Source organism: Barbus barbus, assembly GCF_936440315.1.
Source record: "Barbus barbus genome assembly, chromosome: 8".
Taxonomy (NCBI): domain Eukaryota; kingdom Metazoa; phylum Chordata; class Actinopteri; order Cypriniformes; family Cyprinidae; genus Barbus; species Barbus barbus.
In genome coordinates this window covers 3289151-3433329 of record NC_136736.1, presented here as the reverse complement: position 1 = coordinate 3433329, position 144179 = coordinate 3289151, and the positions used below count along the sequence as shown (strand labels likewise).

The window sequence follows — 144179 nt, the reverse complement described above, 5'->3', positions numbered from 1 at the left end:
AATGGCAGCAGCAACAATACAATAGAACTAAACTTCCTGGAAGAAATGCCAATGTTTGCAAAAGAACCATTCAAGTGCGTCACGAGCATGGCAGGATATGACGAGGCTGTATAATTGTTAGCTGTGTGAGATGTGTTGGTATTGTTGCTATGTCCTGAGGGTACCTGAGCTCTTTAAATTCTATATTTTTAGTTTTTTTATGGGTTATATAGTCCATTTTGATTTTTTCTTTTTCAGTGGTGTTACAGGGAGTCAATGCAGCGGCGTGAGCTAAAATTGATCACCTTCACTCTTAAAAATAAATTTTTGGCATCTGTGGTTCCATGAAGAAACGTGGGAACCTTTCCATTGCACAAAACGTTTTTTATAGTGTAACACAGTTGTTTAGACTAAAAACTCACTTTGGAACCTTTATTTTTATGATTGTTGTTTTCTCCTTGCAGTTCCTTTTTTGCCATAGTGCATTTGCTTTGCTTCCCCTCTATATCTGCACTCATTTAGTTGAGTCTCTGAATTTGGACTTTTATTGTAACATGATCACTTTTATTATCCCACAGTTGCTGATGGTGTTGTTGAATACATGGACTCTCTTTCGACTGTAAAGCCTTTCAAAATGAGCATCATGCAGATTCAACAGATTTGGCATGATGCTTATTAGCCACACCAAACATGATTATTCATTTGCATATGGATGAAGCTCTGAGGTGGAGAACAAGAGGTACATGATATCATACCCAATTTTCTTTTTTTGCATTTTGAAATTTAAAGTATGCTACTTCTACTACTTGCTATTGTACCCTAAAAGCATACCCCTTCAGCGTTCCTATGTAGAAAAGGATTCGTCGGCTATGTAAAGAAAATGCATCGATTTCTTAAGTGGAAAATCATGTGTCTGATTATCCTCATAAACGGTTATGAGCTCAATCTGTAAGTAAACAATCCCATTGGAAAGGCAGATTAAAAACGTGGTTTGGAGAAGAACCACTTACAGCTTCAAATGGAGAGGAAGCAAATAAGCATTTAACTGTGGTGTATTTTCTGTTGTTATTGCTAAATGAAATAATGAATATAATTATTGCTGACATCATTATGGATATACTGTATTTATATTTTCAGGAAATTACCCCATGAACAAAATTTGTCTTATGCAATTATTTATGTAAGTGAATTAGCCTGGAGGTGGGGCTGACTAGTACATACAAAGAAATGCGGTTTCATTTGTGTGTAAATCTATCACACCCATGTAGGATTTAAAACAATGTCATGTGACAAGAATGCAGCACAGGCATGATACATGGTGGATGAACCCTGGTCATTTTGTACCCACACTCATTCATTCATTCAGTGCAACCATCTCCTTTTACCATTCCCGTATCACATTTACATGCAGTTATTGACAATGCATATTAAGATAGCCCAACCATTCGATAAGATAACAATTAATACATATAAAATACATACATGCATGCATACAAATAAACTTCAAAAATCAGTCACATCATCAGAAAACCAGTCCAGTCATATCAATTAAATAATTTTCTTGGCTGTAGGCAATCCAGAGAATAACAATGAAAAATTGAAGGCTGAGTCGTTGTGTACATGCAGAAGTTTAGGGCAGCATGGTATTGTCAGCAGATAGACACAGGACACAGAGTAAGTGTAATACAATCAACAGGTTTATTGAGTAGTACCAGAGGGGAATGAGATGAGCAGAATGTCCAGGTAAGCAGGCGGGGAATGGGAATGTCTCTAGGGGCTTATCTGAGTGTGAATGTCCTTTTCCCTTTTCCAGGGGATCCGGAGGTAACGGTGGAGTGATGGAGAACAGGGATAGGAACACTGGAGCAACTGGGAAGTAGACAAAAGGTAAGTGGGTCAGGTTAGTCAACATGGACCGTTTGAGACCAGACAGTGGCCGTTTCTCAATATTCGTACTTGTCTGTACTTGTGTTCTTGTGGACTTGTGAAACGTCATCAGTCGCTGCCCAAGTACTGTTCCAATTCAAAGTTCACATCTAGCCAAGTCCAGTTCAAATCCCCGGATGTGTTCTTGATCCGCCCCTTTTACCGAGGATGCATCGAGAGGTCACTTGTGCGGACTTGATACGGGCCATAACCCAGAATTCAGTTCGTCCTCCCATCCTCGAGAGTTCGTTTTTCTGAGTCGAACTTGGCAAGTCCAAACTCGAAAGGACGGAAGTCCAGACTCTGCGAACTTGGTATTGAGAAACGGCCAGTGAGTGAACGGGAGGAGTGCAGGGATATAGTGCTGTTGATTAGTGCTGACAGGTGGCGGTGATCAGAAATCAGGGGATTGGGATCTGGTGAGTGTCGTTGGTGGAGACTGTGGTGACTCTGACAGGTATATCCATCTCAAAAATGTCCTTTAAAATTAAAGTGCCTAAGGAGCCTCTGGAAAATAAATTACAATGAAAAGTTTCATTAAACATTTCCCATGCAAACCATTTGTAATGAATTAATTGGTAGTTAAGGTTTCTGTGAGAAGTCTTAGATTAGCCGTTGCACCCACATTTGGAATAATATATGCATTAAATTTTTAATTAGCATAAGAGTAATGAGCTGCAAATCATTACTTTGAATTGTCAGACAAATTACTCTGAGGTTTCCTGCATATAATTATTATAGATTGATATCCTGTTGTCAGAAGGAACTGTAAAAGAATATGATATCCGATGCATCTGATGATGACAATATTGAAAAAAAAGACAATATTTGTAGACTTTAATAATGTTAAAATCAGTAAAGTTATGAATTATTCATTCTAAACCTATACTCTTTCTCAGAGGATTTTAGTAACAGCAGTCATCTGTGGAATTCATTTTTAATAAGTATAACAATTTCTTTGCATTGCAGATCCACAATGTGTAAGAATGGAAATGTAGCACTGACAAAGAGGTACAATAAAGATTATTGTATTATAATAATATTGAATATTTGTCCGTCAAAGCCTACTGGATCTTGTCAAAATGCAAACGTTTCCTTGCAAGCTCTGGTGTTTTGTAACATTTGCTTCAGATCCTCACCCTGGAACCTGCTCTGGAGCAAGAGAAGTTCACAGAAGAGGTTGCTATTATTACTAGCACACCCTGATAATTAGCTTGGTTAAGGTTAACATCTTTGTACAAATGTATGTACCATGTACACACACACACAAATTGGACAGCACATATATTAGTGCCGCTTCCTTTATATTATACTATTTAATTAATAACATCTCACCTAAGTCTGGTTTCCTATCATGTCCACAGCATCCCCTGGCAGTTTCAGAAAGTACACAATGGTGGGTGCTTCACAGTAAAACCAACCACACCCATCTATTCACTTTTAAGACTTGATTGTAATGCAAGAATGACAGCTACTTGACTTTAGATTATAAGCAGAGTGGCACTTAAAAACAAAATGACTTGAAGACTAAACTTTATACTTAACACTTTGTATGACATACTCTGAAGCTGCTTATTACTTGCTATTCAGCAGTTTAATTTCAACACCTATTTATACTCAATACCTATATTCAGCAAATGTCATTTCTGATTTAAAAAAAGCACTTCATATGAATTAATCTGAATGAAGCCAAGTATGCCACTGTAAACAGTTTCAATGACTTGCATTTTAGGTGACCTATGTGACGTCTGCAGGTTTGGTTCAATCTAGTCTGTCTGCTTCCTTTGCCAGGTCCCCAGTAAATAACACCATAGTGATTAATTGATAATCTTCAATTTTAAAAAAAATTTGATTTGTCCATATTAACATTTTCTTTCTTTCTACATCTTTAAATATCGGATTTCCACTTAAAATCATTCAATACATTTCTAAATATTGACATTTTAAATGATTTTAATTCAGTTTAAACTCAAAATTGTGAAAAATTATAAACTTATTATTTTATCATAACATGAACACATGGACAAACTGAATTAGAGCGTATACCTGTGCAGTATATACACTATTTAAGAAACACATCAGTTTTTACATTATACTAATCATTTTATTTAACTTCGAAACAATTTCAAAAGATGCATGTGGGAAATTTTCTCAGAAGCAGTGAATGTGAAGAATGCTTTTGGTTAACCAGGTTGTCATCTTGCATGCGAAACAAGTTATGTGTTATGTTTGACGCAGGAAAAATGAACATGCATATTTGTAAATGTGCTGCGTGATAATCTATATGAAAACATGCGTTTACATTCTCACCAGACATGAATCTAAGTCTTCTATTTGTATATTTGTTCCAATTGCAAATTATTGTTTTATTCAAGGAAAACTAAATATGCATGTGATTGGTAAAATATTAATAAAAAAGAATAAACCATTTATTACTTAAAGCATTATTTATTAACATAAAAAATCTAAGGCAATATGCCTATTTTTTATAAATACATATGAAATAACTATAATATTGTGTATCAATAATAATGACAATCAGCAAACAGAAAGATAAGCTTCGAACATCACAAAGAATATAACTATTTCAACAAAAAAAAAAACAACAAAAGCAAGTTTAGAATTACTCTATAAAAGTAATCTCAAGGTTCCATAACAAAATATTCTATAAAATTCTGTATCATATGATATTGTCACATTTATATATTTTTTGTCAACCTTTTGAAGGATTGTCAAGTCGTTTAACAGCCTCTGTTTCTAAACCTGGCAAACCTTCCTTTAGCATCATCGTCATCACAGCTGTAATAAATTGGTCTAGAGAGGGAGAGAGAAAAAAAACACATGCTGTTGACAGAGACAATAATACAAAAAATTACATCCCCAGCCAAGCAGCATTCCAGTGCTTATTTATGCATTTCAATAAAGAAGAAAAAAACCAACCACGTCATGCATTCTATTTAAGGCAGTATTGCTACAGGTGAGTCAAGAAAAGTGCTGAAACTTGAGCAAAGGATAACTAGTCCTTGAAGCCGTTGATCCAACAGTGGATTAAGCATTTTTATTTCCCAGTTCAGTGTTCAAGATATTTGCTTAAGGATAAGGTAAGGACATTATATAACTATATATTTATTAAAGATGATTGTGTTAATTATAATGTAAACAATAAATTTTAACAGACTAGAATAACAAAAAAAAATTAATTTTTAAAAATGGATTTGTAGTAAATTGATGGTAGCAGAAATCTGTAATATATATGTATTTTGTGAGATATTCAAGTTAATTTCTTCAGTTTACACATGGTCTTGATTTTTTTTTTTATTGCTTATAAAACTGTTTTTACTGATACTCTACCTTTATTTATGGCAATGGGAAACAGTTTGGGAAATTGACAAACGAAAATGCTATTTGTAGTTTTGGTTTATTCTAGCAGATAACAGTTGTCTGATTTGACACCTCTATAGGCTGCAGTTATAATTTATTTAATTATTGGTCCCACTTTAGATTGGGTGGCCTTACTATGTACTTACATTTAAATTAGTCATTTGATACAATGCACTTATTGTGTTTTTACATTGCAATTATACTTAAAAAAAATACCCGCATGTGATTTATATCTGTAATTAATTTCTGTAATTACATTTGCATATGAAGATTTTATCTTCAAAAATCATGTTTTTTATTACGTTATCATGTTTTTATTTTGTTTTATTTTGTTAGTTTTTTTTGTTTTTTTAACCTAATCAAAATAACCCAACTGTAGTTTGATTGAGATTAATTGGAATGCACAATGAATAAACAGGATTTCTGAGAATTGTTAAAAACTGAGTTATCTTTTTTTGCAAATGAACTCTTCTTATGCAAAATAAAATATATTTTTGAATAGACTGTTTTTGGTCTGATTGTATTTTTCCAGTGTGCGGCCGGACAACATTACACTGTTGACCCATCCCTTACAGCAAACCTGCCCCTAACCTTACCTGTATCCCCCTTTAATAGCAGCAAAAGTGTTTTGCAATACAATATGAACACAATAAGTACATTGTACTTATTTTTTTTGCTGTAAGTACATAGCAGTTAAGGCCAAAATGGGTGAGTCCAAAGCTCTAGAATGACCTGCTACATGAAATCTGAAGCCAAGACCATCACCAATTTTACACTTTAGAAAAAAACTAACAAAAAAATAATATTTTTATATTATATATATATATATATATATATATATATATATATATATATATATATATATATATATATATATACATTTTTTTTTTTGGAGGAGGAGTAGAGCTTGTGTGTGTTTCAACTAATATAGTAGATGGCTAATATAATGTTTTATTGTATTTTATGTGTTTTACTTTTCCTTTGATCAAGCAAAATGTATGTGTGTATAAACAAAAAAAATAAGTAAAGAACCTATTGCTTACTTTACAGATTCTTTTCTTCACCACTTGACACTTTCCACGATGGAGTGGAGAGCTTTCGTTATAATATGGATTTTTATCTGTAAGTCATTCACAACAATAAGTGTTTATTTTTTGTATTTATTAGAAAAAAGATACCTACAAGCAAAATTAATTGGAAGGGTGGGTCTTAGACACTTGTGGAGAACATGTCTATGAATAGACAAATCTGAAGTGAGAGATAATGAGGATAGCGTAGAGAGGCTGAACATTTCTGATGATATTCATAACTTGTAGCGCCCTCTATCATTAGACATGCATATAATTTTTATCCTGGTGTCCATGCTTACTGAAATTGTAAATACTATATTGCCACCTTGTGGCTGATTATCGTCAAATGATGTTTACAGCATGTGAAGGGACTACAAAAATATTGACTTTAATAGAACTGTTTCAAAGATATTCACAGTTAAAACATATTTTTTATTTTTTATTTTATTTTATCTATTGTAGTTGTTAAAACAATGTATTGGCATGAATTTGCATAATATTTTGACCCCCAAAAAATTCTATATATATATATAAATTTGTTTTTTTTTGGCATGCATGTGTCAACTTGAACAGTACACTAAATTTTTCTTTTCTCTAGCAATAGCTGAGTCACAAACAAGTTCTACACCTACCACGGTGACTCTTACTTCCACAATCCACAATGGAACATCCAACACTATTGCAAATGGCACATCTACAACAAAACAAACCTACACATTCACAACCACTGCACCTGAAACACCTACAACAACAGATACTTCCACAATCACGACAACTGCACCTGAAACATCTACAACAACAGAGACCTCTACAATCACAACAACTGCACCTGAAACATCTACAACTACAGAGACCTCCACAATCACAACAATTGCTCCTGAAATATCCACCACTACTGCAGCAGAAACATCTACAACAACACAGACTTCCACAATCACCACAACTGCTCCTGAAACATCTACAACAACAGAGACTTCAACAATCACAACAACTGCTCCTGAAACATCCACCACTAGTGCAGCAGAAACATCTACAACAAAAGAGACTTCCACAATCACAACAACTGCTCCTGAAACATCCACCACTAGTGCAGCAGAAACATCTACAACAGAGACTTCCACAATCACAACAACTGCTCCTAAAACATCCACCACTAGTGCAGCAGAAACATCTACAACAACAGAAACCTCAACATTCACAACAACTGCTCCTGAAACATCCACCACTAGTGCAGCAGAAACATCTACAACAACAGAGATTTCCACAATCACAACAACTGCTCCTGAAACATCTACAACAACAGAGACTTCCACAGTCACAACAACTGCTCCTAAAACATCCACCACTAGTGCAGCAGAAACATCTACAACAAAAGAGACTTCCACAATCACACCAACTGCTCCTGAAACATCCACCACTAGTGCAGCAGAAACATCTACAACAACAGAAACCTCCACATTCACAACAACTGCACCAGAAACATCTACAACAACAGAGACCTCCACAATCACAACAACTGCTCCTGAAACATCCACCACTAGTGCAGCAGAAACATCTACAACAACAGAAACCTCCACATTCACAACAACTGCACCAGAAACATCTACAACAACAGAGACCTCCACAATCACAACAACTGCTCCTAAAACATCCACCACTAGTGCAGCAGAAACATCTACAACAAAAGAGACTTCCACAATCACAACAACTGCTCCTAAAACATCCACCACTAGTGCAGCAGAAACATCTACAACAACAGAGACCTCCACAATCACAACAACTTCTCCTGAAACATCCACCACTAGTGCAGCAGAAACATCTACAACAACAGAAACCTCCACATTCACAACAACTGCACCAGAAACATCTACAACAACAGAGACCTCCACAATCACAACAACTGCTCCTGAAACATCCACCACTAGTGCAGCAGAAATATCTACAAAAACAGAGACCTCCTCAATCACCACAACTGCTCCTGAAACATCTACAACAATAGATTCTTCCACAATCACGACAACTGAAGCAGAAACATCCACCAATAGTGCAGCAGAAACATCTACAACAACAGAAACTTCCACATTCACAACAACTGCAGCAGAAACATCTACAAAATCAGAAACCTCCACATTCACAACAACTGCACCTGAAACATCTACAACAACAGAGACTTCCATAATCACAACAACTGCTCCTGAAACATCTACAACAACAGAGACCCCCACAATCACAACAACTGCTCCTGAAACATCCACCACTAGTGCAGCAGAAACATCTACAACAACAGAGACTTCCATAATCACAACAACTACTCCTGAAACATCCACCAATAGTGCAGCAGAAACATCTACAACAACAGAGACTTCCATAATCACAACAACTGCTCCTGAAACATCCACCACTAGTGCAGCAGAAACATCTACAACAACAGAGACTTCCATAATCACAACAACTGCTCCGGAAACATCCACCACTAGTGCAGCAGAAACATCTACAACAACAGAGACTTCCATAATCACAACAACTGCTCCTGAAACATCTACAACAACAGAGACTTCCATAATCACAACAACTGCTCCGGAAACATCCACCACTAGTGCAGCAGAAACATCTACAACAACAGATACTTCCACAATCACGACAACTGCACCTGAAACATCTACAACAACAGAGACCTCTACAATCACAACAACTGCACCTGAAACATCTACAACTACAGAGACCTCCACAATCACAACAATTGCTCCTGAAATATCAACCACTACTGCAGCAGAAACATCTACAACAACACAGACTTCCACAATCACCACAACTGTAGCAGAAACATCCACCACTAGTGCAGCAGAAACATCTACAACAACAGAAACCTCAACATTCACAACAACTGCTCCTGAAACATCCACCACTAGTGCAGCAGAAACATCTACAACAACAGAAACCTCAACATTCACAACAACTACCCCTGAAACATCCACCACTACTGCAGCAGAAACATCTACAACAACAGAGATTTCCACAATCACAACAACTGCTCCTGAAACATCTACAACAACAGAGACTTCCACAATCACAACAACTGCTCCTAAAACATCCACCACTAGTGCAGCAGAAACATCTACAACAAAAGAGACTTCCACAATCACAACAACTGCTCCTGAAACATCCACCACTAGTGCAGCAGAAACATCTACAACAGAGACTTCCACAATCACAACAACTGCTCCTAAAACATCCACCACTAGTGCAGCAGAAACATCTACAACAACAGAAACCTCCACATTCACAACAACTGCACCAGAAACATCTACAACAACAGAGACCTCCACAATCACAACAACTGCTCCTGAAACATCCACCACTAGTGCAGCAGAAACATCTACAACAACAGAAACCTCCACATTCACAACAACTGCACCAGAAACATCTACAACAACAGAGACCTCCACAATCACAACAACTGCTCCTGAAACATCCACCACTAGTGCAGCAGAAATATCTACAAAAACAGAGACCTCCTCAATCACCACAACTGCTCCTGAAACATCTACAACAATAGATTCTTCCACAATCACGACAACTGAAGCAGAAACATCCACCAATAGTGCAGCAGAAACATCTACAACAACAGAAACTTCCACATTCACAACAACTGCTCCTGAAACATCTACAACAACAGAGACCCCCAAAATCACAACAACTGCTCCTGAAACATCCACCACTACTGCAGCAGAAACATCTACAAAATCAGAAACCTCCACATTCACAACAACTGCACCTGAAACATCTACAACAACAGAGACCCCCACAATCACAACAACTGCTCCTGAAACATCCACCATTACTGGAGCAGAAACATCTACAACAACAGAGACTTCCACAATAATAACAACTGCTCCTGAAACATCCACCACTAGTGCAGCAGAAACATCTACAACAACAGAGACTTCCATAATCACAACAACTGCTCCTGAAACATCTACAACAACAGAGACCCCCACAATCACAACAACTGCTCCTGAAACATCCACCACTAGTGCAGCAGAAACATCTACAACAACAGAGACTTCCATAATCACAACAACTGCTCCTGAAACATCCACCACTAGTGCAGCAGAAACATCTACAACAACAGAGACTTCCATAATCACAACAACTGCTCCTGAAACATCCACCACTAGTGCAGCAGAAACATCTACAACAACAGAGACTTCCATAATCACAACAACTGCTCCGGAAACATCCACCACTAGTGCAGCAGAAACATCTACAACAACAGAGACTTCCATAATCACAACAACTGCTCCTGAAACATCCACCACTAGTGCAGCAGAAACATCTACAACAACAGAGACTTCCATAATCACAACAACTGCTCCTGAAACATCCACCACTAGTGCAGCAGAAACATCTACAACAACAGAGACTTCCATAATCACAACAACTGCTCCTGAAACATCCACCACTAGTGCAGCAGAAACATCTACAACAACAGAGACTTCCATAATCACAACAACTGCTCCGGAAACATCCACCACTAGTGCAGCAGAAACATCTACAACAACAGAGACTTCCATAATCACAACAACTGCTCCTGAAACATCCACCACTAGTGCAGCAGAAACATCTACAACAACAGAGACTTCCATAATCACAACAACTGCTCCTGAAACATCTACAACAACAGAGACCCCCACAATCACAACAACTGCTCCTGAAACATCCACCACTAGTGCAGCAGAAACATCTACAACAACCGAAACCTCCACCTTCACAACAACTGGACCTGAAACATCTACAACAACAGAGACCCCCAAAATCACAACAACTGCTCCTGAAACATCCACCACTAGTGCAGCAGAAACATCTACAACAACTACTGCAAATATAATACCTGTGGCGACAATAAAGCTGCAGTTCTCGTCTTCAGACACATTCGTAAACGAACTCAAAGATTCAAGATCTCAAATGTACAAAGACAGGGTGAAGCGTGTTAAGGAAATAGTAAGTTAAAAACCTCATGACCAATTTAATATAATGACATATTCCATGGTTAATAAAAAGAAGACATTACATCATTGACAATGTTGCAACTGTCTGTCATTTATTACAGCTTGAAATCCTCTTCAAAAGCTTTGTTTCCTTCTTAAGAGTTAATGTCCTAGGATTCAGGTAAATAGGGTACACTTTCATATTGTTTACACTGTGTGTGTGTGTGTGTGTGTGTGTGTGTGTGTGTTTGTGTGTGAGAGAGAGAGAGAGAGAGAGAGAGAGAAAGAAATGGAAACTCAGATATGTAGTAGTCATGTGGCCCTATTAAAAATCAATTGTATGTCATTATTTCTGAACATGTATTTCAGACCAGGGTCAGTCATCACAGACACAGAATTAGTCTTCAACTCCACACAATCTGCACCATCATCGGAAGTGATTGAAACCACATTAAGGGATAACTCAAGTGTCAGTGCGCTGAACATTATTGTTGAATCCATCATAGCCGGTAATGTCTCTACAATCACAACAACTCCTGCAGAAAAATACACCACAAGTGCAGCAGAAACATCTACAACAACAGAGACTTCCACAATCACAACAACTACTCCTGAAACATCAACAACAACAGAGACTTCCACAATCACAACAACTACTCCTGAAATATCTACAACAGCAGAGACTTCCACAATCACAACAACTACTCCTGAAACATCAACAACAACAGAGACTTCCACAATCACAACAACTACTCCTGAAACATCTACAACAAAAGAGACTTCCACAGTCACAACAACTGCTGATGAAACATCCACCACTAGTGCAGCAGAAACATCTACAACTACAGAGACCTCCACAATCACAACAACTGCTCCTGAAACATCCATCACTAGTGTAGCAGAAACTTCTACAATGAGAGAGACCTCCACAATCACAACAACTGCACCTGAAACATCAACCACTAGTGCAGCAGAAAAATCTACAACAAAAGAGACTTCCAAAATAACGACAACTGCTCCTGAAACATCCACAACAACAGAGATCTCCACAATTACATCAACTGCTCCTGAAACATCCACCACTAGTGCAGCAGAAACATCTACAACAACAGAGACCTCCACAACCAAAACAACTGCTCCTGAAACATCCACCACTACAGGAGCAGAAACATCTACAACAACAGAGACCTCCACAATCACAACAACTGCACCTGAAACATCAACCACTAGTGCTGCAGAAACATCTACAACAACAGAGACCTCCACAATCACAACAACTGCTCCTGAAACATCCACCACTACTGCAGCAGAAACATCTACAACAACAGAGACTTCAATAATCACAACAACTGCTCCTGAAACATCCACCACTAGAGCAGCAGAAACATCTACAACAACAGAGACTTCAATAATCACAACAACTGCTCCTGAAACATCCACCACTACTGCAGCAGAAACATCTACAACAACAGAGACTTCAATAATCACAGCAACTGCTCCTGAAACATCCACCACTAGAGCAGCAGAAACATCTACAATAACAGAGACCTCCACAATCACAACAACTGCTCCTGAAACATCCACCACTACTGCAGCAGAAACATCTACAACAACAGAGACCTCCACAATCACAACAACTGCCCCTGAAACATCCACCACTACTGCAGCAGAAACATCTACAACAACCGAAACCTCCACATTCACAACAACTGCACCTGAAACATCTACAACAACAGAGACCTCCTCAATCACAACAACTTCTCCTGAAACATCCACCACTACTGCAGCAGAAACATCTACAACAACAGAGACCTCCACAATCACAACAACTGCTCCTGAAATATCCACCACTACTGCAGCAGAAACATCTACAACAACCGAAACCTCCACATTCACAACAACTGGACCTGAAACACCTACAACAACAGAGACCTCCTCAATCACAACAATTGCACCTGAAACATCTACAACAACAGAGACCTCCACAATCACAACAACTGCTCCTGAAACATCCACCACTAGTGCAGCAGAAACATCTACAACAACTACTGCAAATATAATACCTGTGGCGACAATAAAGCTGCAGTTCACGTCTTCAGACACATTCGTAAACGAACTCAAAGATTCAAGATCTCAAATGTACAAAGACAGGGTGAAGCGTGTTACGGAAATAGTAAGTTAAAAACCTCATGACCAATTTAATATAATGACATATTCCATGGTTAATAAAAAGAAGACATTACATCAGTGACAATGTTGCAACTGTCTGTCATTTATTACAGCTTGAAATCCTCTTCAAAAGCTTTGTTTCCTTCTTAAGAGTTAATGTCCTAGGATTCAGGTAAATAGGGTACACTTTCATATTGTTTACACTGTGTGTGTGTGTGTGTGTGTGTGTGTGTGTGTTTGTGTGTGAGAGAGAGAGAGAGAGAGAGAGAGAAAGAAATGGAAACTCAGATATGTAGTAGTCATGTGGCCCTATTAAAAATCAATTGTATGTCATTATTTCTGAACATGTATTTCAGACCAGGGTCAGTCATCACAGACACAGAATTAGTCTTCAACTCCACACAATCTGCACCATCATCGGAAGTGATTGAAACCACATTAAGGGATAACTCAAGTGTCAGTGCGCTGAACATTATTGTTGAATCCATCATAGCCGGTAATGTCTCTACAATCACAACAACTCCTGCAGAAAAATACACCACAAGTGCAGCAGAAACATCTACAACAACAGAGACTTCCACAATCACAACAACTACTCCTGAAACATCTACAACAACAGAGACTTCCACAATCAAAACAACTACTCCTGAAATATCTACAACAGCAGAGACTTCCACAATCACAACAACTACTCCTGAAACATCTACAACAACAGAGACTTCAACAATCACAACAACTACTCCTGAAATATCTACAACAGCAGAGACTTCCACAATCACAACAACTACTCCTGAAACATCTACAACAACAGAGACTTCCACAATCACAACAACTACTCCTGAAATATCTACAACAGCAGAGACTTCCACAGTCACAACAACTGCTGATGAAACATCCACCACTAGTGCAGCAGAAACATCTACAACTACAGAGACCTCCACAATCACAACAACTGCTCCTGAAACATCCACCACTAGTGCAGCAGAAACATCTACAACAACAGGGACTTCAATAATCACAACAACTGCTCCTGAAACATCCACCACTAGAGCAGCAGAAACATCTACAACAACAGGGACTTCAATAATCACAACAACTGCTCCTGAAACATCCACCACTAGTGCAGCAGAAATATCTACAACAACAGAGACCTCCACAATCACAACAACTGCCCCTGAAACATCCACCACTAGTGCAGCAGAAACATCTACAACAACAGGGACTTCAATAATCACAACAACTGCTCCTGAAACATCCACCACTAGTGCAGCAGAAACATCTACAACAACAGAGACCTCCAAAATCACAACAACTGCACCTGAAACATCTACAACAACGGAGACTTCCACAATCACAACAACTGCACCTGAAACATCTACAACAACAGCGACTTCCACAATCACAACAACTGCACCTGACACTTCTACAAAAACAGAGACTTCCACAATCACAACAACTGCCCCTGAAACATCCACCACTAGTGCAGCAGAAACATCTACAACAACAGAGACCTCCACAATCACAACAACTGCACCTGGAACATCTACAACAACAGAGACTTCCACAATCACAACAACTGCCCCTGAAACATCCACCACTAGTGCAGCAGAAACATCTACAACAACAGAGACCTCCAAAATCACAACAACTGCACCTGAAACATCTACAACAACGGAGACTTCCACAATCACAACAACTGCACCTGAAACATCTACAACAACAGCGACTTCCACAATCACAACAACTGCACCTGACACTTCTACAAAAACAGAGACTTCCACAATCACAACAACTGCACCTGAAACATCTACAACAACAGAGACTTCCACAATCACAACAACTGCTCCTGAAACATCCACCACTACTGCAGCAGAATCATCTACAACAACAGAGACCTCCACAGTCATACCAACTGCTCCTGAAACATCCACCACTAGTGCAGCAGAAACATCTACAATAACAGAGACTTCCACAATCACAACAACTGCCCCTGAAACATCCACCACTAGTGCAGCAGAAACATCTACAACAACAGAGACCTCCACAATCACAACAACTGCACCTGAAACATCTACAACAACAGAGACTTCCACAATCACAACAACTGCCCCTGAAACATCCACCACTAGTGCAGCAGAAACATCTTCAACAACAGAGACCTCCACAATCACAACAACTGCACCTGAAACATCTACAACAACGGAGACTTCCACAATCACAACAACTGCACCTGAAACATCTACAAAAACAGCGACTTCCACAATCACAACAACTGCACCTGACACATCTACAGCAACAGAGACTTCCACAATCACAACAACTGCTCCTGAAACATCTACAATAACAGAGACCTCCACAATCCCAACAACTGCTCCTGAAACATCCACCACTACTGCAGCAGAATCATCTACAACACCAGAGACCTCCACAATCACAACAACTGCACCTGAAACATCTACAACAACGGAGACTTCCAGAATCACAACAACTGCCCCTGAAACATCCACCACTAGTGCAGTAGAAACATCTACAACAACAGCGACTTCCACAATCACAACAACTGCTCCTGAAAAATCTACAAGAACAGCGACTTCCACAATCACAACAACTGCACCTGACACATCTACAGCAACAGAGACTTTCACAATCACAACAACTGCTCCTGAAACATCCACCACTAGTGCAGCAAAAATATCTACAACAACAGCGACTTCCACAATCACAACAACTGCACCTGACACATCTACAGCAACAGAGACTTCCACAATCACAACAACTGCTCCTGAAACATCCACCACTACTGCAGCAGAATCATCTACAACAACAGAGACCTCCAAAATCACAACAACTGCACCTGACACATCTACAACAAAAGAGACTTCCACAATCACAACAACTGCACCTGACACATCTACAGCAACAGAGACTTCCACAATCACAACAACTACTTCTGAAACATCCACCACTAGTGCAGCAAAAATATCTACAACACCAGAGACCTCCACAATCACAACAACTGCACCTGAAACATCAACCACTAGTGCAGCAGAATCATCTACAACAACAGCGACTTCCACAATCACAACAACTGCACCTGAAACATCAACCACTAGTGCAGCAGAATCATCTACAACAACAGAGACCTCCAAAATCACAACAACTGCACCTGACACATCTACAGCAACAGAGACTTCCACAATCACAACAACTGCTTCTGAAACATCCACCACTAGTGCAACAAAAATATCTACAACACCAGAGACCTCCACAATCACAACAACTGCACCTGAAACATCAACCACTAGTGCAGCAGAATCATCTACAACAACAGCGACTTCCACAATCACAACAACTGCACCTGACACATCTACAACAACAGAGACTTCCACAATCACAACAACTGCCCCTGAAACATCCACCACTAGTGCAGCAGAAACATCTACAACAACAGAGACCTCCACAATCACAACAACTGCACCTGAAACATCTACAACAACGGAGACTTCCACAATCACAACAACTGCCCCTGAAACATCCACCACTAGTGCAGTAGAAACATCTACAACAACAGCGACTTCCACAATCACAACAACTGCACCTGACACATCTACAACAACGGAGACTTCCACAATCACAACAACTGCACCTGAAACATCTATAACAACAGAGACTTCCACAATCCCAACAACTGCTCCTGAAACATCCACCACTACTGCAGCAGAAACATCTACAACAACGGAGACTTCCACAATCACAACTGCCCCAGAAACATCCACCACTAGTGCAGCAGAATCATCTACAACAACAGAGATTTCCACAATCACAACAACTGCACCTGAAACATCAACCACTAGTGCTTCAGAATCATCTACAGCAACAGAGACTTCCACAATCACAACAACTGCTCCTGAAACATCCACCACTAGTGCTTCAGAATCATCTACAACAAAAGAGACTTCAACAATCACAACAACTGCTCCTGAAACATCCACCACTAGTGCTTCAGAATCATCTACAACAACAGAGACCGCCACAATCTCAACAACTACTCCTGAAACATCCACCACGAATGGAGCAGAAACATCTACAACAACAACATCCACAATCTCAACAACTACTCCTGAAACATACACCACTACTGGAGCAGAAACAACAACAACATCCACAATCACAACAACTACTCCTGAGACATCCACTGCTAGTGTAGCAGAAACATCTACAACAGAGACGTCCACAATCGCAACAAGTGCTCCTGAAACACCTACAACAACAAAGCCTGTATATGAAGTGAAAATAAAGCTGGTGTTCCGCTCTAAAGATACCTTTAACAATGAACTCAGTAATTCACAATCTCCTGCTTTCAAATACAGAGCTCAGCTTGTTCAGGATTTAGTGAGTTCAAACCCTCAAACCGTATTTATTGTCATTCAGTGCATAAACAGCAATTGCATTTAATCAAAAATACTTTACAATTCTTACGGTTTCATAAGAGTGTATTATAAATCTCTGCATTTTGTTTCAGCTTGAAGCCATTTTCCGGAGATTTCGTTATTTCCTGAGAGTCATTGTACTAAATTTCAGGTAAATACTCTATATTTCATTGCTGATGATTTTATATACAATGCCTATGTGTGTTTGAAAGTGATAGATAACACATTCATGTGATTATAACATTTATTGGTCAGGTAGGGATATAAAAAAATAATTCCAACATGACTGTATTTCTAAAATATTTACTCCAGCCAGGGGTCGGTCATTACCACAGTGGATCTTGTTTTCAACTCAACACAGGATATCCCATCAGATGAAGGCATTAAAGATGCATTACTGAATGACACAGAAAGGCTCAGTGTCCTGAACGTAACTTCTTTCACTATTAATGAAACAGGTATGTTTGACAAAACCTAAAAGTAAAAAAAAAAAAAAAATCTTGAATTTATAAGACAGTAACTGAAAAAATAATGTATTAAATTACACCTGGATTTAGATGGTTAAAGTCTCTTAAAGTTCTTCAAAGATTTTGTTAATTGATGGTTTCGCATAAAGTCTGTAAGAATCAATATGCTTAAAATTATTATTATTATTTTTAATCATTGCTGTCACGAGTTTCATATGAACTGACTCAGCATTTTCTTACATCTGCAGTTGCAACAGTAACAACTTCTACTGCTGAACCAACAACACAATACTCAATAGACACAACAACTCCTGCTGGAACATCCACCACTAGTGCAGCGGAAACATCTACAACAACAGAGACCTCCACAATCACAACAACTGCTCCTGAAACATCTACAACATCAGAGACTTCCACAATCACAACAACTGCTCCTGAAATATCCACCAGTACTGGAGCAGAAACATCTACAACAACAGAGACTTCAACAATCACAACAACTGCTCCTGAAACATCCACCACTACTGCCGCAGAAACATCTACAACAACAGAGATCTCCACAATCACAACAACTGCTCCTGAAACATCCACCACTAGTGCAGCAGAAACATCTGCAACAACAGAGACTTCCAGAATCACAACGACTGCTCCTGAAACATCTACAACAACAGCAACTTCCACAATCACAACGACTGCTCCTGAAACATCCACCACTAGTGCAGCAGAAACACCTACAACGACAGAGACTTCCAGAATCACAACAACTGCACCTGAAACATCTACAACAACAGAGACATCCACAATCACAACAGCTACTCCTGAAACATCTACAACAGCAGAGACTTCCACGATCACAACTGCTCCTGAAACATCCACCACTACTTCAGCAGAAACATCTAAAACAACAGAGACTTCCACAATCACAACAACTGCTCCTGAAACATCTACAACAGCAGAGACTTCCACGATCACAACTGCCAATGAAATATCCACCACTGCTTCAGTAGAAACATCTACAACAACAGAGATCTCCACAATCACAACTGCTCCTGAAACATCTACAAAAACAGAGACTCCCACAATCACAACAACTTCACCTGAAACATCTACAACAACAGAGACTTCCACAATCACAACAACTGCTCCTGAAACATCCACCAATAGTGCAGCAGAAACATCTACAAGAACAGAGACCTCCTCAATCATAACAACTGCACCTGGAACACCTACAACAGAGACTTCCACAATCACAACAACTTCACCTGAAACATCCACAACAACAGAGACTTCCACAATCACAACAACTGCTCCTGAAACATCTACAATAACAGAGACTTCCACAATCACAAGAACTGCTCCTGAAACATTTACATCTAGTGCAGCAGAATCATCTACAACAACAGAGATTTCCACAATCACAACGACTGCTCCTGAAACATCCACCACTAGTGCAGCAGAAACATCTACAACAACAGAGACTTCCACAATCACAACTGCTCCTGAAACATCTACAAGAGAGACTTCCACAATCACAACAACTGCTCCTGAAACATCTATAACAACAGAGACTTCCACAATCAAAACAACTGCTCCTGAAACATCTATAACAACAGAGACTTCCACAATCACAACGGCTGCTCCTGAAACATCAACAACAGCAGAGACTTCCACAATCACAACGATTGCTCCTCAAACATCCACCACTAGTGCAGCAGAAACATCTACAACAACAGAGACTTCCACAATCACAGCAACTGCTGATGAAACATCCACCACTAGTGCAGCAGAAACATCTACAACAACAGAGACCTCAACAATCACAACAACTGCTCCTGAAACATCCACCTCTAGTGCAGCAGAAACACCTACAACAGAGACTTCCACAATCACAACAACTGCTCCTGAAACATCCACCTCTAGTGCAGCAGAAACACCTACAACAGAGACTTCCACAATCACAACAACTGCTGATGAAACATCCACCACTAGTGCAGCAGAAACATCTACAACAACAGAGACCTCAACAATCACAACAACTGCTCCTGAAACATCCACCTCGAGTGCAGCAGAAACATCTACAACAACAGAGACCTCAACAATCACAACAACTGCTCCTGAAACATCCACCACTAGTGCAGCAGAAACATCTACAACAACAGAGACTTCCACAATCACAACTGCTCCTGAAACATCTACAACAGAGACTTCCACAATAACAACAACTGCTCCTGAAACATCCACCACTAGTGCAGCAGAAACATCTACAACAACAGAGACTTCCACAATCACAACGACTGTTCCTGAAACATCAACAACAACAGAGACTTCCACAATCACAACGACTGCTCCTGAAAAATCAACCACAAGTGTAGCAGAAATATCTACAACAGAGACCTCCACAATCACAACAATTGCTGATGAAACATCCACCACTAGTGCAGCAGAAACATCTACAACAACAGAGACTTCCACAATCACAACGACTGCTCCTGAAACATCAACAACAACAGAGACTTCCACAATCACAACAACTGCTCCAGAAATATCCACCAGTAGTGCAGCAGAAACACCTACAACAACAGAGACTTCCACAATCGCTACTACTGCTCCTGAAACATCCACCAGTAGTGCAGCAGAAACATCTACAACTACAGAGACCTCCACAATCACAACAATTGCTGATGAAACATCCACCACTAGTGCAGCAGAAACATCTACAACAACAGAGATTTCCACAATCACAACAACTGCACCTGAAACATCCACCACTAGTGCAGCAGAAACATCTACAAAAACAGAGACTTCCACACTCACAACAACTGCTCCTGAAACATCCACCACTAGTGCAGCAGAAACATCTACAAAAACAGAGACTTCCACAGTCACAACAACTGCTCCTGAAACATCCACCACTAGTGCAGCAGAAGCATCTACAACAACAGATATTTCCACAATCACAACAACTGCTCCTGAAACATCCACCACTAGTGCAGCAGAAACATCTACAACTACAGAGACTTCCACAGTCACAACAACTGCTCCTGAAACATCCACCACTAGTGCAGCAGAAGCATCTACAACAACAGATATTTCCACAATCACAACAACTGCTCCTGAAACATCCACCACTAGTGCAGCAGAAACATCTACAAAAACAGAGACTTCCACAGTCACAACAACTGCTCCTGAAACATCCACCACTAGTGCAGCAGAAGCATCTACAACAACAGATATTTCCACAATCACAACAACTGCTCCTGAAACATCCACCACTAGTGCAGCAGAAACATCTACAACTACAGAGACCTCCACAATCACAACAACTGCACCTGAAACATCTACAATAACAGAGACTTCCACAATCACAACAACTTCTCCTGAAACATCTACAACAGAGACTTCCACAATCACAACAAGTGCTCCTGAAACATCTACAACAACAGAGACTTCCACAATCACAACAACTTCTCCTGAAACATCTACAACAACAGAGACTTCCACAATCACAACAACTTCTCCTGAAACATCTACACCAACAGAGACTTCAACAATCACAACAACTGCTCCTGAAACATCCACCACTAGTGCAGCAGAAACATCTACAACAACAGAGATTTCCACAATCACAACAACTGCTCCTGAAACATCCACCACTAGTGCAGAAGAAACATCTACAACTACAGAGACCTCCACAATCACAACAACTGCACCTGAAACATCTACAACAACAGAGACTTCCACAATCACAACAACTTCTCCTGAAACATCTATAACAGAGACTTCCACAATCACAACAACTGCTCCTGAAACATCTACAACAACAGAGACTTCCACAATCACAACAACTTCTCCTGAAACATCTAAAACAACAGAGACTTCCACAATCACAACTGCTCCTGAAACATCTACAACAACAGAGACTTCCACAATCACAACGACTGCTCCTGAAACATCTACAACAAAAGAGACTTCCACAGTCACAACAACTGCTGATGAAACATCCACCACTAGTGCAGCAGAAACATCTACAACTACAGAGACCTCCACAATCACAACAACTGCTCCTGAAACATACACCACTAGTGCAGCAGAAACATCTACAACTACAGAGACCTCCACCATCACAACAACTGCACCTGAAACATCTACAACAACAGAGACTTCCACAATCACAACAACTTCTCCTGAAACATCCACCACTAGTGCAGCAGAAACATCTACAACTACAGAGACCTCCACAATCACAACAACTGCTCCTGAAACATACACCACTAGTGCAGCAGAAACATCTACAACTACAGAGACCTCCACCATCACAACAACTGCACCTGAAACATCTACAACAACAGAGATTTCCACAATCACAACAACTGCTCCTGAAACATCCACCACTAGTGCAGCAGAAACATCTACAACTACAGAGACCTCCACAATCACAACAACTGCACCTGAAACATCTACAACAACAGAGACTTCCACAATCACAACAACTTCTCCTGAAACATCTACAACAGAGACTTCCACAATCACAACAACTGCTCCTGAAACATCTACAACAACAGAGACTTCCACAATCACAACGACTTCTCCTGAAACATCTACAACAACAGAGACTTCCACAATCACAACGACTGCTCCTGAAACATCTACAACAAAAGAGACTTCCACAGTCACAACAACTGCTGATGAAACATCCACCACTAGTGCAGCAGAAACATCTACAACTACAGAGACCTCCACAATCACAACAACTGCTCCTGAAACATACACCACTAGTGCAGCAGAAACATCTACAACAACAGAGACTTCCAAAATCACAACAACTGCTGATGAAACATCCACCACTAGTGCAGCAGAAACATCTACAACAACAGAGACCTCAACAATCACAACAACTGCTCCTGAAACATCCACCTCTAGTGCAGCAGAAACATCTACAACAGAGACTTCAATCACAACAACTGCTGATGAAACATCCACCACTAGTGCAGCAGAAACATCTACAACAACAGAGACCTCAACAATCACAACAACTGCTCCTGAAACATCCACCTCTAGTGCAGCAGAAACATCTACAACAACAGAGACCTCAACAATCCCAACAACTGCTCCTGAAACATCCACCACTAGTGCAGCAGAAACATCTACAACAACAGAGACTTCCACAATCACAACTGCTCCTGAAACATCTACAACAGAGACTTCCACAATCACAACAACTGCTCCTGAAACATCCACCACTAGTGCAGCAGAAACATCTACAACAACAGAGACTTCCACAATCACAACAACTGCTCCTGAAACTTCTACAACAACAGAGACTTCCTCAATCACATCAACTTCTCCTGAAACATTTACAACAACAGAGACTTCCACAATCACAACAACTGCTCCTGAATCATCCACCACTAGTGCAGCAGAAACATCTACAACAACAGAGACTTCCACAATCACAACTGCTCCTGAAACATCTACAACAGAGACTTCCACAATCACAACAAATGCTCCTGAAACATCCACCACTAGTGCAGCAGAAACATCTACAACAACAGAGACCTCAACAATCACAACAACTGCTCCTGAAACATCCACCACTAGTGCAGCAGAAACATCTACAACAACAGAGACTTCCACAATCACAACTGCTCCTGAAACATCTACAACAGAGACTTCCACAATCACAACAACTGCTCCTGAAACATCCACCACTAGTGCAGCAGAAACATCTACAACAACAGAGACTTCCACAATCACAACAACTGCTCCTGAAACTTCTACAACAACAGAGACTTCCTCAATCACATCAACTTCTCCTGAAACATTTACAACAACAGAGACTTCCACAATCACAACAACTGCTCCTGAATCATCCACCACTAGTGCAGCAGAAACATCTACAACAACAGAGACTTCCACAATCACAACAACTGCTCCTGAAACTTCTACAACAACAGAGACTTCCTCAATCACATCAACTTCTACTGAAACATTTACAACAACAGAGACTTCCACAATCACAACAACTGCTCCTGAATCATCCACCACTAGTGCAGCAGAAACTTCTACAACAACGAAGCCTGAATATGAATTCAAAATACAGCTGGTCTTCCGGTCTAAAGATTCATTTATAGATGAACTCAATGATTCACAGTCTACTGCTTTCAAAGACAGGGCTCAGCTTGTTCATAATTTAGTGAGTTCAAACCCACATACATTATTCACCATGTAATCCTTCAAAGAATAAGCACCAATTATGCTTAATCGAACATTCTTTAGATTTCTTATAGCATTGTAAGAGTTTATTGAAATTTGCTGTTTTTTGTTTCAGCTTCAAAACCTTTTCAGGAAGTTTAGTTCCTTCCTAAGGGTCATTGTACTAAAATTCAGGTAAATACTCTATTTAAATGCTCATTATTTTGCCTATGTGAATGTTTGAAACTGTGAATGTTAACACAAGTGATTAATCCGTTTATTAGTCAGGTGCGGATATAAAGAAATATTTCTAATATGACGGTATTTCCAAAACATTTATTCCAGCCAGGGGTCAGTCATTACCACATCAGAACTCGTTTTCAACTCTACACAGGATGTCCCATCAGCGGATGAAGCTGCAAATGTCTTATTGAGTGACACAGAAACTCTTAATGACCTGAACATAACTTCTTTCACAATTAATGGTACAGGTAAGTCTGACAAAACTGCAAAGCAAAGTGTTTACACAAATCTTGGATATGTATGGTTTTAGATTAACTTAGGTCAGTAAAGATCATTTTTTAATAAGTACTCTGTAAAGACCAACAAAGAAAACCTATATATAATTATTTTCTTTTGGTGTTGCTTTTGTGAATGCCATCTAAACTGATAAGCATTTTCTTATGGATCAACAACAGTTTTCTCACCAGCCACAACAACTCCTGCTGCAACATCTACAACAACAGAGACTTCCACAGTCACTTTAACTCCCGCGGAAACATCCACCACTAGTGCAGCAGAAACATCTACAACAACAGACACTTCCACAATCACAACAACTGCACCTGAAACATCCACCGCTAGGGCAGCAGAAACATCTACAACAACAGAGATCTCCACAATAAAAACAACTGCCCCTGAAACATCCACCACTAGTGCAGCAGAAACATATACAACAACAGAGACGTCCACAAGCACAACTGTCCCTGAAACATCTACAACAGAGACTTCCACAATCACAACAACTGCTCCTGAAACATCTACAACAGAGACTTTTACAATAACAATGACTGCTCCTGCAACATCTACAACAACAGAGACTTCCACAATCACAACAACTGCTCCTGAAACATCTACAACAACAGAGACTTCTACAATCACAACGACTGCTCCTGAAACATCAACAACAACAGAGACTTCCACAATCACAACTGCTCCTCAAACATCCACCAATAGTGCAGCAGAAACATCTACAACAACAGAGATTTCCACAATCACAACAACTGCACCTGAAACATCTACAACAACAGAGACTTCCACAATCACAACAACTGCACCTGAAACATCTACAACAACAGAGACTTCCACAATCACAACAACTGCTCCTGAAACATCTACAACAACAGAGACTTCCACAATCACAACAACTGCTCCTGAAACATCTACAACAACAGAGACTTCCACAATCACAACAACTGCACCTGAAACATCTACAACAACAGAGATTTCCACAATCACAACAACTGCACCTGAAACATCTACAACAACAGAGACTTCCACAATCACAACAACTGCTCCTGAAACATCCACCACTAGTGCAGCAGAAACATCTACAACAACAGAGGCCTCCACAATCACAACAACTGCTCCTGAAACATCCACCTCTAGTGCAGCAGAATCATCTACGACAACGAAGACTTCCACAATCACAACGACTGCTCCTCAAACATCCACCACTATTGCAGCAAAAACATCTACAACAGAGACTTCCACAATCACAACAACTGCTCCTGAAACTTCTACAACAGAGACTTCCACAATCACAACAACTGCTCCTGAAACATCTATAACAACAGAGACTTCCACAATCAAAACAACTGCTCCTGAAACATCTACAACAACAGAGACTTCTACAATCACAACGACTGCTCCTGAAACATCAACAACAACAGAGACTTCCACAATCACAACGACTGTTCCTCAAACATCCACCACTAGTGCAGCAGAAACATCTACAACAACAGAGACTTCCACAATCACAACTGCTCCTGAAACATCTACAACAGAGACTTCCACAATCACAACAACTGGTCCTGAAACATCCACCACCAGTGCAGCAGAAACATCTACAACAACAGAGACTTCCACAATCACAACGACTGCTCCTGAAAAATCAACCACAAGTGCAGCAGAAACATCTACAACTACAGAGACCTCCACAATCACAACAACTGCACCTGAGACATCTACAACAACAGAGACTTCCACAATCACAACTGCCCCTGAAACATCCATCACTACTTCAGCAGAAACATCTACAACAACAGAGACTTCCACAATCACAACAATTGCTGATGAAACATCCACCACTAGTGCAGCAGAAACATCTACAACAACAGAGACCTCAACAATCACAACAACTGCTCCTGAGACATCCACCACTAGTGCAGCAGAAACATCTATAACAACAGAGACTTCCACAATCACAACGACTGCTCCTGAAACATCTACAACAAAAGAGACTTCCACAGTCACAACAACTGCTGATGAAACATCCACCACTAGTGCAGCAGAAACATCTACAACTACAGAGACCTCAACAATCACAACAAATGCTCCTGAAACATCCACCTCTAGTGCAGCAGAAACATCTACAACAACAGAGACCTCAACAATCACAACAACTGCTCCTGAAACATCCACCACTAGTGCAGCAGAAACATCTACAACAACAGAGACCTCAACAGTCACAACGACTGCTCCTGAAACATCCACCACTAGTGCAGCAGAAACATCTACAACAACAGAGACCTCAACAGTCACAACGACTGCTCCTGAAACATCCACCACTAGTGCAGCAGAAACATCTACAACAACAGAGACTTCCACAATCACAACAACTGATGTTGAAACATCCGCCACAAGTGTAGCAGAAATATCTACAACAACAGAGACCTCCACAATCACAACAACTGCACCTGCAACATCTACAACAATAGAGACTTCCACAATCACAACAACTGCTCCTGAAACATCTACAACAACAGAGACTTCCACAATCACAACAACTTCTCCTGAAACATCTACAACAACAGAGACTTCCACAATCACAACAATTGCTGATGAAACATCCACCACTAGTGCAGCAGAAACATCTACAACAACAGAGACCTCAACAATCACAACAACTGCTCCTGAGACATCCACCACTAGTGCAGCAGAAACATCTATAACAACAGAGACTTCCACAATCACAACGACTGCTCCTGAAACATCTACAACAAAAGAGACTTCCACAGTCACAACAACTGCTGATGAAACATCCACCACTAGTGCAGCAGAAACATCTACAACTACAGAGACCTCAACAATCACAACAAATGCTCCTGAAACATCCACCACTAGTGCAGCAGAAACATCTACAACTACAGAGACCTCAACAATCACAACAACTGCTCCTGAAACATCCACCTCTAGTGCAGCAGAAACATCTACAACAACAGAGACCTCAACAATCACAACAACTGCTCCTGAAACATCCACCACTAGTGCAGCAGAAACATCTACAACAACAGAGACCTCAACAATCACAACAACTGCTGATGAAACATCCATCACTAGTGCAGCAGAAACATCTACAACAACAGAGACTTCCACAATCACAACAACTGCTGATGAAACATCCACCACTAGTGCAGCAGAAACATCTACAACAACAGAGACCTCAACAGTCACAACGACTGCTCCTGAAACATCCACCACTAGTGCAGCAGAAACATCTACAACAACAGAGACTTCCACAATCACAACAACTGCTCCTGAAACATCCACAACAACAGAGACTTCCACAATCACAACAACTGCTGATGAAACATCCACCACTAGAGCAGCAGAAACATCTACAACAACAGAGACCTCAACAATCACAACGACTGCTCCTGAAACATCCACCACTAGTGCAGCAGAAACATCTACAACAACAGAGACTTCCACAATCACAACAACTGCTCCTGAAACATCTAAAACAACAGAGACTTCCACAATCACAACAACTGCTCCTGAAACATCTACAACAACAGAGACTTCCACAATCACAACAACTTCTCCTGAAACATCTTCAACAACAGAGACTTCCACAATCACAACGACTGCTCCTGAAACATCTACAACAAAAGAGACTTCCACAGTCACAACAACTGCTGATGAAACATCCACCACTAGTGCAGCAGAAACATCTACAACAACAGAGACCTCAACAATCACAACAACTGCTCCTGAGACATCCACCTCTAGTGCAGCAGAAACATCTACAACAACAGAGACCTCAACAATCACAACAACTGCTCCTGAAACATCCACCTCTAGTGCAGCAGAAACATCTACAACAACAGAGACTTCCACAATCACAACAATTGCTGATGAAACATCCACCACTAGTGCAGCTGAAACATCTACAACAAAAGAGACTTCCACAGTCACAACAACTGCTGATGAAACATCCACCACTAGTGCAGCAGAAACATCTACAACTACAGAGACCTCAACAATCACAACAACTGCTGATGAAACATCCATCACTAGTGCAGCAGAAACATCTACAACAACAGAGACTTCCACAATCACAACAACTGCTGATGAAACATCCACCACTAGTGCAGCAGAAACATCTACAACAACAGAGACCTCAACAGTCACAACGACTGCTCCTGAAACATCCACCACTAGTGCAGCAGAAACATCTACAACAACAGAGACTTCCACAATCACAACAACTGCTCCTGAAACATCCACAACAACAGAGACTTCCACAATCACAACAACTGCTGATGAAACATCCACCACTAGTGCATCAGAAACATCTACAACAACAGAGACCTCAACAATCACAACGACTGCTCCTGAAACATCCACCACTAGTGCAGCAGAAACATCTACAACAACAGAGACCTCAACAATCACAACGACTGCTCCTGAAACATCCACCACTAGTGCAGCAGAAACATCTACAACAACAGAGACTTCCACAATCACAACAACTGCTCCTGAAACATCTAAAACAACAGAGACTTCCACAATCACAACAACTGCTCCTGAAACATCTACAACAACAGAGACTTCCACAATCACAACAACTTCTCCTGAAACATCTTCAACAACAGAGACTTCCACAATCACAACGACTGCTCCTGAAACATCTACAACAAAAGAGACTTCCACAGTCACAACAACTGCTGATGAAACATCCACCACTAGTGCAGCAGAAACATCTACAACAACAGAGACCTCAACAATCACAACAACTGCTCCTGAAACATCCACCTCTAGTGCAGCAGAAACATCTACAACAACAGAGACTTCCACAATCACAACAATTGCTGATGAAACATCCACCACTAGTGCAGCAGAAACATCTACAACAACAGAGACCTCAACAATCACAACGACTGCTCCTGAAACATCCACCACTAGTGCAGCAGAAACATCTACAACAACAGAGACTTCCACAATCACAACAACTGCTGATGAAACATCCACCACTAGTGTAGCAGAAACATCTACAACAACAGAGACTTCCACAATCACAACAACTTCTCCTGAAACATCTTCAACAACAGAGACTTCCACAGTCACAACAACTGCTGATGAAACATCCACCACTAGTGCAGCAGAAACATCTACAACAACAGAGACCTCAACAATCACAACAACTGCTCCTGAGACATCCACCTCTAGTGCAGCAGAAACATCTACAACAACAGAGACCTCAACAATCACAACAACTGCTCCTGAAACATCTACAACAACAGAGACTTCCACAATCACAACAATTGCTGATGAAACATCCACCACTAGTGCAGCAGAAACATCTACAACAACAGAGACCTCAACAATCACAACGACTGCTCCTGAAACATCCACCACTAGTGCAGCAGAAACATCTTCAACAACAGAGACCTCCACAATCACAACAACTGCTGATGAAACATCCACCACTAGTGCAGCAGAAACATCTACAACTACAGAGACCTCCACAATCACAACAACTGCACCTGAAACATCTACAACAACAGAGACTTCCACAATCACAACAACTGCTCCTGAAACATCTACAACAAAAGAGACTTCCACAGTCACAACAACTGCTGATGAAACATCCACCACTAGTGCAGCAGAAACATCTACAGCTACAGAGACCTCCACAATCACAACAACTGCTCCTGAAACATCTACAACAACAACAGAGACTTCCACAATCACAACAACTTCTCCTGAAACATCTACAACAACAGAGACTTCCACAATCACAACAACTGCTCCTGAAACATCTACAACAACAGAGACTTCCACAATCACAACGACTGCTCCTGAAACATCCACCACTAGTGCAGCAGAAACGTCTACAACAACAGAGACGTCGACAATCACCACAACGGCTCCTGAAACACCTACAACAATGAAGCCTGTATATGAAGTGAAAATAAAGCTGGTTTTCCACTCTAAAGATACCTTTATCAATGATCTCAATAATTCACAATCTCCTGCTTTCACACATAGGGCTGAGCTTGTTCAGTTTCATGTGAGTTCAAAGCCTTATAATGTATTTACTATAATAATTCAATGTATAAACAGTAATTACATTTGATAATAAATACTTTACATGTTTTATGGTTTTATGAGAGTTTATTGAAATTTTCTGTATTTTGTTTCAGCTTCAAAACCTTTTCAGGAAGTTTCCTTCCTTCCTAAGGGTCATTGTACTAAAATTCAGGTAAATACTCTATTTAAATGCTCATTATTTTGTATACATTGCCTATGTGAATGTTTGAAACTGTGAAAGATAACACAAGTGATTAATCCATTTATTAGTCAGGAGTGGATATAAAGAAATAATTCTAATATGACGGTATTTCCAAAACATTTATTCCAGCCAGGGGTCAGTCATTACCACATCAGAACTCGTTTTCAACTCAACACAGGATGTCCCATCAGCGGATGAAGCTGCAGATGTCTTACTGAGAGACACAAAGACTCTTAATGACCTCAACATAACTTCTTTCACAATTAATGTCACAGGTATGTCTGACAAAACCGAAAAGCAAAATGTTTAAACAAATCTTGTATTATACATGCATGAGACACTGAACTGACTGGGATATTGTAATTTAGACATGATTTTACATCAACTTTGGTCAGTAACGATGGTTTTTCATAAGTATTCTGTAAAAACCTACAAACAAAATCTACACACAATTGTTTTCATTTTTCATTGCTTCATTGAGTGCTATCTAAACTGATCAGCATTTTCTTATGAACCAACAACAGATTACTCACTAGCCACAACAACGCCTGCTGCAACATCTACAACCACAGAGATTTCCACAGTCACTATAACTGATGCTGAAAATTCTACCACTACTGTAGCAGAAACACCTACAACAACAGAGACTTCCACAATCGCTACTACTGCTCCTGAAACATCTACAACTACAGAAACCTCCACAATCACAACAACTGCTCCTGAAACATTTACAACAACACAGACTTCCACAATCACAACAACCTCTCCTGAAACAGCTACAACAGAGACTTCCTCAATCACAACAACTATTCCTGAAACATTAACAACAACAGACACCTCCACAATCACAACAACTGCTCCAGAAACATCGACCACTAGTGCAGCAGAAACATCTACAACAGAGATTTCCACAATCACAACAACTGCTCCTGAAACATTAACAACAACAGACACCTCCACATTCACAACAACTTCTCCTGAAACATCCACCACTAGTGCAGCAGAAACATCTACAACAACAGAGACATCCACAATCACAACAACTGCTCCTGAAACATCTACAACAACAGAGACTTCCACAATCACAACGACTGCTCCTGAAACATCCACCACTAGTGCAGCAGAAACATCTACAACAACAGAGATTTCCACAATGACAACAACTGCTCTTGAAACATTAACAACAACAGACACCTCCACAATCACAACAACTTCTCCTGAAACATCTACAGCAACAGAGATTTCCACAATCACAACAAATGCTCCTGAAACATCGACCACTACTGCAGCAGAAACATCTACAACAACAGAGATTTCCACAATCACAACAACTGCTCCTGAAACATCTACAACAACAGAGACTTCCACAATCACAACGACTGCTCCTGAAACATCCACCACTAGTGCAGCAGAAACATCTACAACAACAGAGACTTCCACAATCACAACAACTGCTCCTGAAACATCCACCACTAGTGCAGCAGAAACATTTACAACAACAGAGATTTCCACAATCACAACAACTGCCCCTGAAACATCCACCACTAGTGCAGCAGAAACATCTATAACAACAGAGATTTCCACAATCACAACAACTGCTCCTGAAACATCTACAACAACAGAGACTTCCACAATCACAACGACTGCTCCTGAAACATCCACCACTAGTGCAGCAGAAACATCTACAACAACAGAGACTTCCACAATCACAACAACTGCTCCTGAAACATCCACCACTAGTGCAGCAGAAACATTTACAACAACAGAGATTTCCACAATCACAACAACTGCCCCTGAAACATCCACCACTAGTGCAGCAGAAACATCTATAACAACAGAGATTTCCACAATCACAACAACTGCCCCTGAAACATCCACCACTAGTGCAGCAGAAACATCTATAACAACAGAGATTTCCACAATCACAACAACTGCCCCTAAAACATCCACCACTAGTACAGCAGAAACATCTACAACAACAGAGACATCCACAATCACAACAACTGCTCCTGAAACATCTACAACAACAGAGACTTCCACAATCACAACGACTGCTCCTGAAACATCCACCACTAGTGCAGCAGAAACATCTACAACAACAGAGACTTCCACAATCACAACAACTGCTCCTGAAACATCTACAACAACAGAGACTTCCACAATCACAACAACTGCTCCTGAAACATCTACAACAACAGAGACTTCCACAATCACAACGACTGCTCCTGAAACATCCACTACTAGTGCAGCAGAAACATCAACAACAACAGAGATTTCCACAATCACAACAACTGCCCCTAAAACATCCACCACTAGTACAGCAGAAACATCTACAACAACAGAGACATCCACAATCACAGCAACTGCTCCTGAAACATCTACAACAACAGAGACTTCCACAATCACAACAACTGCTCCTGAAACATCTACAACAACAGAGACTTCCACAATCACAACGACTGCTCCTGAAACATCCACTACTAGTGCAGCAGAAACATCAACAACAACAGAGATTTCCACAATCACAACAACTGCTCCTGAAACATCTACAACAACAGAGACTTCCACAATCACAACGACTGCTCCTGAAACATCCACCACTAGTGCAGCAGAAACATTTACAACAACAGAGATTTCCACAATCACAACAACTGCCCCTGAAACATCCACCACTAGTGCAGCAGAAACATCTATAACAACAGAGATTTCCACAATCACAACAACTGCACCTGAAACATCCACCACTAGTACAGCAGAAACATCTACAACAACAGAGACCTCAACAATCCCAACAACTGCTCCTGAAACATCTACAACAACAGAGACTTCCACAATCACAACGACTGCTCCTGAAACATCCACCACTAGTGCAGCAGAAACATCTACAACAACAGAGACTTCCACAATCACAACAACTGCTCCTGAAACATCTACAACAACAGAGACTTCCACAATCACAACAACTGCTCCTGAAACATCCACCTCTAATGCAGCAGAAACATCTACAACAACAGAGACCTCAACAATCACAACAACTGCTCCTGAAAAATCCACCACTAGTGCAGCAGAAACATCTACAACAACAGAGACCTCAACAATCACAACAACTGCTGATGAAACATCCATCACTAGTGCAGCAGAAACATCTACAACAACAGAGACTTCCACAATCACAACAACTGCTCCTGAAACATCTACAACAACAGAGACTTCCACAATCACAACAACTGCTCCTGAAACATCCACCTCTAATGCAGCAGAAACATCTACAACAACAGAGACCTCAACAATCACAACAACTGCTCCTGAAAAATCCACCACTAGTGCAGCAGAAACATCTACAACAACAGAGACCTCAACAATCACAACAACTGCTGATGAAACATCCATCACTAGTGCAGCAGAAACATCTACAACAACAGAGACTTCCACAATCACAACAACTGCTCCTGAAACATCCACAACAACAGAGACTTCCACAATCACAACAACTGCTGATGAAACATCCACCACTAGTGCAGCAGAAACATCTACAACAACAGAGACCTCAACAATCACAACGACTGCTCCTGAAACATCCACCACTAGTGCAGCAGAAACATCTACAACAACAGAGACCTCAAGAATCACAACGACTGCTCCTGAAACATCTAAAACAACAGAGACTTCCACAATCACAACAACTGCTCCTGAAACATCTACAACAACAGAGACTTCCACAATCACAACAACTTCTCCTGAAACATCTTCAACAACAGAGACTTCCACAATCACAACAACTGCTCCTGAAACATCTACAACAACAGAGACTTCCACAATCACAACAACTTCTCCTGAAACATCTACAACAACAGAGACTTCCACAATCACAACAACTTCTCCTGAAACATCTACAACAACAGAGACCTCAACAATCACAACGACTGCTCCTGAAACATCTAAAACAACAGAGACTTCCACAATCACAACAACTTCTCCTGAAACATCTACAACAAAAGAGACTTCCACAGTCACAACAACTGCTGATGAAACATCCACCACTAGTGCAGCAGAAACATCTACAACAACAGAGACCTCAACAATCACAACAACTGCTCCTGAGACATCCACCTCTAGTGCAGCAGAAACATCTACAACAACAGAGACCTCAACAATCACAACAACTGCTCCTGAAACATCCACCTCTAGTGCAGCAGAAACATCTACAACAACAGAGACTTCCACAATCACAACAATTGCTGATGAAACATCCACCACTAGTGCAGCAGAAACATCTACAACAACAGAGACCTCAACAATCACAACGACTGCTCCTGAAACATCCACCACTAGTGCAGCAGAAACATCTACAACAACAGAGACTTCCACAATCACAACAACTGCTGATGAAACATCCACCACTAGTGTAGCAGAAACATCTACAACAACAGAGACTTCCAGAATCACAACGACTGCTCCTGAAACATCCACCACTGGTGCAGCAGAAACATCTACAACAACAGAGACCTCAACAATCACAACGACTGCTCCTGAAACATCCACCACTAGTGCAGCAGAAACATCTACAACTACAGAGACCTCCACAATCACAACAACTGCACCTGAAACATCTACAACAACAGAGACTTCCACAATCACAACAACTGCACCTGAAACATCTACAACAAAAGAGACTTCCACAGTCACAACAACTGCTGATGAAACATCCACCACTAGTGCAGCAGAAACATCTACAGCTACAGAGACCTCCACAATCACAACAACTGCTGATGAAACATCCACCACTAGTGCAGCAGAAACATCTACAACTACAGAGACCTCCACAATCACAACAACTGCTGATGAAACATCCACCACTAGTGCAGCAGAAACATCTACAACTACAGAGACCTCAACAATCACAACAACTGCTCCTGAAACATCCACCACTAGTGCAGCAGAAACATCTACAACAACAGAGACCTCAACAATCACAACAACTGCTCCTGAAACATCCACCTCTAGTTCAGCAGAAACATCTACAACAACAGAGACCTCAACAATCACAACAACTGCTCCTGAAACATCTACAACAACAACAGAGACTTCCACAATCACAACAACTTCTCCTGAAACATCTACAACAACAGAGACTTCCACAATCACAACAACTGCTCCTGAAACATCTACAACAACAGAGACTTCCACAATCACAACGACTGCTCCTGAAACATCCACCACTAGTGCAGCAGAAACGTCTACAACAACAGAGACGTCGACAATCACCACAACGGCTCCTGAAACACCTACAACAACGAAGCCTGTATATGAAGTGAAAATAAAGCTGGTTTTCCACTCTAAAGATACCTTTATCAATGATCTCAATAATTCACAATCTCCTGCTTTCACACATAGGGCTGAGCTTGTTCAGTTTTATGTGAGTTCAAAGCCTTATAATGTATTTACTATAATAATTCAATGTATAAACAGCAATTACATTTGATAATAAATACTTTACATGTTTTATGGTTTTATGAGAGTTTATTGAAATTTTCTGTATTTTGTTTCAGCTTCAAAACCTTTTCAGGAAGTTTCCTTCCTTCCTAAGAGTCATTGTACTAAAATTCAGGTAAATACTCTATTTAAATGCTCATTATTTTGTATACATTGCCTATGTGAATGTTTGAAACTGTGAAAGATAACACAAGTGATTAATCCGTTTATTAGTCAGCTGCGGATATAAAGAAATAATTCTAATATGACGGTATTTCCAAAACATTTATTCCAGCCAGGGGTCAGTCATTACCACATCAGAACTCGTTTTCAACTCAACACAGGATGTCCCATCAGCGGATGAAGCTGCAGATGTCTTACTGAGAGACACAAAGACTCTTAATGACCTCAACATAACTTCTTTCACAATTAATGTCACAGGTATGTCTGACAAAACCGAAAAGCAAAGTGTTTAAACAAATCTTGTATTATACATGCATGAGACACTGAACTGACTGGGATATTATAATTTAGACATGATTTTACATCAACTTTGGTCAGTAACGATGGTTTTTCATAAGTATTCTGTAAAAACCTACAAACAAAATCTACACACAATTGTTTTCATTTTTCATTGCTTCATTGAGTGCTATCTAAACTGATCAGCATTTTCTTATGAACCAACAACAGATTACTCACTAGCCACAACAACGCCTGCTGCAACATCTACAACCACAGAGATTTCCACAATCACAACAAATGCTCCTGAAACATCGACCACTAGTGCAGCAGAAACATCTACAACAACAGAGATTTCCACAATCACAACAACTGCTCCTGAAACATACACCACTAGTACAGCAGAAACATCTACAACAACAGAGACATCCACAATCACAACAACTGCTCCTGAAACATCTACAACAACAGAGACTTCCACAATCACAACAACTGCTCCTGAAACATCTACAACAACAGAGACTTCCACAATCACAACGACTGCTCCTGAAACATCCACCACTAGTGCAGCAGAAACATTTAGAACAACAGAGATTTCCACAATCACAACAACTGCCCCTGAAACATCCACCACTAGTGCAGCAGAAACATCTATAACAACAGAGATTTCCACAATCACAACGACTGCTCCTGAAACATCCACCACTAGTGCAGCAGAAACATCTACAACAACAGAGATTTCCACAATCACAACGACTGCTCCTGAAACATCCACCACTAGTGCAGCAGAAACATCAACAACAACAGAGATTTCCACAATCACAACAACTGCTCCTGAAACATCCACCACTAGTGCAGCAGAAACATCTACAACAACAGAGACCTCAACAATCACAACAACTGCTCCTGAAACATCCACCACTAGTGCAGCAGAAACATCTACAACAACAGAGACCTCAACAATCACAACAACTGCTCCTGAAACATCCACCTCTAGTTCAGCAGAAACATCTACAACAACAGAGACCTCAACAATCACAACAACTGCTCCTGAAATATCCACCACTAGTGCAGCAGAAACATCTACAACAACAGAGACCTCAACAATCACAACAACTGCTCCTGAAACATCCACCTCTAGTTCAGCAGAAACATCTACAACAACAGAGACCTCAACAATCAAAACAACTGCTCCTGAAACATCCACCACTAGTGCAGCAGAAACATCTACAAAAACAGACACCTCCACAATCACAACAACTGCTCCTGAAACATCTACAACAACAGAGATTTCCACAATCACAACAAATGCTCCTGAAACATTGACCACTAGTGCAGCAGAAACATCTACAACAACAGAGATTTCCACAATCACAACAACTGCTCATGAAACATCTACAACAACAGAGACTTCCACAAACACAACGACTGCTCCTGAAACATCCACCACTAGTGCAGCAGAAATATCTACAACAACAGAGACTTCCACAATCACAACAACTGCTCCTGAAACATCTACAACAACAGAGACTTCCACAATCCCAACAACTGCTCCTGAAACATCTACAACAACAGAGATTTCCACAATCACAACAAATACTCCTGAAACATACACCACTAGTGCAGCAGAAACATCTACAACAACAGAGACTTCCACAATCACAACAACTGCTCCTGAAACATCTACAACAACAGAGACTTCCACAATCCCAACAACTGCTCCTGAAACATCTACAACAACAGAGACTTCCACAATCACAACGACTGCTCCTGAAACATCCACCACTAGTGCAGCAGAAATATCTACAACAACGCACAACTCCACAATCAAAACAAGTCCTGCTGAAATATCCACCACTAGTGCAGCAGACACATCTACACCAAAACAGACCTCCACAATCACGACTCCCGCTGAAATATCAACAACAGTAGTCACAGCTTCAGCTGAAACTACTACTGCAGGAGTTTCCACAACAGCACCACAAACAACATCTACAACAGAACCTTTTGTGATTCCCACTTCAACCACTACTGAAAGCACCACTGTCAGTACAGCAACAACATCCACAACACCAACAGCTACAACAACAACACATCCTTCAACAGTGACATCAGCTTCAGCTGAAACTACTACAGCAGGAGTTTCCACAACAGCACCACAAACAACATCTACAACAGAACCTATTGTGATTCCCACTTCAACCACTATTGAAAGCACCACTGTCAGTACAGCAACAACATCCACAACACCAACAGCTACAACAACACATCCGTCAACAGTGACATCAGCTTCAGCTGAAACTACTACTGCAGGAGTTTCCACGACAGCACCACAGACAACATCTACAACAGAACCTTTTGTGATTCCCACTTCAACCACTACTGAAAGCACCACTGTCAGTACAGCAACAACATCCACAACACCAACAGCTACAACACATCCGTCAACAGTGACATCAGCTTCAGCTGAAACTACTACTGCAGGAGTTTCCACAACAGCACCACAAACAACATCTACAACAGAACCTATTGCTATTCCCACTTCAACCACTACTGAAAGCACCACTGTCAGTACAGCAACAACATCCACAACACCAACAGCTACAACAACACATCCTTCAACAGTGACATCATCTTCAGCTGAAACTACTACTGCAGGAGTTTCCACAACAGCACCACAAACAACATCTACAACAGAACCTATTGTGATTCCCACTTCAACCACTATTGAAAGCACCACTGTCAGTACAGCAACAACATCCACAACACCAACAGCTACAACAACACATCCGTCAACAGTGACATCAGCTTCAGCTGAAACTACTACTGCAGGAGTTTCCACAACAGCACCACAAACAACATCTACAACAGAACCTATTGCTATTCCCACTTCAACCACTACTGAAAGCACCACTGTCAGTACAGCAACAACATCCACAACACCAACAGCTACAACAACACATCCGTCAACAGTGACATCAGCTTCAGCTGAAACTACTACTGCAGGAGTTTCCACAACAGCACCACAAACAACATCTACAACAGAACCTATTGCTATTCCCACTTCAACCACTACTGAAAGCACCACTGTCAGTACAGCAACAACATCCACAACACCAACAGCTACAACAACAACACATCCTTCAACAGTGACATCAGCTTCAGCTGAAACTACTACTGCAGGAGTTTCCACAACAGCACCACAAACAACATCTACAACAGAACCTATTGTGATTCCCACTTCAACTACTACTGAAAGCACCACTGTCAGTACAGCAACAACATCCACAACACCAACAGCTACAACAACAACACATCCTTCAACAGTGACATCAGCTTCAGCTGAAACTACTACTGCAGGAGTTTCCACAACAGCACCACAAACAACATCTACAACAGAACCTATTGTGATTCCCACTTCAACCACTATTGAAAGCACCACTGTCAGTACAGCAACAACATCCACAACACCAACAGCTACAACAACAACACATCCTTCAACAGTGACATCAGCTTCAGCTGAAACTACTACTGCAGGAGTTTCCACAACAGCACCACAAACAACATCTACAACAGAACCTTTTGTGATTCCCACTTCAGCCACAACTGAAAGCACCACTGTCAGTACAGCAACAACATCCACAACACCAACAGCTACAACAACAACAACAACAACACATCCTTCAACCGTGACATCAGCTTCAGCTGAAACTACTACTGCAGGAGTTTTCACAACAGCACCACAAACAACATCTACAACAGAACCTATTGTGATTCCCACTTCAACCACTACTGAAAGCACCACTGTCAGTACAGCAACAACATCCACAACACCAACAGCTACAACAACACATCCGTCAACAGTGACATCAGCTTCAGCTGAAACTACTACTGCAGGAGTTTCCACAACAGCACCACAAACAACATCTACAACAGAACCTATTGCTATTCCCACTTCAACCACTACTGAAAGCACCACTGTCAGTACAGCAACAACATCCACAACACCAACAGCTACAACAACAACACATCCTTCAACAGTGACATCAGCTTCAGCTGAAACTACTACTGCAGGAGTTTCCACAACAGCACCACAAACAACATCTACAACAGAACCTATTGCTATTCCCACTTCAACCACTACTGAAAGCACCACTGTCAGTACAGCAACAACATCCACAACACCAACAGCTACAACAACAACACATCCGTCAACAGTGACATCAGCTTCAGCTGAAACTACTACTGCAGGAGTTTCCACAACAGCACCACAAACAACATCTACAACAGAACCTATTGTGATTCCCACTTCAACCACTACTGAAAGCACCACTGTCAGTACAGCAACAACATCCACAACACCAACAGCTACAACAACAACACATCCTTCAACAGTGACATCAGCTTCAGCTGAAACTACTACTGCAGGAGTTTCCACAACAGCACCACAAACAACATCTACAACAGAACCTTTTGTGATTCCCACTTCAACCACTACTGAAAGCACCACTGTCAGTACAGCAACAACATCCACAACACCAACAGCTACAACAACAACACATCCTTCAACAGTGACATCATCTTCAGCTGAAACTACTACTGCAGGAGTTTCCACAACAGCACCACAAACAACATCTACAACAGAACCTATTGTGATTCCCACTTCAACCACTACTGAAAGCACCACTGTCAGTACAGCAACAACATCCACAACACCAACAGCTACAACAATAACACATCCTTCAACAGTGACATCAGCTTCAGCTGAAACTACTACTGCAGGAGTTTCCACAACAGCACCACAAACAACATCTACAACAGAACCTATTGTGATTCCCACTTCAACCACTACTGAAAGCACCACTGTCAGTACAGCAACAACATCCACAACACCAACAGCTACAACAACAACACATCCTTCAACAGTGACATCAGCTTCAGCTGAAACTACTACTGCAGGAGTTTCCACAACAGCACCACAAACAACATCTACAACAGAACCTATTGTGATTCCCACTTCAACCACTACTGAAAGCACCACTGTCAGTACAGCAACAACATCCACAACACCAACAGCTACAACAACAACACATCCGTCAACAGTGACATCAGCTTCAGCTGAAACTACTACTGCAGGAGTTTCCACAACAGCACCACAAACAACATCTACAACAGAACCTTTTGTGATTCCCACTTCAACCACTACTGAAAGCACCACTGTCAGTACAGCAACAACATCCACAACACCAACAGCTACAACAACAACACATCCTTCAACAGTGACATCATCTCCTGCTGGAACTACTACTGCAGCAGTTTCCACAACAATAGGACCCTCAACTGCCACAATAACTATTGCTGGAACATCCACCAGTGAAGCGGTTATCACAACAGTGCCACAAACAACAGCATCTTTTTCTGCCTCAGCCACCTCAACAGTCTTTGAAATTACAACATCCATACCAGCTCCTGCTACTAGTGGAGCAGTTACCATGACAGCAGTACCGACATTTATGTCATTCTCTCCATCTTCAAATGTCTCTGAGAGCACAACTCTTTATACAATTCAAACATCCGCAACAACAACAACAACAGGATTCTCTTCACTAAAAACAGAAACTTCAGGTTTTACTTCAGCAACTCCCTTTTTAACTACCTTTAATACTAAGACTGGTAGCACAACTGGATCATCAACAAATCCATTTGCCTCAACCACTAATAAAACCACTGTCTTCACCAAAAATGCAACAACAAGAAGACCCTTGACAACTAAAGTGCTTACGACTACAACTACAAAATATGTACCCATGTATCTAACAGATCTGGTGTTCCGCTCTTATGACATCTTTACTGATCAACTCAGTGATCCAACCTCTGAGGCCTTCAAGTCAAGGGCTCAGCTAGTCGAATCGCATGTGAGTTCAAATAAACTTACCAGATTCACAGGTGACACACAGAAAATATCTAGTACTCATGCACACTTGTACCTGTACTCAAAGTAAAACAAGTCATCAACAGGAATCAGTGTAATTTAACAAATGAAAAAGTTTATTCTGACTGTGGTTGTGATTGCCTGTTATTGTATGTTACAGCTTGATCAAATCTACAGACCAAAATATGCTTCCTTTATCAATGTGACTGTCTTACGTTTCAGGTGAATATGGAATTTATATGCATTGTGGGTTTAATATGTGTGTGTGTGTGTGTGAGTGAGAGAGAGAGAGAGAGAGAGAGAGATGCAGTAAACTTATTGTGCAGTTAAGTTATTATATATTAGTAACATGCTCATATTAAGGAATCCAATTTTTTTTCCAGAAATGGGTCAATCATCACGGAAACACGACTACTTTTCAACTCCACACAGTCTTTTCCGACCGTACAGGAGATTTCAGAAACTCTCTTCACAGCAGTGATAGTAGGACATGTCAGCCCACTGAATATAACTCCTTATTCAATTTCAGTCAATGGTTCGAGTAAGTTTACTTTAATTTCAGAACACAATTTGCAAATTCTTGTAGAATTTACAACTTTCTATAGTAGTAGTCTTATGTAGCCTATATAAGAATGATACAAAAAACACAGTACATTTGGGGCCAGATTTACTAAACAGGGCAAATTTGCACGAGAAGCGTGGAAAAGTCTGCACACAGATGCAAGATTTAATTTACATATTGTAATATACCAAGTGCAGCGCAAATTAGCGTAGTCGCAAATAAGCAAAGCTTATGCTCATCAGTTGCAGGTGATGTACTTACAACACAGATGCAGCTTGTTATGTGAAAACTGACAAACACAAAGGCTACATATAACGTTCAGAAAATGTGTTCATCTGGAATTCCAAATAAATTAATACGTGTGGACAAAATCCTCTCCCTTCTTCCATGCACTCTCTGTTCTCTGCGGTGCCTCCTAGCAACAACAATTGCAGCCATTTCAAGTGCAAAATAGTTTAACACATGCTTTTTTGGGTGTTAAGTAATGTAGTTGTAGGTTACCTGTTATTTGCCCGTTATTTGACGTGCGCAAATGTTAGTAAATGGTGTTGCATGATCCATTTACATCCATTACATCACCTTTCTTTCAGTTATAAGCATGGCTACTTCAACTACAGCTTCAACAACAACAACAACAGCGATGACACTGACAACAACAACACCAACGACGACGACAACAACGACAACAAGAAGACCCTTGACATCTACAACTAAAGTCCCTACAACTACAACTACAAGATTTATACCGGTGTATCTAACAGCTCTGGTGTTCCGCTCTTTTGACATATTTATAGCTGAACTCAGCGACCCAGCTTCTCAGGCCTTCAAGTCAAGGGCTCAGCTAGTCGTATCTCAGGTGAGATTCACAGGTGACACACAGACAGTATCTTGCCTGTACTCAAGAGAACAGACACCAGATATTTTAGACTAAAGCCAAACATATTTATAGGGGTTTGTTATTATTTATATTGCTTAGTTTAATAAATATTTTTAGTTTCATAAATATTTGATACATTTTTTCCCCCTCATAAACTAAATAAGTCCTCAACGGGAATCAATGTAATTTAACAAATGAAAAAGTTAATTCTGACTGTGGTTGTGATTGCCTGTTATTGTATGTTACAGCTTGATCCAATCTACAGAGCAAAATATCCTTCCTTTATCAGAGTGATTGTCTTAAGATTCAGGTAAATATGGAATTTATATGCATTATGTGAGTTTATAAATGCATTATAACTTATTGTACTTTAAACTTATTATACAGTATAATAGTAATATGCTCATATTAACAAATCCTATATGACATTGTTCTTTTTTTTTTTTCCAGTGCCGGGTCAATTATCACGGAAACACAACTAGTTTTCAACTCCACACAACCTGTTCCAACCGTTCAAGAGATTTCAGACTCCCTCCTGACAGCAGTGGTAACAGGAGGTGTTGATCCACTGAAAATAAACCCTACATCAGTTTCAGTCAATGGTTCAGGTAAGTTTGATTGCATTTCATGCAACATGTTCTTTCAACAACTGCGCCTAGCTATTTTGCTCTATAGATCTTGTGGAATTTCTAACCTTCTATAGCACTAGTCACTGGTTGATTATAGCTATAAGAATAGCACACAAAACACACAGTACATTTTTTAATGACACAAAAAATATATTTTGTTGATCTAATTCATTCATCTTTTTTTCACAGTTATAGCTACGACTGTAGCTGCTACGACTGTAGCTGCAACTACAGCTTCAAGTGGATGGATGATTGAATGCAATCTACTCCAAGCAACATGGCTCATTATTGTAGCAAAAATATTACAGCTTTTCCTGTAATATAGATCCCTTAACAATGAATGCGAGTTGTAAGAAGCACAAATTATATTAGCAAATTATATTATTATTTTTGTATGTGTATTAGTATGTGTATTATGTGTTATTTAGTATTATAGCACACTCAAAATATGGCAATGGCAAAATATAAACATAAGCTTAAAATTGCATTGATTCTCAAGAGCACAATTTGTAATTAGAAGAATATATATATATATATATGTGTGTGTGTGTGTGTATCAGCAGGTTGTAGTAATCAATCAAAAAATGTAATGCTTTTGTTCACCTGTCTGCAGGTTAAATACTATTTATACTGTAATTCTCTTTTGTCTAGTATGTGCTAGCATTGCAAGATCTTATTTTATCATATTATAATCAATATCAGACAAACATATTTATTAAGTTCATATGGTCCAAAATTGTATGATTGTTTGTAGTATTTACATTTATTTAAAATTTAGAAGGTTTGTATATTAATGTAATTAAATAAAGTCTTAATGCAACTTTAACCGGCTTAATTCTTCCATTGCAAACTCTTTATAGCCCAATTATCAAAACTGGTAATTTAAAAAAATAATAATAAAAAAATATCATTATGATTAAGGAGGCCCATTAGATAGTATGCATTAATGAGGCCTATTTTGATCTTTTTTTTATAAGAACATGGCAAGTAATGAAGACATCAATGGGTTTCACTAAACAATGCTTTTTTTTTTTACTGAAATGGAAATACTGCACATCTGACTGTATTACTGTATTAATAGATCTTACTAAGTACTGTATATAAATGTACATTTTTAAAAAATATATATTATTATTATATCCTGAGTGGATTATGGCTAGGAAAAACAATGAAAGTGTCTTTAATCAAAAACAACTGTAATAACCACCTAACAAACTGCTCTGCAAACAATGTTTTTGCAGAGGTTTTTATTTTTCACTTCAGGTATGTACCGCTCGCAAACAATGCAAAGCATTAGAACATTTATTTTACTAGTCACAAAGCAAGTGTGCTGTACACTCACTAATTTAATCTAATAATATCATAATCATTTGTCAGATGTCCCTAAAAACTGTACAAAGCCTTATGTATACGTGCATATGGTGTTTTATAGTAATCGTTTGGCTTAAAAGTGTATGTCTTCGTGCATGGCTGTTACACTGAATAGATGGCTGTGTGAGGTTTATGTACAAAACTATCAAGCGTATACAGTGTTTTTGTGACAGTTTACAGAATCCAACAGTTCATTTCTTTTAGTAACCTCTTATAAGTTCTATCGTACTGTGACTTGTCTTTATCTTTGGCAGGGCTGATTTATTTGTGGTGAACCACTGACTTGACCAGTCTTGCCTGCTTGTTTGTATTACAGACTTAACTCAAAACTTATTTTGTGACATGCTTGTGTTCTGTGACATGCAATTCACTCCCAGCTGTGCAAAAATGGGTCATTAATAGATGGATCAAATTACCGAATGTTACCTTTCATAATATAAAGATAAGATAGGCTTATTTTTTATCAGAAGGGAGTATAGCTTTACATCAGTCCTATTTTATTTTATTTTTTACTCATCTTTGCTATTATAGGGAAGGTGATGTTAGCTATTACCATATTACCATATAATACTGTGTTCTGAGATGACTGGATCTTACTTTCTACGTCTGTTTGTCTTTTGTTTTCATTCATTCATTTGACAATAGACTTGTCTTGCATAACAATTTTGCTTTTTCTAACTATGTACGTCATGTTATTTTGTGTTTCAGGAATGTCTGAAAGAAAAATTAAATAAAGTCTATGCACAACATTATTTAGGGTTAAATATATCTTTACGGCATTAGGAGGTCTTATGTCAGACAAATTACAAAGCATTTCTTATTATTCTTATTAGTCTTATTATTGTTGAAACTGACGAGTCTTGGGTTGCCTGAGGGATTCTACCTGACATTCCTCCGCCTTCACACCTTCTGTATTTTTTTTAGGTGTAGACATGCAGAGTCTTTTATAAAATCATGTGCAGAGATTCAAGTTATAATTAATGGTAAATAAAACGCCCATATTTTCAGAATGTCACCATGAATGGAATGTCACACGGTCACATTCTTTGCTGTTGAATAACATTGCACAACCTACAATTTTCACCCCAGATAAATCTAGGTTGCCTTTATCTCTCTGTGAAGACTGTGAAGTTTCCTGATCAAGGGGACTTCAAGGTGAGAGTCATTGTGGTTATTTGTGCTGTACTGTGGTTTTTCACAGGTGTTTTTTTTTTTTAAAGTAAGACTGTTAAAATGACAATGAACTGACTATAAAAGAACTGACTGAAAACTATATTATAGTACTTAATTGTGATCAGCCCTAAGTAGTTAAATTACACTATTGCAAAGTTTATTAATTTATTTAAAAAAATAATAATAATAATTATTATTTATTTACCCTGTAAAAACCTGAGAACTTTCAACTAACTTTCAAAATATATTTTTCTGTGTTCCACAGAAAAAAGAAGGTCATACAGATTTGGAATGCCATGGGGTGAGTAAATGACAGATTTTGGTGTGAACTATATCTTTAAGTGTTTCAGTGTCAGTATTAGGCCTACTTGTGTTAATAACACATGGTTGAAGATGTAGATTTAGACAGGTGTCACTAGCAAATTCAAGCCTGCCCTCTTCTGGCCAAATACAAGCTTTTCTTTTAAAAAAGCCATAAAACAGTAGGTCATATGAGGAGAGATATGAATGCCAATCCTGCTATAATTAGAAATAAATAAATAAATAAACAAATGTACAAAGACATTTCAGGACAGATTTATCCTCACATGTTCTTCATCAGTGATTGAAATTAACTTTTTCACTCACCAGCCAATTTGGCAACTAAATTTTTTAGTTACCGGCCATTCATAAATTCTACTAGCCAAAAATAAAAAACAAACAAAAAAAACCCAACAGAAATAAACCAACAGCCCGAGGCTGTCTACACTGGAAGTGACAAAACGACCGTTGCAAATCATTTTGTGTCAGTAGCCTACTAGGGGTGTGCAATACTAACAAAAAAATAATCTCAACATTTTCTGGGATTTTACCAATAAAGATAATTAGATGATATTTTGCTGAGTGTGTTATTGTGCTGGTATCTTAAGGACTGCCGTGGACAGCTGGCTCCTAAAGTTTTTGATATTCTTCATTCTGTGTGGTCAGAAATTAATCTTTTCCCATATGTTTAAATTGATTTTTACCTTTTATGGGCATTTTTACCTTAATAAAACCTTTTTTTCTCTCTAAAAGTGTGCATCATCTTTTGAGTCAAATTCTTACATTTAATCAGTCAATTATAATAATACATTTAGGCTGTTACTAAACAAATGAAATCAGTATCAATACAATTCATCTTTACAGAATATGCATATGAAGTGGCATTTAGATGTATTTACACATGCAGTTAAGAGGGGCATGAAATGCTTTAACCTGCCGTTACAAATGCATAAATAATGTTTTGATATTTTAAACATGAAATGTTGAATACTGATATTTGAAATTATTAAAAAAATGAAAAGATACTGTAAATGTAAAATTAAAATCACCAGTAGGTGGCATCAAGTCACTGTTAATAAGCGAGTCATTGCGATTGAACCGAATCATTTAAACGATTGATGATTCATTCAGGAACAAAACACCATCATGTTGCTCAGAGACGCAAAACTATAATACTATAAATATATATATATATAAAAAAAAAGTGTCGAAATAGCACAAAACAGGAAATATGGTGGCTAAAACGTAAGTCTCTTGATATTAACGTATTGTTTATTGAACTGTTGAATAAAATCAATATCACATTTGTAACCATGCTGATTTTTAAAGAAAAAACGGCACTCTTCGTATTGATTAACTATATGAACTGATATAAATATATAAATGTTCTGCCACCTTATCTTGAATTATCATAATTCTTAATACATATTAATAGACTGAATCATGCAGTGAAAGAACGCACTCTAACTGCGCGCGCGCACTAAGTTAGTCTAACCAGACTTCATCACAGTTGCGTATGCGCGCACTCTGTAGGTGTTTTGTTTGGTATTTGCAATATACTCGATAATGTCATGATGTCTCACGAGTTCAGTATTTGCGCTAAACCTGCGCAGATTTTCATGAACCTTGCATGAACTTCCCCAAGACATTAATGAGTGAGCATAATTTAGGAAAAGTAACCCTAAGTTAAATATGAAAGCAAATAGACATGATTATGACGATATGTTTTCTGTATGTGTTTTGTATGCAGCTCATTTTATGTGTCTGCTTATTATGGAATTAAAATCAAAATGGAATTAAGACCATACAAGCGGGAAATAAAATAAATATAAAATGTAGCCTAATCCAAAATAATAACCTACATGAATGGATTTAAAAGACTTTGGGATGACATTAATATTTTAGCTTAAATATTCTTTAAATATTTTGTTTTGAATTTAAGAAAGTGCAGAAATTAGGCTATATATTAGGCTACCTATATTCTTCTTATTATTATTATTAGAATATAAACTAATCAAGGCTGTAAAAAAAAAAAAAAAAATGTATAGCCTTGGCCTAGCCTATGTTAAATTCCTGTACAGAGAACACGTACATTGTACACAAAAATGAAAGAAAGAAAGAAAGAAAGAAAGAAAGAAAGAAAGAAAGAAAGAAAGAAAGAAAGAACTCACAATTCCCACACTATCAACCACAAGGTGTCACTGTGGCCTCAAACCCTCGACTACTCTGGCTCTATTTCTATTCCTGAGGTAAAAAAAAACACCCTCCTCATTACCCTACGGACAAAGAAATGTAGAAATAAATAAATGTGGAAATAAACAAATATAGAAATAAATACGTAAATAAATACATAGCTAAATGTGAAAATAATAGTGGAAATAACTGTATAAAGAAAGTAGGAAAAAAATACATAAATGTGGGAAAAAATGAAGAAAAAATATATAAGGAAATAAAATTATAAATAATTATTTATTTTTGCTTTTTACTTTTCTTTGAATATTTATTTATGTAATTATTTTGCTTTTTTACATTTCTTTGTACATTTATTTATAATTATGGCAGGAATGGCATTCCATAGGCAGAGAGTAACTGGGACGCAGGCATATCTCTGCAATGTTCCTATCCCATGAATGTAACACTAATTCTTTCAGATTCCCAGTTTTTATCCTTCTTGCTTGATAGTGTCCCGAATAACCAGTAGGCCTACTGCATAAAATACCCAACCATGCTCAAGTTATTAAAAAAAAGAAATTAAATTAGTTTATGAGAAATAATATGTATGAACAGTAACTGATATTAAATGTACAGAAGTATCAAAAATGCATGTAAGTGCATGGCATAAATAATAACACAGTTGATTACAACCATGGTATTTACAAATTCCTATGCCTGTTAGAAAAAAAGGTACAAAAGCTGTCACTTGGGCAGTACCCTTTCAAAAGGAACAAATATGTACCAACTAGGTAATTTTTAGGTACTAATATGTACCTTTAAGGTACTTATATGCACCCTTTAGGAGTAAATTGTACCTTTTAAAAAGGTACCGTCCCAGTGACAGCTTTTGTTCCTTTTTGTGTAGACTATTTGCTCAGAATATTTGCAATGACACATTTTCTTATTTTCTTCTAATCTAAAATGATAGTTTCATTGCTTAGCAATAAATAATAGTTGTTTTCTTTCCTACATTTGTTCTTTCAGTCTTGTGCCAATTTCGCCAATAGATGGCGCTTTTGCTCCCTTTTAATCTCTTTTAATCGAGCTGTGTGCGTTGGTGGGGTAAAGCAAAACATGAAATTTGATCTATTTTTTTGATGCAGATTAAATAAACCGGTATCCTGATCATCAAGTTTGATATTCATCTTATCGTTTTTAATAGTGACAATACCTTTAATAGCAGTGCACTAATTTGAATTGGAGTTTCGCGAAGCAAACCAATAGTAGGCTATTTAATTAATTTGTTTGTTTTTTTTTAATCCAGGAAGAAGGAAGAAAGCCAGATGGAGAAATTTGGTTTGTAAATCTGTACTGAGGGATTTCAGAAAAGTTCTGCGTTATAAGTTAAGAAATATAAATATAGAAATATAAATTAAACACATAAATTCAGACTGAGAAAGAGAAAAACTCTAAATCTATTGGATGATGGCTGCCATAGATAAAAGCAAAAAACAAACAAACAAACACACCAAGTAAAGGTATTTAACGATGTGTAAACATCACTTGACTTCCAAGGAGTACACAAGCATCACTGTACAGTTTCTAGAAATAAAGTGATGGGTGTTCACCTGTACCACCCACCACACCCAAGGATTCATTTCCCAGACTTGATTGTAATGCGAGGAATGACAACTACTTCACGTGACTTGATTATCAAAGATGGCACTTAAAATACAATGAATGTGCTTATGCTTTTACTATAGCCCACTTAGCCACTTACTGACATCTTGCCTCTTCAGTAAACGTTATTTCTAATTATGAAATAATTGTTATATATCTATATAGGCTACCTTTTTTTTCTTTCCACCAAATAATTTATTGATTTTTCTATTATAGCCAAACACATTTCAAGAAGATTATTTTTTAAAGTGTCTCTTCGATAAAGCTGTAATTATATAGTCTATAGGCCTAACTATAATTTTTCTGAAATTTGTAAGCGAATGACTTTAATGAAATAAAACCATATAGCACACCAGCAAACTGATCAGTCATCAAAAATACACATTAAATGATTATTTTTGATTTAGATTTTTTTCTAACCAAACAAAACACGTGTTATTATCCTTTTATGTCAAATATTATTATGCAGATAATTAAAATATATTGTTGGTCTGGATAATTTGTATAGGCTATGTCTAAAATATTTACATTATGGCTACATCAATTGTTGCAAATAAAAAACTGCAATTTAGAACGGGTTCTCTCTCTCTATTTGTAATTTGTAATGAGTCCCGTGATACTTATCGGCTGGAAAACAACTAGCCTACAGTAGCCTATATGTAAGGAAAAATAGCCTACCAGGTTTATTCTAAATATGCGCGTCTCGACCAGTTCAGCTGTTTAGATATTGGGCAAGTGATGCTTCATAAGGGAGGGGAAACTTTATCAAAAACGTCAAGGAAGCCAGTGAAACTGAGTGTCAGTATGTGAAGAATGCATAGGTAAACCGTGTATTTTGTGTTGGTCCCTTTTGACATCTTACATGTGTATTAATTGTGATCAGTTGACGTTTGGATACATTAAAAGATCACGTGCTCCACGATTATCGGTATTCATACTATTCAGCTAATAAACTCATGGGAATCCCTGTGTTTTATGTTGTTGTTTTGTATAATCCCCTTCTCTATTGTTTCCACTAGCATATGCAGTAATATCGACAAATTAGGAAAATAAAACTTACTAATTTGAACAATGCCTGGTACTTTTTTATTACGAGCACTTCCTGTGTTTAGGCTGTTTGCCCTTATGATGAATCGCTTGTTGTATTCCTCAATTGTAAGTCGCTTTGGATAAAAGGGTCTGCTTAATGAAATAAATGTGAAAAAAAAGTGTAAACAATAAATAAATCGCTGTTTTCCGCGAATTTGGGATACATTTAAAATAATGTCTGATTGAAATGAAAACATAATCATGGTATGAGAATGACGTACGATTATAAATTAAAATGTGTAACTATATGGCTTTATCAAAGTGCTTAACAGTTTCTATAAATAAGCCTGCCTATAATAAATTGTTGTGTAGGCTACGCTCGAAACTTTAGACGGGCACAATACAAAAGATTAAAAAAAAAACAAATTCGTCACGGTGTCTGACAAAAAACATTCCATATACCTTATCTGTGCATATCAATGAAGTAACAAACCACAGGTCAGGACGTCACTAAGTGCTATTTAAGAGGCAGCGCCACAGGTGAATCAAGAGAAGTGGAAAAACTGGAGCACAGAATAACTATTGGACCAGACAACTGTGTATTCCTGATCAACGTGTTCAGTATAATATATATCCTATCTGCTCAAGAACTGGTAAGAGCATTTTATTTCACTAAATATATTTGTATTCATTATATTTCTAGGCCTATTATACATTTTAATCATTGGAAATATTGCACCTGGAGCATAATAACAATCAAAGCATTACTATTTTAATGACATAGGGGGGCCTAAATAATGTAGTAATGTGATAAAATGTAACAATTTTGTCATATTTGCAGTATGTGTTCTGTTCCTTTTGAATGTATTTTATATGAAATGTAGCCTATGTAGTCAGAATATTTATAATAATGTGATCATTTATCTTGATATCTAAAGGACATTCCTGTTATCAGGGGGAATCCATTTGTTTACTGAACCATTTGTGTTTAATATTAAGGGGTCATGATACAAGAATATTTTGGTTTGGATAATGATAAACAGTTTGAATCATATTTCAATTTTGTGAAATCTAGAGAAAATTAGAAGTAGGCTATTCATGATGGAGAAGATAACTAGACTGTGTGTGTGTGTGTGTGCACCTGGTATTCATCACGTCCTGGGGACCAAATGTCCCCACAAGGATAGTAATACCAGTAAATCTTAATCTTGTGGGGACATTTTTTGGTCCCCATGAGGAAACAAGCTTATAAATCATACAGCATAAAGTTTTTTGAAAATCTAAAAATGCAGCATGTTTCCTGTGAGGGCTAAGTTTAGGTGTAGGGTTGGTGTAGGGCAATAGCACATACAGATTGTACAGTATAAAAACCATTACGCCTATGGGATGTCCCCATAAAACATGGAAACCCAACGTGTGTGTGTGTGTGTGTGTGTGTGTGTGTGTGTGTGTTTAAACTTTCTGTATATTGCTTGCTTTGCAGACTCTTATTATCATCACTGGACTCTAGAAAGAATCTTATTACCATTGGACTCTCTTTCCAGAATGGAGCGAAAAGGTTTTATTATAATGTGCATTTTTATTGGTAGGTGAAATGTAAAACAAATCATAAAAAAACAACACCAATACATATACATGTTTAAAATATGTAACATTACACAAACTTTTTGTCTTTTCTAGCAACAGTTCAATCCCAAAGTGCAACAACTCAGTCCACAACAGATTCAACATCATCTGTTAGTACAACAAACACCTCTGCAACACCTACAGCTACAACATCTTCAACAGCAACTACAGCTCTTGCTGAAAAATCCACCGCTACTGCAGGAGTTACCACAACAGCACAACAAACGAGCATTACAACAGCTGAATCCTCCTCAACAACCACTACAGTTGTTACTGAATTATCCACCAATACTGCAGGAGTTACCACAACAGCACCACAAACTAGTGTTACAACAACTGAATCCTCCTCAACAGCCACAACAACAGCAGCACCCGCAAAAACCACAACAACTGTTACTGAATCATCCACCACTACTGCAGGAGTTACCACAACAGCACCACAAACTAGTGTTACAACAACTGAATCCTCCACAACAGCCACAACAACAGCAGCACCCTCAACAACCACAAGAACTGTTACTGAATCATCCACCACTACTGCAGGAGTTACCACAACAGCACCACAAACTAGCTTTACAACAACTGAATCCTCCACAACAGCCACAACAACAGCAGCACCGGCAACAACCACAAGAACTGTTACTGAATCATTCACCACTACTGCAGGAGTTACCACAACAGCACCACAAACTAGCGTTACAACAACTGAATCCTCCACAACAGCCACAACAACAGCAGCACCCGCAACAACCACAAGAACTGTTACTGAATCATCCACCACTACTGCAGGAGTTACCACAACAGCACCACAAACTAGCGTTACAACAACTGAATCCTCCACAACAGCCACAACAACAGCAGCACCCGCAAAAACCACAAGAACTGTTACTGAATCATTCACCACTACTGCAGGAGTTACCACAACAGCACCACCAACTAGCGTTACAACAACTGAATCCTCCACAACAGCCACAACAACAGCAGCACCGGCAACAACCACAAGAACTGTTACTGAATCATCCACCACTACTGCAGGAGTTACCACAACAGCACCACAAACTAGTGTTACAACAACTGAATCCTCCACAACAGCCACAACAACAGCAGCACCCGCAAAAACCACAACAACTGTTACTGAATCATCCACCACTACTGCAGGAGTTACCACAACAGCACCACAAACTAGTGTTACAACAACTGAATCCTCCACAACAGCCACAACAACAGCAGCACCCGCAACAACCACAAGAACTGTTACTGAATCATCCACCACTACTGCAGGAGTTACCACAACAGCACCACAAACTAGCGTTACAACAACTGAATCCTCCACAACAGCCACAACAACAGCAGCACCCGCAACAACCACAAGAACTGTTACTGAATCATCCACCACTACTGCAGGAGTTACCACAACAGCACCACAAACTAGCGTTACAACAGCTGAATCCTCCACAACAGCCACAACAAAAGCAGCACCCTCAACAACCACAAGAACTGTTACTGAATCATTCACTACTACTGCAGGAGTTACCACAACAGCACCACAAACTAGCGTTACAACAACTGAATCCTCCTCAACAGCCACAACAACAGCAGCACCCTCAACAACCACTACAGTTGTTATTGAATTATCCACCAATACTGCAGGAGTTACCACAACAGCACCACAAACTAGTGTTACAACAACTGAATCCTCCACAACAGCCACAACAACAGCAGCACCCGCAACAACCACAAGAATTGTTACTGAATCATCCACCACTACTGCAGGAGTTACCACAACAGCACAACAAACGAGCATTACAACAGCTGAATCCTCCACAACAGCCACAACAACAGCAGCACCCTCAACAACCACAAGAACTGTTACTGAATCATTCACTACTACTGCAGGAGTTACCACAACAGCACCACAAACTAGCGTTACAACAGCTGAATCCTCCTCAACAGCCACAACAACAGCAGCACCTGCAAAAACCACTACAGTTGTTACTGAATTATCCACCACTACTGCAGGAGTTACCACAACAGCACCACAAACTAGTGTTACAACAACTGAATCCTCCACAACAGCCACAACAACAGCAGCACCCGCAAAAACCATTACAGTTGTTACTGAATTATCCACCACTACTGCAGGAGTTACCACAACAGCACCACAAACTAGTGTTACAACAACTGAATCCTCCACAACAGCCACAACAACAGCAGCACCCGCAAAAACCATTACAGTTGTTACTGAATTATCCACCACTACTGCAGGAGTTACCACAACAGCACCACAAACTAGTGTTACAACAACTGAATCCTCCACAACAGCCACAACAACAGCAGCACCCTCAACAACCACAAGAACTGTTACTGAATCATCCACCACTACTGCAGGAGTTACCACAACAGCACCACAAACTAGTGTTACAACAACTGAATCCTCCACAACAGAGTCTATAGTGTCTACAGCTTCTACAGTGTACTCTGCATCAGCTGAAACTACAGCTTCTCCAGTATCTACAGAGTTTACAGCTTCTACAGCATTTGTTGAGTCTACAGTGTCTTCAGCATCTACTGCGTCCAATGCTTCTACTGCATCTACAGCCTCTACAGCATCTACAGTCACTACAGCGTCCAACGCTTCTACTGCATCTACAGCCTCTACAGCATCTACAGTCACTACAGCGTCCAACGCTTCTACTGCATCTACAGCCTCTACAGCATCTACAGTCACTACAGCGCCCAACGCTTCTACTGCATCTACAGCCTCTACAGCATCTACAGTCACTACAGCGTCCAACGCTTCTACTGCATCTATAGCCTCTACAGCATCTACAGTCACTACAGCGCCCAACGCTTCTACTGCATCTACAGCCTCTACAGCATCTACAGTCACTACAGCGCCCAACGCTTCTACTGCATCTATAGCCTCTACAGCATCTACAGTCACTACAGCGCCCAACGCTTCTACTGCATCTATAGCCTCTACAGCATCTACAGTCACTACAGCGCCCAACGCTTCTACTGCATCTATAGCCTCTACAGCATCTACAGTCACTACAGCGTCCAACGCTTCTACTGCATCTACAGCCTCTACAGCATCTACAGTCACTACAGCGTCCAACGCTTCTACTGCATCTACAGCCTCTACAGCATCTACAGTCACTACAGCGTCCAACGCTTCTACTGCATCTACAGCATTTACAGTCTCTACAACATCTACAACTTCCACAGCAACTACTGCAAAAATAGTACCTGAGGTGCTAACAAAGCTGGAGTTTCGCTCTTTTGAGACATTTATAGATGCACTCAGTGATAGCAACAGTGTTGAGTTCAAGAATAGGTCTAAGCTGGTCAGGGATGAGGTGAGTTAAAATCCATTTATTATATTTAGTGGAACATACTGACGATACTTTTCTTGACTTTTTAAAAGTTAATTAATAGAAGAGATAATTATGTAACAAACACAACCTAGATTACCCTGTTTTAAGTGATGTCTGTAATTTGTATATATATTTTTTTGTTCCAGCTTGAGCCCATCTACAGAATCAAGTATGCTAACTTCCTCAGAGTGATTGTCCTAGGATTCAGGTAAATGTAGCATATTGCAATTTTGCTCATTTTATGCATGCTGTTTGTCTTTGTGTGTGTGTGTGTGTGTGTGTGTGTGTGTGTGTGTGTGTGCATGTTTATGTGGTTTATGAGGACACAAATGTGTATAATGACATGGGTATGAGTGACAGAGGTATTACAATATGAAGGTGGTTTATGAGGACACTGCCTATGTCCCCGTAATTCAAAAGGCTTAAAAAACATACTAAATGTTGTTTTTTTTGGAAAATCTAAAAATGGACAAAGTCTCCTGTGAGGGCTAAGTTTAGGTGTACGGTTGGTGTAGGGCAATAGCACACACAGTTTGTTCAGTATAAAAACCATTACGCCTATGGAGAGTCCCCATAAACCACAAAAACCAACGTGTGTGTGTGTGTGTGTGTGTGTGAGAGAGAGAGAGAGAGAGAGAGAGAGAGAGAGAGAGAGAGAGAAAGAGAGAGAAACATTTTAAAGATAACATTAATTTCAACATTTATATATTCTAGACAAGGGTCAATCATCACATCAACAGAACTAGCTTTCAGCTTCAATCAAGGTATTCCATCTGCTGAGGAGATTTCGAACACTCTCTTGACAGCAGTGGGAACAGGAGATGTCAATCCATTGAACATAATTCCTCAATCAATTTCAGTCAATGGTTCAGGTAAACTATTACTCAGAAGATTTAATGTTTTCTATACCCGTAATCTCTCTAACTAGGTCTATAAGGATATCCAGCTAATTTACTTATGTGATATATATTTTTCTATTTTTATTACAGATTCAGCTACCACTGTCGCTCCTGCAGCAACCACAGCTTCAGGCGGATTAAAGATTGAATCCAGTCTGCTCCAAGCAACATGCCTCATTATTATGTCTAAAATATTAACACTTTTCCTATAGATGCCATAAACATATATCAACCATACATGAGAGTTCAATAAGACATGACATAAGCTGTAACAAATTAATTAAAAAACAAATGTATTTATTATTATTACATGGCATATAGGTATATATTTCCCATTGTAGCACACTCTCAAATAATGTTATAGAGCAATATAAAGATATGTTTGATGTTTTGTTCCTCAAGAATATAATTGCAGATATTAGTTTAACAGCAGGCTGTTCTGGTAGGGAAAGGTAGATCTTTTTCCTCATGCATTTCCTAATGTATGTTTTCAAATGTAAATAATGTCAATGTTGTTTAACTGTTTTACTGGTCATACTTTTTTTCTCCTAACAAGTTCTAACACTGCAAGATGTCATTTTATTTTTATTAAATAAAAATATTTATTATGTCTATATAGTCCAAAATATTTTGCTTTCACAAAAATACAATACATACTATACATGCTAAACATGGCTTTTTACAGTATACTGTAGTGTTCACTGCTAAAATGAAACTAGACTAAGTTTTACATTAACATTAACCTTCGGTCAATGATTCATTAACTATGTAAGCTCGCATAAAACCATTCATTTGGAGAGTTGTAAGCCAGAAACTGGCATTTTTGTAAAATGTTGCTAGGAGTTAGCATTAAAAAAATAGCAATTCCATGTCTGGGATGACACAAGTCACTATCATGGCCACCTTTGAGGATTTTTGACAGCTAATCAAGTAACAGAAGGAACGTCAAGTGGGGCATAGATAAACAGACACTCTGCTACACCCAAATGTTAAAATCGCCAGTGACACTCCTTTAAACATATGGCCAAAACCAGATTTAATGTGTCTGACAGCTAACTTCACAAAGGGTCCGTATCCATGTTAAAGGGACAATTCACCCAAAAATGGACATTCTGTCATCACATAATATGTATGCTCAGTTTTTGTTTAGCTTCCTGATTCTTTTGGTTCCTTGTTCCTGCTTCTGATTAGTTTCGACAGTAAGTCATTAGTTCATGGAGTTAGTCACATTTGTCCTATTACACTCTTGATTAGTTTGTGTATATCTAGCCCTCACTGTCTTTTAGTTGGTCTGTTCTCATAATTTCTATGTTGGCTGTTCTGTTTGTGCTTGTGTAACCGGTTCTACTTCGCCTCGCTCCGAGCGGGATTCGAACCGCGGTCTCCGGCGCGGGAGGCGGGCGCTCTAACGAGGAGGCTAAAGGCCACGGCCTCTAGCGTCAGTCGCCAGAGCGCCTCTTTTTTGAGATCAGGGGAGTGAGGTTTACACGCACCAGCACTTACTTGCCTACGTCTGTTACACTCACCCCCCTAAACCTCACTCCCGTCCGGGTCACGGCACCAATGTAACTGGTTCTACTTCGCCTCGCTCCGAACGGGATTCGAACCGCGGTCTCCGGCTCGGGAGGCGGGCGCTCTTTTTCATAAAGAGTTTCTGTTTCATAAAGACAAATGCGCCTAAATACAGCTTTTATTTTGTCCTGCTGCAACCTACACATAACAAAATAACTGACCACAAACAATGGATTTAGCAGCAGTTAGAATCCTCCTGCTATCGCAGGGAAACCTAATCCCTGGAGTCACACACATAGCTGTTTTTGGACTTACAACATCCGGTTCATTATGACATTCTGAGTAGGCTTGAATAAAAGGACCAGGGCGCACCTGCCCGGAGATGAGCCTCCAGAAAGCTTCAAGGATTATGTGGAATGTGTCCTTCCCCCAGGTAGCCAGCGCAATCGGCCCACTTGCTGCTGAGTGTCAGCTCACCGGGCTGCGTTCTGCAGCGGCTCAGCGAAGGTGAGCCAGCTCTGGCCCAGTAAAGGTTGCCAAATTTGGCTAGGCTTTGGATGTGCAGATCTGACCCGATTTGCACTGAGACACAACACATTTAGCCACATTCGGCCCGATTACGGACCATAAGGACTGGTCTGATTTTGGCTGAGATATGGGCATGCATATCCGGACCAGTTTAGGTTGAGTGCTGGGGGTGGGTCTCCGTTTTCAATGTGGTAAATAGTATGTAGCAGTGACATTTAAATTTAAACATAATATCTTTTACCTGCCCATGTTATACAGTATATATATATATATATATATATATTATTATTTTTTTCCTTTTATCCAACATTCTCTTTTTTCTTTAACTATATTTTTAAATTATTATTTAATTCATATAATGAAACAATCTTAAAGTGGTTAAGGGAACTTTAACATTATTTTTGCTATATGAGTTTCAAAACATGCACACTAGCTTTGACATCTAATGACAAAACCTGACAGGCTTTTTGTGCTGCTAATTGCCAGAAGACCAGAAGAACTTTTAAACTTAGTAAACTTTTGATAATCTAACTAATAATATAATTTTAATAAACCTTTCAACACATATCAAAGTAATGTTTATTTATAATGAAGCTATAATTGTGAGTTTGCTGACATGGTGATAGAGTTTAGCTCCAACCACAATCAAGCACATCTGATCCAGCTAACCAAGGTCTTCAGGATTACTAGAAACTTCCAAGCAGGTGTGAGTTGGGGTTGGTTGGATCTAAACTGTGAAGAGCAGAGGCCCTCCAGGAATTGAGTTTGACACCACTGGTCTTGCGACTGATATCTTTTTTTTTTTCAATTCGGTACTGGCAGTGCATCAGATGGAGAGATTGAAAAGTTCATCAAAATATGGCTGCTGCTCACTTTGGACAGAGATGGGGGGAGAAAAGAGCGGGCCCGAATGCAAACAAATTCTTCGAAAGGTATGTTCCAGATGTTAACATTTACCAGAGTTACCATTCATGTTACCAGTCTGAGATTGTCTGAATAACCTTGAGTTATTGTCTGCTCCCCTTTTTGTCTCTCTTTTCTGTCAATCTGTACCTCTTTTAATGGTACGCTTACTTGATGAAGCCCCTGGAGTATTTATTTATTTTTTTTCAAAAAAATTCTAATATCACTCATTTTCATTGTGTCATTTTTATACTTGGGGGAAAAGGAGCACATATGGATGTTATGGGGTAATTCATGGGGTAGTTGTTCCAAATTTGATAATTAAACCAATGAAAGTCAACTGAGGGTGAGTTAATGATTTTTAAGTTTTGGGTGAACTATTTTGCCGTTCCCTGAACTGTTACAGGAGTTTCATTTTTTCTAATTCTGAATTTCTCTCCTTGTTCAACATAGTGTTCCAGTTGACCAGTGTTGCATAAAGTAAGTTAAACTAAAGACACCTTTTATGAACAGTGTATGTAAAAAAGAATTATATGAATGCAATGAATTATCAAAACCACAAGTTAGAGCATGGATTAAATAATAGCACACCTGGACAAGCATAAAATTGTTTATACTTTGGGTTAGTGAACAGACAACTAAACCTGTTTATATATGGGTACACTGTGGTCATAAAGGGATGGACATGGTCAGCAACAATACTCATGTAGGCTGTAGCATTAATGCTCAATTGATACTAAGGGGTCCAAAGTGTGCCAAAAATATCCCCCCCACACCATTGTACCACCAGCAGCAGCCTGAACAGTTCTGGTAATCCTGTGTGAATAGTAGCCTCAGTTTCCTGTTCTTAGCTGACAGAAGTGGCACCTGATGTGGCCTTCTGCTGCTGTAGCCCATCTGCTTTAAGGTTCAACATGTTGTGCATTCAGAAATTCTCTTCTGCCTACTTCGGTTGTAGTGAGTTTTTATTTGAGTTACTGTCTTTCTATCATATCAAACGATCTGATCAACAAGACATTTGCAAACTGAACTCCCACTCACTGGATCTGTTGTCTTTTTTAGAACATTCACTGTAAACCCTAGAGAGATAGACAGTGTTGGGAAGGTTACTTTGGAAATGTAATAGGTTACAGATTACAAGTTACCCTACTTAAAATGTAATAAGTAGTGTAACTTTTCAATTACTTAATGTAACTGATTACATTTGATTACTTTTCTAAATTTCTAATGTTTTCAACTGTTAATCATTTTCAAACATGTAAACCAGGCAGAGTATACCTTATAGTAGTACTCAACACTGATTAATGTCAGACTTTTGAAATCCTTCATCACTTGAATTAAATTTATGTTTCAATTTTAAAGTAGATATTGGACGCAAAATTCAGTTTTACATGGTGTTTGCATATAAATGTATTTTAGCAGGGTGTGGACACAACCACCCTACAATGATAAAAATCCATAAACAGTCTCAATTATCAAGCCGTTTTGATTGTCTGCGCAGTATGATGTCATATTGCTCAGGCCCCGCCCTCAACCGCTGAAGTACTGTACGATATTAGCATATTTTCGCCCTCAGCCAGCTGTATGAAGTCCATAATTTTCTCCACGCTCCAGCAGCTGTAGCGACAATGTCTTGTACGCAATGCAGGTGTTTTGTGATGTAGAAGAACATAAGAATCTTAATTTTCTCCCGACATCAGAGCCACTGAGGACGCTATGCATTAGTTTTGTTTTTAATGGTAATGCACCACCGAATTCACCTAAATTCTTTTGTATCTGTGCAAATAATTTTACTCCAAACTGCTTTCTGAACGAGGGACAATTCAAGGCAGGTTTTGTTAAAAAGTTAAAACTCAATGATAGATCAGTACCCATTGTACGTGATCCAGCTGCACCTCCAGTAGGAGGAAGTCTGACACTTTCTATTTTTTATGATTATTTGCAAATCGCCTTTGCTTTGGCGGCCCTCTCTTCCGTGGAAGAGCAAAGGCGATTTGCAAATAATGAGCAGAGCTCACAAGCATTTAAAGGGACATGCCCCAAAATGAGTCGCAGAGCAAAGTAAAAAAGGTGTTGTTTTACATGACCACTGAGGAATTTTAACCAAAGTATGTTGCAGACTGTTCATGAAGACCCTAAAGAACCGTACCAACTTGTTGAAGATCAATGTCCCCTTTGAAGCACAGCCACCACAAAATCAGACTTAATTTGAGGTCATTCTGAGGTTAAATACATATTTAAAATCATAGCAAGGAATAATTTATTAGCTATGATACTGTTTTTTTTTTTATCAAATCTTTGCTATGACAGGAAACACTGGAATATAACAATGCCTTGGAAAAAAAACCAGTTAATCTTTAAAAAATGAAGCATAGCTTTACATAAACCCATATAGGAAATACAAGAGTTATCGAATAAGCATGTTCTAAACTCCTGAAATATCGGTGTTTCGTATTTTAGAGCAGTCACTGCAATTTATGAAAGAAATAAATTAAATCTGTATGTGGGAGTGTGTAAAAAAAAAAAAACTGATGTAATTTGCAATCCTGAAAATTTTGCGTGAAACATTTCTAAAATGTACAGACCAGACCATTTGGAACCAACAACCTTGCCATTTTCAAAAGCCCTATTTGGATGAGATTAGTTTTGCAAGGGTAGATGGAGTAATGCAATTTTGCCACAGGAAGTCTGTAATATTAATGACCAATTTGCACAGGAAAAGAAATCTCAGTAAAACTACCAGAAGTGGGAGAGGGGGTAATTTGATTTATGCACCACGGCCACTTCTCTGTTGTCATGCGTGTGAACGATTTATTAATTAAATTCCATTTGGATTCTGTAGGTGATAGGCACTTACCTAAAGCTAACATGAATTTCAAGCCTCTAACAAGTACTTTAGACCATCTTCTTGATCTGAATGATATGCGTTGATGTATGCAGAAAACACTTCAGGTTTACCACAGACTTGTCCCACCATTTAGAAAGCAGGAACGAGGAGGGCCAAATAGAGACACGAGAGGAGGGGAAAACAAGACACAGGACTGGCAACATGATTCCTCAATCAATTTTAGTCAATGGTTCAGGTAAACTCTATTACAAACTAGATTTAAAATCTTTTATACCTGTTAATTTTCTTTAACTATAACTATTTCTTTAGGGATATCCAGCTAAGTTGCTGATGCTTTTATTCAGGGGCGTAGATTACGCGGGGGACGTGTCTCTCTCTCCCCCCCCCCCTTTTATAAAAAGTAAATTCGTAACCCCGCACTTTTTCATTGGACAGTTGTGTTCTCGAAATGTTGAGGTTTTAATGGAGCAATGTATATAAATGTAGAATGATTTCAAATTCAAAGAGACACGATATACATGACTTTACGTTTCCATGGCAACCAGTCACTCAGTTTGTCAAGAATGAACAAGAAACAGTCAGCCTAGGTTTGTCAAACTTCACAGGTGAGAACAACTGATAGAGTGGCTTTTAACACCTGGCTGTTTTTACACTGTATGAAATCTATTAATACACAAGCGTTTGTAGGATTATATGTGGACCGATCATAGAAAACACATAATTAGTCAAATATAGAAAAATAAAAAATAACATTAGTATGATGAACAACTTCTCAGCTATCATTTTTAACTACAGTAGGTAATTATTAGCTTGCATATTGGTTGTTTATTAGTACTTAAGCACATATTAATTCTGTATTCTTCATGACCATATTCTGAGTTTATTGAGGCAAAAGCAATAGTTAATAGTGAATGTGTTCCCCATTCTAAAGTGTTAAAAATATTATTTAGTATACAAATTATTGGTTGTTGTCCAGCAGTGTATTTAATTTGTTGTTTTCTTCTGTATGTCACTATTCCCTGTATGTAGATGTTTCAAACACTGCTTTATTTGCTGTAGACGGAGGCAGAAGTGAATACACAGCTGAGAGTGAATGAGGCAGAACGTTTCAGTGAGGCTTCAGAGGTAAAGATTATTTACAGCATTGTCTATGATAAGATATTTCTTTTAACATAGACTAATCAGACTAATGTAGAACAGAACAGAATAAAGAAGTATGTGAATGTGCAAGTATCCATTACTGTGTGCCATGTACTGTACATACAACACTCACAAAATACAATCTGAAATATGTAAACAATAGTACCCTTATAAGGACATCTTTGTAACTTATACTCAAAAAGGTGCACATTAGCACCTTAGAGTACCAATATGTGCCGTAATGTACAACTATGAAACTTTTTGGGGTAAATAAGGTACAAAGATGTCCTTTTAAGGGTACTGTCCCAGTGACAAGCTGTTGTATTTCTTTCTTTCTTTCTTTCTCTTTTTCTTTTTTCTCTCTTTCTTTCCTTCTGTTTTATAATCATATATAATAATATAATCATAAAGCATATTAAGCAAAAAGGTATGATTAAAAATAAAATCTGTCAATTAGACATGGGTTAACTGAAAAAAAACTGAATAGTCTGCTCCAAGCAACATGCCTCATTATTATGTCTAAAATATTATGGCTTTTCCTATAGATGCCTTAAACATATATCAACCATACATGAGAGTTCAATAAGACATGCTGTAACAAATTAAACAAACAGCAAATGTATTTTTCTTATTACATGGTATATATTTATCATTGTTGTACACTCTCAAATAATGGTATGAGGTAGTGATTAGCTTGATATTGCATTGTTCTTTGTTTAATAGTAGACTGTTGAATAAAAATGGACGGATTTGTTGTTTTTTCATGCTTTTTATTGGACGGTGCAGTGAATCTTTTTCCTCATGTAAATAAAGGTATATTATCAAAACTATTATTATACAAAAATGCTTTCATGAAAAGACAATAATTGCTAAACATGGCTTCTTACGGTTCAATGTTCAAATGCAACTAGACTTAGTTTACTCAAACTTTGGTCAACGTATATTTACTGTAAGTTTGTATGGATAGCAGTAAGCTAGAAACTGGCATTTTTGTGTGTTGTTGCAAGGAGTTGGCATTAAAAATTTATTACAACATGTCGGCGCCGATAGATTTGGTTAGTGCGTCGACATACAGTGCAACTGCGCTCTATCACATAAACACGTGATCAAAACATTCTTCAAGGATTTTTGGCAGCTAATCAAGCCACAGAAGGAATTGCCAAACAAGTTGTAAGGGTGGTACTCTCTGCTACACCCAAATGTTAAAATAATTTGTGAATCTGCATGATATGACCCTAAACTCTGACACTCCTGTAAAATGAAGGCTAACTTGCAGAAATTGACTCATTTGAAAACTGTATCACAGACTGGATGTCACACATTTCATTACAGCTCAACCAGGATAAAACAGAAGCTCTGATTACTGGATCAAAGGCACAGAGAGAGAAACTGACTCTTGAACTAAATATATTTTAGGTCTAAACCCAAGCCATGAGACAAGACTTTTGGGGTATTAACTTCAAAGTTAATCTGCATGGCATTACAAAAATTAAATGTTATCACCTAAAGCACTTGAAACTGCATTCAATTTGAAAAAATAAAATGTGAGTTATTGAAAATGGTTTGGATGAATTTAAATTTAAATTTAGTTATTCGGCAGATGCTTATCCAAAGCAACTTACAAATGAGGACAATGGAAGCAATCAAATTATTAGTATGTTTTACACATTTACATAGTCACAAAATCTTCAAAATATTCTGGCACAAACTGCAGCTGAACAACAACATACTTTTCTGATTTGTGACAGTAAACCTTAAAAGTACAAGGAATAAGACTGATGTGAGTTTCAGTTAGGATGTCATAGCTCTTGGGGACAAGTGATATATTTACCCAGGGAATGTGGAGGTACGAGTATATCCAGACATCAACACACCACATAAAATGAAAATCAGTGGCCCCAACAAAATTGTAAGAAAATGCAGCTATGTAATAATATAGAACATTATAAAACTTGCCATAAATAATACAGGCTCTAAACAGAAGTGACAAAAAAGCCAAGAATTTACTTATTCTGTGGCGTATCAGCAAACAACATTGTCACTTCAGCAAACAACATGAATATCAATTTTACACAACTATACAAATTTAAGAACTCACAAAACACACTCACAACAATAATGTATCTTTACTAAATTTTATTTATAGCACGTAGCATATTTTTAGTGTTATGTTTTCTCAACCAGAGTTTGTTACATGTTTCACAGCCTGAATTAAAACAGCCATCTAGAGCACAATCAGCTTCTCCTATTTTTACAGTTACCAAATTACTCCAGTTACTCTTTAACTTCAACAGTAATCGTACGGCTAAAGTGTCAAGTTTTCAAATCTGCATTCTTCTAAAGTACACGTTTATCAGTTTTGAGTCTCACTACATTTAAGGCACCTGTAGCCCTAATATTCTACAAATAAATAACTGAATAAGGTCTTACCGACACTGACTGTGAAATCCAAACGTTTTAAGACATCTATCCACCATTTCTCCCATGATTCTAAACGACAACATACTGTACGTATAACAGACTCTTAACAAACCAGTATCACAACCATATTACATCAAAACCAACCCAATATCTCACAAAAGAGAAATATTCAAAAGCCATCCTCCCATATTGTTCATCCTTTTTAAAAACATTTTTTTTAAAAAATCCTTTGTGCTTAGTTTTGGGTGTTGCTCAGTAAAGCAAAACAACACCCCTCAAGAACTCTGGCTCACCTGTTCTGCTTTTAAAATCTATATTTAGCTGAAGCAATATTACAATTACAAATACGTAACAACCTTTCTTTGGACGTAACAGTGTTTAAAATGGTTGTTAAAAGGTACCAGTATCCACAGGGCACAACTCAAGAAAAATATTGCCATTGTCAGTAAACTTCTACTATTCTAGGTATAACAATTGACATAAAAAAAAAAATCATAATTAATTAATTTTGAAGGCTTATTGTATTTTCTTGCTGGCAATCTATTTTCTATCACAATAATAGGCCTGGTAGCAACAAAGAATTCAATATGTGAGCCAAATTCAAGTCTATTAAACCATCTTGTATCAATGCAAACAAATCCATATTGTTTTGTATAAATTCATACAAAATTAATTGTGCATCAAATATACATCTAAAGCCTGAAAGAAAAGGTAAGTTATTCAACATTATAGAGAATTACCTACATTAAACATCACTTTGCACATTTGTGTTTAGTAGATCCTCATTTTCAGTGCTTTTTGTTCTCTACAAAATGTTGCCTGCTAAATTATTTAATCGTATGGGTGTTCTTTTACCTAAATTTCTCTCATTTCTCTGTAGCTAACTGGACTGCTAATACCCGCCTAACTAGGTATTTGACCCGTGGTATATATATTTAGGAAAAAGCTAAGAAATTTCTCATTGTGCCCTAATTTTGTACCCAAAAGTTAAAGAACCTCCCTAAATTAGCATAAGTAACATAACTAAAAACAAACTTATTAAACAATTAAAATGTGAAAAGGAACTCGAATCTCACCTTCAGGCCTAATGCGCGTATGATTGTGGCATTTAGTCCAGAGCAGAATTAGCTATTGTAACATACTGTATTTGGTATGTGAATAATGGACACAATAGTACACCCATTTTGTTGTAATACCAGTACAGCATATCTCTGCAATGAGCTTTAGGGAGGTTCTTGAATTATTTTAAGTCTGACACAATGGGGGCAACACCCCGCAAACAAAAATGGCATGTATGGTCACCCTATATAACTCACCACACAAGCACATGACACAGGCTTTAACCACAAAAGCAAAACTATGGGAAGCATCTTCTTTTTTTTTATTGTTTATGTTGATGTTATGTTATGTCATGTTGAATCATATATAAATATATGATTTTATGGATAATTGCTTTTTTTTTTAGTTTAGCATTGTTTATTGAACATAGGAGGTATTGTAAAGGATATGGAACAACCAAGAATATTGTACAGGCCCTGGTTTGAAAAATTTCCTGTGACATATTAAATAAAAGTTCTGTACATACCATATTTCACAATTTATGCCATCCCTGTTGAAGTGATTGGGTTGAATTATTTTGAAATGATCAGTAGATGTAAGGATGGAGTGATTATGTTAAGAAAAGAGCCAAAAACCAGTTCCACTCAATATTTTAAAAAGGTTAACTAAGATAGATAAATTGTTAATTTCTTTAATATAACCTGTAAAGACACCCCCCCCCCCCCCAGCACTGTGAAGAATCAACAACTGGCTGACGATTTAAATGAGTTTATTGCAGGTTTGAAAAACCATCTCACACCCATGTTGACCTTCATGGATCCATTAAGACCTCTAGCAACCCCCTCTCCCCCCTCCTACACTTCAGGTCTGTGAAAAGGATGTGTCTTCTGGAAAAAGAAGAGAAAGAAAGCACCACACCAGCCTGTCTGAAAACCTGTGCTGACCAGCTGGCACCCATCTTCACACAGATCTTCAACAGATCACTGGAACTGTGCAACGTCCCTTCCTGCTACAAATGCTTCACCATTGTCCCCATCCCAAAAAAAAGACAGACAGGCAGCTGATAAGGCTTGAAAAATTCTCATCCTGCACCCGCACAGATGTGTTCTCTCCCCACTGCTCTTCTCCCTCTACACCAATGACTGCACATCTAATGACTGCACATCTAGTGATTGCAGACTCACCTTGAAGCCTAGAAAAGGTTATGTGCCTAAAGTGCTTTCGACTTTAAAGCGCAGGTCATAACACAGTTTGTTTTCCGCCCCGAAACACCGGCCTAGGCGTAGCCGCATAATACACTCCTGCTGTGCCCTGTACGTGCGGTGCGCACTTACTGTACATTGAGCGCTCTAGACAGTTCAAACTCTCGGAGCAACTATTTGTATGTTTTGGAGGACGCACAAAAGGCTTGCCTGTGTCCAAGCAAAGGCTGTCACACTGGATTGTCGACGCAATTGCTTTGGCTTATAGCTCTAAGGACGTGGAATGTCCTATAGGGGTTTGGGCCCACTCAACCCGCGGACTCGCGTCCTCGTGGGCCTGGGAAAATGGCATATCTATTCAGGACATTTGTATGGCGGCAGGCTGGTCGTCACCCAGCACTTTCATGAGGTTTTATAATCTAGATTATGTCGTAGCTGGCCTCCCATGTGCTGTCAGTGCGAGCAGCGCACTCGCCTACTCAGCCTCAGTTATGATCTGAGATGTGTGCCTCAGTGGTTTCGACACCCCTGTATTGACGCACCACCAATTCAATGCTGTCCCTGTTAGTTTATCACATTGTTATGATATAGTTCATTACATCAACAAACCAAATTGTTTTCAAATAAGTTTCCCCCGTCTGCCATTGGTCAGCCAAATAAATAGTTCCGCCCCAAACTCACACCATCATTGATTGGGGTATTAAAGCATGTTGCTGGAGTGAAGAAAATTTAGTTTTTTTTCTTTAAACCAAAACAATTAGTTCAAAATTTGATTGTACTGTCGGCAACATATTATGCTAATACATGGAAGCGCAATGCTAGAGTCTTATGAAAACAGGAATGGGGTTTCATAACCCTAGCTAAGATGTGTTGCTACGCCCAAATTATAACTGTTAAATTCCTCTTCCCAAGGTTAAAAACGGAGATTAGAATGACGATAATCCGGGGTTAAATCTGTGTGGAAAACCACTAGAGTGTTTACAATTTTCAAAATTAACAAAAGAGCAATGATATGCAAGTGCTACGCCAATAACAAGTCCCAGTTTAACGCAGTACATGTAGCAAGGTTTGTTTGCTTTTAAATTATATAATAAATAAAAAGAAAATAGATTAGAAAAGAATAGAGCAAGTTAGTGTTAGAGGCCTTTATTTGCTTTTGTTAATTGTATAATAAATAAAAATAAAACAAATAGATAGAATATAAAAAGATTAGAAAACTTTTTTTTTTAAAGAATAGAATTAGAGAGAGCTAGAGTTACAGGGTCAAATAAAGATGGAAGAGATGTTAAACTGGCCTATATTAAACTGGAATATAATTCTACCAAGATTAATCTTATTTAAACAAAGTGATTCATGAGTGATTTAAGTACAGGTGAAACTAATAAATTATAAAAAATAAATAGATATGCTATTATTATAAAAAAATAAATACGCTATATTTTTTTTATCCCTTATCATATTTGATTCCAATCAGGGTACGTGCAGCATGACGACAATGAAACGGGTGTTGTCACCTTCATCAGCATGAAAGTTGCAGAACTGGTAATGTCATGCGTAAAGCACGATATCCACGTCACTCAGCGCAAGCCTACATCGATTTTGCATTTGAAATCTGTTGCACAATAACTTCCGCGTCACATGATTGTACCTTACAATTTATAATTTATTAGCTTGGACAGTGTTGTGACACGGAATTGTGTAGGAATGGATTCAGGACATGCTCCTTATATAGCCTGTATAATAGGCCTATACATGTTATCTGTGCCATTGCTCCAACTGGAACTTAATTATTTGACAAAATTTGTTCACTTACAAATATATAAATAGTTAATTGACTTCCGGTGGCCTGGAAGTCAATTTGGCCCGCTGCCCAAATTTATTTATTTTTTAATTTATTGTTGCTGTAGTTTTTTTTTTTTTTTTTTGCCTGCCGAATGTACTAAAGTGATTTCCGAATTCGCCATTCAATAATAAAACTCTATTAAATCATGAATCGGTTAGTCTTGACTGGCAACGCGATGTGCCTCGCGCACTCTCCGCGCGTCAGCCAAAAAGATGCGAGACTGGAGATTGGAGTGGAAGCGCCCAGGTGGAGCAGAGACGCAAAACTGTTCAGTTCAGGACTTCAGGTGCAGGTCAGTTACAGCTGTAAATAGACTATTGTTGTTTTGCCTTTGTTCACTTAGTTAGGCATTAAACTGCTAGCACATGTTAGCAATAGCAGCCAATTACTGCAAAATTTCCAAAAGGACATAATTACTATTTTGAATTTATCAGACAAATATCCACATCGTTTTACAACAGGTTTAGAGGGAGCTAAGGCACAGGCAGACAACACAACCCCTTCCAAAAAATGAAATGTGGTTTTACTAAAAATAAACCAAAAACCATAGTAACCACAAATTAACAATGGCTTTGCTACACTATATAGTTTCACTATGGTATAGTAAAACTCTGGTTACTATACTTTTACACAGGCCTAATAAAACGATGGTTAGTTTTCATTAGGACAACCCATGACCCACGAGAATGCAAAAACATGTTCAGTATTAAGATTTTTTTTCTGTAAAGATATATTCAAGATGCAGCTATTATTGTACGAATTTTGACATTTAGGCAAGATAAACAAACACAAGGTCATGATGTAATACTTAAATTTTTCAAAAATAAATTTATACTATGTGCAAACAAATTACAATGAGGTGGTTGTTTTGCAAAAAGGTGGAGATGTGTTGATGAAAAAGTGACAGGTTCAAGAAAATTAGTAAACAATTCAGTTCACATATGAGAGACAGAGAGATGTCAGGGAAAGAGATTAAATATTAAAATGGAAGTTCAAGAGATAACCTTTAATTATTTTGCGCGGCCCCAGCTGTCACAATCTGTGATGGAAGGAGCAAGGAGACGAGGAATCAAGTTCAACAGTCTTTAATATAATCCAAACAAGGGGAATTCACACAAGAAACGGCTGGAGACACACGAACATGACGAAGTAGACCCGACAAACACTAACAGGAGGACTGGGGCTTTTATAATTGGGAAAGACGACAAGACACACCTGGAATCAAATTAACACAATCAACATGAGGGAAAAACTGGGTCATAGGGAACACATGGGGAGCAAAACACACACAAGACAGTCCACAATCCTGACACCAGCCTAGGGATTTCAACTTTTTTATGCGATGAGTGATGATGGCCATACAAAAACTATTGTTGTCCGTGGTTTCAGAATTTGTTGTGGGTGTATAGGATAGCCTGGATGAGTGTGAGATTTCCCGGCCTGAAATTTTGTCCCAGTCCGCCCCTGATTGTGATATATATACATACATACATACTCACCGGCCACTTTAGGTACACCTGTTCAATTGCTTGGTAACACAAATTGCTAATTAGCCAATCACATGGCAGCAACAAAGATGTGGTGAAGACGACTTGCTAAAGTTTAATCCGAGCATCAGAATGGAGAAGAAAGGGGATTTAAGTGACTTTGAATGTGGAATGGTTGTTGGTGCCAGACGGGTTGGTCTGAGTATTTCAAAAACTGCTGATCTACTGGGATTTTCACGCACAATCATCTCAAGAGTTTACAGAGAATGGTCCGAAAAAGAGAAAATATGCAGTGAGCGGCAGTTGTGTGGACGAAAATGCCTTGTTGATGTCAGAGGTCAGAGGAGAATGGGCAGACTGGTTAGAGAAATAACCACTCGTTATAACCAAGGTATGCAGAAAACCATCTCTGAACGCACAACAAGTCGAACCCTGAAGCAGATGGGCTACAGCAGCAGAAGACCACACCGGGTGCCGCTTCTGTCAGCTAAGAACAGGAAACGGAGGCTACAATTCGCACAGGCTCACCAAAATTGAACAATAGAAGATTGGAGAAACGTTGCCTGTTCTGATGAGTCTCGATTTCTGCTGCGACATTCAGATGGTAGGGTCAGAATTTGGTGTAAAGAAGAAGCATGGATCCATCCTGCCTTGTCTCAACGGTTCAGGCTGGTGGTGGTGGTGTAATGGTGTGGGGGATATTTTCTTGGCACACTTTGGGCCCCTTAGTACCAATTGAGCATAGTTTAAACACCACAGCCTACCTGAGTATTGTTGCTGGCCATGTCCATACCTTTATGACTACAGTCTACCCATCTTCTGATGGCTGCTTCCAGCAGGATAATGCACCATGTCACAAAGCTCAAATCATCTCAGACTGCACTCTTAAAAATAAAGGTGCTTCATGATGCCATAGAAGAACCTTTTTGTCTAAATGGCTCCATAAAGAACCTTTAACATCTGAAGAACCTTTCTGTTTCACAAAAGGTTCTTTTGTAGCGAAAGAAGGTTCTTCAGATTATAAAAAGGTAAGGAAGAGATAGTTCTTTAAAGAACATTTGACTGAATGGTTCTTTGTGGAACCAAAAATGGTTCTTCTATGGCATCGCTTGAAGAACCTTTTGAAGCACCTTTTTTTTAAGAGTGTGGTTTCTTGAACATGACAATGAGTTCACTTTACTCAAATGACCTCCACAGTCACCAGATCTCAATCCAATAGAGCACCTTTGGGATGTGGTGGAACGGGAGATTCTCATCATGGATGTGCAGCTGACAAATCTGCAGCAACTGCGTGATGCTATCATGTCAATATGGACCAAAATATCTGAGGAATGTTTCCAACACCTTGTTGAATCTATGCCACGAAGAATTAAGGCAGTTCTGAAGGCAAAAGGGGGTTCAACCCAGTACTAGCAAGGTGTAACTAATAAAGTGGCCAGTGTGTGTATGTGTGTATATATATATATATATATATATATATATATATATATATATATATATATATATATATATATATATATGCATGTGTGTGTTGTCCAATTGTTTTTCAATCATGTTTTTCTTATATGCATCGCATATATTTTTTAACAGGCCTATATGAAATGTGAATATGTTTCAGCTTTATGTGAAACCATGTGTCAACTCATGCAAGCTATAAAATCTGTGCAGTTTTTTTCTTCAGTGTTATATATTTTTATATGTAGGCTATCAATATATAGCCATACTTGGTCCGTACATTTATTCCAATATATTGAAAAATATAATCACTAATGTCCCATATGTAAATGTGCTGTTTAATATATAGTATATTTTCCATGTATTTTTGTTTCGTAAGTGCAGTGCAGCAGCCAGAACTGTGCAAAGCAAAGGCTGAGTGTTAAATACAGTCAGGTGTTCATTGAGATGGGTTGAGGTGGACTGTCAATTTGTAGGTTGTCAGATAAAGTGCTTGATTAGCATAATTCAGTGTAGAGGAAGAAAAGCAGGAATTTTGCACTTGTTTTTCATTGCTGCATCCTCATTGTTGTTGGCCACAGTCCCACTATTTTAAGTATGATTTCTGCATGTTGACATAATTACTGTCTTGTGCAGTAAACAGTGTTTTTAAAAGTATAATTTACTCAAAAATAAATGAAACCCATTTGATTTCTTCTGTGGAGAATAAATGTTTTTCTGAAGAATATTTTGGCCACTATTTTTATATAATTAAGATCATTTTATATAGTTTATTTTGCTTTTTTTAATTTTTTTTATTTTAGTGAATGAGGACTTCAAAATTGCAACTTGTTTTGACCAATTTTATTATAAAAGTAGTTTATATATATATATATATATATATATATAACACGTACTATTTTTATTTGCATTCACGTTTGAAGACATATGACGTATGATTTTGTGAGGTCATTAGATAGAAGTATGTGAACATGATGTCCAAAAAAAAACATTATTTTTCTTTTAAGCCTTTATTGTGAGTCGTTGAAGCTTTTCAGTGAATCAGTTGATTCAGCCTAATCAGCTGATGCAGATGCTATTGTAGAAATGCTGTAGTAATAAATAAATGTAAAGAAGTAAAAATTTAATTAAGCTTAATTTGAATAAAAAACTAAATTAAAAGCTAAAAATAAAAACTGTTATTTAGCTTTTATTTAGAGATTTCATAAGCCTTCATCTCAAATGAGAAGATTTCTCCTGTATATTATTTAAATTCAAAACACAGTATCCATTTCTTTGTGTAAAGCTTTATAATGTTTTTTGAAATGTACTTTTTAAGAAAGTTACTATTCCCGTTTTATTTTGATATTCAAGTAGTTCCCATGGTAAATTATAAAAAATTAACTTCCTTTAATTTACAATTGCAACAGATATAAAATAGATTCTAAATAATCCATATAGTCATTGGTCCAGGGTATTTTTTCTGCCTACATCCTAAGACACTGGGATAAGTTCCAAAAAAAATCCTGCGACCCTATATAGGACAAGAGTTTTGGAAAATTAATGGATGGAAAATGCAATCCAATGCTTCCTGCTTGACAACTGTTCAGCTGTATTAAACAATATGAGATTATGTGATGTCATGTATTACACACTCCTTTCCTTATTAGATCTCAGGATACCAAAGAAATGACCCAACATACCTTGGGCTTCCAGTTACGGCCTTAATGTCCTGGTAAGAGATTTCTGATAAGCCGCATGCTTTCAAAAGCAGAGAAATATAACAATACAACAATGAATGACACACCCAAAGTCTATTCTCATCGCGTCACATGCCTGTGCACAAACTATCTAAACTAGTGCGAAAGCCGCGTTCTCTGACCCTTAGAAACATAACAGTATTAAGAAGAGACTGGATTTTCCCCCTTTTGCATAACAAAGCACTGTCTTGTTTTCCGTGTCATGTTGCTTCTCTTTGATAGTTTCACAGCAGCTGTGACACTATGAGCCAACAGGTTTCAATGAAAGAAACAGGAAATTTACTGAAAGCTGTAATAAATATAGTTAATATATGTGACCTTTGCTCTGGCAGGAAATTCTCAATGACAATCATGTTTGACTTCATGAGAACGTTTCCAAATAAACTTACAACAGCAAAGCTAAATTACAGTGACATGCAAATCAGAATTCACATTTGCTGAATTGAAATGTATAAAATGAAATAACTACATTGAAATGTATGTTTGTTTCTGTGTTTAGATCATCACATTTTTAAACTTTAATTAATTTATATTAATATAATGACTTTTCAGTTTAAGATTGAACGTCTGCATTTGGAAGAACTGTAAAACATAAACATTTTTACAGACATTTGAAAAGTACTGAACACTAATGTAAGTGTAGTTAATAAAAAAAAGTGTCATGGTGGTTTTAATGACATTTATATACAAATATAAAACTGTTAGTTCAAATAAAAATATTAAAAATCCCATAAGAAGAAATACCCACATAGCTCGAAGAATAAAAGTGGTTTACTTGCACATTCAGCAGGCTACTGTATGCTTCAGGCATGACTGCAGAGGTTGAGGGATATTTAGTCAGCTGTTGTAGGGGTGTCAGTATAAGAGTGACACCTTGTGGTTTATTTCTGTTTAACAAGAACGTGTCATTGATGGAAAGAACCCCTAATGGTCTTCTTCTAAAGGGCTATTGCTGATTTGTCTAGGGCTGTAATCACAGTAATTTTGCACAACATTTTAACAGGGATGAAAAGCCTCAGGTTAACTTATACTGTATATACCAACACAGGTTACTTACTGTATCATGACCAGTTCGTATTTTATGAGGTGGCTAATTCGTGTGATTTTGTACGATTTCTGTGAGGGGTTTGTTAGGGGAGGGGTTAAGGTTGGTCCTTCGTACGAATTCGTCTATATTTATAATTCAGACTGCCATACTGAATAAATTTGGCTATATAATTAATATTTTAATTAATAATCAAAATATTTCACATTTATAGAATGATTGCATCTTCTCTATCAAACTGAATAAACTATCATTTTATCAGCAATCAAAATCACAGAGATTGAGGCCTGCACATCAAATCTAAATTTAGCCTATGTCTTAAATTACATAAAAAATGGAAGGGATGTGACAGTAGCAAAAATAACATAGGGCCTAGCGAATAATAATAATTTTTTTATATTTTTTTTTTTATATTCTGTATTCTTTGAATTACTGAATAATAATCGAGGGCTATTTTAAAGTCGAGGGCGTCTTTACTCACTTTAGTTCCAAAGTGCAAGTTTAAAACATTAACTGTAGAGGTCGCACTAACAGCATATTTAGCTTCATTCGCTGGAAAAGGAGAACCAAGAGTTGTCTATTAAAACAAGACTTACCAGACATATATCATCTTGTCATTTATCTTTAAAATTAAATAAGGCAATATGTTCAGAACATAATTAGCCTATAAGACATAACTGTATTAAAGGCTCCTGCAAGAGGGACTTTTAATTTGAAACTAGTAGTTGTATAACGGAAGAGAGCAGTGTAGCTGTCGTTGTTTGCCGTGTTCGTTCACCTCATACGGATCCAGATTTCCGATCAATGCCATCTTCTCCAAGTACCGTTTTCTTGCGTCCGGTATAAGTTTGTCTCTATATAGTACATTTCGTTCATTTAATCGTCTTTTCAACATTGTTTAACTGGTTGTTTTAGGTCTCGCCTAACTTAAATGTGGCGGCGCCCTCTTGTTTACGTCCCAGAATGCACTGCGCAGTAACGTCGGTTGCCAAGCTTTGTGGCTCAAAGGATGATTATGCGAGTTTATTCGTGGTGATTGCTGCAGATTTAATATCAAGGTGTTAGTCACTGACCGCACAGTAAGCCGATTTTATTTATACTTGTGTTAACAGTGTTATATGCGTCTGTAACCGACGAACCTACCCAGACGTGTCCTGTAACGATCGTTCTGCCTGGGAATGTTACTTAACTTGTGATTATTCATTCATTATCTGGTTGTAAACCAGTGTTATGTGTTACAGTGTTTCTTAAAGATGTTTGAATGACGCGATGTTGCTCTGATGAGCGTTATGTTTATGTAAATGCTGCTCAGATACATGGGAGCTGTATGATCATAGTGACAAATTATCACTCATGACAATAGTACTCGGTGAAAGACCTTCTTTCCCTTCATTTAACCGTAGGTTTCATAGAGAAATATCACTGATGTGAATTAGGAATACTTTGGCTTCATTATGTAACAGTAAATAGTTACTGTTGTTTATATAATTTAGTTTATTCATTTCTTTATTGTACATCTGTAGCCCTACCTTTCTCTGCCAACACACCATCTGAAGCTGATCACCTGTCTCCTCATTATTGGTGCTATGACAGGCACCCAGGGGGGTTTGCTCATCAAGAACCTAACCGTCCAAAAGTCTCTCCAACAATAACATTAAAATGTTTGTATACACATACCCCCGGTTTCACAGACAATGCTTAAGCCTAGTCCTAGACTAAAATGTATCTGAGCTGTTTCAACTGAAATAAACGTGCCTTTGTTTTGTCTCAAGATGCACACCAGTAATGTTTTTTTTTCTAAGAATGTTTATAAAAAGTACTTATAAGTGAACAATGGCCTAATCCTGGCTAAGTCTAAACCCTGTCTGTGAAACCGGACCTTAATATATTAGCTGTAGTAATAATGAACAATATTCTTTTTATCTGTTTGAATAATTATTTTAACTAAGACTAATGACACACTTGACTTTTTTTTTTTTAACAATTCTATAAGTAGGCTATTTTATAATTATTCTTTTAGGTATTTGAAGCCACGCAGTGTTGTTTTTTTTTTTTCAGCTGTTTTCAAAACTGTATTGTATGACATTATTAGTTTGCTTACGTTCTGTGAGTCCTGTTCATTCAAAACTCAGAAATGTCAGATAATGTAATGTCTGGCCTACACACATTCATACCATTGCAGTTCTCATGATATGTTTCCTGCCATGCTATCTACATCCCAGAAATTATACTGATAGGCCTTCTATCTAAAAATGTACCTGGAAATTATAAAGTGAAAGAGAAACTTTGTTTGGGAATTCACCTATCTACCCTTCTTCTGTTATGGCATTAATAAACACATCCAGCACTCCAGATTCTCACCAAACACGTGATTTACCAGAAGAGCTCAGCACTGCCACTGAACTAACCAAATGTGTTCACGTGCCTGGACCGTCCCATTATGAGAAACACACCTGTGACAGGTTCCTGGAAATCACTACTTTGTCTTACAGTTCGAAACAAACTAGTTTCCCTCACTGTGTTTTACAGTACGTCGATTTATTTCTAGTATATGTGACGCTGGACCACAAAACCAGTCAGAAGGCTCTTTTATTTATTGAGATTTATGCATAATCTGAAAGCTGAATAAACAATTTTTCCATTGATGTATGGTTTGTTATGATAGGACAATATTTGGCCGAGATACAGATTTGAAAATCTGGAATCTGAGGTTGCAAAAAAATCTAAATATTGAGAAAATTGCCTTTAAAGTTGTCCATTGAAGTTCTTAGCAATGCATATTACTAATCAAAAATAAAGTTTTGATATATTTACAGTAGGAAATTTACAAAATATCTTCATGGAACATGATCTTTACTTAATATCCTAATGATTTTTGGCATAAAAGAAAAATCAATCATTTTGACCCATACAATGTATTTTTGGCTATTGCTGCAAATATACCCCAAGCGACTTATGACTGGTTTTGTGGTCCAGGGTCACATATTTGATTCACAGTGATTAGGGATCTACATTAGTCACAAGTCAAAGGATCAAACTTATACAGGTTATACTGTAGGCTACTATGAAAGTTGACAAAAGTTAGTAGTTTAACAATCTTGTTGTGCCTTTTCGTGATTATTGGTATTTGTTTGGTGGTCGTTTTATCACTTTATGCAGAAATTGTGGACGATAAGTTACAGACTGAAAGTGAAACTGTTTTGTTGAAATATAGACTCCCATGTTTTCTGGCTTCACAACCCTTCCTGTTCAATTTTTATACAGAACACAAAACAATAAGTAGGTTGTATTTATTTATTTTTTTAAGTCAGTCAAGTTCAATGACAGCTTAAACAGAACGGTCTGCTCATGCATTATCACAACTCACACAATTGCTTTCGGTTTTATTTGATTGTTTTTTTTCCCACTTGCATGCGCTGGGTTTGTTTTTGTTGTTTTGTTTTAGAAAAAGCACAAAAAAAGCATTTTACACAGCTTTGTTACTAAATGTGGAAACTGTAAATATCTGGTACAGTAGCAATGTGATATTTAGCATGTACATACATTTCTCATTTTTTACTTTTGCTATTTTTCACGTCTATAGTAAAGTTGTAGTAAACAATGAAATTACAAATAAACAAATAAGCTATCTTATATAGCCTAATATTTGATGTCTTTTATATACTTTTAGCTGATTTTCCTTCAATATCTGTTCCATTTTTTTAATTAAAATATTTGTTTTTATATAGAAATGTATAAAGCAATCGAATCATTTAGGTATTAGATCAAAAATTCAGTACAATGCTTCCATAACTTTAATGATATATGATGCATCAGATGAGCTAAAGGTAGGCTAATGTAAGATAGCACATCATAACATATAGATAACATAAAGCACATTTACAGTCCCAGATTTCAAATCATAGTATAAGCTTAAATGTAAACAACAAGAAAAGTCTCTTAACCTCCAACACATTTCCGGTAGGTGACGAACATGGCTCCGGGCTTCACTTGGAGCGCAGACAGCTTCTTGTGCGGCTGAACCGGTTTACCATTATAGGCCAGATTCCCACATCCTAGTTCTGGTCTGAGCTTCAGGACCTTCTGCTGCAGTTTTGCGATGGTATCGATGCTCCTCACGGTCACAGAAATCTTCATGCCATCAGAGCCATTTAGGACAGTCACAGCAAAGCTTTTAGGACCTGGAGAAACTGGCTTTTGAGCTTGGAGAACGGCATGGGTGGTGTTTTCTAACGGTTCAGGGAGGGGAGCAGGGTCTCCTTTGGGATGTTTGGGATCTCCTTTGACACACTGCTTGGGTCCACATGCTTCAGGCTGAAGAAGGATTGGAGCCTGAAAGAGAATCAGGATATTCAGAGAATGTAAGCATATGACAACAAATCAAAACACAAGAGACAAAATTTTAATAAGACCATACACAACACTATCATGTTAAAAAGGTTCTGTTCTTAAAAAATGTATTTTAAATCATCTTACCGGTGCTGTTTGAATGTCTGTAGCCATGCTGCCTTGAGCTGATAACCATCCACAATCCAGAAATTATGGTCTCTTCCTGCAGCTCAATGGATTTATATATCAAAGAGACATCTTGGGGAATGTACCTGACTTTCCATGCACTGTAGTCTAGTACCAAAGAGCATGCCCAGCCCAACCCTAGTTGATTTTCATCAAACATGCGTTTACAGGAACAGCACACTGCTATGTAACTACCACAACAGTGCAACGGCAAGAATCTGATTTGACATAACACAAAAAACAAGGAATCCCCTTATAGTTGCAGTCCAAAACAATTAGTTTCATAGTATTTTCATTTTCATTTTAAGCAGTGGTAGTTGTTTTTATGTGTCATATGTGGTTATGGTAACATGATTAAGGATCTACACCAAGTTTTAAGTCAAAGAATCAAACCTATATACATGATAGAAGAATTTAGCTTTCTTGAGATTATTATTTTACTTTTGTGCAAGATGGTCTATGACCCTGCTAACCATAAGATAAGAGGTAATTGTAATTGCACAGACTACTATCTACCTGCCATCCTTAAATATAAGAAACTGTATGTGTCAAAAATAATTGTACTGTTAATAAACTCATAATGAGGAAACTTAGATCTTAACAGGCCTGTTGAATTTAACTGAGAGTTAAAACCACCTTCATATTGGATTTAAATCTGGAAATAAATCTCAAAATGTAAATGGTGAAAAATGAAGAAATATTTGAGATTCTGCTCTTTTTCTTTGGGACACTAAACATGTCTGTTCTCTTTGTACAGACGGTCAGATGTTCTTGTTTCCATCGTCTTTAGAATATACAAGATCAAGCAGGAGAACATTATCAGGATTTGTTCCATAGAGCAGATCAATTCTATTCATGTTTCATTGCAACTTTTCAAGTGTTGACTATCATGACTCATATCATAACTGTCATGTTATATAACATATTAAAATGGTGTTGAATTAGAAAGCAATGCAAAATAGAAGTTTCAGATTTTTGCATTTATTTTCATCGCAACAGAATCAAATTGACATGTAGTGCAAATCACAATTACAGTCAGTTTATAAATATATTGACATTTTAATCTGAAAGTTTAATGCTTCCATGTACACATTCATTCAGTAAATTTCTTTGGAAACATCTGTTCATACATGTTATGGGGCTGCATATCAAGGGGTGAGAACCAGAAAGGCGTTAAGTGACATTTCACCAACTTTACAGAAGAGCCAAAACAAAACTTTTACCATAGTTTGATCTGACTTTGTGTATTGATTACAATTATTTATAATAAATATTTGTACACTCATGGATGACAGTACTTTTGCCAGTAGAAAGAATTCATTAAGAGCTTTCATTTGATGTAAATATCTCCATTTCATCAAAAATGTCACTTACGCCCTTCTGGTTCTCACCCCTCGATATGATAAAATGTTGTCTGTTTTACAAAATAAAATATGCTTGACAGTTTCCTCTTCTATGTGGATAGATTCTGTCATTTCTACTACCTCTGTTTTATGTTGTTTGCAGATGATGTCTTGCAATGTACCGATTAAGACAAACTATTCCTCATCAATTCTTTAAGAATTCAAAGCACAAAAACAAACAAACCTAAATTCATCTTTGCTCCATCGGGTTAAATACAAGACTTAGTTAAGCAAAAATAACATTTCTAATAATGTTTTATTGCAGGTAAAATAACATTCAACGGATGTTAATGTTAACAAATTAACATTTTTGTTTCACTTTTATTTTCATTCAACAGGGCTTGTTGCATTACTGATAATTAAATCAAGTTAGGTGTATCCTGATATATGATTCATCTAGCTAGTTAACGGTTATAGAAGTTTGTATCTAAAGCACATTACGATACAGGATGATTTATCATTGATTGTAAATACAAAATACATCTAAGTCCTTGTTAACCCCCACAACATTTCTGGTAGGTGATGAACGTGGCTCCTGGCTTCACCTGTAGCTCGGACAGTGTCTGGTCCAGCTGAACCGGTTTGCCATTGTAGATGAGATTCAGGCTTGCTCCGAGGTCAGGGCTGAGTTTCAAAACCTTCTCCTGCAGTTTCTTGATGGTATCAGTGCTCCTCACGGTCACAGGAATCTTTGTGCCATTGGAGCCATTGAAGACATTCACAGGAAAGCGTTTAGGACCTGGTGAAACTGACCCTTGCACCTGGAGAACAGTGTGGGTGGTGTTTTTCAGCGGCTCATAGTTGGGAACAGTGTCTTTGGGGTCTCCTTTAACACATTGCCTGGGTTCACATGCTTCAAGCTGAAACAGACGGTATCGAGTCTGAAAGAAAACCAAGACATTTGTGACAATAAAACAAACATAAGGCTGCACACGAGTGACAATCACAACACTTTCTTGTTAAAAGTCTAATGTAAAATGTTGGCATATTATGTTCAATGACTCTCTGCTTTAAAATACCAATACTTACCAATACTGCAAACATTAAAGCCATGTTGTCTTACACAGGATATCTTTCTGGTCCTCTGTTTTTCTTGGTGTTTTTCACGCTTGATTTATAGGCAAAAAAAAAAATACGGAAAGTACCTTCTTATTATTAGACTCCACCCCCTCATACAACTTGGTTACTTCTGCCTAGTTCACCTCAGGCCACTGGAAACTTACAGAAAAACATTCAATATGGGTGGACATCAGACGAAAATGGTTACCAAAAAGAAACCCTGACATGTAATGATGTTTTATTTCCCTCATTTGTTTCTTTATTATTTATTTCATTTTAAATCACCACTTCTAAACAATACATTTTTGCCTTCTAGACTGTAGTGTTTATAGTATTGTTTTGGACTGAAAAGTACCGATCACTCCACCTCACCATTTAAAAAGTACCCAAGATACTGAAAGTGTAAGCATCTCAGCAAGAAAAATATTACCGCAACGAACCATATCTAACAATTAAAAAAAGAGTGGAAAGCCCCAAGATAATATTGAAAATGAAACCTCTTTATACAAAACAATAACAAAATGAAAATCATTTTACATTAATGAAGCAAGGGGAAATTGACTGATTTATCTATAAAGATATTTATTTAATTTTTTTTTTTTTTATATATATATATATATGTGACAATCATATAAAAAACATGATAGGTGACATTATCCATAAGTTCAAAACACATTTGATTTTAATTTGCTGTACAAATATTACATCAAACCCAGAGACTTAAAGCAGATTTACAACCCAAGCAGTCTACTCAGAGTTACAGATCCAACATTATAACACATCCCTACATGCCAGTCCATTCAACAGGCACCACATTACACATGTAGATCAACAACAGCATGGTAAGGTCTTATGAGATTCTCTCACATCACTGCACTGAAACTCTCTACAAGCTGCTGTTTGTTTTCCCAGCACCCTTCTTGATACTAGGTGGTGTTTTCTGGACCATCGAGAGCGTATCTCGTTTCTCAATCTTCCTCAGCTGCTTCTTCTTCATTCTCTTGATCTTTGCTGTATTCTTAATCTGAAAGGGGCAAAACAGTTAAGAGTTATTTAAAAAGACAAACAAAGAAAAACTCGACAGATAAAAGAGTGTTAGTAACAACTGAATTTTTGGTGCAAATTGACATTCTGCATTTACCACTTGCACAATCTCTGCTTTTCTTTCATTTTCGGCTCGTCTTCTCAGGTTTTCTGCTCTCCTTCTCTTCTTCTCCTGCAAATTTAGATGCAGAACAAGCACATATGACTAATGTTCACTTTAAGTTTTTAACTTCAAAACTCCATGATATTGTCCACAATGTCACCATCACCAGGATTCTCAGAAACGGACACTTTTATTGAACAAGGAAGCATTATATTGATCAAAAGTGAAATAAACACAGCCTTAGTGAACATAAGAGACTTGTAACTTATCAATGCAAGTTGTATAGGTGTTGGACACAATGCAATAAAAAGAAAAAGACAAAAACACACAGGTTTGGTGCATAAACTCGCCTCTTTCTCTCTGGCCTGCTCATCTTTCAGCTGTTGTTGGTACTGCTTCACCAGCTGCTTCTCTCTCTTGGCCTCCATCTTCTTTTCCCATGAAGAACGCAGAGGTTTGTCTCTCAACAGAGCAGAGAACCTACAAAACAAAGTCAGACAGATAACAGACAGAAGAAACACTAAGACAAATAGAGCTGGTTATACTACAAAAATAGTCACAGGACAAAACGGGTTCGAAAACTTAAGTTTATGTATCTAGGCATCGTTGTGGACTTATAGACATCCGAGAACATGAAAGCAAACACTCCAATTTAATTAAACAAGCCAAGTACTATCAGGACAGCAATACGACTCTTTATAGTGTTAATCACCTTTGCTTATTTCTGTCTTTCCATACTCTTCCAGACTTAGGTTTCCCAAGAGGTACCATTTTACTTTTCTTCTCACTGGATTCTGAGTGAGTCTTTTTTTTGGCCCTTTTCTTGGGGTCAATGGGACCATTTGACTCAGTCTTTATATTATTTACCACATTTTCCTTCTCACTGGTCTGATCTGAGCCTATCAAGCCTGCAGTGTCCGGAACTGACTCTTGACTGACATCTGCTGATGTAGATACATCTGTACACACTGGTTCTGTCTCTGAACTGCACTGATCGCCTTTAGTATCTGTTGTACATTCATCAGATGGTGATTCCTGCCGAGACTCGGTGACTCGCACAACAGACTTTCTGGTCCGGCGGACGGGGGTTTTGGCCGCGGGTGTCCGTAGTCTGCGCCCGCTCCGTGTGCGGCTCACAATAGGAGAGTCCTCTTCATTATCGAGAGCTTCTGTCTCTCCGACGTTTGTTTTCTTGTTTCCAGACGCAGGCATCATCAGCGTTGTGTCGATCAATACAATACAACAATATTTAAACAGTACTAAGATCTACACGTGCGGAAACACACGTGTATTGTTATTGTGTTTCGCCGAGAGCCGAAGAAAATCATTCAGAAGCGCTCGATATCGCTCCCTAGTGGTTGGGAGACGCGTAGCAGTGATGGAATACGACTCATTTCCGCGAGTCGGTTCTCGAAACGGTTCAAAGATCCGGATCAGTGACCCTTTTGCGCTATTGTTTTTTAATGCTTTAATGTCAACAAATAGCATGTATGTACAATGCCAAGGCAAGTATAACAATGAACATTTCACATGCATCAACAAGAAGGAGCAAGGAAAAAGAGGGGGGAAAATAAAATAAAAAAGGAGAGGGTACATAAGCATCAGTTTACAAACAAATATATTATGCATATTCTACACTTCCATATATGTTACAATGCAGTTTTAATACAAAAAATGTACTTTGCAGGTAAGCATCACTGGATATTTTTTATGTTAAAATGTTAAAGGAGGAGCATATCGTTTTAATTGCTTTACTATTTTTTGATTTTGACATCACATCTATTTTAATCTATTTTTCAAGCACTATAAAAAGAGGTTTGCCCTTTGTAAACTTGCATTTATGAATGTGAAATTTACATAAAAATAAAATTTCTATTAAAACGAATCCTTTAAAGAGCAATCCTTATATCACTGGCGTGATTCAATAAGGCTTCAGCAGTATTCTAGGAAAATGTATTTCCCATAGCAATGTAGAGTGACCGAATTGAAGGGGAACTTCCAGATTATTCCGAAAATGCTGGGTATACTGGCAGGAACAAAACAAATGAGAAATTTGAAGAAGCAAAAAATGCATGTATTAAGACAATAATGTATTTTCGCAAAAATTAGGTTTTAGGTTAAAACGTTTAATTCGTGAACATGTCTGATGGTTCTCGATATTTTTTTGTTTGTTTTTTGCGCACTTGTTTATATCTGTGTCTATTTCAGTTCAAATTAATTTCTTACGAATATATATTTTTTTTTAACTCACTGTGCATAAGTATTTGCGTTTTTAATTTTACTTCATTGAATTGCTTGTAGTGAAAATAAATAATAATACTAGTTCGGATTCAAATAAAGTTAAAACTCTTATTTGTTCGTCTGAAAGAGACGCTTCTCAGGAGATGTTGACTCGTTCGATTCGTTCAGAGCAGTCTTGTGAACCGGTTCATCTAGTTCATTTAAATGATTCGACTCCAGAGAATGATTCATTCACGAGTCGTACATCTCTAGTAGAACCAAAACAATGGCGTTTGTCTTCCGGTCTATTACTCGCCTGTTCAAACACCATGGCGCCCGGTGTCGGACTGATGTCGGTTCTCCTCCTGACCCTGCCATTGGTCACGGTAAGTATTAACTTTATCTGTTTCTTTAAATAGTATAATTTTAACCAAACCTTTGATTACTAATAGATGCATTGGCTAGTGTGCAGATGTTTTCTCCATTAGGCTACTTGTAATTATGAGATAGTGATTGTATATGTTTTATATATTACATTTGTGAAAAGTGTCATATTTTTTAGTGTTTTGCAATTCAGAGAATTTGCAATTTATAGATGAATATTCCTGCTCTGAGAGATTCGGTCAGAAGTTATGTAAAAAATCTTTAAAGCTGACAGGTGCGTCCAGTCTGTCATGACATCTGTCTTGTGAGGAAGTCAGTTATCAAACATAAACATGATAATGGCAGTTTTGTTGTGATATTTAAAGGGATAATCGCCAGGATATGACAATTGTTTGTCCTCATTTATTCATCATCATGTTGTCCCATATCAGTATGATTTTCTTTCGAAATAAACATTAATATTTTAAAGGATGGCGAAAAAGCTGCTCTTTTCCATACAATGAAAATGAATGGGGACTGGGACTGTTGTCCCAAAAAAGAAAAGAAAAAAAAACCACTGTGAGATGTTTTTGTTGCTCACATGCCACTCAAATCCTCTTCGTATAGAAATAAAATAGCTTAGATATTCTGCAAATATATTTGTTTGTGTTCAGTGGAAGAAAGCAAGCCAGTTTGGAACATAAGGCTGAGTAAATGAGAAATGAGTTCCCAATGAATACTGTACCTACTGGTGATTTTTTATTTTTTATTATTTTTTTTTTTGTCTCCTTTAGCTATCAAAAAACAGTTTTCATGTTTTTAAAGCACACTATATCTTCCTTTTTTTTTTAGTATGCCACAAAACCCAGTTTCTCCATCGATTACCATCAAAACTGCTTCCTTAAAGATGGAGAGCAATTTCGCTACATCTCTGGCAGCATCCACTACAGCAGGATTCCCAGTGTTTATTGGAAGGACAGGCTACTCAAGATGTACATGGCTGGTTTGAACGCCATCCAGACGTAAGAGGAACTAGACTATGATTCAGTGTCAGTCATATGAAATATTTTGAGTTCGCCATGGAACATCTGTAGAAATTGTGTTTTCCAAGTCTAGAAAAGTCATGGATATTTATAAAATCCAAATCATGGACATTTTAAGTTGCTTGTTGCAATTACAATTGATTATGTAATTATTTTGCAATATGTAGTAATCAATGGAGATTCTTTGGCCAGAACTCTGAATATTATTTTTCTTCTAAGTTTTTATAAACCCATAAGATGATTTCAACTTAGATTTTCCAAATGGCCAAATGAACCCACAGATATGTGCCGTGGAACTTCCACGAGCCGGTGCCTGGTCAGTACGACTTCAGCGGAGACCGGGATCTAGAGCACTTCCTACAGCTGTGCCAAGACATCGGCCTGCTGGTCATCATGAGACCGGGCCCCTACATCTGCGCGGAGTGGGATATGGTGAGAAAAGACTGAGAGACAACTAAATTGTAGGCAGAGACACATGTATTTTTTTTTCCATGCGTGCCCTATAAAGCCAATAATTCTGATTTAATTAAAATATTTAAAGTATTATTCCATAGAAGTGCTTGAAAACCTGAATAGATACTTTTGGAATCATTAGAAGACTGATGTAATGTTTCAAATGTTATTTTAAAGTTTAATCAGTGTCCAGTACTCCAATATTTCAACAAATGAGCAGTTGTGTATAGTGAAAAAGAAAATTGTATTGTAAAGGAAACAGAATATGTGATGGACCTTTTCTAACCACAGCTGGCTCAATATTTCTTGTTTTAGGGGGGCTTGCCTTCCTGGCTGTTGAAAAAGAAAGATATTTTGCTGCGATCATCTGATCCAGGTAATACAGTTATTGATTAACCTCAGATGGGAAAATATGCAGTTGAATGACATGTATGGCTTATAAACTACAGTAATTCATTCAGAGCTCTTTGTATTATTCTAGATTACCTTGCAGCAGTGGATAAGTGGATGGGGCAGTTGTTGCCCATCTTGAACCGTAAACTGTACCAGAATGGAGGACCCATCATTACGGTGCAAGTAAGACAGTTATATAACAATCACTCTAATGAAAGTAACATGTATTTATATGCGTGTGTGTCAGATGTTTATTTACGCATTTGAAGATCTTGTTTCACACCTTGCATATTGCTTAACCCATGGTACTGATCAGTGATATTTCCTGTTGAACTAGTATTTTACAATTGTCCATTTCTTTTCTGCCTTATTATTTAATATTCAAGTTGTCTGCTTAGGATTTCCATGGGTGTGATGAATATTTTTAGTCTATTAAGCCATTTCAGTATATATTTAGGATATATAGTATACATACTATATATGTACAGTATCTCACAGAAGTGAGTACACCCCTCACATTTTTGTAAATATGTTATTATATCGTTTCATGTGACAACACTGAAGAAATGACACTTAGCTACAATGTAAAGTAGTGAGTGTACAGCTTGTATAACAGTGTAAATTTGCTGTCCTCTCAAAATAACTCAACACACAGCCATTAATGTCTAAACCGCTGGCCACAAAAGTGAGTACACCCCTAAGTGAAAACGTCCAAATTGGGCCCAATTAACCATTTTCTCTCCCCGGTGTCATGTGACTCGTTAGTGTTACAAGGTCTCAGGTGTGAATGGGGAGCAGGTGTGTTAAATTTGGTGTTATCGCTCTCACTCTCTCATACTGGTCACTGGAAGTTCAACATGGCACCTCATGGCAAAGAACTCTCTCAGGATCTGAAAAAAATAATTGTTGCTCTACATAAAGATGGCGTAGGCTATAAGAAGATTGCCAAGACCCTGAAACTGAGCTGCAGCATGGTGGCTAAGACCATACAGCGGTTTAACAGGACAGGTTCTACTCAGAACAGGCGTCGCCATGGTCGACCAAAGAAGTTGAGTGCACGTGCTCGGTGTCATATCCAGAGGTTGTGTTTGGGAAATAGACGTATGAGTGCTGCCAGCAGTGCTAAAGAGGTTGAAGGGGTGGGAGGTCAGCCTGTCAGTGCTCAGATCATATGCCGCACAATGCATCAAATTGGTCTGCATGGCTTTTGTCCCAGAAGGAAGCCTCTTCTAAAGATGATGCACAAGAAAGCCCGCAAACTGTTTGCTGAAGACAAGCAGACTAAGGACATGGATTACTGGAACCATGTCCTGTGGTCTGATGAGACCAAGATAAACTTATTTGGTTCAGATGGTGTCAAGCGTGTGTGGCGGCAACCAGGTGAGGAGTACAAAGACAATTGTGTCTTGGCTACAGTCTAGCATGGTGGTGGGAGTGTCATGGTCTGGGGCTGCATGAGTGCTGCCGGTTCATTGGGGGAACCATGAATGCCAACATGTACTTTGACATACTGAAGCAGAGACTGGGCCGCAGGGCAGTTTTCCAACATTCAAACAGAAGGTGGAGGAGTGCAAGGTCTCTAACATACACCAGCTCCGTGATGTCGTCATTGTAGCAAAGTGTCATTTCTTCAGTGTTGTCACATGAAACGATATAATAAAATATTTACAAAAATGTGAGGGGTGTATTCACTTCTGTGAGATACTGTATAAGAGTAAAAATACATGCAACGTGTAGATAAATAATACATATTTATTTATGTATTTTCACACTTTTTCAGGACAAATAAATACATTTTTCCCCATATCCAGGTTGAAAATGAATACGGCAGTTACTTTTCCTGTGATTATAATTACATGCGGCATCTCAGCCAGCTGTTTCGCTCTCATCTGGGAGATGAGGTGGTCCTGTTCACCACAGATGGAGCAGGTGTGGGTTATCTCAAGTGTGGATCCCTCCAGGGCATCTATGCCACCGTTGACTTCGGCCCAGGTCTGCATATCCTATATATCACCAATATGACTTGTATATTATCTTCACTTTCCTTAAAGTGTTTCAAAAAATGCTTATTACTAAACTTCTGACATTACAGGCTTTCAACTCTGAATTCAGTAAAAACTGCATTTGTTGTTGTATGTTTGTGCAGGTTCAAATGTGACTGCTGCTTTTGAAGCACAGAGACATGCAGAGCCACATGGGCCTTTGGTAAGAAGCAAACATTTTCCTATCAGTGGTTGAATGTAAAGACAATACATTTGAATGTATTTAAGAAGCAAATGTTTTTATCTGAAGCAGTAAAATGTGATGTTAAACATTAACAGATAGAAATGTGCTCTGGAAAATGGAAATTACAGCGTTTTTTTGCAGGTGAACTCTGAGTTCTACTCAGGCTGGTTGGATCACTGGGGCAAGAAACACTCTGTGGTTACCACAGCTGCTGTGGTCAAGACCCTCAATGAAATTCTGGAAGTGGGAGCCAATGTTAACTTGTGAGTTGGTCGCCCATAATAACAACCGAACTGAAATATCCATTTTACATCGAAAACTGACTTCTGAAATTAATTGATTTTTGTATTTTACTTTATTTGTTTGTTCTTGCTTTCCAGATATATGTTCATCGGTGGAACTAGCTTTGGCTATTGGAATGGTAGGTTTTGGAGATTTGTAACTCAACAAGCCAAAAATACATTAGAATGAGTGTCAATTCATGTTTTTATCAAATTATAGGCGCCAACACTCCTTATAGTCCTCAACCAACCAGCTATGACTTTGACGCCCCGCTTACAGAAGCTGGAGACCTCACAGAAAAGTATTTTGCCATAAGAGAAGTCATCAAAATGGTAAAGATTGGAAAAGTAGCTATTTCTTAAAATAATTATGATTTTTGATAGACAAATTCAATGGCTGCTAATGATTCAAACTGATCTGATTGTTTTTTTTTGTTTTTTTTATACAGTACAAAGAAATACCAGGGGGACTGCTGCCTCCATCAACACCTAAATTTGCTTATGGGCCAGTGCAGATGAAGAAGGTTAGTCACTTTTTGCCTCTTTGCCTGTCTACTGTTGTAACATGATTTATATTTTCTGTTTTCTGTAAAACACCTCAGTTTTTCTTGCGACTAAAGTGTGAATGATCTCTTCGTCCTTGCAGCTCAAGACTGTGTCAGAGTTTTTAGATATATTATCTTTCTCTGGCCCTGTAAAAACTCTTTACCCGCTAACATTTACTGAAATGAATCAGGTATGCCCACATCTCATCAGTAAATGTGAAGTTCTGTTCAGTCATGTTAGTTATTTACATGTTCCCTCTGTGCTCATTGCTTTATCTTATTCGTGCATTGACTATGGATGTCTCATTATTTGGTCAGGCATTTGGCTTTATGCTGTATCAGACTGTGTTACCTGTCAATTGTTTGAAGCCCACCCCGCTGTCTTCCCCTCTAAATGGAGTCCATGATCGGGCCTACATATCCATTGATGGTGTAAGAAGCACTGTTTTACTCTGTTGATATGTCTTACTGAGCTATATACGCAGCTAATAGCTGCGATGGTGCTCTGTAAGATTTTAACATAAGATAAAGTTTGTGCACCGATTTATATCTAATTAGAAGCTTTTGCATAACACAACATTAATATACGCTACCATTCAAAAGTTTGGGGCAGCAAGATGAAGCAGCCCAAGTGTGTACAACATTGATAATAAACAGAAATGTTTCTTGAGCAGGAAATCAGTATATTCTCATGATTTCTGAAGGATGATGTGGCACTGAAGACTGGAGTAATGATGCTGAAAATTCAGCTTTGATCACAGGAATATATTACATTTTAAAATATATGCAAATAGAAAACAGTTGTTTTAAATTGTAATAATATTTAACATTTTTACTTTCTTTTTTTTTTTTTTGATTAAATAAATTTTGAGCATTAGAGAGTTCTTTCAAAAACATTACACAATCTTACTGACCCCAAACTTTTGAACAGGATTGTTAAATTTCATCCTTTGCTTATTAAATCCTTTTATTGTTTAGATTGCTGTTGGTATTTTGGAGAGAAACAAGGCACTCACCATTAATATAACAGGGAAAGCTGGCAGTCGTGTGGAAATCCTGGTGGAGAACATGGGGACAATCAACTACGGCAGAGAAATTAATGACTTTAAGGCAACCAGAACTTTCCTATCCACTTCCTGTTTTACTAATTCTCAGTCCCTCAGCCTGTTCTAACAATCATAAATCCCACTGAAAAATGTAGTCTGTTATTCCTCTCACAGCTTTCAAGCTGTGTCCACAGCAGGGTTATTATTATTATTATTATTATTATTATTAACTAAAACAGACTACTAATTACAAAATTCAAAAACATTTTTGTTAATTGAAATAAAGCTAACATGATATAAAATAAAATCTTAATATAAGATAGAAAAACTTAAACCAAATGAGCATTAAAAAAAAATAGAAATGAAAAATAAATTAAACCTAAATTTAAATAACGTAATTAACGTAAATATTTAGTAATATTAAATATTATTAAAATAAAAACAATCTTAAAAATGATAAATGCACAAATTCTTAAAACTTCTGTAATAATAATAATAATAACTATTATTTTTATTTATTTTATTATTGTTATTATATTTTCCATATCCTTTCTTCCCTTCTCCATGTCTCTTTTTTCACTTCCTCTCTCTGTTCCTCAGGGTCTGGTGTTTAATCTGACTCTGGGTGCTGATGTTCTGGGTAACTGGACGGTGTACTCTCTGAATATAGATGAAGCGGTGCACAAGGGCCTGTTATCGGCTTCGAGCGGATTCATCTCCACCTCTAGCAGCTTCAATACCTCCCCTCCTCCTGCTCTTTCACCTCCAACCTTTTACGCTGGCAGCTTCATCATCCCCGACGGCATCCCTGACCTCCCTCAGGACACATACATCCAGTTTCCCAACTGGAGGAAGGTAGGAGCCTTAACTGATTCTGTTGGTTATACTGAAATCCATTTATAAATGTGAAGAGATCAGATTCCCAATAGATCAGCGGTAGTGTAATAAAGAGATCACATCGTACGTTTTATTTCAGGGTCAAGTGTGGATTAACGGTTTTAACCTGGGCCGCTACTGGCCGTCCCGTGGGCCACAGATAACACTCTTTGTCCCAGCCCACCTGCTCAGCACCCAGGCCCAAAACAACATAACTGTTCTGGAGTTGGAGGCGTCACCTTGCTCCTCAGGTTCCTGCACTGTGGAGTTCACTGACACTCCCGTCATAAACGGCACTGTGAAGTCAACCGGCCACTACAAGAGAAGTTCAACAGACCTTCTGGAGCAGAACGATCTTAGAATAAAACATTCACGTCACACATTTTACTGATTTGAAGGAGTCTAAAGTAGGAAGTTGTAAAAGATATGACACACATGAGTACTGTATGGTATGGAATATATGATGATCATTGTGAATCTACAGTAATATATCACACATGTACAGTAATGTAATGTACAGTAATTCGCAGGTGTCAAAGCTGCTCAGAGAATGAGCTTTGGTCTTAATTTTAATGCACTAGATGCCTTCAAGATGATGTTACCATTGATTTGATACTGCTGATTTTAAGCCCTTCTATTATTTGCACCTGTAATTCTTTTAAATAATACTAGAAATCTTTGACAAACATGCTATGGTGTTTTGTCAGGTGCTCTTCTTTTTTTTTTTTTGCAAATGAGTGACTTTTTTCTTTTTGCACAGCATGTTGGTTAATCCTTTGTAATATGAAATAATGGTACATTTTTTTGCATTCAATCTTTGTCAGCGATATGGTGTTTTCACATTTGTTTTATTTCAGCGGTCTAAAGTGGGGTGTTTACAAGAATTTGGTTTTATGTGTGAAATCTCCAAATGAGCAGCGATTCACTTACGGTGTGAGTTGTCAAAAGCACGTTAACCTTTTCTAATGTATAAAATTCAAAGCATTATTTTGCATAAAGATGATGGACAGCTTCTGTACTGATTTCAGTGTACTTGAGTTATATTTAGCAGATTCTGACAAATATAGTAGGTCATCCGGGTATTTCATGCATACAGAAAATGTGCATACTATGCGCAGCATACATACTGCAGAAATAGTAAGAGTAGTATGATAGTATGGGATTTCGAACACAGCCAGAAAGTTACCCTGCGCCCCAATGTTCATACTATCCATCCTAAATGGTATGTGAGATTACAATAAGTGTCTCAAAGCATATTATGTTGAAAAGAGTGTGTCAAAAGTACCCGGATGGTCTAATATTTCAGTGTGGACCGGTGCACATTCTAATGGGTAAAAAAAAAAAAAAAAAACATTCTAATGGGTGAAATTGCCCACAATCCATTGCGCTTTGGCGAAGGATTCGGTCCAGAACTACAAACACGTATAAAACGCGCTACAAAAACTACAAACGTGGCGGATGCGCGCGATCGACGGTTAGGTAGAGAGGGTTGCAAAATGTTACTAATAAAAAAAAGCATTTAACCTAGTAAAAAATATTTATTTATTGTTATCCGTGTTATATTTCATCTACAACCGCAATGTGAACTTTTATAAACATCCATTTGGTCGTTAACTTTTAAATGCATCATTATGCAGAAAATATGAGCAGAGTTTTCCGCATGAAAGACCCGCGACTGGCAGATCAACGAGCTACTTCTTTTCTCTCCAATACGGTAGGAAGTTAAATGAAATATGGAGGATGTTAACTGTGACAAAATGAGTGACAGGGGTAGTATAAGTAAGCACATTGGGACGCAGCAAGAGAATTTGCAACGAACCCCTACACGGTCAAGAGTACTGCTCGTGCCCGAGTCCGTGCAGCTTAGGTTGAGTTGTGCACGCGCGTTTGTAATCGTAACCGGAAGTCGGAGTTGCCGTCAGGGCGAAGGTCTGTGCCCTACTTGGAGGAATATGGTAAGTGACAATCGCAAACAGCGTTTATTGCTTTAAACAAAAACCTACATAGGATGTTTCGTTGTTATATGAAGTTCAGAACACTTAAAGTTTAAATACTATGTTTTTTTTTTATTCGCGAAAGTCTCGAGTGTGGTGTTAAAACACCCTAGCCTGTTAGCTCTCATGCTAGCCAACGTCAAACAACGAAATATTGAACGTTGTGTCAGTTAAATATATCTAAATTACATTTAGAAAGAAATGCTTCTTTGTGCATTAAAAAAAATTATATTATAATTAGGGCTGCAACAACTAATCGATAAAATCGATTATTATCGATTATGAAAATCATCGACAACGATTCTCATTATCGATTAATCGGGTCTGCCCACAGTGCACGTCCAACTTCAGCTGGTTAGTCAAATTACGGCACTGAATAATGCATTTCTATGGACAAAATGCATCTAAAAATAGTGGAGGAAACAGAATGAGATTCTGCCGGAGAAGCACGTGATCCAAGCTGCCCAAAACATGATAATTCTTTATTTTAAGCTTTAAGTTAATGCATAAGAGTAATGGCTTGCCCTGTCAGGCGCTTTGACAGATGCGTGTGCGTCCTCAGCGCAAAAACGTTCAGTTTACGGTCATATCCTTATCTATAAATGCCACAAATTCACGCGAGCATTTCCATTTTTGCATAAAAGTCCGTCCTGACAGTCTGTGTTAAGTTTAAAATACAGAATGAGCGCCGGCGCGGCGGGCGCGCGCACGCGCGTCAGACGGACAGAACACAGTAGAGAGGGAGACAATTAATAGGCTTTTCAGCGCAAACATATCCATTGTGCTGAATTATCTGTTGTTGAAAGTTAATTTAAGGTTTAAAATAAATTAAAATATTTTATGAGAGTAGGAACTTTAAAGGGATAACAGCGTGTAATTGTCTGTCTGAATATAAACATGAGACGCTCCATAATGGCCTTTTACAGGATAAAGAAATGACGAGGTGACTGTGATCAAAGTAGTTCCTGCAGAACATTACTCTTACCTGTTGGTTAACACTGCGTTTGTGTTTTTATTCGTCTTTATTATTATCTTTATTATTTTAATTTTTAATAGAGGTTTAAACTATATTCAATTTTTTAACAATGTGTTTATGTAAGGTTTGTGCCACTGCTGCTCTAAAGTAACAGTATTGGTGATAACCAAAATCATTTTTCGGCTTTCTGTACTGGTTAGTACTCCAATATGTGTAAGCTCTTTAGTAACAGTAGTAGGCTATTTTTAATGCTATAATATCATTATTGCTGTTATCTATGAAAGAAAACCAGAGCACTTATTTTTTTTTTTTTTTTTTTATTTGAGTATTTTTTTTCGCGATACCCAATTGCAGTCAAAAAGTACATAAACAATACCAGCAAGAATGCAAGCTGTTATGAGGACATTTTTTATTATTATGTCCAATAAATGACAATAACATTTTTAAATTTAAACAAATTTTTGACAAATTTCTAAAATATGTTTTCTCTTTATTATGATAAGTGGTCTAATAAATTAAGCACTGTATGTTTTCATAGCATTCAGTTGTCACGTTTGTTTGAAGGACATTGGGCAGAATGTGGAATAGTGTTTTTTTTGGCCAATATTTTTTTAATCCGATTAATCGATTAATCGAAAGAATAATCGGCCAACTAATCGATTATCAAAATAATCGTTAGTTGCAGCCCTAATTATAATATAGATAACTCAACAATACACATCGACGTGGTAAAGAGCACTTACATGAAGAGTTAGCCTGTTTTCTTTTGTTTTCTTTTTTATCGTACTTTCTTGATTATGTAAAATACTTTTTTTTTCTTTAACTTTTTTTTAATAAAGTCGTGTTCTTATAGGCTTACCATTTAATATTAGAAGGGACTAGTCATCGTTTGTTTTGTTGTTATTTAGTGGCTTTTATGTGAAATAACTTATGCAATAGTAAGTACAAATCATTTCACAAGTCATACAATACACAGGTTTCATCACGAATGTCTAGCTACCTGGCTAAATACCTCGAAACTAGATGTGTCTTTTGCAAATCCAGCGGCTTATTCCTCCTTAAAAGAGAATCAACTTGTTACTTATGTAAACATGACTTTGACTACTTTGAGATTTAATCACACTCCTCTTTGTTTCAGATGACACACTTCTTTGGATCTCAAGAAGGATCACTTCCACGAGGATGAGATCTGACGATCTTCACCGGATATTGTAAGAGGATGAAAAGCAATCTCTGTCACCAAAATCTGTACAAATGATATGACCGTTCTCCTCACATCAGTCACCACACTCATTAACTAAAGAGTTAATTGTTGGCCATCTACAGAAAGTCTTTTTATATTACGTCATCGAAACCATGGTGGATAACCGATACGCCACTGCGCTGGTCATCGGCTCTGTGCTGAGCCTGCTTGCCACCGTCTATCTCTCTGTTGCCATGGGAACGCAGCACTGGTACCAGTACCACAGCCAGCCGGCCAGCAACGACGCCAACAACGGCTCGGACCTGCAGACGCTGCGGCAAGACTTTGAGGGGGAGGACATGGATGAGAGAAGCTACAGCGTCGCTCTGTTCCGGCTGAACGGCACGCTGGGTCTCTGGTGGCGCTGCATACTGGTGCCCAAAGACTCATACTGGTTTAAAGAGCCTGGTAAGGAGAGGAACGTATGGTTATGTATTATTATTAGTTGTGTATTCGGTTAAAAATGGATGCTTACTACATTTTGCTCTGTCTCTCTTCTCGCTCTCCGCTTCCTCCTTTCCAGATCCGATAATGGTGATTAAATGTCAGGCCTTTACTTTGCCACAGCAGTGGGAATCCAAATACAAATCTCCTGGAAATATTAACAGTGGAGAAGATCTGCTGCGTACATGTACGTCCTGACTCTAAATCAGTCATGTACACACACCTATACTTTCTAGGGCTTTCTTTAGAAGATATTCCATTTTATTTATACACTACCCTTTAAAAGGCTGTGGTCTTTCTAAATTATTACTTTTATTCAGTAAAGATGCGTTGAACTAATCAAAAGTGACAGTGAAGACATTTATAACGTTACAAAACATATCCGTTTCAAATAAATGCTGTTCGTTTGAACTCTCTATTCATCAAAGAATCCTGAAAAAAGGAATGTATCATAGTTTTCACAAAAATATGAAGCAGCACAACTTTTTTCAACATTGATAAGAATAATACATGTTTCTTGAGCAGTAAATCAGCATATTTTCATGATTTCTGAAGGATCATGTGAAACTGAAGACTGGAGTAATGATGCTGGAAGTTCAGCTTTGAAACGCATATTATATATTAAAATAGAAAAATTATTTTACATTGTAATACTATTTCACAATATTACTGTTTTTACTGTATTTTTGATAAAATAAATGCATTCTTGGTGAGCAGAAGAGTCTTCTTTCAGAAACATTAAAAAAAAATAATCATAGTCTGCAAACTTTTGAATGGTAGTGTATATATTGGGAAGATTTTTTATCAAACATTTCATTGTAAACTGACCAAATAAGAACATGTTAAAACTATACTTCCTAATTTTATATTGCCATTAAAATTATCTTGAAGATATTAAATATATATTGCCCAGCTCTTTGACTAGCTCTCAAAATCATGCTGAGACAATGAAATAGTTCCATACATAATTTTTAATGCTCATTGCATTCATTTATTATTGTTTATTGTCTAGACACAGTCCTAACAAGTCCTTTTTGAAGTAAGATTCATTCATATATATATATATATATATTAGTATTTTAACCAGCCACAGCGAGCAACAGGATGTTTTATTTGCTTTGTCATTATATTTTGAACGTTTGTGTTCACAGACCTGTGGAAGTGTCAGTTTCTGCTGCCGCTGGTCTCTGTGGGCCTGGTGTTTCTAGCGGTGTTGATCGGAGTGTGCGCCTGCCTTTGCCGCAGTATCACTCCCACACTATTCGTAGGGCTGCTGCATCTGCTGGCCGGTAAGACATTAATAACAGCTAATGGCTATATTTCCACAGTTCCCAGAAAAAGATATACAATTTGATGGAAATTGTTTTCTCAGGCTTGTGTTCCATGGCCACTGTATGCTGTTTCCTCGCGGGCGTGTATTTGTTACATGAAATATCCGAGCTGCCCGAGGGGATGGACTATTCACCGGGCTGGTCCTTGTTTTTGGCTCTGGTCTCGTCTCCGCTGCAGATCATGGCTGCCGCGCTCTTCATATGGGCTGCGAGGAGTCACCGCCAACACTACACTCGAATGACAGCCTACAGGGTTGCTTAGGCAATAGAGGACCGACTACAGAGTCGCCGAAGCGATTGTCCACTCTCACAGAAAGCACCCAGCAATGTTCGCTTCAGCAGCTGCTTTTACCACTAACCAAGCTAAAGTTATGAAGGAAACAGTCAGAACTCACCGCTCAAAGTTAGTAGGTTAACTAACGCCGTCCACCTGTAGCACTGTCCTGTGAATATATTCATTTCTTGAAGGATCTTCCTACTATATAACTGCCTTTTTAACCACTCTGTTAGCATCTGTGCTGTTGAAGATGAGAAACTAAACTTCTCACCCACAGACTCTCGCTCAACAGAAAAGCATCTATAAACAGTAGTTATTCAGGGCTTCACCTTGTTTAGTCACACTTTACCTGTTGACTAAACTTGTTTTGATGTGTTAGGTTTAGTTTCATCTCCTCAGCGTGTTTTTTTTTATTCAGCCTGTGTTGTAGCTACTCAGTGACATCTTGAAGCGATTGCAGTTTAGCGCTTTGCAATACCAAGATGCAATTATGGTTTTGCCTTGGCCTGAAAGACTGAATGTTTGTGTCCGTCTTAAGCATTAACCACTTGAGCCTTTTGTGTTTTCCTCAACATTTGGTTTGCTTATTTTTTTCTTGTGCTTTGCATTGGTTATACTCTGTTTACCATTTAGTTTCTCTTTGAGAATGTATGTCATTATGTACTTTACACTTGTTTAGTGACTTTGATGAGAATTCAGTTATGTTTTGTGATGGTTCATGTAGTAATTTAAAACCATCTCAGCTGTGGTTTATATACTTATTTATACTTAATTTAAAACATTTAGCTGGTGCACATTGTGATTTTTACCACGATGTTGTTTTCGATATACTTTGCAGATTTTTTTTTTTAGCAGTTTAGGATTGCATAATGTGATATGACAACAAAATTAGTGCATGTAAAGCCACTGTAAACATTGGTGAAATTAGAGCAAAGGCACAATTAAAAAATGTTATGTCTATTTGTTATGTTAAATGATGTGGACGAGTGACTTAAAACATCCAGTTACTGCTGTCATTCATCACATATTATGCAACTCTTTGACAAATTTTACTTAAGATTTCATTGGCATCATATTGTGCAAAAATCGTACCAGTGGTAAAAATCACACCGTACACATCCAGCTTCACTTGATTTCATTGTGCCATGTGGTTTATTCTGTGTATTGTAAGATTTGAGATTTTTTTTTTTCAAGTGAGTGTGCTTTTTATTTCGAGTCCACGAGATACTCAATTTTCTCAAAGCAATCAGGCAAGAGGATACCTCACACTCTGTGACATCATCCTGATGTCAATACTTCAGACGGTTTTGGCTTTTTTATACAGTTTTGTACATGTTCCTTTCAAGTGAACATTTTGCTGGTCACAATAAATATCTTTCCATCCAAAGCACTGTTGCTCGTGTTTTAGGAGCAGATAAATTAGCCATTCATTCTCATTTATTTTTTTTATTATTATTATTATTATCTGTGTCCTGTCGCTGTCATTCTGTCGCACTGTCACTAAAACAAATTCCTCGTATGTAGGGATGTAACGATTAACGGTTTGATGATAAATCATGATAAAATTCCCCACGGTTAGTATTACCGTTTCAGATTTTAATTATCGTATTCGATTACCGCGATCTGAACAACCCACAATAAATAAATACTGTCCAGCATAAAGCACAGTTTTAAGTAACAGTCACAGCACGCAGAGTAGTTTTCGTTTTGAGTGAAAATAGGGTGGAAAAGCTGGGAGGTTTTAAAAGAGTGCTAAGGGAATTATACCAATGAATATATTAATTATATGAACCTCTGAAGGTTCTGACTGTCTTCAGAAACGATTCGATGGCATGTTTTCATCTTCTCTCCATGTAATACCTAAAGGAAGTGTTCTTAATCGCAATACTGCTTTGTTCACGGGAAACAGCTGTACTTCAGCTTTTCTATAAGAGCCACCTAGTATCAGAGAGTGGATTTACAGAGACTTATATTTACATTCAGTCTGTGTGCAGTTTCTGTCTGGACAAAAGCGGACCAAATGTGCATGCCCTGCTGTAAATTTTGACCGACTGATGAAAAACAAGCTTATGTGTGGACTCTACACATTTAAACAATTCAGATAAGTTATATAGAATTATTTATGGAGCAGATAAAATACATAGAATCATTTATTAATTGGTTATCATTTTGACTTTTCACCCTTTTCTTTATCTAAAGGCTGAAATGTGAGGTTTACCTTTATATGAAACTTTTTCAAAGCTTTATTTGAACATTTACATTAAATATTTGAACATGCTATTAAACTGTTGTCAGTCAAGATGTCATTTAAAATCAGAACATCATTGGTATTGTTATTGTTTTAGTGATTATGCAAACAAATTGTCATTTTATTCGCTGTTTATTGATTTTTAAATATAAAACTTGAAATGATTTGTAGGTACTTTTTGAACATCTCTAGCACATTTTAACAATACCGTGATAATACTGATAACTGTGATCATTTTGGTCACTATATTCGTGATAAATTTTCATATTAGTCCGTTACATCCCTACTCGTATGTGCAAACATACCTGGCAATAAAGCTAATTCTGATTCTGATATAGCCACAAATCAGTACATAGCATATACCTGAGTTACAAGTGATTGTTAAAATCATTTCAGTCACATTCTTGTGAAATCATCGGATTGGTGGTAATCTCTTTTCCTCTCTCATCCTTCAGTCTTTCTGCACTTGCACCGTTGGAATCGTCAGCATCATCTTTTTTCCCAAGTGAAAAGCGATTCCCTTTTCATAGTAAGCAGCCTCATTGATAAAGAAAGGATGAAGTTTCTCTTCTTCCTCGTAGTTCACAGTTTCTCCAGAAAATGACAAAAATAAAGGGTCTCCCTGCTTGAGAAGACAGAAGTCTTTGTCCTAGAAAACAAAAAAAGATAATAAAAAACTATTTAGATTTTGGGTGCATTTCACATAAATATGTCTAGGTCACATTTTAACTTAAATCAAGAAAATAAATTTAGCATTTTTTAGGCTGATTAAGATTGCATTTCATGTGACATTTTGTGATATACAAAGCTTGTTTGCATATAGACATCTTATGTTGTATAACTTCCATTAAAAAAGCATTTTTTGACATTTAAATCAACATAAAGGCAGTACAACAAATACTAACATTATGAATGAATACTATACTGTCATTGCTGGGTGAATTATTTACAAATTGATTATAGATTACATGATGAAGAGCGAGTAATGTAATCTAGTTCAGGTAATGTATTCTGACTGCTTTCGGATTACTTTTAACCTAACTTTAAATGGGATTATTGTTAAAAATATTAAATAAATAAAATAAGATAAAACAAATATTCCATTTTTTTTGTCGTCAACATCAATTGCATTAAACATTACATTGCTGTGGTGTTTCCCAAACTGTGGTAAATTAAAGAACTGCAGGGGGTTTGTAAATAATTAATTACATCTAAACAAAATGTTTTAAAATGAAAACATAATAAATACACTTGAACACCAAAATTTGAAATATGTTGTTTACCTTCAGGTCAATATGGCCATTAACTGAAATCGTGTGAATGTGTTATTAAATGATTGAAATGTTATCTTTAAATCTTAAGAGGACTTGTAATCCATAAAAATGTAATTGTAATGTGATTATGAGCATTTTAAAATGTAATAAATCCGATTACAAGTACTACACTTTTGGAATTGGATTACATGTAATCAGTTACAACTCAGCACTGTTTGGCATTTTAATAATTGATCTTTTTTTCCACATAATATTTAGAATTAGATGTTTTTTCTCCATTACTGTAATAAAAATGGATAAAGATTTAAAAATTGGTCCTAAAATAAACCAAATTTTCTTATGATCTAGACATGTTCATGCTGATTCTGTGTGGAAATACAATAAACAGCAGCATGACTAGCACCTGCAGCTGAGGATGAACGGCAGCGGTGAGAGGCCGAGTCTCTGGATCTCTGGGATAATCAACACTTTTGATTAGCCTAAAGATTTCCACATCCCCGCCTTCAAACACAGTTCCTGAAAACATAGCTCAAAATATCACACACTTAATAATATACAGAAAGTACACAAGTAAGCCACATTTGCTTAGGTCTTACAGTACCTGAGTTGAATTTGTGGATCCAGTCTATTGTCAAGTCGACAGCTTCTTTCATAATGATATAGATGTCAGCTCTGACGACACCATGCGGCTGCGGCCCGACCTCTATTGCTACAGAAACACAGGTCATCTCAATGTACATTTGTGGTTGAAAAAACAAAGCATATGCAATGAGATGATCACCATCACTTACAAAAGCCATGCTTGGATATAGACTCCAAGGAATAAGCATCACTAATCGGGACATCCAGTACCAGCACTCTCACAGGCACTTTGGTTATCTTAGTCTTAAATGTGTACATGACAACACACAACATCAAAACACACATGCACTGCACATAAACAAAAACATAGGTTTGTGGTTCTTAACTGCTTTTTTTTTTTTCAGGACCCATATTTTACACTGAATATTCTATATTTTCAGTGCTGGGTAGTAACTGGTTACATAATCAGATTCCATAAATGTAGTATTTAAATTATATTTCATACTGAAATGTTAATAATCAGTTACTTTTTTATGAATTGCAAAATTTAAAGCTGCAGTCTGTAGCTTTGTCCACCATCTAATAATAATTATTCCAGCTGCTGCGAGAAATGGTATAAACCGTCTTCATGTGCGAAATAGCCTACTAGCCGGGACAACTTCTTTATGTTTACAGATGTGAAGTAATAACGCAGTGCCATGCTCGAATTTCCTGCAGAGAACATTATTATACACTTACCATTGTGAATCTGGCTAAAGGAAGGCGACAGTTTTGAACACTGGCTGGTTATGTACTCACTCAATAATTCATTTCGGGTCATTTTTAACCAAAAATAGTTACAGACTGCAGCTTTAACAACACATTTGCATGTTCTCAGATGACAAGTAATGTCATATATATTTCTTTATTATAACAATAATTCCATTTAAATCTATAAACAAGTTAAATCTAAGGTAATTTAAATGTATTCCAGAAGTAGTCAGAATAAAATATTATGTATTTTTGGTATCATGTATTCATTATGTTTTTGGTCACAGCAACCTACCAGTTGAGAACGACTGACCTTAGTTTCCAGTATGGTGTGTACTGAAGCACACTAGTAATGTTCTTGCCTGTAAGTATCTGCAGATGTGCTGGGTCACCCAGTCACTGGTTGTGTAATGGATGAGTGTGAGACCCATATTAGACGTGGTGTTATGAAGGTCACAGATCAAGTCTATTGCATCTGTGGATCCTTTCGGCCCCAGCAGATTGTTCAGTTCTTGTGCACGCCGGACTTCATACGGGCTGCTCTCTGTAATAGGAGAACTGCAAGAGACAGCATTTTTGAGCTACACAGTAACATATTTGCATGCAGAAATATATTTACTAGATTTTTGTTGCTGCAAAGAGGCATTTTTAGGTTGGTCTGCCTAAAAACCACGCTCGTCAGTGTCAAAATGATTGAGATGGCCAATCAAATCAAAGTAGGCGGAGCACGAATTCCAGCACAAAGCATCAGTTTAAAGGGTAACTAAACCCTAAAACAACTTTTTTGAGTTAATGATCTGTAAGACTGTGTCTTTATTAGTGCTGTGCATTGATTTGAGTAAATGTTTTGACATTTGGTTATAAAGTGTTTTAATTCTACAATATATGGTGTAAAAACGTGCTGGCCTCTTCAGGTCGAACGGTGACTACTGCAGTTGAATTTTCTTATTGGACGTTGCATACCCCTGTGACGTATGATGGCACTTACTAACCACGCCCCTGCACGAGCTCAATCAATCCGTCACTGCGGGTCTCAGGTGCACGCCCATAGACATAATAAATTAGCCTTCACTATTTTTTAACGTAACGTCCCTATATAGCCTAATATACAAGCTATATAATAAACATTACATTTCATATCGCAGTTCCACATCTCACCTCAGCGTGGCTCCGTTGAAGCAGCGGTTCATATCCGTGTCAATGTATCTTCTGCACTCTTTCACAGCCCTTGGGTTAGACAGCACGGTTGTAACAGGAATCGGCCACGCACCCTCGCCTTTCTCTTTCTGCTGTCGCTCCATCTCCTGCACCACATACACACCGGACAGCTCATTCCCATGGGTGCCGCCGCATACGGCCATACGAGCCAGTGCTGGCAGGAACACTAATGCCATCTACAAGAGAAAAGTATAACAAATGGTAAAAGTTTTCAAATGGCATGGCAATATTTTAATATCTGTCTACCATAATTATTATATCATCATGAGCCCATTCAGTGATCTGAATATTGATTTATAGTCTATTGCATGTTGTTATTGGTGAACACACTGAATTAAACAGATTTTAGTAGCTTTTTTACCCATTACCAATTTGCATTTGCAAAAAATCTCCAGCAGTTGGTGAGAAAGAGGTGTAGCCAGTATAAATTGAGCTCTATGGCATGTTGACAGTTAATGGTTAAAGTAATTAGACTTTAATTGCAAGTGCATTAGTAAAATTTATTTATTTATACACACACACACACACACACACACACACACACACACACACACACACAGTATGCATATATATATTTAAAACTTACTAACTAAAAATGTTACTTAAATTAAAATGTTTAAATTAGGGGTGTCGAAATTAATCGTTTTTACGATGCATCGCGATGCAGACGAGGACGATAACCGATTATAGTACTGACGCTTTTCTGACGTCATTTGTTGCATACGTGCTTCGTCGTGGTAGCAAACAATGGGAGGCAAGTTTGCGTAATTAAAAATGCTACTTCAAAATCTGTGCACATTTCGGCTTTTATGAACAGCCTAGTAAGCACGATCTGGAGAAGACACACGCTGTGTGTAAATCATGTCACGCACAAATAAAATATGCAGGAGGTAATACCATAGATATGTGTAGATGCTCTATTCGACCGCTCCAGATACATTGATGCGTCCCACCATCTCGGAACAGTAAACTTGACGTCATTCACCATAATAATCAATGAATATTCAAAGATATACAAGCGTATAACTTGCTGTTGTCAATGCGCTCAAAGATTCGCAGACCGTTCCAAAAATGACGGATTGCTTATAGAAACAGTTGCTGAATGAGGCATCTACATATATATATATCTATGGGTAATACCACTATCTTGAGAAACCACATCAGCCGTTTCACCCTGAGCTGTTAACGCCTGTCAGTGCCAAGTATTTAGTAGGGCTATTTACTTTTGTGTATTTGTTCTAAATGCTCTTGTTGTCTTCTGTGACCAGACTTTTGTTTGATGTTTGATACATTCAAGAAGTGTGTTTTCTTTGAGCAGGTCAAATTAAAAGTTCAGTTCATATATCTGACTGCTTGTATTTATTGACAAAACTGCATGCATGTGAAGTAAAATTGAAAATTAAGGATGCAGTGCATCGTCAATCCATCATGATATCGAATTGAACCGAATCGATAACATGATAATGGTAATCGAACCGAATCGTGAGACCAGTGTTGGTTCACACCCCGGCCCTTTTATATATATATATATATATATATATATATTGCGTCCTTCTCTAAGTTGTATGTATATGTGTGTGTGTATATATATATATATATATATATATATACACACACACACACAACTTACTAACTAAAAATGTGTTACTTAAAACAAATATATGATAGATAGATAGATAGATAGATAGATAGATAGATAGATAGATAGATAGATAGATAGATAGATAGATAGATAGATAGATAGATAGATAGATAGATAACATCAAACACATCAAAATGACTAAACCTTTAACCAAAATGAAAACTAGCTATAAAAATAAAACCTAATTCAAAATTCTAATAAAAACTATACTAGTATATCCTACTATAATATACTACCATTATTACAAGCTGTCACAGTTTACTCACAGTTAACAACAACATGCAACATATGAGAGCAAAAGCTCTAAAAATGAAAGGTAAACCTACCGTTATTTTTAATACAGAAGTAATGTAGTTTCACTCATTCCAGCTGCTTTCCCTCTAATCGTCTTACTGAGTGAAGTTGCACAAGGCACGGCAGACCTTTGGACACATACGGTGAGGTGTGACAGGGCATGCGTGCTGACACGCATTCAGTTGGTACAGGCCTAATCTAGCCTCAGGGGCCACAACACTGCAGGAGCTGCATCTGCGCACACACCCACACACATTAATAGTTTAAGACACACTTCCTCTATAGCTCAAACACAGTAAAGTAACATACGAAACAATGATTGGCCTCGTCCTCCTCTGCCTGCTTCAGTCACCAGCCCTGGATCATATTTCACACATGATGCTGATGTTACAGCAACTCCTACTTCCACTGAAGCTCCAGCATGAAGCGAGTGTTTTGCTGACTCATACATGCGCTAAAGAGAGAGTGTGTGGAAGGAAAACAAGAGAGGGGGGTGGGGGTTCATGACAACTGAGAGGACTGCAGACCCTACAATTATACCTAAACTTTACAACTGGCTCCTGGCCGTCTTTATTGACAAACCGGTATTTCCTGTCACAATCCCCTCCTACTTCCTCAGGGCATGAACACCTGCTGTTGCAAAACAGCACATTTAAAAAAAAAAAAAAAAAAAAAAGTCTTTGGTTGGAATTGTGCTGTTAGGACTGTGCTGACTTATAGTGCCTCCAAGCATTGAAAACACCGAAAATTTTACAGATTTCCTTATAATGTTGTCCATGTGTATCAAGTTTTGCTAAGTTTGGATGTTGCAATCACAAGATATAAGTCAATCAGTCATTATGGGCCACACCCAAAAACACATTAGCCTATATTAGCTACATGATTAAATGATCTTTTTGTCATGAGCATCTAAAATTGCATACAAACAGGACCAACGGCATTGAATGATTTTGAACAGAAAATTAGAATGGTTGATACATTTTAAAGGCAGTGTAGGTGATATGGTTTAAAAACGTATTTTGTTATGCTGGTTTTAAATTCATTTTAAATCAATTTCTAAATTATTTTAAACGTTTTATATATTTTTTATGATTATTTTACTTCCTTTTATGTAAAGCACTTTGAATTACCTTGTATGAAATGTGCTATATAAATAAACTTGCCTCGGTTGAAAGTCTTTTCACATACTTATAGCGATCACTTAGTTAAGTGGGCTAAATTTAAGCTATTTATATCCAAAGTTCTGACATGAAACTCTAGATGGCGCAGTCCAATACGTCAAACTAAATCTGATATAATGACCTTGTTTACACAGCAGGTCTTGATGCCCAAATTCTGATTCCGATTTTTTTTTTGACTATCCGTTATTGTGACCCATATCCGATTCATGTGATTACACTTGCAATACCATCTGAAACATCGAGCATGCTTAAAGGGGGTTCTTGCAACCACACACTAGCCAAGCTTGACGAATGCGAAATATGTTTGATGCTAGCTTATGAAGGTAGATCAGTATCAAAACTCGAGAGCTTGTTGATCTGAATGTGAGAACTTGTCATATTAACATTCGTATTTGTAAATTGAAATTTACACTCACAGCTCTGATCTGAAAAGCTGAATCTTTCGATTTGCACACACAGACAATAATCAAAACACCCGTGTTTTGAAGTCGAAGTTGCAGATTAATAGTTACACGTGTAGAATGACATTCACATAAACAAAATGACACACACAAACGTGTGCTTTTGCGCTTTACTTCAGTTTCGCTGTAAAACCTCAAGTCAGCACTTACAACCTCTCAGATCTGGCAGTACAACTTCAAATCTTAGCGCTTTGACTTTTGCTACTCCTTTTGCGGTATTCCAGTAGCAAAACTCACTTGTGCACTTGTAAATGCAGAACTTACAAATACGAATGTTAATATGACAAGTTCTCACATTCAGATCAACAAGCTCTCGAGTTTTGCTACTGATCTACCTTCATACTGGCTCTGCGATATATGCAAAGTTCTCCTGCATTGTTTACCACCTCCACACGTGCTTAAATAATATGACGTCATTACATTTATTCATTTAGCATTTATTCATTCATTTCACCAAAGCGACTTACAATTGCTATATATGTCAGAGGTCGCACGCCTCTGGAGCAACTAGGGGTTAAGTGTCTTGCTCAGGGACACATTGGTGTCTCACAGTGGATTCGAACCCGGGTCTCTCACACCAAAGGCATGTGTCTTATCCACTGCGCCATCACCACCCATTAAACCGTGGAGAAGTACCAAATTGTCGCAGTTTTTTTTTCGTCAAAGAATTTTTAGTGTTGCGAATTGCATTTTTACTTTTTATACCACCCCACACACCATATATGATCCAACCCAGCCTCAACCCATGCTATGCATGTAATACATACATGCATAGTATGACTAAAATGATCGTTAAAAAAAAATATTTAAAATAAATTATATATACACATATATACTTCCACTCAATCCTCATCTAAGGTTTGTAAATCATTAAAGAATGTGATAAATTGTTGCCATTTTTCGAAAAACAATTCCCCCCTATACCTCTGATATTGTATTTAATTTTTTCAAGTTTAAAAAAAAAAAAGGACCAGATATTTGAGCCACAATGAAATAGAGGGGGGTTGTGGGGAGGTCCAAGACAACAGTACTCTGCGCCTAGCAAGAAGAGATGCAAAAGCCACAATGTGAACCTGTCTCCGGCTTAAAGGCTGACATTGAGAAGGAACACCAAAGATTGCAATCAAAGGGCAAACAACTAACTGACCCCTAGGACATCAGAAACTATTTTAAAGAAAGAATTCCAAAAAGTTTTGCAACTTGGGACAAAATACAAACATATGGCTAAGGTTACATGGTGAAAGTTTACATTTATCACAAATCTGAAACATTGGGATAAACAGGCCGATTGGGGCGGGCCTTGGTCACGTTGTAGGTAGTGTGAGTGCTACCATCCCTCCAAGTTTCAGGACTCTACGATTTACGGTTTGGTCTGCACGATCAGTTTTATGTGGAGCTCTCTGAACCGTAGGGCCGGATTATCCAATGGGCATTACGGGCACGGGCCCAGGGGCCCATGTGCACTTGGGACCCAAGCAAGGGTAAGAACATTTTTTGGAGTGTCTTTAGTTAAGTGCAAATAGCGCGCTTGTTGACAAGCGCTATTTACAGTAACTCCAGCTACCAGTGTCTGGTTGACATTCAAAATGAAAAAAAGACGCATTCATTTCAGCGTCCTCAGTGGTGTATGCAGTAGAGCGTCAGGTTCACAGATTTATCGTTTGATGCAATCGACCCGGGTCCGAATCCGAAGTTTGCCGAGCTATACACTGCTATAAGGTTTTGTGCATAATGGATTTTGTCCTCCTTTAGAAAAACTGCTTTCTTTAGTAGACTGTTAGTATGTATATGGCTTTCATAGAATTTCAAACTGTGTAATGCAGTTTCTAATAAAGTTATGGCCAACTAATGGGTAACAATTACACCAACGTTTACTCTCATTTGGCGAGTGTTTATCCATGCGTGTATACCTTTAAGAACTTGTAACTAATACTATGGGATTAGCTCTGTTGCTAAAGGAAGTTTTACTGTTTTACTTCGGAACTATGTATTCTGTTCCCTGTTAAGTTATGTGCATTTATGAAGACTATTATTCCAAGCTGTCTCACATTCTTCAACAACATGCAACATAAGAGCAAACTAGGCTTCAAAAGTGAAAGGAAAACCTCCTACTGTTGTTTCTAATATTGTTACACTCCTTCCTCCAACTGCTTTTCCTCTAATAGTCTTACTGACTGAAGTTGCACAAGGCCTAACAAACCTTTGGACACATACGGTGAGGTGTGACAGGGCATGCAAAACACGAAACCATGATTGGCCTCGTCCTCCTCTGCCTGCTTCAGTCACCAGCCCTGGATCATCTTTCACACATGATGCTGATGTTACAGCAACTCCTACTTCCACTGAAGCTCCAGCATGAAGCTAGCATTTTAGTGACTCATACATGCGCTAAAAAGAGAGAGGGTGTGTTATTATTTTTACCTAACCATAACGACTCTACATAATGACAGAGAAAGCGGGGAAGAGTTCCAGTATTTCCTGTTACTGCTCCCTCACACTTCCTCAGGAGATGAACAGTTGCTGTGTGTGTGTGTGTGTGAAAATGTTACGGTCGATTCAGATTCAGCTCAACACAATGATAATATTAATAATTATTATTAATTATATTATCAAAGATTCATATGTTTTTCCTATATGCCCATGCGCATGTCTTAAATTAAGAAATCGCCCACAAGATGCGGGTCTGTGTAGCAGTTTAGCCAATGGCTGATTGAAGATATAAACATATTCACGATAGGAAATCAAATTTAGCCAATCAGCGTCCTTAAATCTCAAGTTTTAAGATGATACAACAATTATATTTTCCTCACAGTTTTTGTTGTTGCACTGTAAATTAAAATATCTACAATAAAAAGTATTGGAGAAAAAGCTTGCAGAAAATGTTTTGTGGGAATCATTTTCAAACTTAATTCTGAAATTTAATAAAACAATGATCATATAATGTTTTTTTTTTTTTTTTTTTTTTTTTTTTTTTTTGCTTATACGTTTTTCTTATTTATTTAGTTTTCAGTTTTTCTTTAACTGTTTAGCATTAAACCATACTGTAATGGATGAGCACAGCCCTAATTATAAAAATTTCCCACAAGACCCCACTGGCCATGATATGAACTTGTTCCACAGGGAAAATAAAAAGCATGATAAAGGCATATGGTTTTGAAATGACACGATGGTGAAAAATTATGGTTGCTGGTTTGCAACTATATTCTGCAAATGTGTATTTCAGTTTCCATACTCTGCTGTCCTCTTCTGGAAAGAAATTAAATTACAATATGTGACGTTAATCTTAATACTCATACACAATTAAGCCTTGAAGTATTTTCTCCAAATTCACACAGCACTTGTACTTTTAGATTTATTGTCAATAGATTCAGGTACAATTCTAGTTTATATGATGAATGTTTTCCCCATCATCTCCCCTAAAGAGTATAAACAGGTGTTGACTCAAACTACGAAATGACCAAAAATAATACAGCTAATTAGAGCAATTCAGTCTCTTGTTCAATCAGCTTGATGTCACAATGTCACATGAGAGCACAGGAGCAGCTGATTTTTCCATCCATTTTCTCTTTCAATCTCAGCAGCAGTACCACTCAAATTGACAATTGCACTCAGTCAATATGATTGAAAGGAGTAATTTAACCTAGTTGATTTAAAAATACCCCAGAAATTAAAGATGTGCGATTGAATGAAATCAGGTATTTTGAGGACTGGGTCTTCTCTTGTTGTAGCAGGAGAAAGCAATTTTTAAACTAGCTGTGTGCACAATGGATGTGATCAGTGATAGAAGGCAATGTCTGTTCTGAAGTGCTAGAAACATGTGAAGTAGGGCCACGCTGAGAGCTTCAGCAACAAGAGTATTGTGAAGACAGAGACGGTAGTAGCATGGTTATGGCGTTTGAGTCGAGACATCCCTGGGTCTTCTCATTAAACAGCCTTGTTGAAGCTTTTCACTGAGCACCGTGAGGCAGTTTTCTCTCTTCATTCTCTGTCATTGTATGTTTTTAACCTGCGGATCTCAACTGGATCTGCTTTAGAAACCAGAATAAACAAAGGACGTTTTCAAAAAATCAATTAGAAGATCAAGGGTTTATGAATTAAATCAATAGCAATTATCTTAATTTATATAGTGCTTTGGCACTCAAACCACTTTACAGTCTGTTCAGTCACCACCCATATGTCCAGCATCCACTAGGATGCCCTCCATTAAAGCTATCAGTGTAGAGATTAGAGAAGATGAAGCTGATTAGGACACCATGATTGAAACAAGCCAAAATTGAAACACTACGCAGCTGATTAAAAGAGCACCACCTGCTGCGGCCTAACTAACACCTCTTTCCTCAGCAACCTTTCCTTTGTTTTCCTCAGGAGGTCTTGCTGCAGGATGATAGCTGCAGGCAGAAGTGAAAATGAAGAGGAAAATTGAGAAATGTGTGGGGATTTTCAATTTAATTCATGGTTTTTGAGAATGAAAGCATGTCAAAACAACTTGTCGATTATACAACCTGAATTCCGGAAATGTTGGGATGTTTTTTTAAAATTTGAATAAAATGAAAACTAAAATACTTTCAAATCACATGAGCCAATATTTTATTCACAATAGAACATAGATAACATAACAAAATGTTTAAACTGAGAAATTTGACAGTTTTATGCACTAATGCTCAAATTTGATGCCTGCTACAGGTCTCAAAATAGTTAATAGTTAATAACCATGATGTAGCATCTCCTCTTCTTTTCAAAACGGGTTGAAGACGTCTGGACATTAAGGTTATGAGTTTCTGGAGTTTTGGTTTTGGAATTTGGTCCCATTCTTGCCTGATATAGGTTTCCAGCTGCTGAAGAGTTTGTGGTCATCCTTGACGTATTTTTCATTTAATGATGCGCCAAATGTTCTCTACAGGTGAGAGATCTGGGCTGCAGGCAGGCCAATTCAGCACCTGGACTCTTTTACAAGAAGCCATGCTTTTGTAATAGCGGCAGTACGTGGTTTTGCATTGTGCTGCTGAAATACACGTCATCTGGAGGGGAGCATATGTTGCTCTAAAACCTATATATACCTATATACCTTTCAGCATTCATAGTGCCTTCCAAAACATGCAAGCTGCCCATAACGTATGCACTTATGCACCCCCACACCATCAGAGATGCTGGCTTTTGAACTTAACGCTGATAACATGCTGGAAGGTCTCCCTCCTTTTTAGCCCGGAGGACACAGCATCCGTGATTTACAACAAGAATGTCAAATTTGGACTCGTCTGACCATAGAACACTTTTCCACTTTGAAACAGTCCATTTTAAATTAGCTTTGGCCTACAGGACATGACGGCGCTTCTGGACCATGTTCACATATGGCTTCTACCAAGTGACAGATGAATTTGCACTTAAATTCAGTAAAGTTTAATTGGATGCTCTGACTTTTTCTATTATTTGCTATCTTAATGAATGCAAGTACTTGCATTTTATTATTTGCATTGTTTTTTACCTTGTTGTCCAGACCCTATCAGATCCGTTTTTGGATCCCAACTAGGGCTTCACAATTTGGGTAAGAAAAATCAAGGCACAAAAGAAGATATTTTAAAGAATGTTGGTACCAGTTGAAACAGTTGACCGTAGCCATTGACTTCCATAGTATACTATGTAAATCAGTGGCTACCATTGACTGTTTGGTTACCAAAATGCTTCAAAATGTCTTCTGTTGTGCTTCTTCCCCAAATTGTGAAGACCTAGTTGCGATCCAAATGGAAGAAAGAAACTTGTGTAGATTTGGAACAACTTGATGGTGAGAAAATAATTTTTAACTTTTTGGTGAACCATCACTTTAAAGCTTTGCGTTTGTTGACAACAGCTGGTTTATAAGTTTGGAAAATGGTTGGCATTCCAAAATGCACATCATAAACTCACCAGAATGCACAGACGAGTTTGTGTGGAGCAACTTTTACTGCAAAACGAGCTGCTCTGACATACTGTAAACACAGCATCATGAGCTGCTATTTTGATTAATCGTGCAGCCCTAATTGCAACTCACCAATTGACAATCCACATTTTACAACATTCAGCTATTGATTGGTGATTCCCCCATCAGAATCCACTTACAAAAAACCAATACACATCCCACACAGCCACACACTCGCATTGTGCCTTTAGGCATTATTCCCTCTTGTGAAGTAGAGGAAGCAACTGTTGATCTGATTCATTAAGTGTGCTTCAATCAGAGTTTAATCCCTTTTAATTGGAAGTGCTTCTCCCCAGGCACTGACAGAGAGTGTGAAAGCTGGACTCCTCCAACAGGCGTTAGTGGAGGTTGCCAGATCTGCATAAAAGGGCAGCGTCTTCCCGGAGAGCTCAAACACCTGCGGAAGCATCAAAGGATTAATGAAATGGTCGAAGATGAAAAGTACAAAACCACCTGAACCCTGGGTGTGTGGTGAGATGTGTAACATGGCCTTTCTGTGGTGAACACACACAGACAAACACAGGCATGAGCGTAAACACGCATGCATAAACACGCACATGCTCCCACTCGTGAAACTGTGTACATGGTACAGGCTAAATTTTTTTCTTGGCTATAGTTGAAATGAGTAGTTTACCCACAACTGAAAATTTGCTGAAAATATACTCACTCTCAGACCATCCAAGATGTAGATTAGTTTGTTTCTTCATATGGGAACATATTTGGAGAAATGTAACATTACATCGCTTGCTCACCAATGGATCCTCTGCAGTGAATAGGTGCCGTCAGAATGAGAGTCCAAACATCTGATAAAAACATCACAATAATCCACACGGCTCTAGTCCATCAAATAATGTCTTCAAAAGCTGTGTGTTTATAAGAAACAAATCCTGTATTAATCTTCAGACTGTTGTTTTCGCCTAAAATAGGAGTTCTCTATTGTTATCTCCAGTGAAAAAGTTGTCTTGTCTGCATCAGGAGAGAAATCTGCGCAGATCAAGCAGTGTTTACAAGCAAAAATAGTAGAAAACAGCTCTAAACAAATATGTTGGTGGATTTCGATGTAAGAGGACAACAGGGGATGACTTTTTTCACTGGAGGAAGCGTTATGGATTATAGACTCGTAGTTTGGTCAGAAGGGATGGTTTGGTTTTAGATTTTAGGTTTCTTACAAACATGCAGCTTTTAACTTGACATGACATTAATTGATGGACTGGAGTTGTGTGGATTACTTGAGGATTATTGTAATGTTTTTTATCGGTTGTTTGGACGCTCATTCTGACGGCAGAGGATCCATTGGTGAGCAAGTAATATAATGCTACATTTATCCCAATCTTTACTCCATGAAGGAACAAACACATCTACATCGTGGATGGCCTGAGAGTGAGTACATTTGGAGCAAATGTTCATTTGAACAATTCCATTAAAAGGAATAGATAACCAAAAAATGGCATTTATGTTATTATTAACTCTGATGTTATTCAAAACCCATATGGCTGTATGCACAAAATGAGCAAGAATGCAAAACTCTATCTTTTAAACTAAAAAAACAAACAAACAAACAAAAAACACCATAAATGTACTCTATATGCATCATCAACATATCCCAACTTTTGAAGAAGTACATTTTGACTTAGGGGTGTACTCACTTTTGAGGCCAGCGGTTTAGACATTAATGGCTATGTGTTGAGTTATTTTGAGGGGACAGCAAATTTACACTGTTATACAAGCTGTACTCTCACTACTTTACATTGTAGCAAAGTGTCATTTCTTCAGTGTTGTCACATGAAAAGATATAATAAAATATTTACAAAAATGTGAGGGGTGTATTCACTTCTGTGAGATACTGTATATGAAGATCCTCTAATCTTGCGGTGAATGTTAGTAAATAATAACAGGATTTTTGTTTAATGTTTTTTTGACATCCAAATAGTTTGACAATTATATTAAATTGTTGCACTCTTGTTGGACAATATGTTCTTCTCGCACTGAATATAAATTCACATCGCACTAAGCTGTTTTGCGTCATCTGTCAGCTCAGAGAGAAAGATGTGGAAAACGTTATGGAATGTTGTGACAAGTCATTCGCAGACAGTGAACATTGCTCATTTGAGAAGAAGTAACAGAGACCACAAGTTCAGGCTTTTAAAAAAGTTTCAAACTACTGACACTTCACTGCCGTGCTGTTTTAAGAGTGACTTCAAAGACTGTGAATTAATAGGGAGGCGTTACAAAGCAACTTTATTGCCAATTACAGTTTATACCAGCTAGACAGCGACAAACGCTTGACTGACTCACCATTGCCTGCATCCTTTCAGTCAGATTAAGATGAACCTCAAAGGACTATAAATCAATCATTATCCATGCTATTTAATCATTATCTGTACAGATTTAACATTGACTTAATAACATTTTAAATATCATAATTTCTTAAATGAATGCTTTAGTAGTATAAGACATATTTTGTAACTAGATAATATTTAGCATATACAAATTTATTGTAATGAGGAGGATGGGCTTCCTGAGCCAAGTCTGGTTCCATCAAGGCCCAACCCCCCCTTAAACATCTTAAGATGTTTATTTCTTTGCTGTAATCACATTTGGCTCATTCACATTTACATAATTATTTTCTGTAAAGCTGCTTTAAAAGATATGCATTGTGAAAGTGAAATTAACTTCAATAACACTGTCAATATTTACAATAATTTATAATCCTTATTTCAATACCAATTTACAAAAAAAGGTTAACACACAACAAAAAGAGGTTAAAATAAATTCCATGTGGAATTATGAATTCCAAATGTGCTTACAAAGACATTTTGAATTCCAAATAACATCGTCAATCTATCATTCATCATTATGCTAACCATATTTTGCACAAAAATACATTAGGCTACTAGCTGTTTTTACTACAATAAAAATGTGGTGACTGGGTACTGGCAGGATATCATGGTATTTTATATATGGTAGATGTTGCTTTTATAAAGTCAGCTATGGTTTTCCATATGGTTTTCTAGACAAAGCTGATATTTTATGGTCCTTAAAGGAATAATTCACCCGAAAATGAAAAATCTACCATCGTTTACTAATGCCCAAGCTGTTCCAAACCTGAATGAGTTTCGTTCTTCTTTTGAGCACAAAAGAAGATATTAGCCATTGACTTCCATTTCTGAAAAAAATATGGAATTCAATGGTTACCGTCAACTGTTTGGTTACCAACAGTCTTCCAGCTATATTTTTGATGACAGAATTTTAATTTTTGGGCTAACTATCCCTTTAACTGTTTAATCGACCCATAATTTTAACAAAAATTCTATAACTTTTTTCAATGCTTAATGTTTTAACTAAATTGCACTAAACACATTTAAATGCGCATTTCATACTCTAAATGCCTCGTTCAGAAGTCGCATCACACTGAAGTTGTTTTGGTAAGCTACATATAGGTAGGTTGAAAGCATAAAGCATTTGTCATTCCTCCATTGCAAATCTACTAAACTATCCCACATTTGCATGTTTTTCTATTCATTTGAGCAGCAACATGTGGCAAGAGCAGCAGCATCTCCAGACGTCTGTCATATGAGGCACTTTGGATGGAGCGCAGGAGGATGCGCACGAGGACCTGCCAGATCTATACTTGACACTATAGAAGCATAAATATATGTCTCAGATAATCTCCTAGCTGTTTAAGACGGATATAACAGTAAGTTTATCATGGCTGGTCCTCAGAGCGGCTCAAACGTAACGCGTAATTTCACAAATCAGTTTGTGCAGCCGCCGTGGCGCGTCGCGATTTGGTCGGTCGCGTACAGCTCCGTGTTGGCGGTCGCCGTGTTCGGAAACCTCATCGTTATTTGGATCATTTTGGCCCATAAACGGATGCGCACTGTGACCAATTATTTCTTGCTCAACCTGGCGTTCTCCGACGCCTCGATGGCCGCCTTCAACACGCTCATCAACTTCATTTACGCCACGCACGGAGAGTGGTACTTTGGACAGGTTTACTGCAAGTTCCACAACTTCTTTCCCGTGACCGCCGTGTTTGCCAGCATTTACTCCATGACTGCGATTGCAGTCGACAGGTGAGGCTGTTTATGATTAATTCATATTTTCATCGTTCAGTAGCATATTCATCATTCACACAAACCTACGATGGGATACTTGATTCAGGGTTCTCGTGGGAATTTTACACACCTAGGAAAAGTGGCTATATAATAAAAGTCTATAAAAGTATAGGCTGATATCAATGCCAAAATATATAACACAAAGAGGACTGTAAAGCATTAATATAGGCTAAATTCCATGTAGAATTTTATGAATTCCAAATGCGTTTGCATAGACATTTGTTGGAATTCCTTAATGACCTCGAAATAATGTCATCAGGCTGTAATTCGTCTTCATGGATCTAACTGGAATTGTAAAAATGTTAATTCTAGACTTGGAAAAGTGTAGAAAATAGTCTATAAAAATAAATAATTTAAGAACTAAAATGAGTTTGTAAATTATACGGAAGCACACTTTTTCTGTATATTCAAGTCTCTTCTATCAGTTTATGTTAAAATATGAACAAAAATAGCATGCCTGAGAGCTATTTAAATATCAGAATAATATTCAATGTGCACACCAAAATTAAAATTGAACAATAAATGTGTTAAAATTTTGTTGTTGATGAGTCAATATAGGCTACATTTCAAGTCATAAAGTGGGCTACTTTTGGTTGATTTTGTATTTTTTTTATAGAAATAATCAACATTTCATTCATTTTACCTTGTTTTTAGATGTTTGGTAGCTGCATGTGAATATAAAAACCTTACAAACCAGCCTCTGTAAAATGATTTTCTCTCCTCACACATGAACTATATAGCAAGACCAATCAAATCCTTTACATGTCAAACGCTATTTTGGTAAGTTACAATGATTGGATCTTGAATCTTGAGAACTATGGCAACCCATAGTTTTTAACAGGAATACGAATCAAGTCTTCATTAAAGACTAGAAAGTTGTGGGAATTCATTGCGCAGAAGGTGTGAGAATCCTGTTGGTTTACTGATGAAAAATTGGCCTGCAGGGATGGAACAGCACACGGAGAGGAACAGGCTTTTAGGACCACCAGCGAGGCTTCTTTCTTCCTCTTGCATATCCATCTCTAATCTCCTCAGGGAGCTCATAAATTGAACGTCTTCCGTTTGACCCCTCTGTCATTTAACTGCAATGAAAAAGAGGATACTTCATTTCCTGCCCATGAACATGAGACATACAGCACAGACTGCTGCATTTTATAGGATCAAAACATCCCATAGGTGTATACGGCAGCAGGATTTATCTGCATTTATTGAGCTATAACCTGTTCATTTTCAGAATTACGCAGGCACTATTCATAGGTTAGTCATGATTGCATCTAATGAAATGAGATCTGGGATACTGATCTGCATGATCCAGAGCATAGGGGGGCTTTTCCTTCATTAAAAGATTACAAGCTCAGTCTGTGGCTGTGCGGGAGCCAAAGAACAACACTTCATCTTAACTCTGTGTAATCTTTTGCCACGCACGAGTGTTTATCCATATGCTGCCTCCCATGTTTGTTCCTATTATCAAAAAGTTTGACTTCGGACAGGCTTGTGTGCCATTCAGAATTTAATTGTACATAATTTGTGAGTTTGTACTGAGGCAGCAAACATGATGCAGAATTTAAATTTAAATGTAAGTGGTATTAAAATAGCTTTTATTAATGCACTGTAAAAAATTTATTGTAAATGAAACTTGAGAAAATTATTCCAGTCTTTCGACTTAAAAATGTCACATTGAATTCAATGTGTTGCATGCGGTTTTTTTTTAATTATTTGTAAAAACTGTTTCTGACTGAAAATTGTTACAAAGTAAATCCTACACCCTTTTTTACATGGATTACCAATAAAGATGTCATCATGCATAAACATGAGACATTATAAACTATCATTATTTGAAATGCCACCTACAGGCCTTTGTGATTAATTTATGCATATTTCATTATATTTTCAATAAATTCACTTACAGTGGAAGTGCACATTTCAAATTTGATACCTGCTACAGATCTCAAAATAGTTGGGACATGGGGCATGTTTACCATTTGGAGCATCTCCTCTTCTTTTCAAAACAGTTTGAAGACACCCGGGCATCGAGGTTATGAGTTTCCTGGAGTTTTGGTATTGGAATTTGGTCCCATTCTTGCCTGATATAGGTTTCCAGCTGCTGAAGAGTTTGTGGTCGTCTTTGACGTATTTATCAGAATCAGAATCAGAATGAGCTTTATTGGCCAAGTATGTTTACACATACGAGGAATTTGCTATAGTGACAGAACAGCAACAGGACAGGACACAGATAATAAAGAATAATATACAAATAACCAAATAGGCAATGTACAAAACAGCAAAAACACAATATATAATATAGACAATTATGTATGTACAGGTCTGATATGTGCAAATTTGAAATGAGAAAAAATAAAAATAAGTGTGGTGGATAAATAATGTATAATAGTGTTGTGTGTTCCGCGTTTATTGTTGAGTGTTCATGAGATGGATTGCCTGAGGGAAGAAACTGTTCCTGTGTCTGGTCGTTCTGGTGCTCAGTGCTCTGTAGCGTCGACCAGACGGTAACAGTTCAAAGAGGGAGTGTGCTGGATGTGAGGGGTCTAGAGTGATTTCTCCAGTTTCTCTGAACTTTTTAATGATGTTATGCACTGTATATGATGATATTTGAAAAGACTTTGCAATTTGAAGTTGAGGAACTTTTTACACACTCTTTCACAGATTGGAAAGCCTCTGCCCATCTTTACTTCTGAGAGACTCTGCCTCTCTAAGACATCCCTTTTTATAGCTAATCATGTTACAGACATGATGTCAATTAACTTAATTAGTTGCTAGATGTTCTCCCCGCTGAATCTTTTCAAATTTTCTTGCTTTTTCAGCCCTTTGTTGCCCATTTATGTTCTCTATGTTCTATTGTGAATAAAATATTGGCTCATGTGATTTGAAAGTATTTTAGTTTTCATTTTATTCAAATTTAAAAAACGTCCCAACATTTCCAGAATTCAGGTTGTAACTCCGATTGTAACTATCCCTAAGAGAGTGACAGCAAATTTTACATCTTTCTGTCTTTTGACCTATGTAACCTTTTTTGACCTATTTGTTTTTTTTCTCTTTTGTAAAGTCATAGAAACCTTATTGTGGATATTTCCTTCAAATGAAACACAAAAATGTAATCTGTTGTAGTTTCCTTTCACAACTATAGAAGTCTACCCAACCTTGATGACATTCCTTTCTAAGAGCTCTGGAAATGGTAAAAGGTTTCATTAAACTATGTTTTTTTTAAATGCAGGTACATGGCCATAATTCACCCTCTGAAGCCCCGTCTGTCAGCTACCGCTACTAAAGTGGTAATTGTCTGTATTTGGGCCCTGGCGGTGATTTTGGCCTTCCCGCTGTGTTTCTACTCAACCACGAGAACTATGCCTCGCAGAACCATCTGCTACGTCGCCTGGCCGAGACCTTCTGAGGATTCGTTCATGTAAGAGATCCATTTGTTCCTGACAAAAATCCCAAATCAGTCACTAATGAGGTGGATTTCATTCAGAATTCTGTCTTAGAAGCCAGATGCGTGTGCAGAAAGCAAGACAGCAAGCTTTCGTCTGATGATTTCACACCAGCTGATTGTTTTTTTCTTCTACTTGATTGTAATTTCTGTACAGCCTGCGCTTCTCAGGCTTTGCTTCCACTGCTCAAACATTGATAATGCTCTTTTTGGCTTTACATTGCCTGCTATCTTCACACTAAGTGCCATCTGCCAGTGAGGCGAGAAAACCAAACACATTACCTGTTTACCAGTGGCCAAATGGTGTGTAAGAAGTGTAAACAGTCTTCCGGACTCACAATCCAAATTTATTGTCTAAACACCCAAGCCCCAAGCATTGGATAGGTCTACTTGGGTTTATCATTTGGTGTGGTCCATAAAAGCCACTTGTTTTTTCACAGTGGCTTCCTGTCCTCTCTCACCTGTGCAGGTATCATATCATAGTAACGGTGCTGGTGTACATGCTGCCCCTAGTGGTCATGGGTATCACCTACACCATAGTCGGGGTGACACTTTGGGGAGGAGAGATTCCTGGAGATTCATCGGACAATTATGTTGGACAACTGCGAGCCAAAAGGAAGGTGAGAGGACATACCAATATATATTGTACACAATTTTTCCCAAAGTTTTTGTCAAAAGGTTTGGGACTACATATGGTATGCTGTGGTCAATGATCAAATCTGTGACTTTCAGCTTGTAGAGATACTTCATACTTCATATACTTCAAACAAAATCGAAGAACGAACTGATATGACGTCATTTCGAACAAAATCAGGCTGGAATGAAGTTTGTTTTGAGTTCCTTTTGGGATTTCGAAACAGCTCACCAAAGCGAACTTTCTGGGGGATAATTGTTGAAATGACTTAGAACCAAGTTAATTATAGGGCAATAATTAGAAATAGGTTTTACAGTATAAATTGAAAATGAGAATTGAAAATTAAACGCTAATTCAAAATGTGAAGAAATATGTACAAAATATTAAAATACTGCTCACTGCATGGACTTTCATTGCATGGATAAAGTCTTTTAATGAGAACTTTATATTCAAACTTAACTTCCTCGCAAAGTTCTCTTAGTTACGAAGAAACGTTCTTCCAGTAATGTTTATAGAACATTTGTTTAAAATGATCTGTGCTTGATAATGTTCTTAAAACATTACCAAAAAACATAATTCAAGGGATGTTTCTCTGAAAAATGTTATTTGTAATTTTAAAAAATGATAAAATGTAACACTCATTTAATGTTTTCACTAATGATCGCATAAACATGAAAAAACATTTAAAAAAACTGGATATTTTGAATCTTCAGAGAACATTCTGAAATAATGTTTTCATAACTGAATGTGAACATTATGAAAATGTTCATAGAAAATATGTTTTTTAGGAATTGACTGATTTCGTGTAACCTCTGTCCTCAGTAGGAGCTTCAGAATGAGGTGACTAAAGGACAGAGTTTAAGAAATGAGTCCATGCATTTGTAAATCATAGAAAATAATCTATGTATTTACTCTTACCTGTCCTGAGGGAATCTCACTGCATTGCTATATTTATTTAATATTTTTCCACAGATTAAGGTCATGTCTGGTTTATCTGGCAGGTCAGCCCTGAGCTTTTTGTGAGCTGTAGCATTCAGACATGTGCTTTCACATGTGGGACAGTGATAGGTCCCTCTCAGGGATGAATCTAGGACAATTCATCTCATATTGTGGCAAAATGGTTCATATTAATGACTGTGATCTATGTAATCCAGTACTTTTGTTTTTGATGCAGAGATTATGGAATCGTTTCAAATATAACCGCAGGATTAAAGCACTTGTTAACTCGCATCTACACAACCTCGCTTCCCAAAGCCCATTCATTCTTTTGAAGAGCCTCCTGATTGGCTAGAAAGGTGACGGAAGGATTTCAGTACGTTTCAGGAGTGTGAACTCTTTCACAGATTCTTGATGGGAAAGAAATATAAAAAATTGCACATGTGAATTCTAAGCATTTTCTTTCTTTGTTCCATAAAACTAAAAGGAAAAAGAGAAATCAGTTTATATAGTTATCAGTAACTTTAATAGAGCATTCATTCAAAGTTATCCAGCATTTAATAATGCTCTTAAAATATTTACACAAAAATATTTACACGTTATTTATATACCATTTAAGTTATTTTTTCTGAAATGGTTTTCTTAAACCTTTTTTTTTTTTTAAATGTTACTAACTACTTTCAAAAGTCAAAAGTAATTTAAAGTAAAAAAGTAACATTCAAAAGTCATTTAAACTTTTTTTTTAAAACTGGACATTCTGAAACTTAATGGGAATGTTATCCAAATGTTCTTAAAGCATTTAAATGCATAAACATTTGCACAGATGAATTATCAAATTATCAGAATTTATTTGTTTCATAAAACTAAAAAAGTCTGTTTATATATAAAAATGTTATATATATAAATAAATGTTAGAAATAAATGGTACACACACACACAAAAACAAATATACAGCATTTATATATATATACTCAGAGCTGGGTAGTAACTGATTACATGTAATCTGGATTACATAATCAGATTCCAAAAATTAAGTGCTTGTAATTAGAGTAAATTACATTTTAAAATACTCGTAATCAGAGTAAAGTTACTTTTTTATTGATTACATATTATTCACACAATAGCAATACATTATTCATCATTTGTTGATTCTCTCTAATTCCTCTTTTTTTTTCTTTTAAATTTTCCTTTCTAAAATAGTCCACCACTTATATACACTCAGAAAGTTCAGTTTTGTGGAGATTCACACATAGACTAGTCATTAGTCAGGTGGCGATACGGCATTTGACCAATGGATTTACAAAAATCATTTCAGGTTTAAGAAGTCTTTCAACAAGTGCATCAACTACTGATGAACACATTCATTTTTATTTGAATTATCACTCTGTAGGTTTTTTAACCATGTATTACTATGTATTATCAAAAGGCTTCTTATTTGACAGACATTCTCAAACTTTTTGTCATCAGTCATGGCCTAATGGATAGAGAGTTGGACTTGTAACCCAAAGGTGGTGGGTTCGAGTCTCAGGTCCAGCAGGGATTGTAGGTGGGGGGAGTGAATATCCAACACTCTCTCCACCCTTAATACCACGACTGAGGTGAGACCCTTGAGCAAGGCACCAAACCCCCAACTGCTCCCCGGGCGCCGCAGCATTGGCTGCTCACTGCTCCGGGTGTATGTTCACTACTGAGTGTACACTTGGATGGGTTAAATGCAGAACACAAATTCTGAGTATGGGTCACCATACTTGACCACACACCACTTCCCCTTTCCTTTGACTTAATATATTTACTTTAAAGGGGTGGTCAATCAACAATTCTGTAAAAGACAATATCTCCCTTTGCATTGAACTTTGAGCATCTTAACTTTGCAGATGTTGTTTATGCTCAAACAACAACATTACACACTAACTAAAGTTAAAAAAGTTAAATCATAATCAATGACCCCTTTAAGTACCTCTGAGAGTAAAGAAAATAAATATTTTAATAATTAAGTATCACATTTGCATGTTCACGGTTCTCTGATATTTGTTAATTAATGGTCATATGGTGTGCAGGTAAACATAAAATATTTATTCTTTTTTAGTAAGTGAATTATTTTGATTGTTATTGCAAGGAGTGAATTTATTTACTTATACAATTAATTCTGAGGAACTCAGAAACTCAGGAACTCTCGCAAAGACAGATGCCATGCAATGAAAACCATAAAACTAATCTGGAGAAGAGATCTCCAAAGAGAACAAACAACACCACCCTGACCAAACTTATCTCCTTGATCATTTACGACCCCCTTCCTCCTCCTCCTCCCCCCTGCCATCTCTGCCTCTCCCTCTTTTCCCCCAAAAGGTTACACTCAAAGTTCATCTAGAATATTCATATGCCACAAGTGTTATGTTGTTTTTTCCCTTTCATATTTGGTATCATTTTAAAGGTCTCCGTGCTATTGGTAAACTGGCCTCAATTTCACAGTAGTCACTTATATTATGAGAAATACTGAATATTGTGTTCTGCTGAGGAGGGTGTGTGTCCCCCTTTAGGAGTCTGCGGGAATGTTTATCCATCTTCATCCAGGCGCGACCCTGGAGCACTAGAACCAAAAACACCAAAAGGTCTCTTATGTTTTTACAAATGATCTGAAGCTTTGTTATCTGGGTATATAAGGGAAGTGATACTTGGCGATTCTGTAGCCAGATCAGCCCGTAGTGTGGAGTGTATTTCATATGTTCCATACTATGTATCTTCTTGAAGTCAGGTATATATTTTACTCTTAGATTCATCTTTGAACAACTGATGTTATGTATTTTCTTATTTCTAAATTGGCTTCTAATTATTTTCATTATGTAATTGGCATGATACAACTTTAACTGACTAATAATAAATTGTTATATTTGATTTATTCTGATCCCTTCTGAAATCATTTTTTTCTAGTAGATTAGAGTTGTAGTCTAGTGTTTCCACAAATCTGCGTCCAGGACAGATCATACTTAAGTGAATGAAGCGGGGGCTCGTCATTAGGGATCTTCTGATTTCTGTCTGTCACTGACTTAAGTTACAGTTTTCGAGGAAAAAATTGCACTTAAACGTATTATAGTCTCCCTGTATCCTCTAAATAACAGAACTGGCGAGTTTGTGCCGTGCGTTCACAGTTGGCCGAGTGAATTGCTAAGCGACACTAGGTCGCTAATGAACAAATAATTGAAAGTATGGGATTTCCAGAATAATCAAATAATATACAATCAATATCTGTGATCAGTTTTTAATTAAGAATATTGCATAAATTTAACGATCACGTGAAATTGGAGTCAGATTGAACATGGCGCTAGACTAAAATTGAAACTAAATCCAGATAAATTCAGAGGCGCGAGTAAAAGTAATCTAGCACTTCATATCTTTCCCCATTGTTTTTGAAAACTAAACACTTTGTAAACTGCCACCTCTGTTGTTAATGTTCAACATATTCCAGCTATTGAATCTGAAAACATCCTACAACAATCCTTTGTTCTTTTAGACTCGGGATCCTTTGCTAACTTTAGTGCTTGACAACCTTAAAAAAACACTCACAACGTCTAAAATGGCCTCATTAATTTGCGCATAATTTGACACGGACCTGTTGGAAAAGACAAAGAAATGCCGTCCGTCATCAGTCAATGAACACTTTCATTTGCACCTTGTCTGTAAAAAAGCGACAAGAGTCTTGTACCCTGAAGAGACCTGCTGTACTTGATGAGTAATGAGACGCAGTGGAGCCTTGTGAATAATTGCTGATTGACTGTTACACAAAGCAGAGAAAGGTTAGTTATGACGTAACCCTAGCAGTGGATACAATGAGCCACAGGAGGCAGAAGTGTCAGAGAACCTGCCTTTTTGTGCTAGTTTGACACAGGTTTAGCTAAAGTTTATTAAGGTTGCATTTGAATCATATGAATGGTCTTCAATCAGTGTGAAAGTACATTGTCTTCAGGAGGGCAGGTGAAAACGACCTGGCTGTCATGAAGGTACAGCTAGTTTTCTACTTGGCGTGTGACTGACTAGATGTCAAGCCGAAATTTATCACCCTATTACAACACCATTCATGATGTTCAGCTAAAGGGATTACATTAGACTTTCATAAAAACTGCATTTATCATAAGTGTACATGTGTCACATGTGCATCACACCTTCTGTAGATTATTTGCTTTATATATAAATTTCTTTGATCCTTTGACCCACCCTAAGGTCACTCATCTATCTATCGTGCGTACCTGTCTGTCTGTCTGTCTGACAAAAACACAACAAAATTACTAAAAATTTAAAATGGAAAATATGCAAATATACTTATACATACTAATACAATACACACTACCATTCAACAGTTTGGGATCAGTAAGAGGTTGTATTTGTTTATTTTTAATACTTGGATTCAGCAAGAATGCATTCATTTGATGAAAAGTGACACTAAAGAGATTTATAATGTTAATGTTATAATGAAAGTAAATGTTGTTCTTATTATCTTTCTATTTATCAAAAAAAAAAAAAAAAAAAACTGGGGGGAAATAATTCCTGAAATCCTGATTTTTTTTTATTATGGATTCCATAAAAATATGAAGCAGCACAACTGTTTTCAACATTGATAATAATCAGAAATGTTTCTTGAGCATTAAATCAGAATATTAGAATGATTTCTGAAGGATCATGTGACACTGAAGACTGGGGTAATGATGCTGAAAAGTCAGCTTTGATCACAGGAATAAATTCCATTTTACGATATATTCACATAGAAAAAGGTTATTTGAAATTTTAATAATTTTTCACAATATTACAGTTTTTGCTATATTATCAACCCCAGTTTTTTGAACAGTAGTATATGCAGACAGCACTGCTGTGCACAATAGATTTTGACAATGATCATAAATGTTGCAAACTGAGTTTGAACACCTCATATTTGTCTAAAATACTGAAATAGTCTCTTCCTGTCTAATGAGTGAGCACTTTGTGCCTTGTACTTTCTAGAATGTGCTGAAACGCGGGCCAGATGCTGCTAGTCAGAAGTCAGGCTGTGTGAGATGCGAGGTTGTTCAGTGTAACAAGAACAAATGACTCCTGGACCCCTGAACAGTCTGCTCCGTTCTCTCCACCTGATGCCAGTAACAACAAATCAAAAGACCATTCAGTATTGTCCTTTGGTGCCATTTACATATGAAATATGCAATTATGTACTTTTCGTCACTCTGCAATTTCCTCTGGTGTTGCTCTTTCATGATAAAAAAACTACCATTAAATTGAGGTTGACTCACTTGTCTGATGACCAGTGCAAAAGCTTTCAGTGTGGTGCCAAATCACCATCTGACACGTTTCCTCTGGTCATTCATTATCAGTTTCAGGTTTGATTTTTTGTTCCCTGAACAATGGCAGCAGATGGTTTTGAGGTGGCAGATGGAGACTTCAAGCAGACTGCGAGCTGAGCCATGACGTTTCCTGATGCTGTTATCTTCCAGAACACAAGAAGCCGAAACTCATATGTTTTGCTGGCATATGCTTCATGTTGTGACTCTAAATGATCTCTTCTCAGGTGGTTAAGATGATGATCGTGGTGGTGGTGACCTTTGCCCTCTGCTGGCTGCCCTATCACATCTATTTCATTGTGACTGGCGTAAACAAGCATCTGAACAAGTGGAAGTCCATCCAGCAGGTGTATCTGTCCGTGTTGTGGTTGGCCATGAGCTCCACCATGTACAACCCCATCATTTACTGCTGTCTGAATGGCAGGTAATGAAACACTCCTATACTAATACACAATCAAGCTCCAAGATTAAACTTTATTCCATTCTACCAATGGAGAAATGTTCTGGCCATAAAAGTTTTCTCTTTCTTTCTTTCTTTCTTTCTTTCTTTCTTTCTTTTTTAGAAATACACATATATTTGATAAATATTTGTAAAATATTATTTACATATAAAAAGTATTGTTCTTTTGAATATAAAATTTAAAAAATAGTTATGAAAGCATTAGTTACTGGCAAGTACGTTGGTCTTATTTAACACACACACACACACACACACACACATATATATATATATATATATATATATATATATATATATATATATATATATATATATATATACATATAGTAATAACATTTAATATATTAATATTAAATTCTTATATATATATACACACACACACACACACACACACACACACAGACATGCATATATTAATGCATTATTTATTATAAAAAAGTATGAAAAGTACAGTTCTTACCAGTCAACTGCTAGTAACTTGGCCTTGTTTAATAAAATACTACTACTACTACTACTACTAATAATAATAATAATAATAATAATAAATATTTTTATTAAAATAAATGGTTACATTTAATTAAATATTTTTAAATATTTATTTGTAATAAAATTGTTACTATAGTAATATTAAATATACCAATATATAATGTTAATATACTGAATTATAAAATATTATGTTTTATTTTTTAATAATATATTTAATATACCATTTTAAATGATGAATATATGTTATTTGTAAAAATAAATAAATACATAATACATTTGTAATCTTTATTATTTGAATATTAAAAAGTGTCATTCTTAGAGTTCTGCTTTATATATTCTTGCAGATCCTTGACGAGTAACTTGGTCTTGTTTACTTGCAAAACCTTTTTACTCACTGTACTTACTGGTGCTGGCAAATATTAATTTTGGACCATCTACATAATTCATATACATACCAGATCTATTATCCTAGCTCATTATGAAGTTATTATTAAGAATTACAAATATATTAATTATAATATTTTGAGATGAACTAGTAATGTATTTCAATGAGAAGATATTTTTTTCCGAACCTCCAGATTTAGGGCCGGTTTCAAACGGGCATTCAGGTGGTGTCCCTTCATCCACGTATCCAGCTACGATGAACTCGAGCTCCGTCCCACCCGTCTCCACCCACGCAACCAGAGCAGCATGTGCACCCTGTCCCGCATCGACACCAGCGTCCACGGCGACGACCCACGCCGCAGCAACCGCAAGAGCACCAAATCCCTACAGTGTCAGGTGGAGGTCAAAGATGAAAGCACAGCAGCGACTAAACTTTGTCTTCACAGAGAGCCCACGTTCGCAACCGAGCAGCTCAGCTGAAGTGGTTCTGTTAGAGGTGCTCCATAACAGACATAAAACAATGTGAATACATCCACAGGTGTTGTACAAATGACATACTGAGACATACATTTCAGAGTGTACATTGAAACTAAATGCACGCAAACCTGCAGCATGATGAAGTAACACTGCCTCCATGTGGAGAACTGTGAATGTTTTCAGTGTAGTCTAGCATACTATTCAATGCATGCTGCCTAGTATATACTGCATACTGCCTGCTTTTTTTCTTGAAATACAACACAACATAGTACATATTATGCAATGATAAACATTTAAAACATGAAACCATAGTATGCTACACTACAGATTCATCACCTCATCATGTTGCATGATTATCTAAATACAAATTTGGCACATTTGATTCAGTTTTGTTTTTTAAATTACTTGCATCTTTCAGATAATGCTGAAATTATGCTAAAATTCATAGTTGTGATTCATTTATTTCAGTAGAATTGGACTGTCGAGTGTTTCCTGCACATTTTAACAGCTGTTTATCTTTGTATCACATGCACATGTGCATTCTGTGCATTTAGCCAGCACTTCTCCTTCTGCATGAAAGTATATTTCAGTTTGATCTTTTGTAAGGGAGATTGAATTCAAAAGTTGAACGGAATGTAAATTGTACTGTAATAACACATCTGAGCCAACAAACATATAGCCAGACGTGTGCTGTCAGATGAATCGGTGTCATGAAGCAATGTCAGGAAAAAAGGAGCTAAGTGATTTTAAGTAATAGTGACAGAAATAATAAGCTTTGTTCAAAATTCGTAAAACCAATCTAACATACTGGTGCACAATGCTCTGGCTGTTTCGTAAATAAGATCTAATGAATGTATATAAAAGACTACAATAACTGAACTGTGTCTTGTTCACGTTTCATATATTACAGTATGTGCTGTATTTATGATGTACTGTAAATGTTAACACCACTGATAATGTGCATAATATGGTTTGTATTGTACATAATGTTCAAAGTTAACTTTTTACTACCTAAAATCACCAACGTATAGTACTGAAAATGGATGTAGTAATATGCTTTTTACGGTTAAATGCATTGATGATATTTTTCCAGCTTTTACGCCTGCTTAAACTAAAGATATTTGTGAAAAACTAATCATGTTGGTATGGCCACATTGTTTTGATGTTGAGCATAAACACAGATTCATTAAAGTGAACGTCAAAAAATGAGCAAAACTTTTTTTTTGTTAGAATCATGTTCTTTGCAAAACAACATTTGACTTGTTTAAAGCAATGAACTGGCACGGCGGTTTTGAAGCTTTAGCACAAACATCACCAGTCAGGGGTCATTATTAAGTTGAAATAAAATACGTGTGACTTATTTGGACTATAAGTTATAGGCGTATTATATGTAGGCCTAGATCTTTCTTTTGAGCTCATCATGCATTGCTTATGGTTGCTAAACTCAGTGTTAAAAATAATGCTGGTGCAGTTAAAGTCACGTGTCTACTTTGGACTATTTCGAAATCAAAATTCATTCTTATTTCCTTGATTTTTTTTTTTTTTTTAGATTGATCAAGCGTGCGATGGTTTTGAAAACCACTATAAATGAACCGAGGCACGTTCATTTTTGGCATATAACATGTTGTTTTAAGTCATTGCAACCACTAGATGGCGCAATTGTCTGTATTTTTAATTCTGTGCTGGTGAAAGCAATTTTGAAGGTTAAAAACCCTCCAAAACATTTCGGCTAGGAACACATTGTTCCTACAGCCGCTTAAATCCAGTGTCAAGTTATTGTTTATGTTGAATTTTGAAGGATATGTTAATTTCCTTATGTAAACACTAAAATATGCAACAGATAAGAACTTCAACGTTATGAAGAAGAGAATTGTTCATATTTAGGATAATGGTTAATGTTAGACTGTATGATTGCAAAATCTATTCTCATATCTCTTTTTTAGTACAATGCAAAAGGCATGTTTCACATGACTTCCTGTTTATCGGCAGTACATCCCTTACTCAAAATATCTCCCCTGTTGTACATCCCTGTTGAATGAACCTCTGCCCAGCTATTGACATCTAAACTGGTAAAAACAGGAAAAACAACCCTTACCGCTACTTGGCATAAAAAATATATATTTGTATGCATGCATCAAAGCTATGCTTGCGGTATGGAAACATCAACACTCTTTGAAAGCAAAAAAAAAGTAATTTGTATGTTTGTTTTGCTAGGACCCTCACAAATGCATCATTTTATGCACCAAATGCCTACACATTTGGTGGGTTTTTTGATAAATGGGAATGTACCACATCTGGGTGTCCGGGGTGGATGCTGAGTTCAGTCTGTCACGTGTGCACATGTACTTTATGACCCAACCCCTCCCATACATCCATCCAAACACAGCTCACATATAGTGTAGCGTCACACCAGTGTCTGCTCACACAGACCGTCTGGGAGAGCATCGATTTATGTGTTATTTTGGTCTCCTCTCACTAACCTTCAAGGTCTTTACAAAGTCAGTAAATTGCTCTGATGAGTCAACAGCTCCCTCTTCATCTGAACAACAATGCCAGGTCTAATATTGCCAGGAATGATCATGTAATCTCAGGACATTTTGTGAAAAGTCGGAGTCACTTCCTGGACATTGCATATCTGAGCAAACATAAACTCATCATATTGTCTCTTAATCACCAATAGTGTGTTTCAGTTGATTATAGTTATTGTTTTAAAGAAATGTGTGATAAAGTTAAGCCCTAAGAGACCCACAATAATGACACGGTTGAGAAAAACTGTAATGACGCAACAGCTGGCTTGTATCACAGAAAGCCTTTGCGAGAACTCATATTACATCTCAGCTGGAGTTTGGCTGAACACATGGGAGACTCCATTTTTGTGATCTGATCAGCCCAAAACTGAACTTTTGAGCCTCAATTCTGTGAGATCCATAATAGAGCGTATGACTGTAGAAACACCATCCGTACAGTCATGCAATAGTACTGACAGCATCATGCTTCTGGAATTCTTCTCTGAGGAAAGAAGAAGGATGTTAGGAAAACCGTACAAAACGTACTGAAAAAAAAAAAACTCCCTGAAGAGAATATGCTTCAGTCTGCATGAGCTCTGGAACTCTAAACAGGACAATCACCAGAGAAACGCCTTCAGCCCTAAAAGAGGAATGTGCTGGAGAGACCCAGTCAAAGTCCAGACTGTGATCCAACTTAGCATCTGTGGAATGACTTAAAAGTTATAGCTCACATTCAGTTCCCATTTAGTCTGATTGAGCTTGAGCAATGCTGGAATGAAATGGACAAAAATTCCAATGTCAAGATGTACAACTCTGATAGAGACTTGAGCAAGGAATATGCAACTACTGGCAAAGGTGGTTTTAAGACTAGTATTTACCAGTATACTACATCATAAATGTTAGTATCTCTACATTTGACATTAATGAAAAACAGACCCAAACAGATGGTGAACTTTGTGGCATCACAAAAACACATACACGAGGGAATCAAAGGTTCAAGCAGTAATGTATGTTCAGCGATGTTTGTCGGGTTTGAGCAATGCTCAGATTCACATGAAGTTGATGAGGTTCACGTGAAGTGACACTTACACATAGATTTCATCCAAACATATCACATGGAACTGTAGGAACCACATTTATGAACCTAAAATTAGGATAACCATATACCGAACAATCAATCATCCAAGATTTTGCTAGTTTATTTTTTCCAAATAAACTCATAAAGAACCCATAAAATCAGAAATAGAGCGGTGTGGCTTTTAGAAATACAATATTTATTCTGTGAAAATCAATCTATGAATGCATATTAGGTTTGGTTAAGAGAAAGTAGTCTATTTAAAAGCTAAAAATGACACACTTGGAGGTTTCTGCTTGCATGCATACTTCAGATAGAATTGCATGACTAGCCTATTTTTGAAGTACAGGATAATATTCTTATTCATAAATCAAAAGCAATGCTGACCCCTGCTTATAAGCCGTACTGTATCTCTCTCTCTCTGAACAATAAGTTGGAATCCAGGAAAGGCTGATGTTGATGTGTGCATGCAGTCAGCACTTTTGGGCCCTGTCGAGGGGCCCTATACACCAGCCCTCCGGCCTCAAACCCCACACTGATGAGGTTGGCAAAAGTCAGAGCAGGGCAATCACATGCATCGTTCATGACAGCTGTTTTCCCTATGAATGTACCTCTCTGTCTGACACCAGCTGCTAGGCCTTCAGAGAGCACACATGCCATATAGAGAGGCTGTCAGACTTCACTTCTGTCCATTTAGCCACTGTTTTAAAGTCACTCTCTGTTATCTGAAATATGACTGAAATGTGGTGAAGGTTTGAGAGGGAATGTGGTGTTACGAGCCAAAAATGGAAGTTTGCAAGTGGAAAAAAGAAAATAACCACCTCCAGATTGCATAAGACTTATCAAACTGTCTTTTTGCATAATTGCATAATAATCTCTTAATTCATAATTGTATTGGTATAAAATATTAACATGGTAAAATGATAGTACATTAAGGCCAGATTTAGCAAGAAAGAAAGAAAATAAATTATTCTCATTATTTTCCTTATTTTTATCATATTACTTTATTTCATAAACAAACAATAAACAAAAACACCTGCATTAGACTAACCGAGACTTGTCACAGCACCTACATATCGCTCTTTTGTTAGTTTTAATTTCTTTCTGTTGTCCTCATTAGGAAATTGATTTGGCGTCTGATGACTAAATCTAAATGTAAATGCAAATTTTTTAGAAAGCACAAGCACTTTTCGCAGCAAAACATTTAAAAATATATTTAAAATTATAAAACAGTAAATAAACTTTTTTTTAAAGGTACAACAAACAGTTTTGTGATAGCATGACACTTTTTTAAAGTATATTTTTGTATCTAATGCAAAGACATACCGACTTTCAGGTCTGACTTAAGCAGGGTTATTATCGTTAAAATCAGTACTTGAAATAAACAAACATTTTCTGAAATAATAAAAAAAATATGTATAAAGCACTTATTTTACTTCAGCTAGTTGCAACATTTCTTGTTGATACTAAAATAAATAAAACTTAATCAAAACGATATAGACATATTTAAAAAAAAAAAAAAACATAAACACACAACATATGTACAAAAAATTAAAATAATAATAAAATAAATTCAATTATTTTATAAACGAATTCAAAATATTCACAAAAAACTATAATAGTTTATCAGAACTTAAGTGTCCAAAACATCTAAATACCTTTTAGGGTTGCTGTATAGGGTTTTAAGGATGCACAAATATATTATAAACAAATATCCCTTGACCTCCTGAAGGCCATGTAACATGACAGATCTGATCGATGTGGAGGATAGTTCAGCTGAAACTATAATTTTGAGAATATCCCTCTGGAACAATATTACCATGAAATCTTCCCTCTGTGACCAGGTCATGGACAGAAATGCTGTTTTGCCCTACAGTATCGCGTGCTGATCACTGATGAAAGACTCCAGCACTCCATAAAATAATAAAATGAAATATTTTGAATGGCATTTCAGTGTTGTTTTTCTGTGTAACTGTATCTGTGCTTCTGTCATGAATCATATTTTCAGCATCACCTGCAGCTGGCCAATAAGCGCTCTTCCTCCATCTAGCTGTGTTAACCGGCCTGATTTCAGTTCAGAGGCACACCAGGAACTAGCTACTCGTATTTGGTGAATGCATAGCTGTAAAGAGCATCACATGCCTTATGGCTAATGATCATGTAAACGCGCCGCAGTCAAGAAGCTTCGTCGCGAGTGATGTCACATGCCCTTTCCCCCAGTTTCTGCTGCTCGCGCTCGGAGGCGAGGTTACTATCGGTCACTGCAGCACTGCAGCGCGCGGAAGACGCACTTCCCTTTAAACCTGCGTCTTTCTACGCGTTCCTACAATAATAATGCAATCACACGAGCGTTTAATACATTTAATGCACTTAATATACTTGGGCATACGCTTGGTTTAATATGTAGCCTAACATGAGTTCAACAGGCTATCGCGCAATGGCAAGTCAAAGAATGAATAGATTTTGGTAAAGAAACGTCGAATAAAATGTATAATGCATGAATATTTTCATTCAAAAGCAAGATGTTATGATAACCGAGAATACGGAACTATATTTATCCAGCACTCCCCTCCTCCCTTCGCTGGGTTACTATCGGACAAATATCGGAGTCTTTGTGCTCAGCTGCTGAGAGGAGCCAACAAATAAGTGATGATATTTGCTTCCCCTGGTAAAATATTGTTTGACTTCGTACAATTCTTTAATTTTAAAGCATTTTAGACTGCTACGTTTGGGGGAAAACTCGCTGCTTTTTTACTATGACGCGCGACAAAATCTTCCGATTTTTACGCATTTTTAACGGAGATTACTGTGAGTGTGCCATAGTGGTTCTGTGTTTTAATAGACCCCCAATTGCTTCTCAAGTGTCACAACAGACATGCATAGGCTATTAATGATGCCACAATAAATCCCCCCCCCCCCTCCCTCCTTAGCAGTAGACAGCAGAAAAGCACGATTTTTATGTCTAACGCTTTTACCAATGTATCCGCTCGCATGCAAAGGCAACGTTTAGCTGCTTTGCAATTTAAGACTCATCGGAACCGCGGCGCTTGCTCTTAAAAGGGCAACAGCTTTTGCAGGTCATGCAAAAGCAAGTGTGCAGATATTATGTGTGTCAGTGGCCATATAAAGCAACTGAAGCAGTAAACAGTTCATCTCCTCGTTACATATCAGTTGATAAGTGACTTAACAGTAACACCAAAAACTTTGTGTTGAGTGTGGTGGCATTGTTTTACAACAACCAGGTGATGATTACCCTTTTAAAACAGTGTGGTATAGTAGGCTACCATGGTATTGGATGGTAATACTGAATTATTAACTTATTTGTGTGTATAGTTCAGAAAATCACCATGGTTTTTCTCTATAAGACGAGGGTGAGTAAATAATGACAAATCTTTCATTTTTGGATGAACTGCTCCTTTAAGTCTCACAAACTCAAATGTCTGCTGTGTTTACCACACCACAGTCTGAATATTAAACTTCCTCTTTCAGCTCAAGACCCTATTGTGGTTTCCTTTGCAAAAGAGTTTTCATATGTCACGCTCGTAGGCTTTGTTTATCTCTCTCTCATTCCTTGCTCTCATTCTCTGTGTCAAAATTACAGTGTCGCCCCTGAGGCTCAACTCCACAAAACTGGCAGAGGATACTGGGGCAGGACGGCAGCACCGTTAGTCACTTGGCAGCCTCACGGAATGCGTGAAGACAAAGAGGTGAATGGAATGAAAAACAGGATGAAAGTGCTGATCATAAGACCAAAATTACAAAAGGCACTGTTAGCTTCCCTCAGTCAAATCAGAGTCACAGTGTTCTTTTTGACTGTGTGGTTAGAAACAGACAGGCCAGATTCTGCTTCATGGAATCACAATGTCACTGAATATACTGAAAATATATAACAATTATCATTATAGATAAACAACTTTAAAAGTGTAAATGTAAATTATCCCATATGGAAATATGACATTAGCCCCCGGTTTCACAAACAAGGCTTAAGCCTAGTCCTAGAATAAAATGTAAGTCTGAGCTGTTTCAACTGAAAGAAACTTGCACTGACTGATCTTAAAACATATCAGTGCCATTTTTTTGTCTCAAGATGCACACCAGTAATCTTTTTTTCTAAGCACGTTTATAAAAATCACTTAAATGTCCTAAGTGAACAATGGCCTAATCCTGGATTAGTCTAAACCCTGTCTGTGAAACCGGGCCATAAAGAGTGATATTGCCATAAGACAATATATAATTGTCACATATGTACATTCAGTGGGTAGATGAAGATATGTGTATAAAAGATGTAAAATCCCCATAGAAAAAGTTATATGTATCTGTTAATATCTATACGATGATATTTATATGGTATTGTAGCTACCATGTATGTCAACAATATACTATATATGTCCAAAAATGTATTATAGATACATATTTCTATATGTCAATACATGAAATTGTCCCAATTTCTAATAGGCTTTATATGTTTTTACTCCAAATGACAATATATTTCATACCCAGAAATTTAATAAATTGGTACATACATGCATAATATTTAATGGAATACTTTTGGTGGTTGACATGCTATACTCCATTTAACACAATTTTAAAGTGCATTTTGCAATACATTTATAATGCATTAACCTTTTATGACTTCATATAAAAAAATATATATGTAATATTATACTTTTATTAATTCCGTCATCATATCGCAAGACATATTGGCAAAAAATGCGAATTAGTTATTTGTACCTCAGATATACTTTATGCATAAAGTTTATTCTAAAATCTAAAAGGTAAAAAAAGAGATATGTGATGTGTGTGTCAACTACACAAATGCATTTCATTAATGGATGACTTTTCACGGTTAGCCAGACCAGTTATGCAGAAAGTCTAGGGATTAGGTAAACGGGATGCATTTCCTGTATCTGTAAGTTTAAGAATAGACAAACCGAACATGACTTAAGATTCAGTAAAAAAAAACAGAAACTGTGTTGTAAAATGCATACTTTTATCACCTGTTTTAGTACTATACATTATATTTTGAATGATTTGGTGGATTTCTAGGGCACTTTATCAATTAAATTCCTAAGCTAGAACAATATATCTGTCTTGCTCAGTATCTTCCCACAAGGCCAGTCCTGGGTTCTGTCTAAAAGTGTTTTAAAGCCTGCCTTCATTTCTCAGAGGTGACCTGGAGAGAAGATTATTTTTTCTTTTTCTTTTTTTTCACTCCAATCCTTTCATTCCTAATGGAAATCAGTGTGGGTAGACATTGCTATATTTGCAGAAAAACACTTAAGTTAGTTGCTTGATATGCTGTTTTATTTAGATAGTTTATTTGGATTTTTTAATAAAAACAAATGCATGATCATTTATTTTAGATTTATATGCATTTTGGTTTATGCAAAACAGCCTACTTTGAGAACAGTTAAACTAGCTGAACACCAGCTGGTCTGTAAGACATGGTGGCCGAGAGAGCTCAACGTGCTGCAAATAGAAAAACAACACAACCAAATAAAGAATCGCACTGCAAATAGAAAAAAAACAACTGCAAATTAAGAAAACAACTTCGTCAATTTGACAGCATGCGCGCTACAAATGCACACAACACAACCAAATAAAAAAACACACTGCAAATAGAAAAAATCACTTGCAAATTAAGAAAACAACTTCATCAATTTGACAACACGCGCTGCAAATACTTACAACACAAACAAACAAAGAAACGCGCTGCAGATACAATTCATTATTCGGTTGTGTTGTGGGCATTTGCACCACTTGCTGTCAAATTGATGAAGATGTTTTCTTGATTTGCTGGTGCTTTTTCTATTTGCTTGTGTTTTCTGAAGTTGCAGCGCGTTGAGCTCTTTTAGCCACCGTAGTAAGACCATCTTACAGTTTTTTACAATCATTTTTGCACTAATAATGGAACCTTGATGTCATTTTTCAAAACTCTAGACACAAAACTCAAAACAGTCATTATTTGTATCACAGGCTATCCAATATTCAAAACTTTGCATATTGCGTTCATATCTTTAAAGAGGCCTTGCATTCGCAGAAGCATTGGTTCAAAATACTAATTTATTATGAATTATCATAGGAACATTACTTTAGATCACCGATACGCAAGATACCCGTAGTTTCACTGTTTAGTTTTTAGTACAATCATTAAATATAGTTGTTCAAAACACATGATGCAGCTTTCATTATGGTTCTACACATTCATGCATCATTGTAATAGACTAGAGAGAAAAGTACAGACACCGGAATCATTCAACTAAATTTGAAAATGATTTATGACAATAAACACAACAGGTTTTTCAAAAAACTTTAAATAAGAAAAGAAAAAAGATAAGAAAAAACTACATTAGGCCTAAAGTAAAATGTAAACTGGAGTGTCCCTCACTGCACTATGTTTTTATCAACACTGTCTTGTGGATTTGGCCACAGGTTCTCATCCATCCATCATAATGGATGTTTTCATTAGTTATGTAAATATCTTGAAAAAAATCTTGACATTGACATTGGTCATATCATCTTTGGCTTGGAGAAGAGGGACTTGTTTGTGAGGTCTATTGTGCACCTTCCACATCCATGTGGAGAAAAACTCCTCAGTCGGGTTACAGTAAGGAATGGGGTAAAAACCATGATTGCTCTCAGTGCCGTCGCTAGTAATTCTGGGCCCATTGCACTGATTTTGCTATGGGTCCCCTCAAAATCACATTCAGTGTGAGGTGGTTAGGCCCCAGCGAACATCGTTCTGGGTTCCTCTCAACCGCTGGGCTCTCAACCT

At 37.6% G+C, this 144179-nt stretch overlaps 8 protein-coding genes across 9 annotated transcripts; 4 read left to right on the top strand and 4 right to left on the bottom strand.

Annotated features, from left to right (window-relative positions):
- The first annotated feature begins 41753 nt into the window (after positions 1 to 41753).
- LOC306873660 (uncharacterized protein) lies at positions 41754 to 46156 on the top strand. Its single transcript, XM_079423104.1, has 7 exons — positions 41754 to 43247; positions 43425 to 43486; positions 43648 to 43805; positions 44417 to 44682; positions 44952 to 45013; positions 45154 to 45311; positions 45522 to 46156. Exons 1-7 carry the CDS (start codon positions 42825 to 42827, stop codon positions 45650 to 45652), a joined length of 1260 nt encoding a protein of 419 aa, XP_079279230.1. The 5' UTR covers positions 41754 to 42824; the 3' UTR covers positions 45653 to 46156.
- Positions 46157 to 78850: 32694 nt separating this feature from the next.
- Positions 78851 to 82798, bottom strand: LOC306873803 (uncharacterized protein). Its single transcript, XM_079423289.1, has 2 exons — positions 82600 to 82798; positions 78851 to 82455 (listed from the first exon to the last, which is right to left on the bottom strand). Exons 1-2 carry the CDS (start codon positions 82624 to 82626, stop codon positions 82063 to 82065), a joined length of 420 nt encoding a protein of 139 aa, XP_079279415.1. The 5' UTR covers positions 82627 to 82798; the 3' UTR covers positions 78851 to 82062.
- An 801-nt stretch (positions 82799 to 83599) lies between these two features.
- On the bottom strand, positions 83600 to 85161 carry LOC306873802 (uncharacterized protein). Its single transcript, XM_079423288.1, has 2 exons — positions 85071 to 85161; positions 83600 to 84922 (listed from the first exon to the last, which is right to left on the bottom strand). The coding sequence occupies exons 1-2, from the start codon at positions 85092 to 85094 to the stop codon at positions 84536 to 84538; spliced, it is 411 nt and encodes a 136-aa protein (XP_079279414.1). The 5' UTR covers positions 85095 to 85161; the 3' UTR covers positions 83600 to 84535.
- Positions 85162 to 85715: 554 nt separating this feature from the next.
- LOC306873512 (uncharacterized protein) lies at positions 85716 to 87600 on the bottom strand. The gene is made up of 4 exons (XM_079422854.1): positions 86960 to 87600; positions 86598 to 86727; positions 86242 to 86316; positions 85716 to 86124 (listed from the first exon to the last, which is right to left on the bottom strand). Exons 1-4 carry the CDS (start codon positions 87460 to 87462, stop codon positions 85987 to 85989), a joined length of 846 nt encoding a protein of 281 aa, XP_079278980.1. The 5' UTR covers positions 87463 to 87600; the 3' UTR covers positions 85716 to 85986.
- Positions 87601 to 88723: 1123 nt separating this feature from the next.
- LOC306874202 (beta-galactosidase-like) lies at positions 88724 to 96521 on the top strand. The gene is made up of 16 exons (XM_079424069.1): positions 88724 to 88853; positions 89683 to 89852; positions 90155 to 90305; positions 90642 to 90702; positions 90808 to 90902; positions 92531 to 92711; positions 92866 to 92924; positions 93087 to 93208; positions 93326 to 93366; positions 93447 to 93559; positions 93676 to 93750; positions 93873 to 93962; positions 94090 to 94203; positions 94750 to 94881; positions 95418 to 95672; positions 95794 to 96521. The coding sequence occupies exons 1-16, from the start codon at positions 88797 to 88799 to the stop codon at positions 96082 to 96084; spliced, it is 2007 nt and encodes a 668-aa protein (XP_079280195.1). The 5' UTR covers positions 88724 to 88796; the 3' UTR covers positions 96085 to 96521.
- Positions 96522 to 97138: 617 nt separating this feature from the next.
- Positions 97139 to 104239, top strand: LOC306874204 (claudin domain-containing protein 1-like). 2 transcript variants are annotated; one of them, XM_079424072.1, is made up of 6 exons: positions 97139 to 97648; positions 99802 to 99874; positions 99990 to 100314; positions 100430 to 100537; positions 101502 to 101639; positions 101723 to 104239. In XM_079424072.1, the coding sequence occupies exons 3-6, from the start codon at positions 100020 to 100022 to the stop codon at positions 101941 to 101943; spliced, it is 762 nt and encodes a 253-aa protein (XP_079280198.1). In that variant the 5' UTR covers positions 97139 to 97648; positions 99802 to 99874; positions 99990 to 100019; the 3' UTR covers positions 101944 to 104239. The 2 variants fall into 2 exon arrangements, with proteins under 2 accessions (XP_079280198.1, XP_079280197.1); XM_079424071.1 differs by having other exon boundaries at positions 97147 to 97648; positions 99802 to 100314.
- On the bottom strand, positions 104062 to 110398 carry LOC306874203 (N-acyl-aromatic-L-amino acid amidohydrolase (carboxylate-forming) B). Its single transcript, XM_079424070.1, has 8 exons — positions 110276 to 110398; positions 109999 to 110200; positions 107971 to 108206; positions 107175 to 107370; positions 106272 to 106365; positions 106082 to 106189; positions 105884 to 105996; positions 104062 to 104855 (listed from the first exon to the last, which is right to left on the bottom strand). Exons 3-8 carry the CDS (start codon positions 108204 to 108206, stop codon positions 104658 to 104660), a joined length of 945 nt encoding a protein of 314 aa, XP_079280196.1. The 5' UTR covers positions 109999 to 110200; positions 110276 to 110398; the 3' UTR covers positions 104062 to 104657.
- Positions 110399 to 121129: 10731 nt separating this feature from the next.
- Positions 121130 to 135022, top strand: LOC306873498 (neuromedin-K receptor-like). The gene is made up of 5 exons (XM_079422830.1): positions 121130 to 121637; positions 124912 to 125100; positions 125594 to 125744; positions 132243 to 132439; positions 133540 to 135022. The coding sequence occupies exons 1-5, from the start codon at positions 121270 to 121272 to the stop codon at positions 133823 to 133825; spliced, it is 1191 nt and encodes a 396-aa protein (XP_079278956.1). The 5' UTR covers positions 121130 to 121269; the 3' UTR covers positions 133826 to 135022.
- Positions 135023 to 144179: the final 9157 nt, after the last annotated feature.

Coding starts and splice junctions, on each gene's coding strand:
- LOC306873660 (XM_079423104.1), top strand. CDS start 42,825: ATGACAGCAGTACCGACATTTATGTCATTCTCTCCATCTTCAAATGTC. Junction 43,806..44,416: donor AATTTCAGTCAATGGTTCGA/GTAAGTTTACTT, acceptor CCTTTCTTTCAG/TTATAAGCATGGCTACTTCA. Junction 45,014..45,153: donor GTGATTGTCTTAAGATTCAG/GTAAATATGGAA, acceptor TTTTTTTTCCAG/TGCCGGGTCAATTATCACGG.
- LOC306874203 (XM_079424070.1), bottom strand. CDS start 108,206: ATGGCATTAGTGTTCCTGCCAGCACTGGCTCGTATGGCCGTATGCGGC. Junction 107,371..107,970: donor TTCAACGGAGCCACGCTGAG/GTGAGATGTGGA, acceptor TGTCTCTTGCAG/TTCTCCTATTACAGAGAGCA. Junction 104,856..105,883: donor CCGTTCATCCTCAGCTGCAG/GTGCTAGTCATG, acceptor TTTGTTTTCTAG/GACAAAGACTTCTGTCTTCT.
- LOC306873802 (XM_079423288.1), bottom strand. CDS start 85,094: ATGGCTTTAATGTTTGCAGTATTG. Junction 84,923..85,070: donor CTTTAATGTTTGCAGTATTG/GTAAGTATTGGT, acceptor GTTTTCTTTCAG/ACTCGATACCGTCTGTTTCA.
- LOC306873498 (XM_079422830.1), top strand. CDS start 121,270: ATGGCTGGTCCTCAGAGCGGCTCAAACGTAACGCGTAATTTCACAAAT. Junction 121,638..124,911: donor ACTGCGATTGCAGTCGACAG/GTGAGGCTGTTT, acceptor TTTTAAATGCAG/GTACATGGCCATAATTCACC. Junction 132,440..133,539: donor TACTGCTGTCTGAATGGCAG/GTAATGAAACAC, acceptor CCGAACCTCCAG/ATTTAGGGCCGGTTTCAAAC.
- LOC306873803 (XM_079423289.1), bottom strand. CDS start 82,626: ATGGCTACAGACATTCAAACAGCACCG. Junction 82,456..82,599: donor CAGACATTCAAACAGCACCG/GTAAGATGATTT, acceptor ATTCTCTTTCAG/GCTCCAATCCTTCTTCAGCC.
- LOC306874204 (XM_079424072.1), top strand. CDS start 100,020: ATGGTGGATAACCGATACGCCACTGCGCTGGTCATCGGCTCTGTGCTG. Junction 100,315..100,429: donor ATACTGGTTTAAAGAGCCTG/GTAAGGAGAGGA, acceptor CCTCCTTTCCAG/ATCCGATAATGGTGATTAAA. Junction 100,538..101,501: donor AGAAGATCTGCTGCGTACAT/GTACGTCCTGAC, acceptor TTGTGTTCACAG/ACCTGTGGAAGTGTCAGTTT.
- LOC306873512 (XM_079422854.1), bottom strand. CDS start 87,462: ATGATGCCTGCGTCTGGAAACAAGAAAACAAACGTCGGAGAGACAGAA. Junction 86,728..86,959: donor AAAGACAGAAATAAGCAAAG/GTGATTAACACT, acceptor TTTGTTTTGTAG/GTTCTCTGCTCTGTTGAGAG. Junction 86,125..86,241: donor AAGCAGAGATTGTGCAAGTG/GTAAATGCAGAA, acceptor TGCCCCTTTCAG/ATTAAGAATACAGCAAAGAT.
- LOC306874202 (XM_079424069.1), top strand. CDS start 88,797: ATGGCGCCCGGTGTCGGACTGATGTCGGTTCTCCTCCTGACCCTGCCA. Junction 89,853..90,154: donor GGTTTGAACGCCATCCAGAC/GTAAGAGGAACT, acceptor ATGAACCCACAG/ATATGTGCCGTGGAACTTCC. Junction 95,673..95,793: donor AGTTTCCCAACTGGAGGAAG/GTAGGAGCCTTA, acceptor GTTTTATTTCAG/GGTCAAGTGTGGATTAACGG.